The sequence below is a fragment of the Neomonachus schauinslandi genome, chromosome 7 (genome assembly GCF_002201575.2).
Source record: "Neomonachus schauinslandi chromosome 7, ASM220157v2, whole genome shotgun sequence".
NCBI classification, from domain to species: domain Eukaryota; kingdom Metazoa; phylum Chordata; class Mammalia; order Carnivora; family Phocidae; genus Neomonachus; species Neomonachus schauinslandi.
Genome location: NC_058409.1, coordinates 137,087,331 through 137,231,509, shown reverse-complemented (window position 1 = coordinate 137,231,509; position 144,179 = coordinate 137,087,331). Strand labels below are relative to the sequence as shown.

The 144,179-nt window shown below is 41.7% G+C and overlaps 1 protein-coding gene across 2 annotated transcripts; it reads left to right on the top strand.

Annotated features, from left to right (window-relative positions):
- Positions 1-40,665: 40,665 nt before the first annotated feature.
- On the top strand, positions 40,666-93,376 carry BASP1 (brain abundant membrane attached signal protein 1). 2 transcript variants are annotated; one of them, XM_021702508.2, is made up of 2 exons: positions 40,666-40,857; positions 91,811-93,376. In XM_021702508.2, the coding sequence occupies exon 2, from the start codon at positions 91,820-91,822 to the stop codon at positions 92,477-92,479; it is 660 nt and encodes a 219-aa protein (XP_021558183.1). In that variant the 5' UTR covers positions 40,666-40,857; positions 91,811-91,819; the 3' UTR covers positions 92,480-93,376. The 2 variants fall into 2 exon arrangements, with proteins under 2 accessions (XP_021558183.1, XP_021558184.1); XM_021702509.2 differs by lacking the exon at positions 40,666-40,857 and adding an exon at positions 41,978-42,010.
- Positions 93,377-144,179: the final 50,803 nt, after the last annotated feature.

Genomic DNA, 144,179 nt, shown 5'->3' with positions numbered 1-144,179 from the left:
TGGGATGGAGCCCCACATTGGGCTCCCTGCTCGGTGGGAAGCCTGCTTATCCCTCTCCCACTCCCCCCTGCTTGTGTTCTCTCTCTCTCGCTGTGTCTCTATCAAATAAATAAAAAAAACTTAAAAAAAAAAAAAAAGAACCACCATGAGCAGGCAGCACCTTTTCTGTCTGAACTCTGCTGCCAAAAATTCAGCAAGACTAGAGCAAAGGACTTGATGGTTGCGGGGGGTGGGGGGGGGGATGAATATGAGGGTGTGGATGGAAGTGTAGGGTCTGTTTATCTGAGCAGATACCTGCTTATCTTTATAGCCAGAGCTGAGACCATCATCAACTAAAAAGGATATCCAGAGGGTCTTGGGTTTATTTTCAAGTAAAAGCTAAAGACCATAATCTCAGGACTTTAGCCAGGGTCTTAATTATGATCTGAAATTATTTCAGAAAGTTTGCTCTGGTGGTTGTTTTGAGCAAGGGTCTCATAAGTTGCAGGGGACACTTGTACCTCAAGATGTCTGCAAGAACACAGTAGAAGAAAATTGGGTGCAGATGTGTGCTTTAATCTGGAAAAAAAAAAAGAAAGACACTAAACTCTGCTGCTATTGAATACTCTGCTTGAGAGTAACGCCTGTGTGTCATTTATAAATAAACATGCGCAGATTGAGAATGCCCGCTCGGAAATGTTTTACTGATGGGGATAAAATTATGGTCTTTTGCTTTTACTTGAGAATAAACCCAAGGCCCTTCCGCATTTCCTTTTTTGTCCATTACGGGGTAGAAAAGAGGAGGAGATGAGGCAGTTGGAATAAAAAGGAAGAGGCAGATGGGAATGGTATTTAGGATTTGGTGATTGATGGTCTGTGAGTGAATCCTTGATAAAACCCTGACTGTTCAGTGAGGAATGTCTTGCCTTTCTAGTGTGCATGCAGAACTACACCATTTCTGTGATGGCATTGTAACCTACTCATTCTTTTTTTTTTTTAATTTTTGTTTTATTTATTAGAGAGAGAGAGAGAGAGAGAGAATGAGCAGGGAGAGCGGGAGAGGGAGAAGCAGACTCCCCACTGAACAGGAAGCCCGATGCGGGGCTCGATCCCGGGACCCCGAGATCATGACCTCGAAGGCAGACGCATAACTGACTGAGCCCCCTACGTGCCCCTCTAACTCCTTCTTTACCACTCATTTTCCTCTCAGTCTTTTGGAGATGTATTCCTGGCAATTGACAGGATGCTAAATAAATGTTGCAAGGAGAATATTACAGTAAATGTTTTAATAGCTCAAAAATGGAAGAGGTACATATTTTCGAACCAGAGCATGTTCCATATAATGCCAGGCTCTCCATTTTTGCTTCCAGAATGAAATAATAATGCCCTATGGCATGCTATGGAATCGGGGTTAAGACTGACCTTATCATTCTTCATGACAGCCTGGAAATGACTGAAGTTGGTTACTTGTCGATGTGCACTATTTGAAATTTACATGGTGACAAAGGACGCTATTAAATACACTTTACACACTGCGAGTATAAGAGTCCAAAGGAGGCATAAAAGTTATTTTCTCCTTACAAAAATGGAAGAGTCAAAATTAGCTAGAAAAGTTATTTTCAAAGCATTTCCTTTTGGATACGCAAGGAATGCTGACTATTCAGCAAACAGTAGTTGCATAAAGAAGATTTTGGTCCCATGATCTGGCTGAAGCTTTGCACGAACAGCTGCTTATCTCACGAATGGAATTTCCTGTTAATATTCTTGCAGACTAATTGTTCATCAGAAGTATAACAAATGTCAACAAATATCACAAATGTGTTACATCTTAATATGCGAGAGACAGCAGAAAGAGTTCAGATGTTTGGCTTGGTTGTGCTTAAAAGGCATCAACACAATCTCTAGTTTTTGTCACAAACTACCCTTGACGAGGTTAATGCTATTCAGAGAAACCATTTTGCTTAAATGCCCTTTTAATTTACAGCGACCTACGGCTTAAGATGTGTGACAGGCTGAGGGAAGAAACAAAAGTCTCAGTACAAACCTCCTAGAACATAAGAAAACAAATTTTTAAAGAGATTTTCTATTTTTCTCTCCCTCTTCCACCGTATCAAATTCTGTTCCTCTTTCAGACACGCATGAAAACGGAATCAGGCTCCAAGAAACCAGAGCTCCCTTCTTACCTTGTTGGCATCTTCCCCCCGTACTTTGGAACAGTATTACCCCCAGGCACTGGGACCCACTCTCTGGTCACAAAGAGGGAATTTATTTACTCCCACCTCTGCTATCCTGTCTTTTCCTGTACATTTGTAGTCATTAACTCTCTCTCTCTCTTTCTTTCTGACGCTTGTGTGTGGTCCCAAGAACTCCCACGCCCGTGATGATCAGCACCCACCCCCCACCCCCCCAGCCCCTGCTTTCCCTTGGAAAAAGGCTTGGCAAGTGACGGAGCGTGTCCGGTGGTATCATCTATAGGATACTGTCTATAACCAAGGCTCTATGTTTATACATGGTGTTTTTCTTGTTCCGGATAGCTCAGTTTTCTGGGTTAATTACCGGTTCTTGTAAGTATGCCATCTCATAATATCGTATATTCATGAATTGAATAAACATTTGGTGAGCATCTCTTCCCGTGTGTTCTGCTGTAAGTGGGGCACGCAGGGACAGGTAAGACTTTTCCTGCCCCCAAGGTATTCGAGTAACAAGATGACGTCAGAAAGGTGTTGGCAAGCTATTGAAGGGCCAAACCTCAAGGTACCACCTGTTTTTGTTGGTCCTGCCCCCTCAGAATGTGAAGAATTATAAAGAAGAAAAAGAGTATGCGACAGAGAAGTACGTGACTTGCAAAGCCTGAAATATTTACTATCCGGCCCTTTACAGCAAAAGTTTGCAGACCCTTGACAAAAGGACTGTAATGCAAGGTAGAACATTTAAAATTCCATCAGGAATGGTCAAAAGGCATTGGAGCCCAGAGGAGGGAAATGCTACTCTTGACGAATGGGATCAAATGGAGGGCTGTGGATGGGGGAGGCGAGGCTTAAAGAAAAGATGTGGAGTTTCAATGAAAGGAAATGGGAGAGAAGCCATTTCAAGGGAAGGGAAAGAGCAACCCAGTGCTTCTCAAACTGTAGCTGGAATCCTCCAGGGAGCTTGTAAAATATATTAAGGTCAGGCCTTAAAATTCAAAACAAATGGGAACAAATACACTTAAATGTACACCAAGTTAGAAACATAATCACACAGAGAAAGAATCATTTCAAGAGACTTTCGAACTCAGTACTCTGAATGGACACCCCTAAAGGGAAGCATGTAAAGACAAAAAGAACTACACAGAAATCTTAGACTTCCCTCAGCAGTCTTATGAGTAATAGTAATAATACTGGCATTGTGATTTTTGATGCTACCTTATTTGTAGTATGAAATAAAGCAAATTAGTAGATATGTTAATTTTATGAACAATCAAGATTTATGGGGAAGCCTGGGTAGCTCAGTCACTTAAGCGGCCAACTCTTGATTTCAGCTCAGGTCATGGTCTCAGGGTCCTGGGATCGAGCCTTGTGTCAACCTCTGCCCTCAGAGGGAGTCTGCTTTGGGATTCTTTCTCTCCCTCTGACCCTCCACCCCCAAATAAATAAATAAATAAATAAATAAATAAATAAATCTTTAAAAAAAAGAATCAAGATTTCTGGTATAAAAAAAAAAGGAGTACAAGTAAAAAGTCAAAGAAGTTAAGGCTAAAATTTAATTGGAAATACTGGTATGAATTCATGATTTATATGCATGTATATATCTTAGTTTTTGATTTAAGGTGTGTATGTGTGTGTGTTTTCCACAGAAAGAATCTAAAACCATGAGATGTCTACTATCCAGATGTGGTTTCTAAGTATCACTTAAAGGAACCAGTCCTGTTGGAGAAATGGCTGATTCTAGGCCTGGTTCAAGGAAAGTTCAAGGTAAGACTGGGAATCTTCTTGTTCCAGAAAGGGAAGAAGTATCCAAAGCTAACAAAGCCACATCAAAAGGCCCTAGGACCAACTTGACAGTATTCCCATTGGGCAAATTCGGGACACTTTGAGAATTAAAAAGAGTGATAAATGGTATTGATTTTAAATATGGAATAAATAAAAAATCCTAAGCCTGTGCTATGGTACAGAAAAGAAAGAGAGAAACAGGCAAAGGGAAAAGAAAACCTCACTTGCAGTGGGTACAAAAGATGGTGCAGCCCCTGTGGGAAAGAATCCAGCAATTTCTTACAGAGTTAAACGTACACTTAGTAAACAACAGAAATCCTATTCCTAAGTGTTTATCTAAGTGAAATGAAAACCCGTAATCGAGGAGACCTGAATGAGAATGGTTTTATGACTTTATTCATAATTGCCCCAAACTGTAAACAACTGTCCCTTAACTTGGGGACAGATAAATAAGCACTACCGTACTCCTACAGTGGAACACTATTCAGCAATAGAAAGGAAAGAACTAGTGATATGTGAAAGCACACGGATGAATTGCAAATGCATTTGTGCATTGTGAAAAAAGACAGACTTAAAAAGATACACAATGTATGATTCCATGTATATGACATTCTGGGAAAAAGAGATCTAAGGGGACATAACACGTATTAGTAGTTGCCAAGAGCTGCCGTTGAGGAAGTACGGACCATAATCCTTGATGTGGGGGAATTTGAGGGGTCAGGGGCAGGGGAACTATTCTATATCTTAATGGTCGTGGTTGCTGCAGATTAGTATATACATACATACATCAAGCATCGCAAAACTATACAGAAAAAAAGATGAGTTTTTACTGTATGTGAATTATGCCTTAATAAAAAAGTGAAAAAAAATACCATTTTGCAACTCCCAACCAGATAGTTCTTCTAGGCCAGGGGCATCAAGGTATGCTAGAACTACTAGATGAAATTTTGTTGGGAGAACAGGACAGTTATGTGCCAGAATATCACCTCACAGATTCCTTGCCAATTGCAAATAGAAAAACAAAAGGTGTTTTAATGGAGAGGTAAGATGTTCTTCACCTTCATCAAAGGATCAAAGTCAGCATCACTAAGAGTATGACAACCTGACATTATATGCCACCTGGTGTGATGTAAAGTGTACATCTCTTATGAATTAAACTTGCCCCAATGCTTGATCTGAATCCAGTTTCTATAGACTTAGATTCTAGTTAGGACCTGCTGGGTATACGTGAAATGACACCATGAAGAGATATCAGACCAGTATACATGGTAGACCCTTCCACAAGACCACTGGCCTGGTTACTTTAAAAAGTCAGTGTGACTTAAGATATAAAAATAAATAAATAAATAAATAAATAAATAAATAAATAAATAAATAAATAAATGGGAGAGTGGTAGACCAAAGAATCTTAATAAGCAAATGCAATGTGTGAAATTTGATTGGATTCTTATCTTTAAAAAAGAGCAAAAAAGGAGATTTTTGAGACCATTGAGGAGATTTGAATATGGAATAGATACTAGGGAATTATTTTCTTAGACATGAGGATGCCATTGTGTTTCTGTGTTTTGGATAATTCCATGCCTAAACACGTAGAGGTGAAATGTCATGTCTGCAAATTATTTTCCAATAGTTCAGCTCTATCTATCTATCTGTCTATCTATCTATCTATCTATCTATCTATCTATCTATCTATCTATCCATCTATCTAACATACTGCAAAATATTCACAGTTGTAGTGAATCCACAGATTTCCATCTATTATTGATTCAACTCTTCTTGATATTTAAAATTTTTATGACAAAAAGTAGGGGGGAAATTACTACCAGATCCTACTCCAGACTAAATAAATCAGGTTGTCTTGGAGACAAGACCTAAGCTACGGCATTTTTAAAAAGCTCTCCAGGAGAGCTTTTGAAAAAAATGTAAAAAGACCATTTTATTGGATTCTGGATTCTGTTGGTCAGGAATTCAGACAGGGCAAAGGGAGGATGATTTGTCTCTGTTCCACAATGTTTGGGGCCTCAAATGGGTATCCTGGAGCCTGGGGGCTGGGGTCATCTGGATGCATCTTCACACACATGCCTGGCAGTTGAGCCTGGCTATTGGCTGGAACTTCATGTGGTCCCTCCATGTGGCCTCAGCATGTGGCCCCTCTACATGGCCTCCAGGTGATTTTCATGTGAAGTCAGCATTTTACCAACTTGAACAATCATAAGAATTATCTTAGGCATTTATTAAAATTCAGATTCCCTGGCCTTTTACCTGGGTCTGAGATGAGGAATCTCCATATTTATGTTAAAAGCCATCCAAGTGGTTCTCATGGAATGGTAAGTTTGGAGAGTGTTAACCTAGGGCCTCAGCCCCGTTGTTCTTTCGAGCCCCAGATCTGTCCAGACACCAAGTACCAGACACCATAGACAAGGGGAAATGTCATATTTTTTGCTTTATTTCTCAAACTTTGTCCCAGTTCCTCTCTTTGATTTCTTGATTATCTTGCTGCCTCCAGCTTTGTCTTTCTCTTGGCTGTGATTATGGTTCTCCCAGGGCTATGTGGTTTTGTTGTTTTAGTTGAAACACTTGTCTAAGCCCTTGGACCTTCCTTCCTCAAGACATGATTATGTGAGAATAGAAACTGGATGCCTTTGAGATAAACTGGGGAAGAGAAAAATGAGCCTAGGTCATGCCAGGTCCTGAGTGAAGCTGAGGAGTTTCACTTTATGTCAATATGCAATGGTATTCCAGAGAGTTTCTTGTTCACGAGTGCAAAAGGATCAGGGGTGTACATTATGAAACCTATCAGAAGCAGTGAGAACCTGGCGTCAAGAACAGGTTAGGGCCTAGGAGAAAAGTTGTAGAGACATTTACCAAGATGGTGGTAATCTCAGCGTTAAGGAGAAGATGGATCTAGGACAACTTATTTTCAAATCCCTTAGAGACCATCATCACATTCTTGGGCATCAGTGTTGGTTGATAAAATGGAATAAACATTCTGTCTTTTATGAAGAAAGATGATACTGCTGACTTACAAACTACACTCTAAATTGATTCTAAGCCAGTTATAATGTATATGAAGTGGTCACGTGAGGTTATAGTCCTCTATTTGTCTCATTTCCCTCTTGACCAACAGGACTACAGCTGAGCTAAGCTTTGTATCTGTGGACCTTTATCTTAGTCATGTGATTTTCCAGCCAGCTGAGCCTGCTACCATAATCTAAAACCGAGGAAGAGCTTCTATAACCAAACCAGAAGCAGAGAAATGGATTGTCTTCTGAGGAGATTTCCATTGGTATCTATCAAGTTATTATTCAGATATCCTGGTAGTTTTTTTGTTTTTTTCTTGTGTGTTGTTTTGTTTTTTGGTTTTTTTTGGTAAAATTCTGCCTAAATTTAATGAAGGTATAGTTCCTACTGGTTATTTAGGAATAAGGAGTAACTTCTACATGAATTTAGGATGTGTCATCAAATTATAGCCCATAACTGAATAGGGCGCAATGCCTGTTTTTATAAGCAAAGTTTCACTGGGACATAGCCACACTCATTCTTACATAGTTTCTATGGATGCAGAGTACAGTAGCTGCAACAGAGACTGTATGGCCTGCCAAGCCTACAGTATTCACTATCTTGTCTTTTACAAAAGTTTCCTGACCCCCTATCTAGGAGAACAACTTTTCTCATTACCTGGTGGTACACTCTGTGCATGATCTTGGAGGAAGGACAGTGAGAAGAATGCTTTATCCATTCTCTTTTAAGTCAGGAAAGTCTAGTTGGGAAAAACAAATTCAAATTCCCTTTTGTGTGTATATTCCTTGAAGTTATTTTACTTTCCTTTTTTTTTTTTTTGAGGGAACTGTTAGTAGATTTACATTTGGCAGAACTACAGTCAGGTCTCACCTGTGATTTGTGGTATAGCAGTTAAACTCATGGGCTCTGGAACCAGACTGCCCAAGTTCACATCTCAGTAACTCCACCTACTCCCTGTACAACCTTCCACAAGTCATTTGATTATTCTGTGCTTTGACCTCAGCCATAATACTAGAACACGTGTCTAACGTTATTAGGAGGATTGAACTAGTTAATACATGGGATGACGAGGACAGTTGCTGCCTACACACCACTGTGTAAACATTAGCTCTTATTAGTATCGATCTGATACAGGATCATCTACAGCCAACATTCCTTGATGAGATCATCAGCATTCTTCTTGCAAATGATGACTTAGGATACCAACATGTTCTCCATTTCAGGGCTCTCTGAAATGTTTTCCTAAGATCTCCAGGTGCAGTCCCTGGACCAACAGAATCAGCATCCCCTAGAAATTTGTTTGAAATGTAAATTCTCAGGCCCCATTCAAGATTTACTGAATCAGAGATTCTGGGAATGGGAGACTAGTCAATGGTGTTCCGGATGAAGGCGTAATGTCTGCCTCTCGGGCAGAAAAAAAAAAAAACCCAGAGTTTGCCAATTCTTATGGTTTAAATTCGCCCACTATGACTGATTTCAAGCTACCAATGTGATGTTATTGAACATGCAGTTGGGAAGAGATACACACAATTGGCTCTTTTGAGCCCAGAGGAGGAACGTGCTCCAGCACACTGCTGGCCTGGAGATCTGTGTTTTAAACAAGCTTTCCAGATGATTCTGGTGCATGCTGGAATCTGAGAGTCATTGCTCTGACTGATCCCCAAAGAGCTTAGTCATCCAGAGTTCTGGAGAGGAAGCATGGCAGAGTGCCTGGGCTCTGCTAGTAGAATATCTGGGCACAAATCTCATTCTGCCACTTCCTGACCTTAGGCAAATGCCTGGCATATACTTAAGCATAAGTGCACATTAGTTATTGTTATTACTTTGGCTGCATTCCTGCTGCAGTCCACTGACTCCTTCTTCAACACTTCGAGGACTTTTGCCGCCCCCCAAATCCCCAGGGTAAGCCAGCGATGATCTGTTGTATGTAGGTTGGTACGATTTTCCTGAGGACTTTGTCATATTATCTGTTGTGCCTCAGTGATTATATGAAGAGGAAAATGGTTGGTGTTACCCCATCTTACATGACAATCAAAAATAGCCAACATGAGCATTGTGATTTGCAGAGCCTTGTTGTAATGCTAGGTTGGGGTCCAGAATGTACGCAGTCTGGAAGTTCATTTTTGTCTTTCAACAACTGAAACTACTCAGATGAGGAGTCTAACAAACCCTTCCTGATAATTCTGATTTCCACCACCATCGAATAGCTGGGCTCCTGTGTGTAAGAGATGGTAGGGAGCAGAGAGGCTAGCTGGGTAAACTTGAGGTGTCCTTAACTTCTTTGAGTCTCTCCCTTAGCCACCATGCTCACCTCCACTGTTCTGATCTCACAAGTGTCTGTGCTAGTCTTCCCTCCCGTTCCTCCTTCCTTGTTGATTACCAACCCAACAGCCACCTCCGCTTCCTCCTTGTGAACACAGCCCCCATTTTGTTCAGGGAATGTTGGCTCCTCATGCACGACGAACTCTAATTCCAGCACTGTCCAACAGAACTTTCTATGGGTATGGAAATGTTCATACTCATTATGGAGACCACTAGCTTTGTGTGGCTTGTGTAGCTAAACAAATGAATTTCTAATTTTGAACCATTTTGATTGAACTCTAGATCGCTTCATGTGGCTAGTGGCTACCATGTTAGATAGCACAAAGGGTCTAGCCCATGCTAATCCAGTCCTCTTACCAGGCATTGCCACACTCACCATGTGGCCCAGTCCTGACCTACAGGCTCGAGTATAAAGGGATGAGGGTGTTCAGGAAAGACTTTTCTTCCTGCTAAAGGAGAGAAAGGTACTAGGAAGCTCATGTCCTTTTCATGCCCTGCCCTGTCCCCCTCCCCCACTTTCCTTCCTTTTCTGCATGTTGTTCTGGGCAGCGTGAAGCTTGGTGCCTTGGGAAACCTCTTTTGACAAAGGAGAGGATGATATTAATGAAGAAAGATGATTGATTAGAACTAACCTGTATCTAGTGCTTATTACAAGCCAGCCCCTGGCTAAGCAGTTTATATATACTAACTAACAATGCTAACAACAAACCTGGAAGGGAGGTGCTCTCGTTTTCTCCAATTTTACAAAGGTGGGAACTGAGGCTGGGAGAAGTAAAGTAACTTGCTGGAAATCCCACCACCAAGAAGTGCCCAATCTGGGATTTGAACACAGGGAAACTGAGGGCAGAGGCTGTGCCCCTCATCACCACACCACACTGCCTTACTAGAACCAAGAGCATTGCAGACAAGCTGCATAGCTCCGGTAAGATGAACACACATCCTTATGCTTAAAGCCCCCTGAGGTTGGGTGTCCAGTGACTTACAGTCTCATATATCCTAAATGATGGCGTATCTTTGAGTGGGTCTCCACCCAGAGTACTGGGCGGTGCTAGCCCATTGAGTCACTCCCCTACCAAGGGCTGAGTCACAGAAGACATGGATTAGGAAACCAGCACCATCTAAGGCTTGGGGGCACCGATGTTGAAATATCTAGATAGACACTCCACGGGGCTCTCCATCCGCACCTCAGCCCAGAGCTGCCAGCAAAGCTCAGCCTTTCAGGTTCTGCTCTTTTTCTCTGATTCTGATCAATAAAGTTTGTCCCAAGGTATCATGGAACTGAGAAGCTCCAAGAAATAGGTAGATTTGAAAAACATCTATAAGAGGCTGCAGTGCACATGCTTCAAGTTTCACCTCCTATTATTCATAATGTTCTCATCATGGAGTCAATGCCTGGGTTTCCCTGTCTTGCAAACCCCCTCTTGTGACTAAGAATTCAGGCGGACGTGAGGTTGTATCACTGATAAGTAGGTGTTTGTCTTTCCAGGCTGAGAGAAACTTGGAAATATGTGAATGTTTAATTTACCGCCAGAAGTAAACATAGGTTTAAGAGAATAATGCTGAAAATCTCTTGCCCGTGTCAGCATGTGACACGCTGAGTTGGGGACAGAGGAGGCTCCCATCCACAGGTGTTGTGAGAAATCCCCTTCTGTCCCCATAGCTGTCCTTCCTTCCTTGCTGCCGGGCGGCCCTCTCTCTCTCTCCCCCACGTCCTCCATGGCCCCTCTCCCTCCCCAACCCTGCTACTTCCTTTTTACTACACCTAGAATTAAGCAGGGCCCGGTCTGCCATGGCAGAATGAAGGGGGTGATCCAGGAGGAGGGAAGAACAAGTCTAAGGGGCCAAGAGTCCCTGGGCCTCCCCCTTATCACAATCTTCATCTAGCCCTTCACTCATCCAGCAAAGAATTATGGAGCTCCTGCTAGTTCTAAACGCCAGAGATCCAATGATGGAAAAGCTCTCCCCAGGAGAGAGAAAGGAAACCTTCTCTGTACGATCCCTCTGGGGTTTTATTTCTTCATCTTATTTTAGGATTTGGTGAATCCAAAGACCTAACATTCTTTTTATATCAAACTTGTGAGTTAACAGGTTAGGTATTGTCACTCCATTTCACATGTGGGAGCATGAAGACTGAGGTCTTCTCATCGGATGGGGGTGAGTGGCAGAGCCAAGCCTCAAACCCACATCTTCTGACTCACATATATTCTCCTAACACTGCACACTGGGTCTGGCCTGTGCAGAGCCACCCACTGCAGCATTCACACTGCTTTGAAGCCGACCCCTGAAAGTTCTTTGACCAGGATCCCCTCATTGCAGGCAGAGGAGGGGCCGTTGCCTACATGAGCCTGCTGGTTAGTCTTTGAAGTAAAAAAATCTCGAGATCAAAGGAAATATTTTGTTGAATTCAGTCATTTGTCCTTGATCTGCTGGAAACCTTAATTTAATTAGCAATATAAACTTTGTAAAGACTTCACTTTGCCAGCTTGGTTTAACCTATATCGTTTCTTTTATGTCTAAAGGACTTGGAACAAATAAGGAAAAAAAATATGTAAAATATCTCACAAAAGACCTGAGCTGTGCTGTACGTCTATCTCGTGAATTTTTTCCCACAGTACTGACCCAGATTTGTATGCTTTTCATGCTCCAATGAGTAATAAGTTAGGGTGAGAAATCTTTTGGAGGAAATTATCTAGTTGTGGTCCAGAGAGGCAAAATTCCCAGATTCCTTGATGTTTAGAATCACAGCATTTTAGAAAGAGGGTACTAGCATTACATACCCCACAAGTCAGGAGCTTGATATATGTTTAAAGAAGTCAATCTTCACCAGAACCTGTGACAGGCATTTCTCTCTCGAGGTTACCGAAGAAATCAACAGACATTCCCATAGTCCCCCAGCTTGGAAGGAGCTAAGGTTGGAATCCACACTGGCAGAGGCTGAGCCCTACTGTGTGCTCATAGGCCACGTGGTTTGTGAGTCACTAAAGAGCCGCCTTCGGACCTTCACAAGTCATCTGGCCCACTTCCTCCCCCATGTTAGAACTGAAGTAAGTGGGGTCCTGAAACTTAACGTACTTGGCCATCCCGGATGGAGTACAGACAGAACTCAGGTCACTAACTCTCTGGAGGGCGTTCTTTTCCCTTGCTCTTTTGCAAAGGTCAGGAGTGGGAAAAGTTGTCGAGGTGGATGAAGGCCACCTCTGGGGTCCTTGAGGAAAATCTTCCATTCCAGAATGCTTGATTGTTGGCAAGGGGTCCCCCAGGGCATTAAAGCCTCAAGACAATGGGTCTCCTCATTTCTGTTGTGTATGGTGTGTGTGTAATGGATCTGCTCTCGTCTGTGAGACAGCATTCATTGTACACACATATCTCTGCCTTAAGCATTTTGTTTCTGGGAGTAATACCTGTGGATGTGGAGATGCCTCTGGCCAAGATTTCAGGCCGTGGTCTATTTTATGCCAAACCTATTGTTTGCTGTCCCATAGACATTGTTGGTATTTTAAGGCAGTCATTTGAGTTCATCAAATCCCACAATGGGAGGTTTCAAATGACTCTGGTGATAAATAACATGGTTCGACCTTGAGCTAGATTTGGTACCCACTGCTCATATTTTCCTTCCCCTTTCACCTGCTAAGAGAAAGCAGAAGAGCTTGGCAAGTGACGGTGTGGCTGCTAATACTGATATGTGTTCTATTTTTTTCTTAATAAGGCATGTTCTTTCAAAAAAAAAAAAAGGAAAGAGAGAAAGAGGGGAAAGGAGAAAGAGGGAGGGATGGAGGGAGGCATGGAGGGAGGGAAGGAAAGAAGGAGGGAAGGAAGGAAGGGAGTTGGGAGGAGGAGGGAAGGAAGTTGGGGGTAGAGGGAAGGAAGGAGGGGGAGGGAAGGAATAGAGAGAGGAAGAGAGAGAGGAGGGGAGGGAGGAAGGGAGGGAGGGAGGGAGGGAGGAGGGAAGGAGGGAAATCACAAGCTACTGCTGACAAAGTTTTAACAGACAGGCCTATGTCTCTTCCTTACTCAAGAGTGGTGAACAGTTCTGACTCCCTCTAGAATAGTCTCCATTGACTCACACTGAAATGATCTCCCAGGAACTCTGTTTCAGCAGCCTGAAACTAAATTTGCATGACTCTGCTGGAGTTTTCAGAAATCCAGGGCTGTTTGTACCACTCCTGTTCCCTGTCCCCCACCCCCACCCCACCATTGCTTTCGCTGGGAAATTTCTTAGGCTTCTTACTGGAATTTGCTCTATGTGGTTAAATCCCCAACAAGTAAACTGTGAGCTTGGCATAAATGGTCAGTTTTGTTTCAGAGTCACATTCAGAAGAATAAGTGAAAAGGAGATAAATTCCTTTTTAGGGAGGTTCCTAATTCCTATAACCGAATGATATCCCTGAGATGTAATTGAAATTCAGAATCTGAGGAGAGTTTGCAACAACAGATTGCATGTAATTTGTGCTGAGAACTATATCAATCTGGGTTCCAACGTAAGAGGGAAGATGGAGGAAGTGGAAGTGGAAGTGGGAGGGAAGACAGAGGAAGTGGGGGACGGGCTCCAAATTTTGTGCTACATTTAATGCATTTTTTTTCTTTATTTTTTTACTTTTTGGAATGTGTCTACCGAATATAGTGGCCAAAACAAGCCGCTATTTGCTGAAGCTGGGTGATGGGTACATAGGACTTCATTGATCTTTCCTCCATGCTGTTGGGCATGTTCAACACTTTCCTTAATAAAAGAGAAAAGAAGAGGAAACTGGTTGAGCAATTATCATGGCTGTAGTTCGGGGCTGTTCTCAGCTTGCAAGAGTCATCCAGCTGAGCTAAATAGAGGAAGAAAAGCATTTAGTTCAAACTCAGTTTCTAAGGAGTCTTTTTTTTTTTTGGTTTTCCTGGAACCTTAAAAACACACTCAAAAACCGTTTCACCATGGTCTGGCCTGGCAGGGATCAGAGACGGCAGGAGTACAGGACGGTTGAGAAAGCCTATGACATTCAGTTAGTGGCTGGTTGAGATTGTTTCCGAGTAGAATTATGACCAGAAGATTAGAAAAATAGCCTGTACCCCGGGATCCGGAGATCGGTCACGTGGCTGCCGCGTATTTTTGACTTTACCTGGGGGCCAGGACACAGTGCTTCAATTTTAGGTTCTTAATTATTATAATTACTACAGGGCTTGTTCTTTTGAGTCCCTGTCCCACCCCTTCCAGACAAGCAGAAGGTACAGCCACGCTTAGACCCGACTGTTCTCTGTTTCGGATTTTCCAGTGGGAAAAAGGAATGTACACCAGGCCGATTATTTCACCTTCCCTCCGTCACGCTAGGGTAAGCCTCCTAGACCAGCTAATTCTTCCCCCGCGAGGACTGGCAGCGCCCAGCCGTCAGCTGGGTGAAAGGGAGCTCCTTCCTCGTCCACCGTCTCTGGGACTCCAAAGGTTGCTCTTCTGCCCGGGGGTGTCGACCAGCTGACCCCAGCGCTCCAGGCAACACCCCCCCACCCGGCAGCTTGGAGGACCGAAGCAGCCCCGACGCGGGTGGGTCCCGGAGGCTGGCAAGTCCCATCCTGCCGACCACTCTGTCGTCTGCAGGGATCACCCACATTCTGGCCCCTCCGGTAATCCGTTATTTTTCTTAGACTCCTGCACCATCCTGCTCCGAGGGTCTTTCCCTGGGAGTCCTGACTCCTCTCCCGTTCCCATGCCAACGCTTTCCCCTGGGCTGTGTGGGGTCCTTGTTCCATGCTGGATAATCCCTTCTGTGTCCTCAGGGGTCTTCAAAGGATACTAACCCTAACTGATATACGGCTTTCTCCAGATTAGTCTGGTTTTCCACTTTTCCACGTGTCCTCAGCTGGGTTGGGGATTCAGCGTTATGTCCTTGCTCCACGGTCACCTGCCATCCATCACTCTTCTTTTTGGACAATAGCCCCCCTCTGTTGGGTCCTTGACGTTTTGTGATTCCTCTCCCTTTCCACCTTGCTGTCTCCTGTGTGATCTGGTGACAGCTACCTCCCACCTCTCCAATTCCATTAAGGTGGGAGTGGACGCGTGTGAATGAGAGTGCGTGTGTGTGTTTACCTATATAGTGTCAAGAATCAATGACTGAGATTCTAGTTTTGGCTTTGTACTCACTAGTTTGTGTGACTTAGGACATGTTATTGACTTCTACAAGATCCAGGTAAAGTATTTCCTATAGCATTGGGCGATCGTGAGGAGGAAATGAGCAGATCCATAGAAAGAGATTGGCACATTTCTGGCATAACTCAGTAATTGGTAACTGTAATTGGATGTGACCTGCTTGCTTTTGTTCCCAAATCCCACCATCATCTGAGGAAACTTGACTGTTCTTTGGAACTACACAACCTGTTCCCCACCAGAGACTCCTGACTGCTTTAACCTGGGACGTGCACGTCCCCTGCATGTCTGCCCCACTTTCTGTGACAACCTTCTATTCTACACGCTCTCCCTGTGCTCTTTGTCTTTGTCTTTCTGGATCACTAGCTGGAGCTCCTCAGCCTTGGCCGGGGGGCTTATTTTCACTGCAAACTACAAGGGTTGTGATGTGTATGTCATTCATCTTGTATGAAGGTCAAATTAATTCTATGGTTGTATTTTCACAATTTCTCCATTATAAGGATCATTACAAGGTTAAACCACTGCCTATTGCTGACCACAGGTCAGATAGCATGTGAAGAATCTCGTCATCTACCTTTAACCTGGAGATTGGACCTTAGGCCAGTAATAGTTTTGATCTCAGGGATGAGTTGTCTAGGACATTGGCTTGGCAGGGAAGTGAAATGGCACTTTTCACATAATTCCTCAGTAGCTGGGACACCAGGAAGCCAAGAAGTGGTCGTCATCATTTGACTTGAGTGTATGAGCTCCAATGAGGAATAGGAAAGATGTCTGAGCCTTGGGGCAAACTCAGCTATGTTTCTGTGCTTCCATGATTTGCTTTGATTTCCCTTCTTCTTTGGTACTTTTGGAAATTCCAGTCTGTTTCAACCCTGCTTGAGGTGCAGTAAGGATAAAGCATTTTCTCCTAGTGTGGGCCAAACCTTTAAGATGGTGCTCCTCTTTGGGAGGCAGAATGGCAATGGCAGAGGGAAGCAGACCTGGGGCTCACTAAGGCATTTGGAATGAGCTTGGCACAACAATCAGCAAGCTAAGGACCTCCTTGTCCTAGAAAAGTGTGGAGCCAGGGAGCATGGGGAGGCTTAGCTTGGCTTGTGCTTGATTTTTTTCCATCATTCTGAGAGGTGGAGAGCCTCTTTCCTCTTTCTCAGAATGGAATGGGGAGGAAAGGGGAAGAAATTCTTGTGGATACTGGGAAATTAGAATATGACGATGTACTTGTATCATTTGGTTTGAGGTTTTATGAGTTCCCAGGGACAGTTCTATCCAAAATATAGAAAAGGTCCCCAAAAGACAACTTTGAACAACCACAATTTTGGAGGATCTCTTCACTCTTCTCTTACAGGTGGATAATTAAAATATAATTGTGTGATATTTAAAGGAGGCTATTCAAGGAGCTGGGAGATCTATCTCCCAAACCCTGCTTATCACTGAACAGCTGTGTGATTTAGAACAAGATGATTAACCTGGCTCTATATTTTCTAACGTTTAACGTAACTGTTGTCACTAAATCTTTTCCTTAAAGTATTATGAAGAATAGGGAACATTTACATCAAATACTTAGAGCAACTCGAGGGAGCAAAATACTTTAAAAATGCCACCTGGACTATGAAGTTTTTAGCTATTTGCAGAGCCATACAGAATATACCAGGAAAAAAAATGGACACATCCCCAGAAATCACTAAGAGCTGTGCATTTAGAGATCAATAAAAATAATGTCTTATATTTTAAAAATTGGTATATTGGAGTCGGACAGACAGGAAAAAAGGGAGAGAAAGAGAGAAAAGAAGCAATTCCTTAAAGCCTTATGCTTAGTTATCTCTTCATTGCCACTCCCAGAATTCCATCTATGGTTTCTGATTTGGGTCATAAATAATTACATAATTTCCTGGGGATGCAGTAACAGAGCACCACAGAACAGGGGGCTTAAAACAACAGAAATGTATTTTCTCACAATTCTGGACACTGGAAATCTGAGGTCAGAGTCACATATCTGAACAGGGCTCCGTGGGGGAATCTGGTCCATCTTTCTCTCTGTTGGCAACCGATGGCAATCCTGGAGTTCCTTGGGTTTCAGAGGAGTCACCCCAGTCGAGGCCTCTGTCACACAGGACTTCTCTCTGTGTGTCCAGGGGTTGAAATCACCTCTTCTTAATGACAGCACAGTCATATTAGATTGGGGCCCACCCTAACAACCTCATTTTCACTAGATTACCTCTGCAAAGACCCTTTCAAATACGGGTACATTCATGTGTAGAGGCTTGGGGGAGTGGGGAACGCAATTCAACCTGCAACACTGACCAAGTTAAAAAAAAAAATCTTTATTTTCCCCCGGTGACCCAGGCACTGGCAACTTCTCTGTGTGGGGAAGGCCTCTTACTGGCGGCCTCAGAGTGCAGGCAGGGAGCTCAGGCACCGTGGTGGGGTCTGAATGGTGCGGTAATGCCCTCGCTCTTGGTTCACAATCTCATGCGGGTTCAGGCTTCCGGAACACCCATATATTGACCTTAGTATAGGGCCAATTCTGGATGCCCAGAGTCAGCTACTTTTTACTTCTGCTGCCAGAAAATGAATTTTTTTTTTCCTTCAGCACAAGTGACAATAGGGGCCTCTCATTTTGTGAAAACAATTCACTCTGGACAATGTTAATCCAACGACCTGAGTTTACCCAAGTGGATTGAAGGGTTGCGTTCATTCCTGTGCTTTGACTGCAATGCCCCCTAGTGGAAACTTCTATGCTATACAAGGTTCTAAGAATGTATTTTAATGAACTCATTGTTTTCTAAAGTGGGCCCATATTTTGTTTTTTGGGTTTTTTTCCCCCAACTAAAGATTACTGCGATACATGACCAAATTGTGTATAGATATAATCGTCTGATTGTTCACATGAAATTATCTACACATTCCCCTCTTTCTTGTCTTAAGAAGGAGGGGCAAAGGGAGGAGAGAGAGGTAATAAAAGAGGCACAGAAGGAAATCACCCTGAGGGCTTTTGAACTGTGGTTGGTAACATGGTATATATGTATCTAGAAAATGAAAATGCTGAAAATACAACTATAGTGAAGCTTTAAAAACAGATTATTGTGACTAAAAATTTTTAAAAGCAGGATAGGAGTATGGATTCCCTCAGTGCGAGTCTGACAACTATTTTCTGTGACAAGAGGTTGGGGAGGAAACAGTCGGTCCCCAGATAAAGGCCACCTTCTTACCGCTTTGCATAAAGATGTCCTGCCTGTGACTTTAATCCCAGTTAATTCAGCTAAGACCAGGATGTCCCACTGCCCTGTGTGTTCTTTCTCATTCTGGTCCATAACCAGGGTAGAGACCAAGGCCCTGGCCTCACTTCCTTGCTCTGTAGCTTCCAGGAGACCTCAGGGTGGCCAAGTCAGGGGATACCATTAAGGACCGTCATGCAGGAGACACAGATCTGGAGAGTTCTCAAGGCTTCTCCGAAGTAATTGTAAAGCTATTGCCGAGATTCCCAGATTTTTAGATCTTACAAACAAGCCACAAAGTAAGAAAAGGTTGCTCATGGCGAAAGAAGTTTCCAGGTAGTGGCATGAAAACTACATTCCTTAAAAATTAAACAACCATCTCCATCTTTCTTTTCATAAAAGAAAAAACAACTGAATACAAAAGACAAGATATAATTTTAGAAGGACATATCTTCTCAGGAAAAATGTGTTTTTTTTTTTAGATTTTTATTTATTTATTTAACAGAGAGAGACACAGCGAGAGAGGGAACACAAGCAGGGGGAGTGGGAGAGGGAGAAGCAGGCTTCCCGCTGAGCAGGGAGCCCGATGCGGGGCTCGATCCCAGGACCCTGGGATCATGACCTGAGCCGAAGGCAGACGCTTAACCATCTGAGCCACCCAGGCGCCCCAGGAAAAATGTGTTTTATACATGTGTGTACAATAAGTATATGAGCATGTGCATGCACACACAGTTCCTTCCTTTTCTTTCATTTTCCTGTGGAACAGGGAAAAGCTTGTCCTGACCTGGCAGTTATGTGTGGACTGGCATTTGGGGACAGTGTGAGTACTTTCCCCCTGAAAGCTGAAGTCCTCGTGTATTTGCACCTCCACTGTTCTTTCTTTGGAATTAGGACGCAGGACCCATTGTTGTGTAAGGAGAGACTAACTCCGAGGGAAAGCCTGTCCTCTAGGGTTCCAGAATTTGCTCCCTGCTGGCCTTGGCTTGCTGTGGAGGGCATGTGAGCATGTCAGGCCTCAGAGAGTCTTGGGGACCACAGGACCTAAACACACTGCCTGGTTAATCCTCTCAGTTCTGTGCAGAACCATGCATGAATCATTGCAGACAGATGGGAATGTGCTCACGTTCAGCCCCTCAGAGGAAGGATTCCAAAACATCCGGGGACATTGCATTCCAATGCTCAGGAATGCTCACTCTCAAAAAGGAAATGCACAGACCTTTAGAGTCAGCAATTTAGAGCCAGAACAGGCCTAAAATCAGAGTTGAATTTCCTCAGATTACAAAGTCACCAAGTCACCTGAAAGAGGCAAAGGACATGCAGAGATTCACTACAGTTTTCTTTGGAGAGGATGACCCTACCCGTATGCTCTACTCAGCCCAACACTGTAGCCTTGAACATAGACACACCTCTCAAACGGTGGGTGGGCTGGGCTGGGGTCTTCTGACACATAATGTCACACCTGAGATATTCCCGATCCTCTGAGATTCACCCGTAAGCTGCAAAACCCCTGCGAGCTGAAGAAAAGCCAACATCAGAGACCTTTCTTGAGAGCCTCCCTTCCTTCCGCTGGGCCAGGAGCTATTATTTTATCTTTCAGGCCTTGTCTTGTCCATGTTCAAACTTTTTATCCCTTCTTTAAAGGGCTTATTTTACAAATATTTAATTGTTTGATTTTTTTTTTTCCAATTTAGTTCCTTTTTCACATATGTTATTCCAAATGGGTTACAACAACCTAATGCCCAATGGACCCTGAACATTTACACAATTTATGCATTCTCCTACTTTGTGCATTTTTTAAAAGATTTTATTTATTTATTTGAGAGAGAGAGTGCATTCGCACACAAGTGTGTGGGGAGGGGCAGAGGGAGAGGGAGACAAGCAGACTGCCCATTGATCAGGGAGCCCGACTCAGGGATGGATCCCAGGACCCTGAGAACATGACCTGAGCCGAAGGCAGACGCTTAACCAATTGAGCCACCCAGGTGCCCCCTATTTTGTGCATTTTGAGAGCCTACAACACCACACACTCCTCATATTTTTATTTGCTGTGTATCTTTCAGTTTGCCTTGTTTTGTCTTCCTAACCTTTGAATTACTTCTATATTTCAACCATTTCACTTAATTGTTTGGTTTTTGATCGTGTCTCTGTAGTGAGCTGAATAACGGCCCCCCTAAAAGATATGTTCACATCGTAACATATAAATATTCCCTTCTTTGGGAAAGGGGATGTTGTAGATGTATATTAAGTGATGGATTTTGAGATGGCGAGCTCATCTTGAATTAGTCCAGTGAGTTCTCAATTCAGTGACAATGGTCCTTCTAAAAGACACACACAAGAGAGATGCGAGAAAAAGGGATAGCTACCAAACTGGAAGAGGCAAGGAATGGACTCTTGCCTAGAGTTTCCAGAGAATACAGCCTTACTGATGCCTTGGTTTGGAACCTCTGGCCCCTGAACTGGGAAAGAAGAAATATTTATTGTTTTAAGCCGCCAGATTTGTGGTCATCTGTTAAGGGAGCCACCAATAGTCTAAGAATTTGCTTGACACATTTCCTATATGGTGCTAGGCAGCTATTACTCCCAACATTTAATGTGTAATTTCCCAGCTGTCAATGTCTTACTCCCCACTCTTAGGTCATGGATCCCAGTCACTTTGTGTATTCTACTCATTGCGTTTTATTGTCAATTTATGGGCTGTGTCTAGAATTGAAAGCTTCTCTTTCTCTACTAGTCAACAGAAAATAAATGAGTTTATTTCTAACGCACACATTTTGGAGCAAAGGCTTGGAAAACTTACAGAATTGAATGGTCTGCCATCTCAAAAGAAAAGAGGAATCATGTGAAGGTGTTTTAGAGTAAATACACTACACTCTACTAGCAATCAGTGTGTGGTTTGGAGCTAGGCTCCTGGAGCTGGAATCCAGCTTTAGCGATTAATTGTGGGCAAGTTATGTATCTTCTCTGGGCCTCAATCTCCTCATCCGTGAAACGGGTCTAATAGTTGTACCCATTTTTGATGAGCATGAAGTGAGGTAAAATGTGTAAAGTTCTTAGAACAACACCAGGAACATTTTCAGCACCTTGCAAGTGCTATTGTTCATGTGTTTATGCTTTAAACATCTAATTCGTGTGAAAGCACCTTAAAAATAGGGAGATACCAAGTAGAGAGGTTATTAAGTTATTAATAACCTTAAATTATTCCCTTGGGGTAAGAGCATTAAGAAAGTGCTCGTAGGGACATAATAACCCTGTGCGACCCTGAAATAGGGTTTTGAGCAGAATTATATATACTCATGTAGGACCAAACAAGGGACAATATATTCATAAAGCTAGCATTAGTTACTGGGTCATATGCTGTTGATGGTTGTATTTAGCAGGCAGTGTGATGACAAATGCCCTCTCGTATGAAACCAGCCACTCTGTCTCTTTTCTTGATCCTTTGTAGTGTCTCTCAAGTTTATTCCATCATTTCGGTTCAAGGGCTAGGAGATTAATCTCAGCTCACTACGGCTTTGTGCCTACGTGATCATAAATATTCATGGAATCCCTTCCCATATGACTAAGTCTTTTCCCTCTGGCAGAATTTTGAGCACAGCATCCTGCAGTTCTGAAACAGCAGTGGGCTCAGAGCCCTTTTGAAACTGCACACAATCAGTGGGGAAAAAATTAATGTGCCATACAAATAATATGCAAATACTATTATGCTAACCGTATGTATGTGATAAAATACAACCATAGAAAATTTGAAAAGATGAGTTTAGGGGCACCTGGGTGGCTCAGTCGGTTAAGTGCCCAACTCTTAATTTCAGCTCTGGTCATGGTCTCAGGGTCGTGAGATCAAGCCCCAGGTTGGGCTCTGCCAGTCTGCTTGAAATTCTTTCTCCCTCTCTCTTTGTCCCTCCCCCAGCTCACACGTGCACGCTCTCTCTTTCAAATAAATAAATAAATTTTTTTTTAAATATGAGTTTAAGCTGAAATAGAAAGTATTTTTATTTAATTAATTTATTTATTTGAGAGAGAGAGCGTGCGTGTGTGAATGAGGGGAGGGGCAGAGGGAGAGAATCTTCAAGCAGACTCCCAGCTGAGCTCGATGCCAGGACCCATGAGATCATGACCTGAGCCAAAATCAAGAGTTGGATGCTTAACCAACTGAGCCACCCAGGTGCCCAACACTGAGGGTCTCACTCAGCCTGTATGTCAGGTGGTCAATGAGAATGTGAGTTTATCCCAAAGTGATGTGGGTGACAGAGGGGGCTCTTCCCATTTCTTTGCTGCTTGTTTATTGTCAAACTTATTGTTTAAGGAGCTTACTTAAGATTCTCTCTCACCCTCTCCGTCTGCTCTGCTCCCCCACCCCACCCCTGCTCATGTATGTGTGTGCGCGTGTGCTCTCTCTCTCTAAAAAATAAAAATAAAAAAAGATCCGTGTCAATTTCCATATTTAATATTGACTAAAGAGAAGACCTGATGTGTTCATCTTGCCTCCCATTTTGTGCTCCTTCAGGGTGGATGTGCATCTCTTGGGGGACTATTCTCTACAGATAAAGTCCAGATATTTTAGCCGGGCTTCCTAGACCTCCAGAGCCTGGTCTCCATTGGCCTTTCCTGGTCCAATGGTTGGATGGCTCCTAGAGGACCTAAACTGAATGTATGCAGTTAGGCCTCAGTCTAAACAGACTGTTCACTATCCCCTCCAGCACACTTAGTTTTTACCTCTAATGAGTCTTTGGACTGCCCTCCTCAAGTTCGAGTAGACAATTCTACTTTTCCAAGAAACTGTAGGACAGACCTCACCTCTTCACATAGTCTTCCCTGATGATATCAAGGCTTAGTGAGCACTCCTGTCTCTGACTCTGGGAATAGTCTTTTGGCAGTTAGACAAATTGCCTTGTTGAGGTATCTTCTATTATTGACTTCAACTATTATTGAAACTATTATTATTATTATTTTAGTTTTATGTGCTTGTGTCTATCTCCCCAACTGGATTGGTAATTCCTTGATGATGAGTCTGTGTTGTATCATTCTTTTTTTTTTTTTAATTAAAAAAGTAACATATGCACAAAATTTAAAACATTATCAGTACAAACAGGCTCATTATGAAAAATACCATTCTCTTACTTATTCCTTCCCATCTTTCTTTTTGCCTTCTTTACAAACATTCCTTTTCAATTCTTAGTTGGTTCTCCTGCAATTTTCTCCAAATTTTACTGCTTATTCTCTAGTTCTTGGGTTGCCACTTCTAGACATTATCTAGCGAATTTCTGCTCTGGGTTATGATAGGGTGTTCTGATAGTTTTCTCCTGTCTTTCCCTCCCCCTTTTCATCCTTGCATTTTCCTAATATGTCACAATTTGTTGTTTAATTATTAGTTAGCATTTACATTATTATGGCCATATGAATATGGTTTACCACTGAACCAACTAGAGTAGATGAGTTCATTTCTTTTTTCTTTTTTAAAGATTTTATTTATTTATTTGATACAGAGAGAGAAAGAGGGCTAGAGAGACAAGTAGAGGGAGAGGGAGAAGCAGACTTCCTGCTGAGCAAGGAACCCGATGCAGGGCTTGATCCCAGGACCCTGAGATCATGACCTGAGCTGAAGGCAGATGCTTAACCGACTGAGCCACCCAGGTGCCCCAGATGAGTTCATTTCTTTTTACAAACTTATTTTTCCTGAAGCTGCCACATTTTCTCATTTGTTTTGTTGTCTCTGAAACTAAATTTGTTTTTTTTTTAAAGATTTATTAATCCATTTAGGAGAGAGAGAGAGAGATCACAAGCAGGAGGGAGAGAGAATCTCAAGAAGACTGTACTCAGTGTGGAGCTGGACATAGGGCTCCATCCCAGGATTCCAAGATCACAACCCAAGCCAAAACCAAGAGTTGGATACTCAACTGACTACACCAGCCATGTGCCCCGAAACTATATTTGTTTTATTTCCAAATGCTTTCAAAGCACTACCACTTGTCTGTCAGTATTATCTTCCGAATTCTCAAATGCATCATGTAATCTTCCCATTCAGGTTTTGCTGGGAGACCTTCCTCCCATAGATTTTGTTCACTTACTCTAATCTGGCTGAGTCAGCTGATGTCTGAATCCACAGCACTATTGTTATCCTGTGACTTCCCTTTGACACTGTCCTGCGCTGGACACCCTTCTTTTTTGGATTCCATGTCCCACTCTTCCTTAGTTTTAATCTTCATTCTGATGGGGGTCCTTTAAAATCTGAAAATGTCTGTTCTACCCTTACTTTTGGTGGATAGATTGGCTGAGTATAAAATCATAGATTGAGAATAATTTTCCTTTAGAAATTTTAAAGTTTTATATTCTTACTTCCAGCATTTTCATTCTGATTTCTGATTCCATTTGTTGGTTTCCTCTCTGGAAGGTTCTAGCATCTTCTCTTTATCTCTGGGGTTCTGATATTTCAAGATGGTATGTTTGTTGTGATCTTTTCATTCATTGTGCTAGGCATTCATTGTGCTCTTTTAATTTGAGACCTGTGATTCTCAGTTCTGGGGAAAATGTTCTATAATGTCATTGATAATTTCTTCCTTTCTGATATCTTTCTGGAATTTCAGAAAAGTTGGACCTCTTGTTTTGAACCTTTATCTTTCCTTACTTTTCCTATTTTTTATTTCTTGATATTTTTGTTTTACTTTCTAGGATTTGTTCCATGTTATATTCTAAACTTCTGTTGAAATTGTGTCTTGGTTATTATATTTTTAATTCCCAAGAAATCTCTCTTGCTTTCTGATACTTGTTTTGTATCTATCTTCCTGTTCTTATTTTATGACTAAACTCTCTTCCCTGATAGCTCTGAGGGTACACAGAGCACACACACATCCATTCCTGCATCACCTCTATGTCTTCTAGAGTTCTTCCTTCCAGTCTCCAAATCATGTTGCAAGTTTTCTTAAATACCTGATGATTCTTGATTGTCCTTTTATAATTAAGACCAAGATACTTGAAAGTGATTTGCAAGTTGTGTGTGTATAGACAGAACTGTGGACAAGTGGGCTTCAAAATAGGTGCCAAACTAAAATTTTGGCTGGGGGGCCCACTGACCTTTTCATTAGGGGCCCAGTTCCCCAGAGAAGCCTCTGATCTCTTGTTTGGGGGCAGGATTTTCCTGGCTGTGGCCTTCTGGCCTCCGGTTCTTGGAAGTAGGCTGGGTAATCTACATCAGTAAGCTGGCTTTCAGTGAATTCCACTATTTTCAGGTCTGTGCCTCACACTGTGTACTTACCAGTAATAACTAGACTGGCACCTCTTGAGATCAGTTTCTTTAGGGCACATTTCCAGTCAAGGGTGGGGACCAGGGAGTATGGAGGTGGTTGTCTCTATTGAATGATTGGTAGGAAATTTGAGGCTGTGTTGATCTACATAGAAATGTTCAATTAATCTCTTGCACTGCCCTCAACTTCAGGTATCTCCCACTTCCAAGTGTTGGGCCTTTGAAAGTTCTGTAGGGAAAAATGGCTTTCAAACCTTCCCATGAAAGAATTACAGTTTAAACCATTTTCTTTGTTATTAAAGGGGCCAATCACCAAAGTATTGTTGTGAATTGTCTGATGGGGTGGAATTTGTGATACTTGATCTGGGTTGAAAGAATCAGTGGAAACTGCAGGGCAGGATCTACATCACTCAGGAAATTGGCTGTTAACTAGCAACTCTCCAAAACTGTTTTAAGAACACTAAGTTGTTGGGGTACCTGGGTGGCTCAGTCAGTGAAGCGTCTGCCTTCAGCTCAGGTCATGATCTCAGGCTCCTGGATCGAGTCCCACATCGGGCTCCCTGCTTGGTGGGGAGTCGGCTTCTCTCTCTCCCCCTCCTTCTTCCCCTGCTTGAGCTTTCTCTGTCTCTCTCAAATAAATAAAATCTTAAAAAAACCCAAAAACCCACTAAGTTGTCACCATTATGAAAAGAAATTTGTATTCTTTGGAACATTAGAATGTATTCTTACAGAAATATTAAGGGGATAAAAAATAATTCTATTTGGTACTAAATAACTGACCCAGACATGTAGGGGAGTGTGCCCTTTCCTTTTCTTGATGCCAGGAACTCACTATCAGAAGTGAAGAGCACAAAGTTATTTAATGGAATTGAATTCAAAAATTAGAATATTTTAGATTAAGTAATTTCCTTCATTGGTTGTATTTAGTAGTCAAAGAAATGTGTACCTTTGGAATAATAGAGGCTGCAAAGACAGAACAGGGGTGTCAGGGAAATTACCACTAATTGTTCAATAAATATTCTTGAGCATGTGTGTCCCATGGATGGCACTTAATCATCCGTACATTTCATCCCTCTCCATGTAGAAGATATCTTAGCTTCTTTATTGGACTCTAAATCTCATCTTAAGCTTCTCAATGATGCCGACATCTTATAGTACAAATTAGATGAAGCCTACATGTGTTTTATCATGAATATGGCAGGTAAAGTGAATGAATGAGAATAATGGTTGATGATATTAATAACTTAGTATTTTCTATTGCTTAATACATACCATACATGGGACTAAGTATTTCACAAGTATTACTTCACTTATTCTGTGACTGACATAGGTATTGTCAGTCAAGTTAGACTAGGTAAGTTATGCCACAGTGAAAAAGAGCCCCAGATCTCAGGGGCCTATGACAACACACACTTATTTCCCACCCACACAGCATGGCCATCATGAGGCTGCATAATTAGGGATCCAAAAGGTGTAGCAGCATCTGGGTGAAAACAGGTAGTCTCAGGTGAAGGGGGAGGAGACATGGTGAGCCAGGAGCTGGTTCTTAAAACCTCTGGTCAGAAGTGACACATGTCCATTCTCCCTTCAATTCAGTGGCCAAAGCAAGTCACATGGTCACTCCTGACCTTAACGAGTCAGGCTGATTTTATTCTATTTCATGGAGGGGCATCTCAAATCTTGCAGCTAGTCTGATATCAGTGGGTGGGGAAGTACAGTCCTTTACCAGGGAGGGCAGCAAATATTTTGAATAATACCATCTACCATAGATAAAACAAAACCAGCAAAACCAAGCAAAAACACAGTATCAAGGTCCTAATTATGCAGAAATGTTAGAATCAAGCCCCTCTGTATCCCACTTTTCTTTTTTAAAATTTTTGTTTATTTATTTGAGAGAGAGAGGGAGAGCTTGCAAGCACGAGCTGGGATTGGGGGGCAGAGGGAGAGGGAGAAGCAGTCTGCCCACTGAGCAGGGAGCCTGATGCGGGGCTCGAGCCTAGGCCCTGGGATCATGGCCTGAGCTGAAGGCAGAGGCTTAACCGACTGACCCACCCAGGCGCCCCTATCCCACTTTTCTTAAAGAAAAATAACTAATTTTCATTTGTATGGTATTATTCCAAGGTATAGTTGGAAAAGAAAAATAAAATGGTAAGATATTACTGTGAGGAATAACACCAAGAGATTTCCTTACATAAAGGCCAACCTAATGTTAATTGTACAAATAAAACTCAGGGTCTAAAATTTAGATTTCAGGCAACTTACGTGGTCTCGAAGAGGATCTTATTTTACTTTGGGGATTCTCTAGTGTTTTACATTTACTGTGAGACTCAAACTTGCCAAATATGAGAAATAGTGGAGAGGCAGTAAGTGTTATTGTTTTAAGGGGAAATAATTTTAAGAGGAAATAATTTCACATCACCAGAAGTATATCTTAAAACTCTCGGGGACTTAGCCAGTCTGTGCATTTTATTTCCTTTCTCATGCTTGCATCGAGTCTTGTCTGTCACAAGAAAAGTAAGTACATACACATCCCAATGCTATCATTTGTTTTTTAGTTTATTCAAATGTTCATTAAAAAGTTACCACTTCTCTGGTTTTTGTCTTTATTATGCACTGAAAATTTGCCAATTAGGTGACACTGTGTTTTCTTGAACGAGCCTGCCACCTTGTGGTGATTAGGAAAATCTGACTTGGCAAAACTAGCTCTCAGATATTCGAAATATTTGCTGCCCTCCCTGAAAACTCCTTTCAATAAGTAGTTTTGAGCCCCTAACCCTGTTCTAGGTACTGAGCTTACAACAGCAGATGAATTGGACAAGAATCCCTCCCCTCCCGGAGCTTGTGTGTTATAATACAAGGACTTGTGTATGTAAGTTAAAATTTGGAAATGTAGTCAACCTTTGTAACTTGTAAACCTAATGTCCTACCTACACATGTGCTCATCTTCCCTATATGTTATCTGTGAGCGATACATCCCTGCTGCTGTAAAGGCTAGCTCTTCCCCTTTCTATTCTCTGGGTCCAAGCACCGCTTGTTTTCTCAAGGGCTCGGGGACTTTGCATCTGTTATGACCCCCTTTCTCCAACGTTCTCAAAGGCTGCCTCCCCCTTGTTGTGTCCTTAAATATACACACATGCTCAATGGCTTCCAATTAATAAAGTCTTTCCTTAATCCCAAATTCTCTCTGGCTAAAGCTATGTTTCTCTGCTTCCCATCACAACAAAGCGTCTCAAAAGTTTTGTTTTTATCTCTTGTGCCCACAAGAAGCTTGTCTGCCTTGTTTATTGCTGAATTCCCAGCACTCAGGAATCATTTATCTAGTAGGTGCTTGATAAATATGTTGAATCTGCCTATGCATTCCCATGGCAATAATGGCAGTGCCCACCCTGCCCTAGTCTAGGGGTAATCTGGGATTTGTAACACAGAAGCAGAAAGGGCATTATGTTGGCGAGAATCCTGCTTAGCACATGGGAAGGTTCTTTAACCTGATGGCTCCCCAGTTTGTAAAATAAGGATTGTACTGTCTTGGAAGTGACAGTTACATGACAGCCTTAGGATGAGATCTGATTGGTTGTGGTATCTGAGTGCAGTACTATAGATAATGTTTTGGCTGTAGGAAAAATTCCGTGATTAGTTGATATTGATTTATTAGTGATGTCCACCCTGCATGTGGGAGGCGACATTGGCTGTAGATTCTTGGGCAACTTGGTTCCTTCCAGCTCTAAATGTGAAGAGTGATTTAAAAAGACGGAATCTTGGGGGCACCTGGGTGGTTCCATTAGTTGAGCCTCCAACTCTTGATTTTGGCTCAGGGCTTGATCTCGGGGTCGTGGGATCCAGCCCCGCGTCGGGCTCTGCGCTGGACGTGGAGCCTGCTTGAGATTCTCTCTCTCCCTTGGCCCCTCCCTCTCCCTCTCTTCCTCTAATGATAAAAAATAAAAGTAAATTAAAACAAAAAAAGAACCTCAGCACGTTGCTGCATTTTAGATTTAAACTAGACTAAAACCTTTGAATAGTTCTCAACATTTAATTACAGAGTAAGAATTAAAGTCAGACTCAAAATTACAAACTGCAATCTCTAGGAGTGAATCTAAGATAAACGGATATGGATTTGCATCTATTTTATTTAACTGGAGTTCATCTGCTATCCCGTATCATAAAGGAAAAGTTTTTTATTGTATAATATTTAAAAACATTACTTTCAAAAAAATGTACTGCACTAAGTCTGACATTTATTATGCTTAATATTTTATTTTCATTTGAATGTGTTATCTTTCCTTCTCTTCTGGATGGCTGACTTCATTTGCTTTCCTTTCCCCCATTTTGCCTCCCGACAAGGACGTAATTCCAGACTAGACTGGCAAATATGTCAAGCTATATTTCAATTACTGGGACAATAAATGTGAAGTTAATGAGATTAAAATACAATCAGCCTCAGAAGGAGTGTAAGCCCCTTTTAATGGAAATCAGGATTAAATGCAAATTTTCATCACCTTATGTGTCAGTCATAAATGTTTTGAGTCCATGAGAAAACGTCTGAATGGATTTAGAGACTTTGAGGAATGTAGAGTTTATCATAGTGAAAAGAAAATGATTTGAGAATATAGACTATTCACATGACATTCTGTATATAGCATGTTAGAAAAAATTGCAGAGCTCCTTTTTGTTGCTTGCATTTATTTGTTGCTCCAGAATAATTTTTTAAGGCGAATAAAAGAAAGCATATGAAAAATTTGAATTTGTGAAAGGTGGCTTCAAACTTACTTTATTACAGTCTAGGGGTGAATTTTGTAGGGGTGGGCAAATTGCAGCCCCTGTGTCAAAACTGACCTGCCACAGGGTTTTGTAAATAAAGCTTCATTGGAACACAGCCATGCCCATTTGTTTTCAAATTGTCTGTGGCTGCTTTCCTGCCAACGTGGCAGGGTTCAGCAGTAGCAACAGATATCTCGTGGCTTGCAGAACCCAATATAGTCACTGTTTGGCCCTTTCAGAAAGAAGTTTGTAAACTCCTGCCCTAGATTGTAAGCTTTCTCCATTATACTGCATATTTCTGAAGGCTGGGACTCTGTGTTGAAACTTAGTTTTTAATTTCTCTTATAACAGTATCCGTTCCTTTGAGATGATCGGTTAATAACAACTTGAAGAAATACAGCATAAAATATAGATTTATGCAAGGGGTCATATTTTAAAATTTTTATAGCGGAAGTTACATGTGCTTGGGTCAGTCCTACTTTCCTCAGTCCCTGGAGGAAGGGTGTGTTCTCTGCTTCTCTGCCCTCCCTTGGGGTCTGCAGCCTGCCTCACGCCGGGAGGGAGCCCTACTCAGCTGGACATCAGGCCTATCACCTTCCAGCCTGGAGCTCCTCCTAGTGTTTCCCTGGAGCAACTTAAGGCAGCTTAGAGTCCATCCAGCTGGTTGATGTGGAACCGCTGCTCTCAAAAATCTTCCAGGTTGCCCTTCCATCCTCAGTGCTTCTGGCCTCTGGAGCTTCCAGTTGGCAATTTGCAGGCTCTTGAGCAGATTTTAAGTAGCTGCCAACCAGATGTGGGGTTCCCACTACCAGACTCCCACGGCACCCCTTTCAGGCAGAAATGGGAGAGCCCTTTGGCTGGGCCAAAATACAAGCTAAGTTTAAAGAAGAAAGGGGAAACCTTAGAATACAAATATTTCGTGCTACTTTTCTGGCACTCCAATACTGGGGAAGTCCATTTTGCGAGGCAGTGTTAGTTTAAAGTTCACATCAAAATGCAGAAGACGCTAAAGAGAGGGATGAAGAACTCCCTCATGGCCATCCCCAAGTCCCCTAGGACTCTGGGCTCCCCAAGTTGGAAACCTTTGCTTGAGACTCAAAGGGAGAGGCTGTAGCAGAGTCTGGGAGAGGCGTGGATATGTATTTTCAATAGATCTTCTCCCCCAGTGGATATTTTGCATGGACCAAGGAGAGGCTTCTGCTTCTCTCCACCCTCCACCCACACGGACAATCTCACTACACTCTCCAGCACAAAGTTCCCTGTCTGAACCACATTATTAATTAATTAATTAATCAATCAATTAATTAATCACTGTTTTTAGAGAGAGAGAAAGCGTGGGGGCAAGGGGGGTAAAGGGAGAGGGAGAAAGAGAATCCTAAGCAGACTCCCTGCTGAGTGTGGAGCCATCCAGGAACCCTAATTATAAAGTATTTTTATGAGAAGGTAAAAATAATGTGGTTCAGGGATGCTTGGGTGGCTCAGTCATTTAAGTGCCTGACTTTTGATTTCGGCTCAGGTCATGATCTCAGGGTCATGGGATTGAGCCTGATATCCGGCTCTGTGTGCAGCGGGGAGTCTGCTTAGGATTCTCTCTCTCCCTCTCCCTCTGCCCCCACCCCCGCACACTCTCTCTCCCCCCCAAACATAAGTTAATTAATTAAAAAATACTTTATAATTATCATATTATATTTCTAGATTTTTTTTTTTTTTGGAGAGAGCACACGCGCACGTGGGTGGGGAGGAGAGGCAGAGGGAGAGAATCTCAAGCAAGCTCCACACCCAGCACAGAGCCTAACTCGCGGCTCAATCCCACCCCAAGACCATGACCTGAGCTGAAATCAAGAGTCGGACACTTAACTGACTGAGCCACTCAGGCACCCCCCAGAATTCAGAATTACAATATGAATTATAAAATCCAGAATTTTCATTTTCAGAATTGTGATATGATGGCTTGTGGAGTTTGCAGGTTGATGGCCACATGAGAAAATTTCTACCTCTCCAGTAAAAATCATTATTGGAAAATTGTCCTTTATGTAATTCAGTATCCTTTACATAAAGGGCTATGTTGATAAATTCCTCTGAAAGTCGATCGCTTAGAAGATTTGTCCCTCTGGACACATGGCAAACATTTCCTTTATTAGATGACAGTTAGTAGTCCATACTATTTTGACTTTCTTTTCTTGGCTGCCAGGAAGCTTAGAGCTAAGTTTCTTGTGCAAACGTAGAGTGATTCTGTGCGCTATGGTTTCCGGTACAGCGACCCCTGCTGTCCCGCGGCTCTCCCTAATTGACTCTTCTTACTTTATTCCTTCCTTAGTGGCTCTGCTGGTGATGCTGTAACATCCGCGTCTTTAGGACACATTTTTTGGGTGTGTTTCATGAATTGGCTGAGGGATTTAAATGAATTTTCTTGTAGAATCCTCAGACCAACCTAGTGAAGTTGGAGATATTTCCATTTTCCAGAAGAAAAGACTGAGACTGAAAGAGATGAAGATCTGTGCTCAAACTCATAAAGCCAGAAAGCAGAGGCAGTTAGGACTTGGAACCATTAATATCAAAAAATCAAGCTGGTCTGCACAGCCACTAAGATGTGCTGCTTCTCCTAGTCCTATTCCAGCCAAGTGCAACAGAGGTCAAAGAGAACTGGTCTGATGTATCATATGATCTCACTGATATGAGGAATTCTTAATCTCAGGAAACAAACTGAGGGTTGCTGGAGTGGGGGGTGGGGTGGGAGGGATGGGGTGACTGGGTGATAGACACTGGGGAGGGTATGTGCTCTGGTAAGCGCTGTGAATTGTGCAAGACTGTTGAATCTCAGATTTGTACCTCTGAAACAAATAATGCAATATATGTTAAGAAAAAAAAAAAGAAGAAGAAGAGGAAGGTAGCGGGAGGGGAAGAATGAAGCGGGGGAAATCGGAGGGGTAGACGAACCATGAGAGACGGTGGACTCTGAAAAACAAACTGAGGGTTCTAGAGGGGAGGGGGGTGGGGGGATGGGTTTGCCTGGTGGTGGGTATTGAGGAGGGCACGTTCTGCATGGAGCACTGGGTGTTATGCACAAACAATGAATCATGGAACACTACATCTAAAACTAATGATGTAATGTATGGGGATTAACATAAGAATAAAAAAAAAAAGAGAGAGAACTGGTCTGTGGGGCGCCTGGGTGGCTCAGTTGGTTAAGCAACTGCTTTCGGCTCAGGTCATGATCCTGGAGTCCCTGGATCGAGTCCCGCATCGGGCTCCCTGCTCGGCAGGGAGTCTGCTTCTCCCTCTGACCCTCCCCCCTCTCATGTGCTCTCTCTCTCAAATAAATAAATAAAAAATCTAAAAAAAAAAAAAAGAACTGGTCTCTAAGAATGAAATCAACTTTCCCATTGAAAAATGATTAAAGGGATGAATAGAAGACTTTTATCAACAGAATTGATAATAACGCTTTCATAGGAGATAGACTGTTAGAGCAGATGAAACCCATACAGTGAATCAACATTGGGGGAAAAAAAAGTCTAAACCTGTCCCTAATTAAATATATGCAACTTAAAAACATTTTGCACCTGTGAAAAGTTATAAAATGTATTGGGGTTGGATCTCTGGGGAAATGAATTCTCTTTGTTTCTTTTGGTTGCCCTGATTTTTTGTTTAATCTTACTGGAGGACAAAACCATAAAAAGCAGCATAGCAGTGATTGATGGATCCCCTTCTAGAAATTTAAAACCAAGAAAATATTTCAAAAGATGAGAACTATGTGTTAAAGTTGTCACAACAGCATTATCGGGAGTAAAAAACAAAAAGGAAGATAATTGGCCTCCAATAGAAGATATAATGCTTAAGTGATTTCGAATCAGCAGCAATGCTGTGTAATAGAAGATCATTCAGATACACAGACGTACAGAAAATAGAGTGTTGGGTGTGATTATGGGGCCATCGATGTCAAAAGTAAGTTCATATATGGATGGCACAGTAGGCGCTAACTCTAGGTTAACATCTTGTTCCTGCAATCACCTCAAAAGCTGGGGAGGGGTGTTTTTTTGCATTCGAGGTAGACTGGGGTGGGGTCCCCCAGAGACCTGGTCCAGCAGCTGAAAGGGGAGTGTCAGGCCATATTCTTCGTCTAAATCAAACCACCAGTTTAAAGATGAAGAAGCAGGAAGTTACAAGAAGTAGAAGTATGGTGTTAAAAAAACACAGAGCAGGAAAGCTGATGAGAAGGCAATCTCCAAATGGTGGTTTCTTAGCCCAGCACAGGTCTCCCGAGCAACGTACCAAATTATATATTCTGCCTCCCACAATAATGAATGGTCACTGCAAAAATATTTGTTTAACAAAGAACTGTGTAACACGATGTTAGAAAGCTGAGCAACCCTCCACCCACCTCTGAAATGATACCAGTTCTCAGTGGGAGCCACTGGTAACAGTTTGGGCTAAAACCCCACAAAATTTTCCTACGTATCTATTGACAGCACAATACCACATGTACTGTTCAGCAACTTGCTTTAGTACTTCAGAAATTTTTGACATCTTTCCTCGTGTTTGATTTTGATCAAATGAATATTTCAATTACAATGAAACTGTTTTTCTTTTTTGTTCCGAGTCCTTTTGTAACACTGATGCTTTAAGACAGGGACCATGGTGCTTTGTGTCAAATACCCTGGCTCGGAAATCATTCTTTCTGACATTGACTTGACCTTGTCTGAGTAGGAGATTCCTGGGCTTGAGACACAAGAGGGTCATGGCATCTATTTGGGGGTCTTAGGGAGTCTATCCAAAAAGCAGAGTTGGGTAGAAATATTGGAATTTGGACAGTACTTGCGCTTGGAGAAGTAGGCAAAGCAGCATCCTTTAATTAATTTATAACCAAAAATGTGCATCTTCTGCATTCTGTTTGGCAACTTGCTTTTGCACTTAGCAATTTATTTTGGGCACCATTCCTTGCATCGGAGTTAAAGTAAAAATATTTTAATTACCTGTAGGGGCTGATCTGAGAGTAGAGGCAGGTAGTAACAAGGAATGGGCTAGACCTCAGGTTCATGCTATTTAACACTAGAACCTCTCCCGTCTCCCTTATTCAAAAGTAGAAGCATGTGAGTAACTGTTTTACAACTGTCTTTATGCCATTTAAAAGTAACTTGTTCTTTGGAGGTTTTAACAAATGATTATAGGGGAAGTGCAGCCAAAGAATTAAGGACTGTTTTCCTAAGACTGAGGTCCCTCTGCTTTAATACCCTGCCCTATGTCTATAGAAACAGGTGGGCATCGTCTAGAAAAAGCCCTTGTATGTGAGTCAGGCAAACACCCTTTATCATTGGTTTGATGTATTTCCTTAATAGAAAATGCTGGTGAGTAGAAAAGTATTTGGGGACTGATGGGATGGGGGGGGCAGAAATTACAGTGTACCAAAGGGAGAAGAGAGTGGGAATGGGAACATTCAGGTGGAGTATGAGATTGTTTTAAATCTGCCTTTTATCTTGGGCAAAAATGTTCCTAACGTAGTGCCAAGGCCAGCTGGCTCTTTCCAAGTCCATGTCCGAGGCTTTATAGTAAATACATGTTTGCTCGGGTTTCCCAGCTAGCGTTTTACAGGACATAAAGGGGAGGCTGAAATTGGGAAGCCAGGTCAAGTCGTGTTCTTCCAGTTCCTCAACATGTAGTAACAGAGACTGGAATTCAAAATCCCCGATGTTAATCTTTGGCACTGCTCTCGAAGCTCCTGCTCAGATTTGTGTTATAGTCAGGGAGGGTGGCCAGTGAAGGACTCAGGCTGCATGGTGGGCCCCTGCTTAAAGGAAAATCTCTGCTCAATGTTGTCCCTCCACACCCACTGCCTGCTAGACACCCTGACGCACAGCAAGAGGCAGACCCCCTTGCAGTATGTGCTCTTAAATCAAGTCTTTTCCAACTTCATGCTCTTTTAAACCAAGGTTTCTCAACCTTGTCATTATGGGCATTTTTGACTGGGTAATTGCGGGTTGTGGGGCTGTTCTGGGCGTACTATAGGATGTTTAGCAGCAACACTGATTTTTACCCATTAGATGCCAGGAGCACTTCCTCACTTGCACCCTCTTCCCCCAAATGCCTCTAGATATTGCCACCTGTGCTCTGGGAAGCAAAAGAGCACCTGCTTGAGCACCACTGATTGAAACGAAGGAAGTCCTTTCACTTGGGGATGTGAATGGTGAGGTTGTGATCATGGGAGGGTGAGGAGGGTAGGAAGGGAGAAAGACGGAATACATTTAAAGATTTCAATATTTTCCTTTGATTAAAAATCATAAATATATTTCAGAGGAATGAAAGCCGTACACTTTCGTATGTAATATTGGCTGTCTGCCTTTATAAAGCTCGTAATTTGTAGGTCAGGTCTTTGAACATTTACAGAGATTCGGTTATCCGCCCAGTACTTATGTATAGAGCTGAAGTGATCAAATCCTCTGTCTGGGTCTCCGAGGGTTTGGGTTACCCCAGTGGCCTTCAACGGGAGCTAGCCAGAAAGATGTCAAGCAAGGGTGGCTGGGGTAACATGGGTGACAGTATGTCACCATGCTTTTGTTTCACTCACGTTGGCCTATATCTTTTATTTGGGGCCTTAATCCTTTTTACTATTTAGGAGAAAAGAAGGGAAAGTGAGGAAGATGCCAGGCCTGGGTGGCTGATTTCAGAGGCCCAGAGAGAGGAGAGGTGGGTGAGGGTTGGAGGTGACATGAGGTCTACACACTAATCTCTTGTAGACGCCTTCATTGATGCACTCGATAACAATTTGGAAAGCTGAACACACACTGAAGATCTTGGAAACTGACTAGTAATTTAAGTGACAATGTGTCCATTATCTTGCAAGCAATTCTTGGGCAAATCTTTTAGGAAAAATCAGTAGTCACTGAATAATTTGTCTTTTTGTTGAGTATTTTCATAATGCACGTTATGCTTCACTGAAGCAAATTATGCAGGCAACTGAAATGACAATAGAATTCATTTTACAACCCAGGAAGTGCAGCTTTGTTTATTAAAATATATTCATTCCATTTGGAGAGTAAAGCAGTTTTTATTTTCACGAGTGTAATGTTGACAGGTAATTAAATTTGTCATAAATTGCACCTTTAACGCATGCATCCAAGTCCATTAGTTTATAATCTAAGCAGCTAGTGATGTCCACAATAGTTAACGTTAACAAGTTTTTTAAACTCCAGAGCTTCAAATGCTTATTCATGAATTCCCTAAGTGTGTGTTTTTAAAAATTTTTCAAGAGCATGCACCTTAAAAATGTAAGATGTTAGAAGAACGACTAAAAATCAGACTAAAAACATCACCATATTGGATTTTATGTAATAATGGATTGAGATGTAACATTTTGGTCACCATTTGATACATGTCTACAAATTCTGGGATTAAAGCACTATCAACCAGTTACATCATTGTTTCATTAAAGAAGAATTCCTAAAAGAAATCCTTTAAAAGGACAACTAAATCTGATGGGAGACAAAATTGATGAGACACAGTCTCATTGGTGTAAGCTTTTGCCTCTCATTTCTATGGTAACCTGTGATCTGTTTTCTAATCATACCTTTGAAAGGCTTGTTTTCTCCATCATGAACATTTGGCCAGAAGCACTGAAGGCAACAAACATTTTTTTCTGTATTGTCTCTCTCTCTCTCTTTTTTTTTTTTTTTTGAAAAAAATGGACAAAGGGAAAATAGAAAGAAGATAACATTCAGAGGCTTCTCAAGCAAACACAATAGGAACTTACATTTACTAATTTTCAGATGACGGATATGTCTGAAAGATCACAGAGCTAAAAACTGAATATTAATGAAATAACTACTCAGATGTCTTAACAAATACATTCAGTAAATGCCTTGAGCTTTAATAAAATTGCAAATGATCATTTGATTTGATAAAGTAAAAACTTGGAGGCTTGCTCAAGATGACCTAAAATTTATAGTCCAGCAGTTTTCAACCTGCAGTGATTTCTGGGGACATTTGGCAATGTCTGGAGACATTTTTGGTTGTCCCAACTGGTGTCATGTTAGTGGTGGTGGTGATGGTAGAGTGTGTGTCTATGTGTGTGTGCGTGTGTGTGTGCACGCGCGTGTATACTCACTACTGGTAACCAGTGGGTAAAGGCCAACAGGGAGACTAAGCATTCAACAGAGCCCAGGACAGTCCCTGCTCCTCCCCTCTCCCATCCAAAATAAAAAAATTACCTGCCCCAAACAGGAGGTTGAGAAAACCGGCATATAGCCTCATAGATGCTGTTCTGGAATGAGGAACATACATTGAACATATGAAATTATTGAGCATAGATGTTCAAATATATAAAATGCTTTGGAGGCAACCCTACTTGTAATTTTCTTCCCTGTTCTTGTGTTATATTTACTTCTTTGCTATTTCATTTAAATGGCAAAAAAAAAAAAAAAAAGAAAGGAAAAAACTACATAGAAACAAAAATCACCATTTTTTTTTCTTATCCCCTTTTGGTTAAAATGTGAACATTTCCAGCTTGCACGTGTTTAGTTTGTTGTGGTCACGTATGAACTGTAAATATCCGTTCAGTCCGATAGTCTAGTGTTTCCCCTGCATAGCTTCTAGCAAAATAATAGTATTGGGTTGACATTGGCACCCTGCTTCATTTAAATGTAGTTAAGTTCTGATAAGTTTTTTCCTGTTAATTGAAAATGGACTTACCTTTCCTCAGTTGAATGCGGACGCACTTGCCTTTGGCGTCCTTCCTTTTAACTATGGTGGCATTTGGTCATTTTGGAGGACAACCCTACCCGCAAATCCACGCACAGGTCAGGAGCGCAGATCCACCTTGAAGGAGAACTTGCAACTCAATCAAAAGCAATCCACGCACAGCCAGAGGGCGCCAAAATGCCGCAAATAAAAGTTCCAGAGGTTCGGATGGTCGCGGGAAGGTAAAATTGGCTTTTGTCTAAGGAAAGTGCTGCCGTTGTAAGCGTTGTCATGTTACGTTATTTTTTGCATTTGCTTCTTGCCAACAGATAAGCAAGGTGGGCATACGACCCCACCCTGGCGGTTATTTTATGTCCTGGTGTTAAAGTGGCAGTGCCTCAAGCCACCCGACACGTCGCAGTTGGCCAAGACTTGGACCTGTGCGCTTCTAGGCAGCCCTGTAAGGGTTGCCTCGGCTAACCCAGTCTTCCCGGGAACTGGTTGCCTCTTTTAAAGCACAGACATAAAACACCGACGGTTCCTTTCCTCGGGCTCTTGTCCTTTCTCCTTCCTCTCCCAAGTCCCGAGAGCATTCTTGCAGGGGGACGCCGCCCACCCCACTAAGGTGGACCTCGGCGGTCGCGCTAGTCCCAAGCCACAGAACTCCAGGCTCAGCCCAGCGTGCGAAGGAGCCGCCTGCCCAGCTCGTCTGGTCCGCGGGGGCGCCGCCCGGACTTGCCTGCAGTTAGCAGCCACCCTCAACCCCGAGGACATCTGTCTTGATGGGCTGAGGGGAGCCACCAGGTCACCCTCAACCTCACCGCGCGTCCAGGTATCGGAATCTCAGGCGGACGGCGCGCGCGAGCGGGACTGGGGTGCTGAGAAGGGTAGCAGGTGGCAGGGGGCGTCATTCATCACCTCGAGGCAGCCCCTTAAGACTGAGCGAGACCGAGCGCTTCCTATCCAAGCATTCCAAGGGGGGGGGGGGAAAGAGAGAGAGAGAGATTAGAGAGAAGGGCCCACAGACAGCCCTGGCGCGGCGGGGGAGGGGAGGCGGCGCAGGGCTGGGGGGGCGCGGGGAAGGACAGGAGGGGGGAGGGGAGGGGGAGTGGGAAGCCCTCATGGTGGGCAGATGAGGACAGGCAGGAGGGACAGGGGGACGGAGGGGAGGGGAAGGGGAGAGGGGGACCACCGGGACGCAGGGAGGGGAGCGGGATGGAGGGGAGTTGAAGGGAGGCGGGCGGGGCCCGGGATGGAGGGAGGCGGGCGGGGTACGCGGGAGGAGGGAGGCTGGGCGGGCGGACGCGCCGGGGGAGGGCGCTGGGCAGGAAGGGGAGGGGGAGCGCGAGCGCGAGAAATGCAGAGGCTGCAGCGGCGGCGGCGGCGGCAGTAGCGGCAGCGGCGGCGGCGGCGGCGGCAGCGCTCCAACTCGCTCCTCGCTCCGGGCTCCGCCGTCGAGCCGGGGAGAGAGCCTCCGCCTGCGGCCAGGCAGCGGCCGGACGACGCCTGCGACCCGGGCCCCTCGGCGGCACCGCGCTCACCCAGGGGCGGCACAGGCACCCAGAGCCGGTAAGGAGGCGCGCCCCGGCGGCCCCACCGCCCCCGCGGACCCGGGGCGCCGGCAGCCCGGGGGCCTCTGTGCGCCCCCGCCCCACCTCGAGGCCCTTTGTTCTCTCCGCGCCGCGGCCGGGGGCGGGGGGCGCTGCGGGCCTGGTTAGACGGCGCCCAGCGCGGGGACCCTCCGCGAGGTTCCCGTCGCACTTCGGGGTGATGGGGGGCCCCCAAGGTGGGTGACTTCAGCCTCTCGGGGGGGGGGAAGGAGGGGGGGGTGGCGAGTCTGCCAAGGGGGGGGGGGGGGGGGGGGGGGGAGGGAAGCTGCCCGTTAAGGAGGAAATTGTCGAATGCGAAACCCTTTAAACGCACTGAGTCCCGGGGAGACGGTTCTGTGGGGCTGAACGGAGCGTATCTGTCATCGGAACCATTCACAGCCCGGAAGAAAGCGCTTGGTGCGCGGGGCGCAGCGGCAGAAGATGGAGGGTGGGGGTGGGGTGGGGCGGGAGTAAGGGGGAGAAAGAATACCGGGATCTGGTGTGATCGGAAGGAGGGAGGTGCCTTTTTGGTTTCACAAATGGGGTTCTTTGACCCGGGGGACTCCTGAATCTTGGCCTGCGGTGGCCAAGGAATGCGAGGTTCACACAACAACTGCCTCCTGAAGCACATCTGAGCGGATCAAAGCCACAGCCTTGGACGTGGCTGAATTGCCTTCCCGCTAACCTGTGGGCGATCTCTGAGCTATTTTTTCGAGGCTTGGGTTCAGAGATGCACTGGGCGCCTCCACCCTCGCGGCCCCGGCCGGGAGGGTGTGATCTTGAACCTGACAGCGCGCCGTCCCCAACGGCCCAGCCCCGCTGTGAGCGAAGGTTTGGGGTTTAGCAGGTTTTGCCGAAAGCGCTAACGCTGAAACCCGACGCCTGGTTCCTGTCTCCCTCCCCACGCCCTCAACCCCCCCCCCCCCCCGAAAAATAAAAATTGCGGAATCCCTGGATCCGTTCGCACACACAACGCGCGGCTAACAAACCGCATTCTTTTCATGAATATTCATCGAACGCTCGGCCGGGCTCCTTATCTGCTTCCCCAGAGACATTTCCGCCTTGAAACGAACTCCGTGGACAACCTTTGCTGTGTAATTTTCACCCTTCTGAAATCAGCACCGCGCTCACGGGTGCGTATTTTAGTACCTTGAACAGGGTTGACACACCTCGGTGTCCCGCGAGGTCACTAGCACATGTAATGGCGGGGGGTTAAAACCGAACAGTCGCATCGAGGTGGTCGTTTTGCTGCAGGGTGTGCATCAGCCTCCCCGGGATTACAGCCAGGGCTAACAGAGCCTCAGTACTGCGGGCAAAATGAATGAATCGGGACTGTAATTACCTATTCCTTTGTCTTGGCCTCGCGCATGCGCCGGAGAGCAGGGTGTGGAGGGCCCCGGCAGCCCCATCTGATCTCTCTCCATCACCCACCCACCCACTCCCTTCCGAAGCCGAGGAACAAAGGCGTTTGCCCTAAATGTTGCGTGAAATCCTTGGACACAAATGACAGTTTTCCCCCCCACTGTGTGTGTGTTTCTTCTTTTTCAGGTTACCTCTCGTCTTTTGCTTTCTTAGTGATTTCAGTTGACGAAAAATAAGATTATCCTTGGTGATGAGAGCAAACTGTGGATTAAATATTTTCGTGACCGAACACTGCTCTTTTCCTTTCTAGTACTGTCCATTGTTCTTTTTTTCTGTAACATATTGCACCACAAGTGATGGTGGCCCTCGATTTGCATCAGTTAACCATTTGACAGATTTTTGCTGCTGGTCCTTTAATGAAGGGACATTGGTTTCAAAAACTGACAGTGGCTATCTGCCCCTAGTGTCCCTACTTGGGAGAAATTAAGACATTTTGGCGTTTATAGGAACAAGATGGCCTACAAAACCCAGAGCAGAGAAAATGGTTACCTTGTCAGAATCCTAAGCCTGTCTGTTTTCTCTTGATTCCTGCCTCATTGTTTCACTAGGGATCCCAAAAGGCCAGCCCCATGGAGATGGAAATCACTGATGGGGAGAAAGGAGGAAGAAGGCAACCAGGGCTGTTGGGGTGAAGATGGTTGATTGAATTCATGATGCTTCCTTTTTTTTTTTTTTTGGCACTATCTAACAGAAGCCATGATACATATACCTTTGGTCAATTTTCTTAAAAATGGTGTATTATCTAGGTTATGGCCATTTAGATTTCTTTTTGGCTTTGGGGGCTACTTTATTCTACCATCCAAAAGGTGACTTACGGATATAAAATAGCTAAATACCGTATTTTTGCAATGGCCCGTTAAGAATTTTATGTTTAGTATTCTCAGTACACCCTGGTGGGATGACATGTAGCAGGCAAATGGAAGTCATCTCTTTTGTTCCTTTTAATAAAAGGATGTTGATATTGATCACATTTAATATATCAGGGCCTATACTTGATAGGATAGCTGGCTGGTACCCTCTCTATTCCTTACTGTTGAGGGGCTTATTATGGTTTAGAGGGCTATCAGCAGTTTTTTTTTTTTTTTCATTTTTTTCCCTTTAGGTTATGTTTTTGAGGGAGAAGTGAGTTGGAGTGTAGATGGACTTTGATAGCAAGTATATACCAATATGCCCCAATTCAGTGAGTCTTAGGGTTTTAAGCGAGGTAATTTTTAAACTGAATTTGAAAAAATCATCCGTTACCTTATTCTTTTATCCAGCTAGTTTTTTGACAGTCCTTAGCAGGTGGAGAAAGGGAGTTAATGGGCCTTTTGACAAAATGCGCCAACAATAAGCATACCAACAGTGGCATTCTTGTCTTTAACTGGTGCTCATGCTTTCATTATGGCATGCAGAAGAGCATATTCTCTCCTGCTGGACCACCCTAATCTGAATGTGTCCAATAGAGGAAGCTCTAAGGGCTTTGGCTCTCTGTCCTTGGAGGCATCTTTATAATCTTACTGGATTTACTAGAAAACATCATATCATAGTCTAAGATGTGATGTGTTCTGCCTCTTTAGTTTTTGTGTTTTGTTTTTTTTTTTTAAACAAATTCACATTAAGAACAGTTTAAAAACCATTTTTCATTCCATGGTCAAGATAAGCAAAGTATGGAAAACTTAGGTTTGGGGGAGATTTGGTCACTGTAAAATGGATGTCTGTGTGTTATACACAGTAGTTTTGTAAAAACCTGCAAAATCCAGACATGTTTTAAGGTGCCATGTAAATACACATGGGTATATACATTAAACACACGCTCATATATACACATTATGTATACATATGCAATAAAATGAAATCTTATTAATGATATAAAGCTAAACTAGTTGGTGTAGAATTTTATATGGTTATTGGTTATTTTATAGTGCTTAATACTGGTCTTTGGAAAATAATCAATTTTTGGTCTTTCTAAATAAGTATTTGAATGGGGGAGCCTACCAAGTGTCCTAAGAAACTCATTTCCAATTTCTAGCAGTGTAAAACAAATGGGTTGCCTTGAACATCTTAAATTAAGATGCTCATTTACAGGCTTAAAAACTCACGCGAAGCACCACTGGAATAAAAAGCCGTAATCAACAATGCTTACAAAATAAAGGACTTAATAAAATTGTTCTGTCTTATTTTTCTGATCTCTTCTAAAATTTTATTTTGAAAAATATCCAGAAAAGGCCTGTCAACTATCGTGTGTCAGAAGCAATTGCTTTTGGTGTCTGATTTTGTGGAAAGAGATGCTCTGATTTGCTTAGGCCTTTAGCGTACATGGAGTTATACCTACTCATTTTACATCTTCTGTATCAAAGGTTGATGTCTTAATGACCATTTTAGCTGGTGAACTGGAAGCCACCTAACGGCTGAGGAAAAACGGAGGATGTAGACAAGTTGTTCTTGGGGGAAATGGGTGCAGCATCTAGCATTTCATCAAGTTTTCTCAACCCACCCAATTCTTTACATTTATTCCAGCTTCTTAAGACTTCGGATAACCCAATACAACATGAACTTTACTCTTTGGCTTAATTGTGGTAGATTGATAATCAAGAAATAGCTTTGAGATTGTGAATAGCCCAGAATTTTTTTTTTTTTTTCAGTGTGTTTTGAGGAGGTGCATTTGGGGAGACTCCCTAAGCTCAGTGGAAAGTAATTGGGTTTGAAAAACCTCTATAGACACTGGCTAAACCACTGTGGGAAAATGACTTCAAGCCTCTGTGGATTTCACTTTCTTCAGTTGTAAAGTTGGGGTAATAATTCTTATTTTCTCGCGATAATAAGGACCACACATACGGCTAAAATGTGCATAAGCACAATGGCTAGCTCTCCTTCTTGACCTCTCAGTCTGTATTTTTAACAGTCGTGTGAGTGACATCACTAAATAATTTCTGTATATTGAGCTGTATTTTTGTCCCATGCTGATTATTCGGGACCTGTGGGTTTCAGTGTATTCAGTTAGAAATCAGATTATTTCAATTTCAGAGATGCTCAAATATCACAATTGCTAACTACTGTCCTCATCCATGTACATATTTGAAATTTAATGAGACGCTGTATGGGAATTTGCCCAAAAGTGGATTGAATGGAGTCAGGGTAGCCACCCTCCTTAAATTTCCCATGGCTGCTTATATAACTCAGGAGGTGACATACATTCTTTAGAGAAAATAGAGGGGTAGTCCTAAAGCCACAGATGCTCCCAGCCTGCCAAAGGAAGGTTCGGTTAAATGCTGTTCCCTCCATCACTGTTAAGACAGACATCTAGGTAAGTGTCCAGTGAACCACATCGAGAGTAACAACACTGCAACACTGATTAAACCGCATTCTCTTTTTTCCCTCTGGAAGTCAGAAATGGGTGACATGGATGCAGAGAGAGTCCTGTGGATTTTCCTTCTTCTGCAACCTGAGGATTTAAATTAAAAAATCAGGCTTTCCAAAGAGTCGATTTTTTTGAACAACAGCAACAAAAAAGAGTTTTTTGACTAGCTAAGGCCATTGGTGAGGGGAGGTTGCAAGTGAGCAGGTTTCAAAGTCTAGGAATAAATTCCTGAAAGCTTTGGAGATTTAGAAATAGAAACCATCTGCATGCACACCAGGGGCCCAGGGCATAAGAAAACATTTCAAGATAATATAGAAAAACGGCATTTAGTGGGGAAGGCAAAGCATTTGCACAATATTTCCTCCTTATCGCTTAAACATTTTATGAACTTGTTTTTGAATTGATTATTTTTTCTTCATCTTAGAAAGGACTGGGTTTCACCGGTTGGTTGCTTAAACTCCTCTTTGAAATATATATTTTAGCCATTGTACATGGTGTAGGAGCATGATTTGAAGAGCTAGGTGTGGTAGAGTTGGGACTTTGGAGCCAGCTTCACTGGGTTGTTTACTAGCTGTGTGGACTTTGGCAAATTGCTTGGCTTCTCTGTGCCTCAACCCTCATCTATAAAATGGGGGTTACAATATAGAGTTTTTGTAAGGATCAAGTGAAATCATCAGACTGTCTCACATATTCTGCACGTCTTTGTAACAAGGCACATTCACCATAAAGTGGTGAGAGAACCAGCTTTGCTCTATGTCTAGAGCTATTTACGTGCTTCTTTGGAAGAGGTCATTATTGAAAAACAGGTCTGTGGTGATGCCTTGGACAAAAGTTGGTAGAACGTAGAAGTGTGTGGTTAGGAAAGCCTGCCGGGTGTAGCCATGATACCTTGAATATGTTGCCAGGGCACTTGTCCTAGTTTCAAAAGTCCGTAGTGGGTCGATTGATACAAACCCAGCCCCCATATTGAACTGATATTTAAATGGAAAAAAAAAAAAAAGTGAAAGTCCTGGCAACTTCAGAGACCTTCAGAGAAGGGCTTACGGTTTTGATAAGGTTGAGATCTGGGCAAAACTGTATGACCTGCTGGGCAATAGAGTAATTCATTCAGATTCCTGAAAGTAGGCAGTTGTGTTGTGTCCTGAATCAAGATGCAATCCTTTGCATTTGAAAGGAGTATCTTAGTCATTAGTACTGAGCTTGATATAAACCAGTCTTGATATTTAAAATTCTGAGGACACGTGGTATATACACTTGCCCACATCCCCACCGCCCCATGCCAAGAGTAAAAAACTTGTATTATTCAGGAATGTAAAGGTATTGTCACCTGTTCACGGAATTTTTGGAATTATCCCCGTGGAGACCTTAGTCACCCTGGCTTCTTAAAAGCTGGAAGGAAGTTCTTTGGAGTTTCAGATATTTGGGTTTGAAGGATCCTGGAATCAGTTTGACCCTTTCAGGCATTTAATTCAGGGATCTGCCCAAGTGATTTATTTGTATTTGTCCTTCTGGACACTTGAGTTTTGCTGTTAGGTGAAGGTAAAGTCATTTTCATTTTCGTTAAATCATTTTTCTTTCTTTCTTTTTTTTTTTTAAGATTTTATTTATGAGGAGGGGGAGAATGAGTTGGGGAACAGAGGGAGAGGGAGAAGCAGCCTCCCTGCTGAGCAGAGAACCCAACGTGGGACTCCATCCCAGGACCCCGGGATCATGACCTGAGCCAAAGGCAGGAGCTTAACTGGCTGAGCCACCCAGGCATCCTAGTTAAATAATTTTCTCAATAGTTTTTTTTAAACAGCTTTTGAATCTTAGGGATTCAGGAGGGAAATTATATTTTGCTTTATCTGTCAGGCATTCACTGTAGGAAATGTTTTGGGTATGGATGTTGTATCTTTTAAAAATTTTCCCCAATGAAAGCTTGTTTTTTTTGTTGTTATTGTTTAATCTGGAGAAGTTAAAGGAGGAGATAGGACATTTGTTGATATTTCTTTTTTTTTTTTTTTTTTTTTTTTTTAAAGATTTTTTTTATTTATTTGACAGAGACAGAGACAGCGAGAGCAGGAACACAAGCAGGGGGAGTGGGAGAGGGAGAAGCAGGCTTCCTGCTGAGCAGGGAGCCCGATGTAGGACTCGATCCCAGGACCCTGGGACCATGACCTGAGCCGAAGGCAGTCGCTTAACCAACTGAGCCACCCAGGCGCCCTCATTTGTTGATATTTCTTGTATATCATATGCTCTAATTGAATTTTATCCCCTCAAACAAATTGTAGAATGCATTTTACCCAGGAATAAATGAAAAATGGAGGGCTCAATAATGTATGTGAGATTGTAGAGTTAATAGAAAGTCCTAGAATTCAAAGCCATGTCTGATGGCCCTGTTCTGCTGTCCAGTGCTACACGGTACTTGCCGTAAACCTTGGCCATTTTATCTTAAGTCAGATGGACGTGGGATAAAGTGGGTGACCTTCTGAAATATTGGTATCTTCAATATTCTTTTAGAGAGAGTTGTCCTAAGTTCTTCAATGAAAAATTACTTATCTAGAAGAGATACAATGCAGAATAAATATTTAATCAGTAAATACATTAAGTGACCTATAGATTAGAAGTGCTTCTTGTCACAGTGAACATGAGCTAATATCCTTAAGTCATCCTTTTCTTGGATGGTGATGATGGCTAATAAGGACTCTTAGGTGGATGTGGCTTTGGTTGGCCCCTTCGCTTTTCTCATTACACTTCACAAGTGGAAATAAGCACTCAGATGCCTTACCTGTAATTCTGCCTTTGAGATACTACAGAGATACTATTTGACCCCCTTCCTGCTATGTACTTAGGGTTGACTGATGAGAGAAACAAACTGAGTCCCAACTTTGTGGCCCCATTTTCATTCTGCCTCCATACAGGATTCATTTACCGAAAATTGGTGGCTGCTTTTAAATACCATCCTAACTACACCTTCAGCCTTTTGTAAATACTTGTGTCATCCTAACAGTAAGTTTGAAAAGCTCATGACCTAAACACTTATTTTGGAACTGAAAAGGATCTTAGAAAAGTTAGTGGCTTACTCAAAGTCTCCTGAGCTGGTTAGTGGCCGAGTGGAAAACCAGGTTATTTCCCAATAAAGCCACAGTCCTGCTGCCCCTCCCTTCTGTGGAATTGAGTCAAACTCTTACTCAATGTCTGCAACTTAAATTCCTGCCATTCTTTTACCCTGGTACCATTTTTTGAAAATCCAGTCCTGATCCTGTGTGTCTCTCCCTGCTACCCTCTCTCCCCTCCTCTGCAGAAAGAATCTCTCCTGCCTTTGATGGACCCACTGGTAACGTCTTGTCTGCAAAAAGCTCCTGCTGTTGCTTTACTACCTACATGTCCTCTTTCCCCTTCAACTTCTCTCTCTTTGCTTCTTGCATCATAAAAGCATTTGTGGCATGCAGTAAAATAACTTTGCTCATAAAACTAAATTTTGGCGTCAACATCTTTGTTTTCCTCCTAAAACGAACTGTGGTGCAGGCTTGGGGGGCTGCGGAGGGGGAGGGTACACAGTTGACAAGAAAACCAGTTGGCTTTAGACTAATTTGGGGGCTGTAAAGTGAGTGGAACAGTCCAGCAATGTGCCCTAGGGATACTCAAGGTGTCTCTTGGAAGATCCAGTGTGCAGTGTTGTGGAGAAGGGTGGACACCAGCTTTTATGCCAATTCCTAGTGTTATCTGGCCTGTTGGTTTGAGAGCTGCATAAAACACGAGATTTAATCGTTTTTCTTCAGAATTGCCATTTATAGTATTTGGGCCGATTTAGAGTATTTAAAAGAGCTGCAGGTTTCTGAAGCAGCCATGAAAATATGGCACTTAAGTACTTAAGTTGTTAAAAACACTTTGTAAAGCTTAATAATCAGGTATTTTAAACTTCTTTTAGCAATGTGAATTGTTTATGTGCTTTTGCACTTGGAGAAACTGTGGTGAGTTTACTTCTGATGAGAGACAGTTTTAATTTCATATTTAAAATGATCTATTTAGATGTTTCAATAAGTAGAGAATAAGCTTTGATGAATTTATATTCTTTCCAGGGAAACCTGCAGTACAGAAGTGACTTCACGGTTTTTATAATGCTTTTAATTATTACAGTTTTGTAGGTCAGAAATATATTCCTAAAATAAATCCAGGTGAAAACTTCTTTTTTAAGTTGATGAAGAAACAGACAATAGAGACCGGCCTTTGCTGGTTGAGCTTTCTAAATTACGAGTTTCCTGGATTGCTTGGCAAACCGATTTTGAACAGACCCCCCTCATTTACCTGTTGACCGTTACCACATTGACTCATACAGTACCAGGTTAAATAGTAACACCATCTAGTTGGGGAAACACTGTATCAAAAGAGAAAACAACGGCAACCCACCTAGTAACTGTAAGAACATTCCTATTACTTCAGGATATATAGAAGAAAGGTCTTCTTGGGTCTTTGTAGAGTACTGTCTTAGCTTCTCTGAGCTTGTCAAAAACAGTAGGGGCTGGAGGAATATTTGCTGTCTTTGACCTTTACAAATGTTCTCAGCTGTTTCAATACAGAAGAGCAGCATCTGTATTTGCCTTGGGCATATTTGAGACGATTGTGGAAAAGCAAATCTAGAGAAATCAGTGATCTATAGGTGGGAAGATGCCAGGTGCCTTTCCTTTATCCTGAATTTCATCAAGAAGATAGGGGGAGGTTACGTGACCACTTGGGCGTTTACTAAAGATATTCAGATGATTAAATAAGGTGGTCTGGAATCTTGTCTGAATGGCTCATTTTCCTAAGGAAAAAAGCAAGAATCTCAACAGTTGGTGATGACAGTAGCTCCTGGGGCTTCTCATGATCACCCAACCTCAGTGAATAAGGAAGGCTCTGTTGACAAGGAGGTTCACCCGGCCTCAGCGAATAAAGCCCTGTCGACAAGGAGGTTTGTTAACAGCACTCAGATTTCCGCAGTAGCCCTGGTGATCTTTTGTCGAGACCTCAAGCCTTGAATTCCTAGGGTTTACCTAACTGGGCTTTGGAAACCCGGTTCTAGAATTTCCAGGGCTTGGCTTTCAGGCAAATAGTAACAGGTGTTTGTAACAATGTTCTCCACCAGGTTGTTAATACAAGATTCATAATGGTTTCTCAGGTATGTGTTTCTTCATGTGACTACCATCTGAATGTTACTCTTCTCCCTCCTCCAAGCCAGTGGTTAACTAAAGATTGAAAAGTCTCACCGAAGGTTTCATTGGCGCAAGAGACAAAAACACCAATAGCTCACTCCGTTCCCCTCTGCCCTTTCTGTTCTAACTGGTTTTGTTTCCACCACCCAGAGAGTTTAGCTTTATTTCATCTGTCCTAAAGTCTCTTGGGTGGGTGGTCATCCTAGGAGACCCCAACTGGCCACAATACAGAGAGAAGTAACTGCACAATGGAATTACAACACATGATTTCCCTAAGGTAAGAGTGGTAGTTGTAAATGGAATAAACTCGGCGGGAAAGGAGTACTCAATATTTCTAAGATCTCATGTTTAACTTTCCACCAACTTTTGAGTGCAGGGAATGTAACCAAAAGTGAATGTTTTAAAAGATTTTATTTATTTAAGAGAGAGAGAGAGTGAGAGAGAGCATGAGAGGGGAGAGGGTCAGGGAGAAGCAGACTCCCCGCCGAGCAGGGAGCCCGATGCGGGGCTCAATCCCAGGACCCCGGTATCATGACCTGAGCCAAAGACAGACGCTTAACCACTGAGCCACCCAGGTGCCCACCAAAAGTGAATTTTTGTAAAAGTGAATCTAAATGTCCTTGGTTTCACATTGCTCCCCCTCACCCCAAAAGCCCTGTTCATTAGCCCTTCCTGCTTATAAAATATCACTTTGTTGCACTTTGAACTTGAGTGCTGTCAGTACTAACTCAGTCTTTGACTGTATCCTTGCTTCCAACAGCAAATACTGCAAGGGGAAAGAGAGCAGGTAGTGGTTAGAGGGAGCAGTTAGCAAATTAGGACAGATGAGCTCATGTTCCCTTTAACTTGCCTGCTCTAAGCCGAGAGCTCCTACTTGCAGTTCTCCTTCTGGTATTGATCTCAATTGGCTAGGCATTCTACCAAAGGAGAATCTTTTGTCATTACTTTCTGTAGTGAAGTAGCCAGGAATCTCAGATAAAGGGCAGAGAAGTCCAGAGTGATGTAATACTGCAAAAAATGTGACTGTTGTCTCTAAGGGGAGTGAAAAAAACAAAAAAAAACCAAGCCAGTTTTGAGTTGGGGCATGATTCCTATGGGAAGAGGGTGTAACATGGGGGAGATAGATCTGCAAAACCCCACCCAGCCAAACCCAATCCCTTAGGGCATTTAGACAGTTGTTAGTATTAGCAGCAGGTCCTGGCATGTTAGCAATTGTTTGCATAGTTTACCTGGTAGAGAAATTATCTGACTGCTTACATAAATGTGTTAGAATGCTAAGATGCACTGTGGTGAGAGTGCGAGGTTTCATTGGCATTTCCGTTTAAATCTGATTCTGAGAATATGTTAACCGATCACCCTACCTGATGAAGTAGTCTGATCTTGAGGGCGGTAGGGGTGTGCATTTGTGCAGTGGCATTCCTTGTTAAATACTGAGGTTTGTAAAAATGCTTCTGTAAAGGCAGAAGGGGCTATATTTGGAAGTTGTTATTTGGTAATTTTGCAGCCATGTTTCTGGCTGGAGAGAGGGGAACACCATTCCTTTCTGTTTCTAGGAGTGTCTAGATTCCCTGTGTGTGGGCAGGATTTCTGGTAAGTACAGAAAGTAAGCAAAACTACACTGTTCTAGGTCCGCAGTCAGTGGCCTCTTGTCAGTGAGCCCCCCTGCTCCCTCCTCCTGGTGTTTGTGTGACAGGAGGAAGGGAAGGGGCAGGAGAGGTGGGGAAACAAACATGTAGTAATAGAAACTGTAGAAGACACCAATGCTTTGTTCCTGTCTTGGTCTTCTTGGGCTGCCATTATGCAATACCACAGACTGCATGGGTTAAACAAGAGAAATTGCTTTTCTCATAGTTTATGGAAGCTAGAAGTACACGATCAAGGTGTCGGCATGTTTAGTTTCTTCCGAAGTCCCTCTCCTTGGCTTGTAGATGGCCACCCTTTTGCTGGGTCCTCCTGCATCTGTGTGCACACATCCCTCCCTGGTGTCTCTTCCTACTCTCTGTAAGCACACCGGTCCTACTGGATGAAGGTTGTCCACCCTAACGGCCTCATTTTAGCTTAATCTCACTTTAGAGGCCCTGTCTCCAAATACATTCACATTTTGAGGTACTGGAGGTTAGGGCTCCAACGGATGAATTGTGTGGGAACACAGCTCAACCTGTAACAATTCATGCTTGATATTAAGAAATAGAAACATTCGAAAGTCTTGTGCAGAAAGCTCCTTCACTCGTCCCTGCCCTTGAGAGGAGAGCGGAGAGAATCAATAGTACTTGAGCCCCTGGCTTGGTCCTCACCAACCCATGGGGGGCAAACATAAGTACCTCCATTTGACATGAGTTTCAGAGAAGTTAATTTCCCCAAGTTTCACATCACTAGAAAATGTCAAGCCTGGTGTAAGATTCAAAGTCGTGTTTCTGTGGCTTTGTTGTACTGGGGATGGCAAAGGGTGTAGGCAGGTACTGTCCCCTCTGTTGGGCGCATGATGGACGTGGGTACATGCCAGAGGCCTTGGAATCCCCAACACAGTGCTCTGAGCAGTTGCCACCAACTGGTGAGCATTGACGTGTGGTGAGACCTGGTTTTCACTCTAGCCTTGTATTAAGATTTTTTGCCTCTGCCTGAAGGCTTTCCCATTTGGATATCCACATACCCAAATGTGACAAGAGAGTGAACAACGGAAGTGACAGAAAGATCTACTTAGGACAGTGTAAAGAACTAGCTAGTCTTGAGTATATTAAGATGGAGTTATTTGAGGAAAGCCCTCTTTAAAAAGCTCCTACCAACAGTGAAAATGGCAAACACACCTTATTGTAGATGAAAGAGTTGAACAGATGCTTAGGCTAATTTAAAATCCTCCTCTAGCATCAAGGCTTTTTGGTAGGGGTTCACCACACACAGTCTTACCATGGAGCAGGTTTTAATGGATGGAGATGATGGAAGACGGGTTTTAACAAAGGCAGGTGTGGGAGAAGTGGGTAGAGTTGTGACGAAAGGTTTACCATGCAGTGGGACACTAGGGGGTGGAAAGTAAGGAGTGTCAGGAACGATATGAAGTCTTGATGACTGCAGAAATCAAGGCTCATACATTTTGGGTCTTTCCAGGCAATAAAACAAGTAGTGATGCTTACGGGATTTTTTGAGGGGCATTCTCAACAAATGTGGATGTGGGTATATGCCTCTGCTTAACATAACACTCCGGAGAGACTCTTTCTAAAACAGTTTGCAATGTTGGAGGGTGCCCTCTGGAGTGATTCAACCACTGCCTTTGCTGTTTCAAATTTCAGGTCACGTCATGTTGTGTTAACTACAGCAATAAAAATATTACCTCGTTAATCCACCACGAAATTGAATATAACAGTTCAGTTTTACTACAGCAGATCCACAGGCCCTAAAATAATTGAAAGTTGGTACTATTTAGTAGTATCTTTTATAAAAACTTATAAGTGGTAAATTACTTTCTGCATAAAATGTGCTTTAAGTAATAGAATTTTTAATTGTAACTCTTCAATTTATGCAACATCTATTTTCAAGCTGATGTCCGTGGTCCTCATTTAGCGCTCATTCTTGGTCAATCCTTCTTCCTCTCATTCCTGAACACTGGGCTCTTCCTGGTGACAAAGCTCTAGTCTACCTTGTCATTGTCTCTCCGTATGTTCAATGCCCTCTACTCTAAGCCATGGACCTAGTAGAGGCTTCTGTACTCTCCTTGATTACTGCCCTAATACTCTTCTATATCCGAGCATGGCCTCCCTCTGCCTAAGACTTTTGTATCATGACTTTCTGGTCCACTTAGAATAAAATATAAAAATTCTTGATGATCTACAAGTCCCTGCACATTCATCTTCTAGTTTCCTCTTCAAACTCCCTCATCCTTCTCTCTCATCCACCCTCTGTTCTCAGCCATATGGCCCCCCACTTGGTTCTCTCAGGCTCTTGCCTACTATTCCTTCTGCCTGGAATATTCTTTCTTCCACTGCCCAAGTATTCTTCAGTTAAATGCCACTTTTTCAGAGATGCCTTTCCTCACTGTCCTCACATCTCTTGTAGCACTTGGCATTTTTGTTCTTGCATTGATCAAAACTGATAGGATTATTTAATGTCTCTACTCCTCTGGATGAAAAGACCAGAAGGCAGGAATGTATTGGTTTCGCCGACCCGTGACAGTGTTCTAGGACGCTTCGGATGCATGCCAAGCACTCCGTGTTTGTGCAGTGTACAAGGTTGCCTGCCATACTTTATATTTCTTCTGGAAATCACCTTGGGCAGCTGAAAGGGCTTCCATTTATGGACACTAAATTTCACCTCATCTGTTGTGCTTACTAGGAAGATGAATAGCTGATGAACTCTAATTAGTGTAATTATCCTGTTTCCAGGCAGTAACTTTAGTAGTAATTGTTATAAAGCCCTGAGACATTACGAATAATTAGTACTAACGGCTTATGCATCTAAGCTTCCTCCCCAGGTAGGGTCTCCAAGGAAGAATGAAACTGTATTATTTGTGGGAAACAAACACTGTTACACTATGGAATCTTTTCAGAAATAAACCCACAGCGAGTGAAAGCTGGGGCTGATTATATTGTAGGTACGTTCCTCATCCTTTCCTCCAAGTTACTGGATATCATGGGTCCGCACTGGATCAGTCAGGACTGAACAACTTAACCAATGCATTACCTAACAGCCTTTGTGAAGTTGGGCGTGTTAGGCCCCCAGATGGCGTGTGGTTTTAAATCTTTACACATTAGTTGATTATAACAAAGTAAAAACGAACTTAGCCCTGGTTCTGTGCTGTAACCACTTACTGTAACTTGTACATCCCTCCATGCTGGAAGCTTGCTTCATTCATCATTGGATGTCAGTTTCTAGTTCAGAACCTGTGGTCATGGGAAGGGCTGAATGCACAAGAGGGCATGTTTCCTTTGGCCATTTGGCATCATTCTATACAAATAGGGCCTATTTCAGAATGTTACTTGTTTTGCCTTCAAGTCCAGGAACCAGCTAGCTGGTGATGAACCTTTAGCAAACATAGTGTTTCCTTTAGGGGGTGGGGGGCACACAATTAAGAAGGCATTTGTGATTTCCCCTTCCCCTCCTCCTTTTCATACACTCCTTGATGGCCAGCAGTCAACTGTCATTGTCTCCTCCCTGAGCGTTGTGCTTTAGTTTGAACTAAGATGATTAGAGCGATAAATACTGTCAACTCTGAGATCTCTCACAGATCTGTGTCTAGTTTCCTCAAGTTGAGTCTTATTGATGGGATTCTTATTAAATTATAATAAAAAAAAAGCAGTTTGTAGTTTTTTACATTGATACAAAATGGATTTCCAAATCAATCTGTATTTAAGAAATAGTAACGCAGGGTTTCAGTAAACCTGTATCTGACAATAACAGTTTACTCATTCTAAAATGTTTCTAGATATTGACATTTTTTATTTGCAAAATTTTTTTGTAATAGGTTTCTTTTTTACATATTAAAAGTATAGTTGAGATGATCATAGTCTTTATTGCCTACATTTGTGAGCTGAGTTGGGGTGTGAGACCATCTACATGATTTATACCCTAAACACTTGCTACTTATACTGTTAACTCAATACTTCATCTTTAAGTTGTCTCATTTTAAATGAATTCAGTTTATGAATTAGCTAGTTAGTGGTGGTCTCTGCACCTGTGACCTCCGCCCCCTAATGCCCCTCAGCTCAGCATTCAGAAGGGCACTTCTCTATACATCGAAAGCGTCCTCAGGAAAAGAGAGAGCGAAGCTGTAAATTGGCTAATCCATAAGGTCAAGCCAGTTTGATTTAAATCGGGAAGTAGAATAGAAAGGGCAGTGATAACTCTTTGCAGTTCATTTTTTATCTTAGGCCCTATTTAGTCTCCCTAACTTCACGTGCTGTTTGGAACCCTTGGCCCCATTGTAGGTTAGGTACTCGGAAGATGTGATTGGCTGGAATGACATGGTATCGATGGTTGAGCAGGAATTTATGACACAAACTGACTGACTGAGACCCCTTTTGATGTGTATTTCCAAGCAGTTTACTAGATGATATTTTCCATCCTTTATTTTTCCTTAAACCCTCTGATGTGACTTGCATTAAGGAAGCGCAAGCAATATTGCTGTAGATGTTTAGATTCGGTCGTCTTTGAACTCTGGGAAATTCATGTGGGGCCTCAGTCTTCGGCTATTGTGGGCACATACTTTGCCCCCCTCCCCTTCAGTTGTGAAGATTATTCGATTTCTGCTTCATAAACATGTTATTGGGGTGGATGCACAAGATGTACACTCACACATTTGCAGTCATAAGTAAAAAAAAACTACATAGTTAAAAGATACAAATACTGCTTTTGTGATGAATGTATACTTTATTTAAAGATCAGTGTGGAGACTAGGCTTTTTAAAAGCAGTTCAGATGAGCAGCCAATGTGGGATTTTTCTGCTCTGTTAAAGGCAACGTGGGAAAATACAAACCACATTAAACTATTGCAGAATTAATGTTTGTTTATTGAATGAGCTGGGAGATACAAAGACCGTTTCCTTCCTTTAAGGAGCTTAGAGTTGGGGAAGGCAAACAAGCACACCAGCAATTACAGTGAGACAAGTCTTGGTCTCTAGATACACAGGACAGTCATTGTTTCTGTCTTTTCTCTGTTCTACTGTATGTCAGTTGATCCACCTCTTTTACTTGACTAAGCCATGTGAGATATTCTAAGTTCGGTTGGCAACGATTAAAAGAGCTTTATGTGAATATCACTTTTGAGAATATGGAATTCAGGATTGATTTTGTTTCATTTAAAGGTCTTAATTACCAGATAGAAAAGACATGTATGTATCTTACATTTCCATCAAAAACGAAGTACTTTAAGGATTAGAAATGGAAGGAAGAGCCTTCCAAAAATAGTTAGTAATTAAAACACAGTAAGCATATACTTTGTATCTCTACCCTACAGTGCCTGAAGGACCTCTTGGGGAAATGTCCCCAGCAGGTGCTCTCTCCTGTAAGTCTAACCACACTGACAGGGTACTTGGCTGAAGAAACTGAGGGAAGAGTTTCTGTTGCTCCCATCTTCAAGAGTCTAAGAAGAGCTCACGGTGGTGTGCAGGATCCTTCAAATCCTTATTCTAGGGAAGCTATCTGCTTGAATCTAAGGTATAAGTGGTGTTTGTCCTTTATTCCAGAGAGCGATGTAATCCCTAGGAACACAAATTGGGCACGCATGGAAACGACTCTGAAATTGCACATGACCTACACATGAAAAGGGGCTGATCTGTGTACAAAGAAAACGTTTTATTGGGATTATTAAGTCTGCTTTGGAAAATGTTAATTTCAGAGCTTCTCTATGAATTGGGTAAGTTTTCAGTGCTAAGGTGGACAACAGATCATTTTTCCCTTAATATTTTGTTACAGGTATTCTATTTCCCTCCATATGTAGTATTAGTCCCTTTTGCCCTAAAGTGCTGGTTTCTCTGGACTCCTAAATTGCAAATAGTTTACAGAAGTAGCTGAGACTCTCGAACATTTTTTTTTTTTTTTAATCTCAACAAAATTAGGGCAAGGTTGGTAACCAATCTCTTATAAAGCCTCTAGCCTTGTACTACCTGCCATCTGTAATGGCTGACAAATGATTATTTCTCACTGGAACCCTGCCTGCTTCACTGTGGTTTTCCTAGAACTTCAGGCAGTAGGTGGCCCAGAGTAATTCCTCAGTGTGAATCAATGCATTAATCCTTGAGATTATTCTACCTTTCAAGGAGAAAAGCAAAAATGACTTATTACAGGTGTTAAACCAGTGTATAATGGGTGGTGATCTTGCGCAGGTAATTCAGAGAACTAGTTTCCTGGCTGGTAAATAGGAAATCAAGTGTTCCCTTTGTGTTAATGTTCTGTCCTAAATAGTTAAATGGCTGCTGAATATATTCTGAAAGTATGTCTTATGGGCTTAGTTTTCATGTCATTGTTAAAAAAAAAAAACCCAATATTTTAATAATAGGAATTAAAGATTTTTATGAAGTCCTCATAGATTCTGATATCTAGAGGCTGAGTAGTTCAAATATGATTAATGCACACTTTTATCTTTTTTTTTTATTTTTTTTTTTAAATTTTATTTATTTATTTGAGAGAGAGGATGAGAGGAGAGAGAGAGCACATGAGAGGGGGGAGGGTCAGAGGGAGAAGCAGACTCCTTGCTGAGCAGGGAGCCCGATGCGGGACTCGATCCCGGGACTGCAGGATCATGACCTGAGCCGAAGGCAGTCGCTTAACCAACTGAGCCACCCAGGCACCCTAATGCACACTTTTAATTAAGTCCATATTTTAAGAAAAATTGTTAACAGGCAGTTTTGATATAAATAGATCCCAATTCTGTGTATCAAAAAAGCTGGTGTGTTACTGTGTAATTCCCCTGAAATTTTCAAAAGCTGGAATTTTTCTGTAGACCTTGAAAGCTTGTTAATGGAATCTCCCAGTGCACATTGCAGTAAACACCCAAGGATTCCTCATGAAAGTGTTGAAACAAAGACTGAAAGACTGATAGGGCTATCTGATTAGGGACCTGAAAAACCTTCCTTTGAGCTCATCTGGAATGCTTTTCTGAATTAAAACACAGACTATAGTCCTTAACCTTGGCGACTTGGATTAGTTTTCATTTTGGAGAAGGAAAACTGCCGAAGTCTGGTTGAACTTTCAGGCATTACAGGTGTGGACCTGTGGGAATGAGGTATTTCAATGAGGATTCTGTCACCTGACTCTTGCTAGGTCTTCCCTGATGTTGCTTTCTCAAGTGAGAGTATTCGTGTTCCCAACCTGGGTGCAACACGATGTGTGTATGTGTGTGTGTGTGAAGAGTCTGTGTAGTTATGTAAATGATTTTGGGGGGGATCATTGTCTTTTCAGCTTGGCACTTCCATTGACAGTTTATTTGGTTTTTGACTTGAAACATGTTTTGTGAATTGTATTTATTGTCTAGATGCCTTTCTGTTTTCTCTTTATTGAAATTGCCTTTTTTTTTTTTTTTTTTTTAAAGAACAGCACTGTACTTTTCCTTCTCCTTAAAATCTTAACGGATTCATTTGGTTCTTGCCATTTCAGCCTTTTTACACAGGAAAAGTGGTTGCTGTTTTCAACCAACTCAGTTTACATAGCTGGCTTTCCTAGTTTTTATTGAAACCAAAATAAAACTTCAAAGAAACTGCAGAAGCTTGAGCCTCCCATCTCTCCCTTTCAACTAACACCTACCAATGTTTATATTGGGAATAATTTGATGTTTATTTGATGAAACGTGTAGTTAAATGTTAATGAAGAAGAATGTCAAGCTTCAGAACGGTGTGCAGAAACCTTTAATACTCTGTGTTGAGCATTTGATGCTCTGTGTCAGGGGTTTCTGTGGAACCTATGAAAGCGAGGAGGAAAAAGGCTTGCTTGGCCCCTCCCTGGTCTCGAACGGAGGTGCTGGAGGGTAGCCACAGCCCTTTCTCATTGGACGTTGGCTCACCTTTTCCTCTTCATCCCCTGCCATCTCTCTGACTGCCTCATGCCATCTCTAGTTTGTCATCCTATTTCCTAGCACCAGGAATTGTTCGTAATTTCTGGTAAATATCTGAAGTGTGACATAAGCGATATTGCTATTTAAACATGACTCATTATGAATTGCATTTAAATATTGTTGTGACAATGACTTTTCAAAGAATACGTGGAAATTTCTGTTTGAGTGTAAACTGTTAATCACCTGCTTTCTGTTCAACTTTGGTAATCTTTGGTAGACTTTTAAGTATCTTTCCACTCAAATGAGGAGTGTCCAGTTCTGATAAATGCCTAGGAAAGGAGGATTGGCTTAGTGGAGTTGGCTTCATCCAATAGAATATATAAATGAGTTGACAGATAAAACCACTCAACACCTTCTTACCTGGATAATCCATCAACACGCGACTAAATATTGCACATGACCTTTAGCTCTTTCTGGAAGAAGATATGGCATATATGAAAAGTCCTCTCATTCCCTTTGTTTTTTCTTGATAATTTGAAGCCACCAAATTCAGGGTCCGAATACATAGGTCAGTGTTGGTACCTGTAACAGAAGACCGTATATTTGGTGATAATCATTGACCTCACACTCATCCTGGGATGGAGGGCCTCAGTGTCCTGAGGATGTGTTTAGATAGCCCGGGCTATCAGTCCAAATTACAGCTTCATTTATCTCCCTTCCACGGCCTGGCAAAGCAAGGCTGATTCTCATTAGGACCCATCCGGGATTTCAGATATGTGTGGCATATTTGCATCTCATAATGTCCTCTTAGGGTTGAAAATCCAAGCTCCAATTAGTGAGGCAAAACTTGTCTGGATTCCCCTCAAATCTGTGAATATGTACTTATTTGGAATCCTTTTTACTGCTAACTACCATGGTGGTGGTGGAGTCTTTGGAAATGTCACTCCCACAGTGTGGTGGCGTTTGCCTTTCCTCTTTCAGTCTGTAGTCCTATAGTTGGAACTGTTAATAGAGATGTAATTTCAAAGACTACTAAATAAAAAGCCTGGATTGTTGTGATTTCGACTCTAAGGTGACAGCGTAAAACCATCATTACAGGGAAGACAAAACTCTGTAGAGATTCTTTTTTTTTTAAATGGTATTTTGCCACATTTTATAATCTCTTTTAATTGCAATATATTGCAATATAAGAAAATAAAACCTTTTGGCCTACTGAACACAGGCTTACACTCAGGCAGTGTTCTAAGCTTTACAAAGATTGACATTTTAAGGTAGAGCAACCTGATGAGGTAGGTACTGTTGTTAATCCCATTGTACGGATGATGAAATTTTGACACAGGGAAATAAGAGTTTATGTAGCCAGTGTGACTTAGCCCTTCTTGGCCCACATTCCATGCTAGTAACTTGCCGGAAGCATTCCAAGTCAACAGAAAAACTTACTTTGTTGCTTCTAATTTGGGTAACTTTTATTCTCCTTCTTTAAATAAGTGCTGTCCATGAACTGCATTTGTTGGAAACGAACTAGATTCCGAAGCTCACATAGATCTGTCCTGCAACTGGAGCAGAGCCAATGCCCATGGCCATCATGGTGCATGTGAGCCCCTGAAGGCCCCTGGTGTCCCAGACACCCCCTCCCCCGGTCCCTTGGCCTGGGTGATGAAGGGGTGTCGTGATAGATCCACCTGGACTTAAATCCTCAGTTCTCACCTTATTTATGTCTACATTGGCTTGGGCCATTGCCTCCAACCTTCTTAGCTTTGGTTACTTTTGTGTCTGATTTGATACGAAAGAGGTCTAATTGGGGTTGTTGTAGGGATTAACCAGGCAGGGAGCACCCCTGAAGAAGGAGTGGTAGTTACTGTCATTCCTTTCCCTGCTCCAATCTAGATCTCTGTTTCCTTAGAGCATTTGTGACAGATTGTCATTATTTTGCTTGTGATTTTGTCTTCCTTATTCGTGGACTATGTCTTATTGTATGATCGTATTGTTGGTGAAGTTGTGTGTGACTCTTTAACTGTCTCCCTTATTAGCCTATCCTGTCTGCACTCTGCTACCAGCCCCGCTGTGTTCTGTGCACGGCTCATTTTCCAGCATCCTGTACCTTATATGTCTTCAATGAATATTTATCTACTCCAACAGAGAACAAAGCGGTAGAGCTCTTGCCAGAATGTTCATCAGGCAGTTTCTCCAGTGCAGGATGTGCTGGGTACTATGTGAAATCAGGTAAAGTTAAATCTTTGCAAATAGATGCTTACACTGTAAACCGTAAAACAGGGTTCAAGATATTTTAGATTCTCAAATAGTAGAAGATAAATTTGATATTTTAGATTCTCTAATTGATATTTTAGATTCTCAAATAGTAGAAGATAAATTTCTGTTCTGTGGGAATCTGCATATTCAGTATTTCCAATATATACCTTCCTGATCAGAATGTGTACATTACACATTTCCAGAGGAAAGTTTGGTCCAGCATTGTGTGTGTGTGTGTGTGTGTGTGTGTGTTTAACAAGTAATTTAATTCATGCCAGTATAATTGGATTTATGCTTATGAGTGATCTGCTTTAACTTCAGACTGAATTTTATATAGTTGTCACTATTGTTTGCTTTGCCCTGTGTGTACAGGTAAAAATTATACTGAACCTTAAACATGAATAAAATGTAAGAGTGTTATCCAGTATCAGGAAAACACATTCTGGCCGAGCAGTATCTTATCTGAATATCTGGGGACCTGTGTTGTGGTTAGTAACTCCTGCCAAGCTGGGGTCTGATATTGAATCCTGGGGGTCACCTCTTCAACCCCCATTTTAGGGAGGAGGGAACTCAGGATAGAGGACTCTGAGTTACCCACACATACACTGCTATTGTAGGTACTGTCAGATCCTAAAGTGATATTTTAACCAAAGTAGGACTTGATAGAAGTATATTATTGAATATATATTTGCACTGATGTGCACTGAAGACACTGTAATTACAGTTTTTTAACAGATAGTTAAATGTCAATGTTGAAATAAGACCTTTTCCCCTGTAGTGGCTATCAAATAAATTACATTAAATTAGGTTATTTTAAAATTAAAATGGAATTTTTAAAACATTATTTTTTGATCTCATTTTGAAGGTGGAGTGTATCTTATCATTGTTGATGCTATTTTTATCTCCGTGGAGCTATTCCATTAACACTGTTTGGTTTCACTATTATATTCTAATTGTTAATAGACATTGTATAAGTGCTAAATCTAAATACCAAATATATATTTTGTGTATAAATCTGTACAAATCTATAAATACCACTTTGCCTCTATGATTAATTCTGTTTCTTTTGTAAACATTCTCACCTCAGCGATTTAATATATGAAATTCTGAGATTAATGATAAATAAATTGTATAATTTTATAGGCTTTTAGAAATTACTAGGCCCTGCATAGAAAGTTACATAATCCCACCCCTCCCCAACGGCAGAGTATCTCCTTAACTATTAGAAAAATACAGAGAAAACTTGCTGGGGTGAGAAAAGACAAAAATAGAGAAAGGGGGAAGGGAGGGAAGAAAAGGAGAGAAAGAAAGACTTGAGATCATAGGGAATAAATTCATTGTGTGGGATAGCTTGGCTGGTATCAGGGTGGATTATTTGAAAGCATCAGGATTCAGACCGATGTGCGTGTGATGCCTCAGCTTGTGTTTGCTTTCGTAGAGTCAACATAAAACTGGGAAATATAGTGAATTACTGATGAGTGAATAGTATCAATGAAATGTGTGGATAGAGAAAAAAATGTTAAGAAGACTCTAGAAAGGGATAGATGTTTTCTAGAATTTTTCTAGAATTCTTGAGGATGGCTTCATTGTAGAGCCCCATCCTACTCAAAAGCATTTGGAGGATGGGGCACCTGGGTGGCTCAGTCGGTTAAGCATCCGACTCTTGATTTCGGCTCAGGTCATGATCTCAGGGTCCTGGGATCCAGCCTCGTGTTGGGCTTCACACTCAGTGGGGAGTCTGCTTGAAATTCTCTCCCTCTGCCCCTCCCCCTGTTCGTGCTCTCTTTCTTTCTCTCTCAAATAAATAAATCTTAAAAAAAAAAGTATTTGGGAAAGGTCTTTCAGCCAGAAATAATTACCACAACTTGTCTCAGCTCTGAGGGCGGGCTTAGTCCTCTTCAGAGGACAGTCTCAACTATATTGACAAGAACCAAGCCCTTCCCGTAAAAGACCTTTGGGAAGGTAGAAATTCTAGATCACAGTGGCCACGACAACCCTGAAAATTAGGTTGAAAACTGAGCCACCATGATGGCATTGGGGAGCCAGTGGGACTGTTATTTCCTCGAAGTGTGAATACTAACAAGGCAGTGCCAAGATCCCCGAATCTGTAGCTCTCCAGTGCAGTGTTGTTAGACGGGCAGGGGAGAAAAATCTGAGCCAGGGGCCAAACTACATGCAAGCTGGTGAACTTGAAGGGGATTTTTAGATTTAGAATGGGGTTCTGGTTATTATTTCAACTATTGCTGTTTAATTTGAATTCCGTTAAGCACAACTTATTATTAGAGAAATGGTACTATGCTTTGGATCAACTCAGTTTCTGTAACTAGACACAGGCGTATGAGGGTATTTGTAACTTAGAGGAATCTGAAAGAGGGGCCTCATTCCCTAATTGCCCATTTCCACAATTTGCTTTACAAGCCCTTCCATAAGAGACCTTTATCAAAATTGCCTTTTTGCACCCCCAGAGTCTCTGGGGATCTGAACTCTGGTGTAACCATTGAAGAGAAGCACCTACGCTTCTCTCAGTCATCCTGTCTCACCTTATAAAAGTCATTTCAATTTCTGAGTGTTGAATTCTTACTTACTTCTAAACATGGATCTGAGAGGCTTTTGATCCAGGGCCCCAGAGACTGAGGAGGGTTCCACAGGTGCTCTAAAGGATGTGGATTCTTCATACATACAAGTAAGTTATAGTGATGTTTTCGTTTGGTGCAGGGGATTGAAAAACGTAAATGTTACTGTGTCTTCATTCAACTGTGGAAGAAACAGTTGAATACCAGACTGCCCAGTGGGTGGGTGTTCCATATACTCTGATCTGCAAGTTGTAACTCTTATCTGGAATACTCCTTCAAAAGGTGTGCATGGTTGGGAGTCAACTTTGATGTGGCCTATAAAGTTCCTGGCCCAGCACTTAAGCTGGCCTTTGATGGAATAACTCCTCAGTTAATTTTAAGAAATTGTACCTCTTTCAGTATAGGACAGTGGCTGGAATTAAGCACGTGAAAATGGCCATCTGAATCCCACTTCGTATGTCTCAGATTTAACTTAAAAGAATTGGTAGACTTTGTGTTATGAGAATCAGGGGATAAATGTACTGCAGAGGATTTGGAAAATATTTAGCATTTTTGTGGTCTCTTTAACAGTGCTCCAGTGTTTTCTGGGGGAAAGGGCATTAATGATCAGAGAAACTGTGGATCTGCATCTGGGCCACCATGGGGCTGTCTTGGCCATGGGCTGGCCAGTTCCCTAGGGTCATGCGTCTTCGTTTGTCTTGTTCTCACTTACTTATGATTGTTTCAGTTCAAACAGGTCTGAGATATTCCAGACCTGGGATAGTGAACAGATGGTTTCATGCTAGTCTGTATTCTAGTAATGTGGGGTGCGTGGCTGGCTCAGTCGGTAGAGCATGTGACTCTTGATCTTGGGGTCATACATTCATGCCCCACATGGGTGTTGAGCTCACTAAAAAAAATATGTATATGTATAAAAATAAATAATTTTCTTCTGGTAAATATATTTTAGATGGTTTCCTGTAGCATATTGTTGGAATTCTCCCTTCAGCTGTAAATGCAACAGTCTGGCACACACTTATATTTAGCCACTGTAAACTGATGTGATGGAAAGACCAAGATCCTATCTAACAATGTTTGTTACCTGGAGAAATTGACCAATAGGTGTGCCTATCAGAGCAGCCTCTGTTGGGACCTTCATCTGCTGATTTGAAGTGAAAGCAATTACGCTATACTTTTTAAAATAAAAGGTTATTTTTTATCATGTGCTGTTGCCGTGTGTGATGGATAAGACTACAAAATTTTGAACTTCAGTGCATATGTGGCATTAATTCTGTGGTTGACTGTGCTCTGTGTATCTCAGTGATGGGCGGGGGGGATCCCTTCAGTAGAATCATTTAAAAGTATCTCCAGCTCGAGTTGGACATTACTCTGGGGAATGGTGGTGTTTAGTAATCATTACCATAAGGATAGTGCAGTGTGTCTTCTATGACGGAACATCCTCATTGCGTACACTTGAGGACCAAGTTCAGTCGCTGAGGTGTTCTTGCAAACTCAGAAGCGAGGAGACATCGTGTTCCACTGTAGGATGTGAGTTGCTTTCAGCCGAGAGGGTAGCACGATGTCCTCAAACAAGCATGTTTATGGTTGCCCACGTTAAATAAGAGGGCCGGATGGCACCCTAACATCTGGATAAAAATACATGCCCCATTGCAGTGGTGCTTTCTTGTAGCTCGTAAGGTGCTTTCCCATATTGTTGCTCCTTGATTACGTTTTTCCTAGTCTCATACCACCATTCCACAAGTTTTAGCGTCTCTTAATTATGGAGGGCTTATACCACATCATATTAAACTCTAAAACGCTCACATCTCAAATTAAATGTATTTTGCATTAATCTATATGTGTTTGATAAATCCATATGTGTTGATTTGTAGAAGCTTGATGACATCACTATTACTGTAAACATTTGTCTTAGGCCCTTCAGGCAGCTCTGACAAAATACACGAGAGCAAGTGGCTTAAGCAATAAATACTAATTTCCCTCAGCTTTGAGGCTGGGAAGGCCAGGGTCAAGGCACTGACAGATTCGGGGTCTGGTAGGAGCCCTCTCCCTGGTTGATCGAGGACTGTGTTCTTGCCCTCGGCTCATGGGGTGGAGGGGGCCAGGTCCTCTCTGGGGCTGGTCTGAGAAAGAACGCTGATCCCATTCATCAGGGCTTCCCCTGCGTGACCTAACACCCACCTCCCAGAGGCCCTCCCTCCAAATACCATCACACTGGGGATTAGGTTTCAACATATGAGGTTGGTGGGGGGCATAATAAGCATTCTGTTTATAACCACACTTAAGGACTTATTCATTAAAGTCTCTTTGTATTTTGGAGGCTCTGCTTTATTTCTTTGAGATCTCAAAACTTTCAGACTTTACAGGGCCCTTGAGAGCTGACACCCTTGCCCCACATCTGCAGGGCCCCGCGACGCAGGAACCTTCCCTGTTGCTGGCCTGGCCTTGCCTCACCTCTTGGTGGGTGGGTCTGACCTGTGCCAGCGACCATGTCATGTCAGGTATCAGACTTGCAAAGCCTTGTTTTTCAGCCCGAAGAAGATTAAAGGTAAGAGGCTGTCTGCTCCTCTTGCTGGGTGCGTGCGTGTAGCCACAAGTCAGAGTTTTATCTCCCTGGGTCACAAAGTTCAGGGTCTTCTGTTCCCTCCTGAGCTGTGGGGCTAGCAAAAGTCTAGATAGACGTGATTCACTAACGTGGAATTTGCAAAGTCAAATTCAGTTACTAGTTCCAGAGACTTCTTTAGTCCTGTTCGATCAGTGGTGAGGCAGTTCTCATCATCTTTTTTTTTTTTTTTTTTAAACCCTACTTAAAATCAGTGGTGACACACAGCTTCTTTACCTTTTTAAGCCTTCGGTGTAGACTCTTTAATGTTTTCTATAAATGGCTTTTTTTTTTTTTTTTTTTTGCACATACTAACATTTCTATATCTTTGCTTTGCATCTTCCTATTTCATTACTTTTTCTTAAACCCACAGTCTGATCTCTCTCTTTTTTTTTTTTGACTGTCCCTAAGGCTTCTCATTTGAATGTGTTTTGAGGGTTCCATTTTGCTTTTACTTACTGCTAAGACTCTTGCTAGTGCTCTTTGTTCCATCCGTACTAAAATACACCAGTGTCAATTTGATGTTTGTCCCACTTGACTAAACATCACTTTATTCTTCATAAAAACTGCATTTTATAGAAAATGTATTCTTTGACGAATGTATCTATTTTGTGACATTAGCTGCATTGACTTTACAGTATTAAAAATCAACCTAATTTTTGTTACTATTTATTTTTCACAGCATCAGTAATATTTTATGTGGTGAATTCATTTAGCAGATTTGGTATTTTCAGGTGATACCATATTCCAACCACTAATTGTTGAGAAATGTATGTTTTTGAGAGATGGTGGGGAGGGAGTCCTGTGAATAATTTTATTGCCAAATGTGTTGAGATATTTTAACCTGAATTTTTGGTGCTTAAAGAGTGGTTTTGAGAAATTTTACTCTGGTAGAATTAGATTTTTTTGCATAGATAGAGCAGAAAATTTTAAATTACAATGGCTTAAATGACAGAGGAGTTTAATTCTCTTTTACATAAAATTCCAAAGATGGGCTCCAGGGCTGATGTGGCAGTTCAGTGGTGTTTTCAAGGTGCCAGGCTCATTCTCCACGTTGATTTCTGCCCTCATGATCAAAATGGCTGCTGGAATGCCAAGCTCTCTTTTTTCAGAAGTACCTATAATACTTTAGATTGGATTTTATTTGCCAGCACTCAATAGTGGAGTTATGAACTTATTTTAAGTAGAAGAAGGACACAAGCAATTGGATACCTTGGTGGTGCAGGTTGGTCCACAAAACCCCAGTATTTCTGCCTGGGCAGTGGGGCGGATGGTGGTTCTAGTCTCTTGGCTGGGGAACACAGGAAAAGGAGGCGGTTCAGGTAGGTGGGAAAGGTGGTGATGAGCTCACTTGGGGAAATCTTGAGTTTGAGGTACCCAAGGGATGTCCGTGTTGGGTCAGTGGTATACCACAGCATGGCTGCATTTGTAGCTCAGGAAAGAACAGTGTGGGTAAGCTGTCGACACGAGACAAAGGAACCCCCAGCATCCCAGAAGACTCTTGAGACTGTGCAAGTGGGTGACTCTCTCAGGAAAAGCAAGACAGCTCAAGTGATGAGAACTAACAGTGATGCCTCTGTGAACCTTTGAAAGAAGTCATGGACAGAAGAGAGAAGAAGAAGGTTGAGGCTTGAAGATGAGAAAGACAGGTCTGTGGAAAATTAGAGGGAAACAATAGCTGTGTTTTCTTTTTATCCTCTGTTTTTTAGAGGGGTGGGAAGGGGCAGAGGGAGAGGGGGAGAGAGAGAATCTTAGGCAGGCTCCACACCCAGCGTGGAGCCCAACTTTGGCTCAGTCTCACGACCCTGGGCTGAAATCGGATGCTTAACCGACTGAGCCACTCAGGCGCCCCAATGGCTGTGTTTTTTGTTTTTGTTTTTGTTTTAGCTTCACTTTCACCATTGGACTATTGTTTGATATTATGGGAGCATCATAAAGACAAGCGTTTTAACTTCAAAGAAGGCTAGGTGGTATAATCCGAAGGGCACCACAAGACCACGCTGTCTGCTCAAGAAGAGCACTAAAGTCTTTGTTGTCTCATTTAATTATTAATAGATACTCTCTCAATAAATCTTCTCTCACGTTAAAGGTATTATTATCCCCATTTTATGCATATGAAAAACAGGCTTACAGAGGTTAGGCAACTGTCTCTTTGCCATGCAGGAGAAAGGGATGGAACCGGGGCTTGGAAGCCAAGTGCATTTATTGGTTCTGGTCGGGATTTTGTGCTTTAGTCCCATGCATGCCTCCTGAGAGGAGGTTTTTGACCTGGTAAGTGCTGTATTGATACTACAACCTAAGTTTCTTTGCTCTCAAGTGCTCAGAATACACAGAGTAAGTGATGAGAATTTAAAAAAAAAAGAAGATGACGAGGACAACGGCGACTATCTTGTTTCCCAATCTTAAAACATTCCCATGTGACCATCTTCTTTACTGATAATAATATTGCAAACCAAAAAGAGCCTGATCTATCTTTGCAGCATCTTTCAGACTTGAATCACACCCTCCTCTGATAGTAGGAACTGAGTCACTGGTCAATTGTGTTTATCTAAGACTAGACAGGGATCTGCAAACTTTTCCCCAAAGGACCAGATAGTAAATGTTTTAGGCTTTGCCAGCCATGTGATTTCTGTCACAACTACTCAACCCCGCTTGTGCGGGATGAAAGCAGCTGCATTGTGCAAATGAATGGGCATGGCTATGTTCTAATTCCGCTTTATTTTCAAAAGCAAGCAGGTGACCCAGTTTGCTGACCCCTGCTCTGGAAGAACGCTAAATTCTACAATTTCTGCTTTTAATCCTGCAAGTAAAATCATTTGACAAAATTGTGAAAATAATGAATTATTCTTTCTTATTTCCAGAACTCAAAAAATATTTAGCTAGTTTTGTTTTTAAAATTGACTTTATCTCTGCAATGATCTTTTATAAGTGTAATGACAGTAGTTCTGGGAGAACAGATGCAAAGTAGGAAATCGGAGTCCTCATCTTATTTGCGATTTTATTTTCTCCTGCGTAGTCTTGATAGAATTCTGAGCTACCAAGGTCCTTCCAAATCGCTCAAAATAATCTGTATCTTTCAAGTCAACCCCTAAGTCGCGGAGAGCCTTGATCACCGAACTGGGACTTTTGAGTCTGCACCCCGATAACACCTGTGGTGTTACAGACTGGAAAGAGGAGGCTTGGATACTCACACTATTGGCAAATTTTCATGCCTTATATTCCCCAGCGATAAGCAGACCACTAGTGTGTTCAGGAGGCTTCAAGGAACAGAAAAATCCTTCAACAGTAGTTCATCTGGGTTTCTTGATTTGTGTTATGCAGATGAACATAGCTATCTTAGAAAAGCATTGTAAAGTGCAGTTCGCATGGTGGTAGTTTTACAGTAGGTTCCAATTGCAAATCTTTTATTTGTACCTTCGCTGAGAGTTTTTAGTAATGTGACCTAGACTAGATTTTTGAGAGAAATATCTTTTTCTCATAAAAGAACAAACTAAGAGGACGTTAGCCTTTTGTATGCAAATCAGTGCTGATTATGACAAATGAGCATAATTAATTTGTAAAGAATCATAAGCAGATTCTCATTCTTTTTAGCTGTTAGTTCTCATTTATTTGTAATAGAGAAAGCAAATTTTTGCTAAAATGATTATAGTTCACCTTTTGTGTTCTTTAAAAGTGCCCTGTCCCTCCCAGGCAGGCTGCATGCATTGCAGTAAGTACAGGATGGCATCTTTTTTCTTTTTCAAGATTTTGTTTATTTATTTTGAGAGAGAGAGAGGGAGAGAAAGAGGACGAGAGTGAGCTGGGGGCGGGGCAGAGGGAGAGAATCTTCAAGCAGACTCCCTGCTGAGCTCGATGCCAGGACTCATGAGATCATGACCTGAGCGGAGATCGAGAGTCGACACTTAACCGACTGAGCCCCCCAGGTGCCCCATAACAGGATGGAATCTTTAGCACACGTACCCTCTCCTGGCCTTTGAGTGCTAGTATCTGTGTGACCTTTGGCTCTCTTCATGACTTACAGGAAATAAAATATTTTCTCCTTGTGCAAAAAGTCTCTTGAAGTTCGAGTGGCTGGAGGAGCTAGAAGACTGGGTGTGGAGAATCCTAAGAGTCTATGATAATCACGCAGGACAGTCAAGTTTCGCTAATTCTAAATAAAAAGACTCCATTTTGCCTGGCTTAGAGGATCGTTTGGATTTTAGCATAGTTCTACTTTCAGAGCCACGTTACGAGTGGAATCAATCTGTGTGAATAGGTAAAGTGAAGTAATTCCGGTAAACTGTTCAATTTGCAATGAATCTTCAGTAGATAGGCAAGAACTCAGTGACAGTTTTGAAGAAACTACATTTATTTCTCAGATTTTAATTTGTTGAATTGTAAATCCCACATTTGAGTTGTCACAAAGTGTGAGTCATGTGATCTAGAATAAAGAATTTTTACTATACACCATGCTTGGTTCTGATTCCGAAGACATTTCAGGTTTACATTAGCTAAGAGGTCCCGTCCAAAGGTGGAGAGAATAAATCTTAAAGCGCTATCTCTGCTGGATGTCTTCATTTCATATATGCTTGGCCAGCCTGTTTCAGTTGATGATAAAAAAAAGTAACAGTGTTCTGACAACTGATCTTTATTTTAATGAATGCTCCGTCTTTTATGGGTGGTCTTAGGTCATGTTAGTTCACGCTGTACATCTTTTCAGCCTTCCAACTGACTGAGGGTATAGCTTTGATTTTCCTGTATTTTCCATGGTAATTTACTCTCACCTTTTATTTATATATTTATTTATTTGGACCCATGTTCCAAACATGCAAATAGTTCTGGACCTGCACATTTTTCCTCTCTTGGTATTTGTTGTATCGATGTCTTAGATGTCTCAAATTTTAGAGATGAAGTAGCTCAATCCCTTTGTTTTATAGAAGAACATTGTAGGTCCAGAGAGGTGTGGGACCAGGTGTCCAGTCACCAGGGGTCAGGGGTGCTGTCCTAACCAAGATTCTCTTTCCCTTTGATTCAACTTAATCTATTTTAGGTCTCATGTTCATGACATAGTAAAATAATTTGCCCACTTAATACTATAATAAGTTCGCTAGGATTTTCTCCATTAAAACCGACTCATGAGTCATAGTTGAGTATTACTTTCCCAGCTTTTCTTCTGTATTCTCCTTACGTCTAAGAGTCCTGTGGAATCCGTGGTACTGTGTCACCCTAAGGCTGCTTTGGGTTTTGAAATCTCTTACCCAACACCGATGCCTAGTGTCAATCAGGAAGTGTTGCAGTTTGTAAGCCACTACTCTGGATGGTGTTACCGGGTAGGAAGTTGTGGGAATGCAAGGTCGGTGGCAGGAGTGAGTAGTGGAAGTCTCAGAACCTTTCCTGAGGCTGAGTTTTGCCAACTTGTATCAGTCAGATCGATTTTGTCACCTTAAATACATCTCTGTCACTCTGCCTTCCGTTTTAAATGGACAGTATGTTTGCCTTTGACTTTCTTACTAAGACAGTACACCTCTCCTCGAACACATCTGTCAAAACTTCAGGATTGCTTAAGACTCACCCCATCACTGTGTGTTCCATTTGGCAATGTCCTCCAGACCGGAGTAGGCTTATAGACAGGGAACTGCAGACACCCCACATAGAAGACATGGGTTGAGTGCGTAGGATGGGATCCTTTGTTCATCAGAAGGAATTTGTGCCTAATTGAGTGAATGCTCACGTGTCTGGGATCAGCCTGACTTCCCATCCTTGCCTTTATTTAGCACCCCACTTTAGCAGCTCCCACCTTGTTCCCCATCTCAGACAGTGCACAACAAATTTGAAAGGCATCCCTAGGAGAGCCCAGAAAGCCTCGTTAGGAAAGATTTGGGCCACTGCCTCTGCATTTTCTGCTCTAACTCTTGCAAAATAATTGATTTTTTATTTTAGTGTACTTGTTAAAATTGTTTAAGCCACACTGTCAGAATCCAGGCCCCAGGCTAGCATTCATTTGCTTGTTACCTTTGACCATTTTAAGAGGCATAGTTTTCCTGCGATGTAGACCAGCGAGACCTCTGGGAACTCGGAGTCAACCTAGGACTGTGCCTGGATATTGGTGGCGATTCTGAAAGAAATGGCCGTTCTCAAAGTGCTTTTGAGTGCTCAGTACAATCTCATCCAATACACACACAATTATTGCACATTTGTACAAAGGTCTAAAAATTATAGACCTGAGGGATACAATGATAGTCACTAATACCAAAAATGAAATAACCAGGCCTTGGGGAATTAAAAAACAGCTTGACATAAACAGCTATTCATGGCCATCGATGTGAAATGTTGGAGTCTGAGAGCGAATTGTGAAGAGAGACATCTTGCGGTGCAAAAAGGGTCATTTTGTTAAAGCCACGGGGACAGGCCCCGTGGGCAGAAAAAGTTGCACTGGTGGTGTAAGGAGTGACTGATTATATACTTGCAAGTTGGGAGGGGTTTAGGAATAGTGCAAGTCTCTGAGGAATTTGGAAGCAAGGTTTCCAGGACCTTGAGGGGTCGTGTACTACAGTCTAGTAAAACCTTAGTCGTGAGACCTTCAGATGTATGGAAGATGTGAGCCGTGTGTTTGTGGAGGATGATTGCTAACATGGATCTTGTGCGTGTGGGGAGGGAAATAAAGGAAGTTTCCAAAGGGATTTTCATACGTTAAAGGAGATTGACAGGATCCTGGAGGTCGGGCCTAATGTCAAGCTAAGGTTGCCTTTTGCCCTTAGCAAAGTATTAACGTGGAGGCACTTGAGTTCCTGGAGGAAGGTCACTCTGCCTATCCCAAGCCCTTGTCGAGGGGCTGTAAATTGTAAGGAAGTTTCATTTTTTTCTGTATTTCTTTTACCTTGTCTCCACATCGGCCATAGTGAAATTCAAACCCAGTTGAACACATGTTGCTTAAAGATTCAAGTTCACAAAATCATGCAATTAATGGTGTTAGTTCCTTTTCTAAGGAACGTGATTGGGGTGAATTTTTTGTGGCTTGAACACCTGGAGAGGGGCTCTCCTGAGGCATTGAATAGGTGCTTGGTTTTACATTCGCATATTGGGATGGTATTTAGCATTTGGTCAGCTGGCGAGTCCCGACGTGCTCTTGGTGTGGCTTGGAATGCACTCCTTCATTCCCCAGTGGCTCCCTAATTCCAAGAAAACTGCTCATGAAGCTTGGGCAGTCTATTTTCTTGACTTGCTTTTTTCTAACCTATGGGGAAAAAATAGAGAAATGGCTGACTTCTTGCCTGAATGTTATGCTAAGATTCAGGAAGGGTATCTGGTAATTCTCTTACTTTGTGTTCGAATATATTATTTTATAGCTGTAGATGGAAAATAAAATATTCCTAGGAGAAAGGTTTTATTGATATTTCCATTTTAAAACTCTTATTGAACTCCAGGTGAAATGGGCAAAACAGAGTATTATGCGTGGCCGTTTGCCACACACAACCTCTCAATCTACCTAAAGCAAGTAAGATGGAAATATAGTTTGGAAAACACTCTCTCTTTCCCAGAAGTTGCTTTAAAGACATTTTGATTTTTCTCTGGAACATTTTCCGCTATATACTGGGCTCACTTAGTCATTTGGTGTTCCTAGTTGGCATTCATCTTTTCTCAGCAGGAGGCATCTGTTCTTATCATTGTAAGATTTTGCACTTTTAGTAACATTTACTTGCTCTTAAAATCTACGGATTATAAAATGATTATTGCAGGCTTTAACCTAGGATTTAAATGTTAAGGAAAATGATTATTTTGATCATAATTGAATCGATTTCCATTCGTTTGCCTGTTTTGAATGTAGTACTTTGATCCACCTGTCTTTTACTTAATCTTAAAATTCAAGGTTACCTAGTAACAGGGCAGAGAAGTGGTTTTAGGCACAAAATTTTAAAGATCTAATTGGCTTTATCAACCTATTCACGAATCAGGCAGCATCCCATCTGGCAAGAAGGGGGGAGTTCCAAGGAATTGTACAAAATGGAGGTTTTTATAGGAAGGAGGGGGCAAGAAAGTTATTAGCAAAAGGAAAGAGGATTGTTTCAGGCAAGGTCACCTTCCCTAAGTTGCGGGGAGAGCAGGGGCTCCTGTCCTGTGGATTACTTCATCTTCCTTTGAGGCTGGAGAGAGCCCATGTGACAGATTACCTCATTGGTGCTGATCAGAAAATTCCTGGCTGACTGGGTAACCCCACATTTCTAGGGGAGGTTGAAACTGCAGTTAGCTTAGGTGTTCAGCCCTGGTTTGGTGACTTGGCCTAGCATAAGTGACTCAATTTGGGACCTGTGGTTTTCTTTTTAACAAGGTAAAAGAAGGTAAATGAAGATTTCCTGAATCCCTACTCTGTGTCATGAGCCAGACTGTATTGTGTCCTGCAAATACTCCAGTTAAAGCTATGAACAAGCTCCCCCCACCCCCTTTTTTATCTTTCATAGGGGAGATTGAGTTTGCCGAGGCTAACTTCCCTGCCCAAGTTCACATAGCCGAACTTGGTCTGCTGACCCCATTGCCCATGGGCTTTCTTCCACAGAATATATCGGATCAGGGCTCAAGACTCATGGCCCAGCCATCAAAGTCCATTTGAAGTAAAAGAGGAAAACCTGTTTTCTAATGACATAAAATGGATGCTTCTGAAAACAGTATTGTCTCAGAGGGAGGGTTGCAAACCTTGAACCACAATTGAAGAGTTAAGTAAAGAAGGGAGTTTACAGAGCCCTCTGGCTACTGGACTGTGTTTCCCCGACCTGTGACAGAAGTTGCTGGAGTAACAAAGGACGTCCTAAGGCGTGGTGTAGGCCTGGGGGCTTCTCTGCAGCTGATAAAACCTGCTCTTGGGTCAGGAACCTTGCTTTTCTCTGGGAGCTGCCCCTTCTGTGGCTAGACAGTGGCACAGTGGGGTGGGGGGCAATAAGGGGGGTAGTAGAGAAGGTGGGGTCAATTGGCTGCTGGGGAGTTTCTGGGTGGGAGATTAAGTCCTGATAATTCTAATGTATTTGTGATTCTGCTAGCACAAAGAGAACTCAGATAAAATGGCTCAGTAGTTGCTGAGTCTTCCTTGGGGCTGACGCCACCCTGTTCTGTCCACCCTTATTTCTACGTTAGACCCAGCTAGGGGTCCTAATCACGCTGGTCTTTGGGATTTTCATTTTTCAGTTTATACAGATGATGCAAAAACCTTCACTGACTCGTCACTGCCGACTCCATCTGTCTGTATTGCTCAGTGAGTGACCCCTGAGCCACTGACTTCAGCTTTACCAGGTCAGTTTGTGGAAAGGTCAGTTTTATCTCCACAAGAGTCTGGAGATAAAAGATCTAGGGAACACAGACAGCTTGGGGTGGGTGGAGAAATTTCGGGAGATACACTGCCATTTGTAAGGGGGCGGTGCTAGGTTACAAAGGACATTAAATGTTGCACTATGTTGTTTAAACTCAACATTACAGGGACTCCTGGGTGGCTCAGTCGGTTAAGTGTCTGCCTTCAGCTCAGTTCATGATCCTGGGGTCCTGGGATTGAGCCCCGCGTCGGGCTCCCTGCGCAGTGGGGAGTCTGCTTCTCCCTCTGCCTGCCGCTCCCCCTGTTTGTGCTCTCTCTCTCTCTGTCAGAAATAAATAAAATCTTAAAAATAAATAAATAAACTCAACATTGCAGTAGCCTCTTGAAAATAGACCCAGAGTATCCTGTTCACCTGTGGATTTAATATTCTTTCTTAATTCAGGAAAGGTTTACTAAACCCTGATTTGTTTTGCGCGAAGCCTAACACCAAGACAAAAAGCAAATTCTTTGTTGAAAAATCAAGGACATGTATACAATATTTTAGAATGGTTTCCACTGAAAATGATTAAAATATGAACTAGCTTCAGGACTGGAAATACTGCATTCACTATTGATGCTAGAACCAAAGGATACATTAAAATGTCAATATGTGGCAATTTTAAGTGGTCATAAAAAGTGTGAACCAGCCCTTTATGATTGGAGATAGAAAATACTGGAAATAAAACTGCGGTTATACCCTGAGTGGGTGGCCCTCCTCCCTTCTCTTTGGCTACCAGTCAGTCAGTGTCCAGTGGGCTACATTGAATGAGTCTGTTATGGCTCCAAGCCCAGGATGGTCTGTCTAGTTCACCAGTAAGCTGCAAAAATATCTCAGCTTCTAGAAGGCTTTTTTATTTTGTTTTTCCCCTGTGCTTTATTTAATTCTGTCTCGAGAGTCTTAAATTAGTTGCAGCGATAGGACATACTAGTTTCCCGGGTCTGTGGATGGGAAGAGTGATTCAGGAGTGATCTTAGCTTGCATTTCCAGAGTTGGTTGTGGTTCACTTACTAGCTTTATCAATTAAAAGAACAGGTGATTCCTATAAAGTCAAATGTCAGAATGCTGGAAATAGGGCTTTTTGAAAGGACCACTCGTTAAGTGCACATAAATAATGATATAAGCACACAGCCAACTCAGAAAACGTACTTAACTATTGACGAGAATGAATAATACATGATTTCTGATAGTGTTTGCTGCATGTGGCAGGATGTTTTAAACGGGAGGGAAAAAAAGCCCTCTGCATAAGGCCTGCATTTGGTTAACTTTATATTCAAAGACAAGCTTAACTGTCCTCTGTTATATTTATAGAACCACCATCAATTCGGTTTTATGGTTAAACTTTATAGAATCGATAGGAGGTAGACTTTGAAAAATTGGTTTCTACAATGTGCATATAGCAACTTCAAAGATACCTGGTCAATATTATTGCAGTGATTTGTGTGTTCTCTTTATGTGATGAGTCCTAGCGCCATAGAATTTGCCATCATGGATGATCTCTGGAACTTGGCCATGTCTCATTTAATGGAATGGCATTTCAGTTATAATTTAGCATACTTCTTTCTACTTCTAAGTGAAAGCTGAGTTTATATAATTGAATTTACACTCATGGTTCTTTCATTTTATAAGTTTATAATTTGAAAATTGCATGTTTCAGTGTGTAGTAAGTCAGCAATATTTATCAAGAATCCATCATGAATTAACCTAAAAATCTTTGTTCTGGGGTTTTCAGATATATGTTGAATAAATTTGAAGAAAGGCTTTAGGTCAATGCTCAAGTAAGGCTAGGTCTGTTTTACTGCTAAAACTCCCTACACAATACAACAGAATATAAAAGAGCTAAGCAAGGATGCTACTGATAAATACCACAGGTGGATGGCTTATTAAAGACCCAAGACCAGATTGCATGATCAGGAAAGAATAAGTGTAGTAAAGCAGTCCTTTTTATATCTCCATGGAGAATTAGCATCTAGAGACCAACTGTGCATTCCCTTATCTCAAGCCCTTTTATAATGCAGGGAGCCTATTTGCCTTACTTTTGCCCATCAAATCATTTCACAGTAAGACCTCTCCAGGTTTAGAGGTCACTGTGTTCATCCTTTAGCATTTTAGTTGATGAAATGTCTGTCCTTTTCCTCCTCGCACTTGAGAAATCCTAAATGTTGTAATAAGAAAGAAGCTAAGTGATAAGATGACTAGACAAATACAGACCTAAAATGCTAAAAAGATAAACAACTATTTCAAATGCTTATGATTTAACATTTGCTATAGAGAGATCTTAGCAAATCTTTGTTCCGGAATAAATCAGAGTTGACCATATTCACTTGAAAGAAAGTGATGTGGATGCAGAGTCCGGGCACACTGTTGGACTTGGATTTGTTTGCCCTCACTCCTTTCTCTTTCTCCCCATCTCTGTAGTAAGTAAGCTTTACCATACTTGATTTTGACTTTCTGAGTCTTCCAGAACCTTAACTATCAGTGATTTCTCCTTCTTGTTTCTACTTTAGCTTCTTTCTTTATTCTTTGTCTCTTCCCACCTCCCCGTATGTATTTGCAATTCTTTCCAGTCCTTGTAAAGTTCGTCTTGACAAAATTGCAAGTTCTCGTCTTGACTTTTGCCTTTACTTAAACAACACTCTTTTATGTTGACCATTGTGGATGGTCCCTGGCTCTTCCTACACTGTCTGAGTCCTTCCTAAGAGACATATGTCCTCACCCCTCTACCTGGGTCACTCCAGGGTCAGCAGCTGACAACTCGTCACCAGATCGAATTGCACAATTTCTGTCCTTATCTCTCTTAACCTTTCGCAGTAGTGAAGAAAACCTCCAGGCTGCTTCCTATAAATCCTCTCTTCCTTTGCTTTCTGAGACACTTTCCCTTCTTTTCTAGCTCCTTTTAAGAGCTTGTTTTCTACTTTCTGCCACCTAAATACCACCATTCTATTAGACAACCTTTATAGATTTATATTCCATCATCCCTCCTTCCAGGTAAATACATCCTCCCCTATCTCCTAAATCTCAAGAGGGTTTTCTTGTAATCTCAACTGGACCTTCCTGTTTTTCACATACGTACTTTCTACTTTCCCATCTTTATCTACAGGTAGCGTAGCCAACTTTCAAGGCCGTTTGTCATGGTAGCTGAGACCTCAGGTAAGAGCCAGCGTGCTTGGGTTCAACACCATGTCCAGGCCAGGGATTATATAATCATCCTAGGTGAGCTGTTTACCTGCAGCCTGCCTTCGTTTCCTCAGGGTAAAGTGGAGGTAGTAATAATTCCTTCTTCCTGGGATTGATGAGACAGTTTAATGAGTTCATACACATAAAAATTAAATAGTAAGAGTCCTAGGCAGAGTAAGTACTGTGTGTACTTTCAATATTTCTGCCATCTCAGACCCCATCTTCTCTATAAAATTTTCCTGGTGCCCCGACTCCAACCAAAGATTATCTCTTTGGGGAAAACTGTTGTTTTGCACTCTCTTCTGACACTTCCCTTCCTCTCATTTTAATTGTCTCTGTGTGTCGTCTCTCTCCTGCCAGGCTAGAGTAGAGGAGGCATTTTGTTCACTTGTCCCTGTGCATGACTTCTTACACTTGTGTGTACTTCAAAAAAGTTCTTTTCCCATTAAAATCAAGTCTGTTTTTCTTCTGAATAATTTCTGAATATCTGAAGTTCTTGAGGCCGCTCTGCATGTTGAATTATTATTATTTTTTTAAGATTTTATTTTTAAGCCATCTCTGCACCCAATGTGGGGCTAGAAGTCGCAAACCTGAGATCAGGAGTTGCACGCTCCACTGACTGAGCCAGCCAGGTGCCCCTACCTGTTGGATTTTTGATGAGAGATCTCCAAAGATAGCTTGAGGATGCTTCCGCAGGGCTAGTCTGTACTTTCATGAAGGAGAATAATGGAGAGGTCACTTGTGGTTCATTTTCTTTTGTATCAGAGACCTTTCTGATTTTGTAGATCCAACTCTTCTTAATAAACTCTTTGGGAAAATTGGGTTGTAGAAGTATGAGTGTGTCTATCCTTTTTTCCAAATATTTCTTGCACATTTTTATAGTACACTTTCACAATGCTTTTTGTTAGGACAAGGAAATAAATTGTCTTAAATGTTTTAGAAACTTGGACATAGGTTGACAATTCTTGCTACGGTTCCCTCCCCAAAGGACATTCCCATCCCCTCCATGGTGGTGATGTTACAGTTGCTGAATAGAAGCTTTGACTGAACCAGATACTGAGAACAATAATTCCAACAATGGGAATTATCATCAGGCATTGATGAAACCTCACAGCAAATCACTGTGGCCAAGCACACTATGGTAGGAATACCAAAAATGCACGTAGGCTACAGGATCTTTATTTCATTTTTTCTCTTAGAATAAAAATTATGACTATTTAAAAGAAAAGGAACAGTCATTTGTTGATATTAGAAATTGTTGGACATAACCAAATGCTTTCTTTCCTCTCTTCTTATTGAATATAGTTTTTGAATTTGTTGTGTTTCTTCATTCTTTGTAAATTCTCTCTTAAAAGGTCATTCCCCCTAGCCCCTTTTCTCTTACCCTAAAGTTTGCTTCAGCTGGGTTTGGCCAATAACTTGGATTTTTTTGTGGCCAGAGTCATTATAAACCCAGTTGGTCTGGTGAAGAATTTGTCTGCAAATGCAATTCACAAGTCGGTTCTGTCTTTATAGGTTACTTTAAAAAAATCAGTAATGGATTGCTTTGTTTATAAAGCCGTTGAAGCTTTGCAGCCCTGAATTCGCAATTGCTTGTTTGAGGATACAGTTCATATGCTCTGGCCATACATTTACCTTTGTCAGGAAACATTGATTCATTCTCAGCATCCTTGTGAAGCAGATGTATTTTCTTCTGATTATAAAATGGAAACAAAATCAAAAAGAGACTGTTTCGTATTAATCACATCATGAAGCAGCAGTCAAACCAGGAATAGCAGTCCCATCTCTGACGCATACTGTGGCGTACTCGTGTTGTTTTGCTATATAGGTGGTCGTCTTCTTCATTGTAATCTGTTTGCTATCATCCTTAAAAACTCTTTCCTCCTGGTTCTAGGTGAAATGGTTAGTTAATCCAGATTTGCATTTTCAAAATAAAAACTTGGTAATGGATGGGACCTTTGTATGATTCAAACTGTCCTACATAGGAGGTGCCTAGATATTACTAGTGCAGAAAAAGAAGACATAAATAGGAATAGCATGTGAAGTTGCAAATATAGTAACTTTTGGATCATATGGGAGAAATTTTATATTAGTCATATTTTTTTTGTTTGGCTTTATATACCAGTTAAGTATACCACTGATTTCCATTGTCCTAGAATTGTGTTGTTGTTCACTGACAGAGTAACAAAAATGTGAAAATATGCTAGTAAGAAATGGAATTGGGTGATATCGTGGAGTATGTAGTAATTGTAGAAAGAATACAGTGCATGTAATCCCCCATGGTTTTGAGGTAGTCAATGCCTGGAAACTATGTCATTATGCAAGGTTGCATTTTATGAAGAGGGACAATACTGTAATTGGGGCTTGCATTTTTGTTCCAAAGACTTGGGCATCACTAATGGATATAACCAGCACAGCGCTACTGAAATAAAGATTCAAAAATCACAAGTGGTGATTCTCTGCATATTAAAACATCTAAAATTCAGTACGTGGGCTAAGATAAATATTAACATTTAACTACCAATAATTTTGCTTGCCACCAAGATGCGGACAGATTCTTGAAAGCTGGTTGGAGGGGGTGGGAAATGAGCAAAAATAGGTAAAAAATGAGCAGGGAATACAGGCTTCCAGTTACAGGATGAGTGAGTCTCAGGGGTGAAAGGTATAACATAGGGAATACAATCAGTGGTATTGTTAATTGCATTGCGCGGTGACAGACAGCAGCTACACTTGGGGTGAGCACAACATAGCATATAGACTTGTTGAATCACTATGTTGTACACCTGAAACTAATGTACCATTGTGTATCAGCTACAATGAAAAAAATAATCTGGGAACCATGAGGCATAAAAAAAAAGTTTTTCAATTTAAAATTTTTTTAAAAGCACCAGAAAAATAGATATGAAGGGTCCCCCACTACATAGAGGAAGAAAGTGAAGCTTGGGAAAGAGGAATTCGTCAGGTAACACAGGTAGTAAATAGAAGCAGACTCCTCAGTGCTACCCTGAAAACACGCAGAATCCTCAAATCCTCCTCCTCTCCATTTTTCATCACTGAAGTCTGTTCTGACGGCAGTGGGACGAGGCGGGTGAGAAGAGTGTTCTGGAAAAAAGAAAAAAAAAAAAAAGGCAAGCAAGCTGTTGGGATGACCCACGTCTCCAGAAGGACTCTTCTGGGGTGGCTGGTTCCTTAGACTTGCCTCAAAGGACTGAAATCTTCCAGCTGGTCATGACAATGCTATGGTTTCTTCTATTCAGAACTCCTTTTGATTCAACATTTCTCCTTTTCTTGTTCACCTGCACCCAGCCAGACTATTTAGTGAGTGTTTTATTTCAGGGACTAAAGACAGGGAAGTGTAAATGATAGCTCGCAGAAACCCGACAAGTTTGGGAAGCTGTAGGAACAACTCCATCATGGCTAACATAGTGATCGATGCTCTCCAGGTAAGTAGGGCTGTGCCTGCCTTTGTTTTAAAACACTGGCAGTTTTCTTGACTGAAATCAAAGGCAGTTGGGGTGAAGCCATGTGTTTTCACTTGGTAGCAGCCATATAGGATTTGAGAACCTCAGTTCCGGAAGAGGGAGAACGGTCTTCTAACTACGGAGGCTACTGAGCACTAAGTCAGATCAAGGGCTCCACTCACCACAGCAACTGGCGTCTGCCAGATTGGGCTCCTTTCTGAGTACCAGAGAACAGAGAAACTATTTTAATGGGCTTCCTGATTGAGAAAGCCATTGCCGTAGTTTTGGTGCACAATGGCATCGAGTTACAAATCGTGGACTGCTAGATACTCTCGTTCTTACGTGCCCTGAAGGTGTTAGAGAAGCTTGCAGGAGAGCATATTTGGCTTCAGTTTCCATAAGTTAAACAATGCAGAAAGAGATCAGATCTGATGGAGGAGTAGATTTTCAGAAGCAGCATTTTACGGAAGGTGGAGGGAGACTTTATTCAAAACGAAAAATGTTCTCTCTTGCCTGTCTCATTCGCTCTCGCTCTTGCTCTCTTTTACGTGAAGGTAATGAATCTTTGCCCTTACTGTGTTTAAAGTCACCGTGACCTCATGCTGATATTCCCAAAGCAGAGTTGGCATTTAATACTTGTAACTGGCCTGAACTCTTTCTCAACTAACAGACTCCAAACAAAATGTAAAATGTTGCTTTCTGATAGCTTTGTTAAAATGGTGATATGTCCTGGTTTTCTTGCATAGCTTTTCCATGACAATAAATGTAGAAATGAATTATCCCTTGATAAAAAAAAAAAAAAAGCTATTCATGAGAGATGTCTTAGATAAAACTGTTTAATGAAGTTCTGGACCTATAAGAGAATCTAGAAAAGATATGGACCTTTATGAACAAATTGAATTTTTTTCCTTGGAAGAAATGTTCCATATTTCTGTGCTCAATTAAAGACAAACAAAAATGGTTCTACCCAAAGTAAGTGGTATAATTGATTGATGATAGCAGTACTTATGGTTAAACTCTTCAGACTTCTCAAAGGAAGGAAAAGAGAATGAGTCCTCAGTGAAAACCTTCAACTTTGGCAAAATTTAGACCCTTTTTATGATACTGGACCATCTTAATATTTATTTTGTCTCAGGAATTAAATCCACCTTTTCCCATAAAATTGAAGATCCTTTTTTTTTTTCCATGAGAAGATCAGCCTAGGCATAAGCAAAATTGCCTTGTATATTTTAAATACCTCTTGCCAGCTCTCGGGTATGAAGGATTTTGTGGATAGGAGCTTGAGAATTTTAGCACTTACTGAAGAAGAAGTGAATCTAATCACTGCTTAGATCATTTTTCTCACCCGTAGCAAGTGGGTGAAAGCTGGTTTCTGGCAGACAAAATAGACTTTGTCAGGAGGCCACACATGACTAAGCGCTTAGTGTTAGTGTCCTATGAAACAGTATAATTTTGCTTTAGAAAGAAGGCAGATCCTCCATTTACATTGAGCAGTGTTCCTGAAGGATTTGCAAACACCGTTGGTATCAGCTAGTTCTGGATGAGGCAGTGGGGATGATGGCAAGAAAATAATTTCCACATTGTGCAAGTTTATTTATGTTTTACAAGTGCTTTTTTAAAAATATTTATTTATTTATTTCAGAGAGAGAGAGAGCAAGGGGAGGGCCAGAGAATCTTAAGCAGACTCTGCACTGAGCGTGGAGCCCTACACGGGGCTCCATCTTACCACCCTGAGATCATGACCTGAGCCGAAATCGAGAGTGGGACCCTAACCAACTGTGCGACCCAACAGCCCCTATAAATGCTTTTTGTATACAGGAAATAGATTCCTTAATCAGTCTTAGTCTTCAACCTAACAAATTTTGGGAGGACACAAACATTCAGTCCATAATACTGATCATAACACATTTTTCACATACGTAGCATTTTGTTAGTATCATTCAGAAAACACACACCCACACATATACACACACATCCCCCCCCCCCCCCCCCCCTAAAATTAAACTTTAAATATCTTCATTTTACGGAGTAGGAAATTTGAGACCCAGAGGGGAAGATGATTTGCTCAGAGTCTTAAGCAAATTATTTACAGCTGGGACCAGCGCTCAGCGTGCTTGCCATTTTTAGCAGACGACATACTGAGTGCTAGGTGGTTTGTTTTTGACACGTCTTAAAAGATTCATAATTTAACTTTTTTTCTAAATGACATTTTGTTGTCTGCCTTTCTGCCTTTATTTTCTCAAAATGAGAGACTAAATTTTAATTCAGGAGGCTATGCTGATGATAGATTGGTTTGTTTTAAGGTAAGAAAAATTTAAGTGTGTAAGAGGAAAGTTTTGGATGAGCTGATCACATTCGAGTTTGCAAGAATTGTTTTTTAATGAAATTCTGGATTGAATTCAGCTTGTATAGAGGTGATTTCGACCCCTGTGTATCCTGGCGGTTGTGTGTACAAAACAAATATGACTTAGATGATTTTCAGTGGCTAAGAAACATCTTCCATGTTCCTTGACAGCCTTCCTAGAGCGAAAGTAAAAAAGAATTGGAAGAACTTTGTGGGGGAGATCATCTCTATTAGAGTATGTTGATTACAACATAATCTTGCAAATGATTTCTTGCCCTTAATCCCCCGAAGAAATTTTTTATGTAAAATTTAAGTGCTCAAGAGTCATTTTTTTAGGTTTCTATAGTGGTGATATATAGGATCACATTGTTTTCTTTATATAGATAGATAGATGGATAATAGATAGAATCTAACATTAGCTTGTAAACAGGATTTTGTTTTATAAGGGAAAAAAAAATACTTGGGGAGCCTGGGTGGCTCAGTCGGTTAAGCGTCTGCCTTTGGTTCAGTTCATCATCTCAGGGCCCTGGGATCGAGCCCCATGTTGGGCTCTTGGCTCAACGGGGAGCCTGCTTCTTCCTTTGCCCCTACTCGTGCTCTCTCTCTTGCTATCTCTCTCTCTCAAATAAATAAATTAAATATTAAAAAAAAAAAGTACTTGTCAGCTTTAAGGCTCAACAAAATACTTGCTTTGGAGAAAGAATTAAAACCTGATTTTTAGGTCATTTATTACTTTACTTCATGTACTTATTTCTGAGGCCAAAGCCCATCACCTCCCCTTGCCTGCCTCGCTGTGGAGTTGCTCTTTTATGTGCCTTCCTGCGCCTGAAGATGTTAGAGAAACACACCTTTGGAATTTTCATGAAAGTTCATGAATACACACTATCATTTATTAGGAAAAGTCATTAGCTGCCAGTAAATGAAAGCACATTGTATCAGAAATGAGTGTGTAGTGTAAGCTCACAACTGGGCTGTGAGGTCAGTGTCATGAGTGGTGGGTGTGGATGTGGGCTCGGAGTTTCCTGGCAGGTGAGGCCAAGAGAACCATTAGAGAATACACCGCCATTGGTCCCTCCTGTAATCTTTCATGGCCTCCCTCTGGCTTCCCACTTCCCATCCCAGGTTGCTTTGATCAACAAACAGTGCTAGAGTGACCCTTTATCTCCTCTCTTCATCAAAAAGCAGGACTTTAATTCTTCTGGAATATTTGTTTATAGCCCAGTGGGATTGATGAACTAGACAGAAGTTTGGTTTTATAAGATAGGGGGAATAAGTTTGGGACAGCTGTGGGAGATTTCAAATGCTATGTTAGGACCTTCAAAGTATTAAAAGTATTGGTACTTTATAAAAGAAAAAAATTCTTCTGCAGAAAGTTAAAAAAAGGGGTGGGGGGAGGCATTTGACAGTGTTACCTTCCCTCCTAAGGAATTGACGTTTAGCTTATTAGCTGAGATAAGGCGTAGATCAAGTTTTTTGCCTTTCACGTAATTAATAGGCAGTAAATGAGTTTTAACTGCAGAATTTGGGTTCTGTCTTCATCCTGATGACTGAAATGGATTTTCCCTTGTTTCCTTGGAACAAAGAAAGAGGTAGTGGGAAGATGAAGTATTTCTTCTATGGTCGCTCTCGTATGAGCTCAAATTTGGAGGAAGCAGATTTGGTGACTAGTCTGAAGTAGACTAATTTACTATTAGCAGCATGGTGACAGAATGGTGACAACATATAAATGCACCAGCTTCTTTTCCACATACACCCAGTCAGCAGGAGCAAGCTTGAAACACACATACCAAAAATCTTCTTGATGACATTTAAAAATATTTTTAAATAACTCTTTTAATTACAGCGCTTCTCAGGCCTGATGGTAGAGCTTGTGTGTTTCGAGCCCATGTTCTACTATTCTCTTGGAATTTACAAGCATAGAACTACCTAAGAATTGCAAAATTAAATGATGGGGAAAGTAATTAACATTTATTGCAGGCCCATGACATGTCAAACATTGTCCTGATGCCTCACATTAAATTCTCTTAAGGTTGACATTTTTTACCGGACAGGGAATGAAAGGACAATGACAAGGGCACCGGGGAAATGTGATTCATAGCAACATCTTATGAGTCAACCATGACGCAACATGCAGACACTCCATGAAATAATTCTTGTCCAGAATTTTCCCGATTACACACAGTGAAGTTCTCTCTCTATTGTTGCTGACTGTTAGTTATTTTCTGTGCCAATCTGAAGCCATAAGTCTATAGTTTTGGCCCTTGTGACATCAGATTCTCTTGTAATTTTAAAGGACAGCTCTGGAGTTTGCTTTCCTTTGACATGTTTTAACTAAGAGATCAACTTAAGTGTTTGGTTATTGTATCAACACATGGAGTTTAGTTCACTCCTTCGGCATGGGTCTGAGTTTTTAATGGCTAGTGAGCGTCCCAGATGTGCAGTGCAGAAATGCAAAGGTAGTCTTAGCCTTCACTGTAGCTCAGATTTAGGTTTAAGTGACTTCCAAGGTGGATTATTTGTTGCTGGGTTTTTTTACACCAACTAATTTCCTTCAAAATTAGAAGTAATACATACGAGAGAAATGATTAAAATATATGCCCATCGCTCTCCTATTTCTTAAGGATACCAATACAAAGCCCCAGTGATAAATGGGGCAAGGAAAAGGTTAAGGGCAGAGAGTACCTGAAGTTGTGAATTTCATCATTACCTTGACGACATCCTGAGTTCTGAGTCACCCCACATCTGCACCAACCTTGTGACCCAGGCTGGGTAACATTCCTGAGATGAGCTCTGTCCAGTTATCAGCTTGTTCATGACCGTTCCCTTTGACCTCCTGGATGGTGCCTTTTTGCTTTACTTAATTTTGTTGGATTTGGCCTTTTGCTTATAGTTCTGCCCCATGAACTCAGCTAGTTGGAATTTCCATTTGGTAAAAGGAGGATGCTAATGGTATATTTACTACCTTATGGTACTGTTGAGAAGATTAAATAAAACAATTTAGTAATGTGTTTAGGATTACGATAGTGCTTGACACTCAGGAAACCATTAATAGGTGTTAAGTTTTAATTTTAATTTACCCCTGCATATATGCAGGATTTTCACTCATATTATCTTGGGAAAAACCAGACTACCCTGCTTTTCCAGGGTTCTAATGGATTCTCTAAGCCTTCCTCTGATACCCCACTGTAACTTACACAAGAAAATTAGCAAAAAGCAGGGGTGTTTATTAACTTTGTGTTTGAAAAACAAATAGGGATAGAGACTTTCTTACTTACAACTTGATGATGTACATTCATTTCCTACCCAGAAATGAATCGCAGCTGGGCTTAAAGAATAGAAAGTGGCCCTAACTGTGTTTCAGAAAACCAATTTTAGTAACACAGATTTTAGGTTTGTAAACCAACATGACTTTAAGCCTCTGGGGATAGCTATATAGAATTTCATGCTGTGTGTGTCAGAAAGAGGCTGCATTTACACTTTGTCCTCTATTCTGTAATTTCTAAGTTGGTGTATGGGTTTCTATTATAGAATTGGAGAATATATAGAAAAAAGCAGAGCTGTCAGGTTTCCTGTTTCTTAGCTCTAACCTAATGTACCAAAATATATCTCAACATATCAGAGCTGAAATTACTTTGACATTCCTGCACACTGGCTAATTAAGAACTCAGCTATAAACTCTATTTAAAACACTGGTCCAGTTTATTTCTTTATATTTTCATTTATTGCTTTGTGATTGCTTATGAGATTAAAATATATTTAATTATATTTTACCATATGTATTTGCCCTACTTCTGAGGGAAAAATAACCAAAAATTAAGTCAAATAGAACCCATTGGGTGTCTGAAGTGGGTTATGACCAAAACCATTACTTTTTTAAAAAGAGATATGTAAGAGAAATTCTTTCAGAACATAATAAAGGCCTTCCTTCAGACTAGGAACATTATTTTGGTCATCTTTCAACTCACTGCTTTTTTCCTCCTCCAACATTAAAGGCATTCCAGACAGGAAATTCACATATGGGGTGGAAATTAGCAGATAGAGACACATTTTCACTGAAGAATAGCACTCTCCTATCTAACACCCAGCTTTTAGAGATAAATGTAGATATTTCACTCTCGTGAGTCATGGTTCGAGAAGTATAAGGAATAAAATTTTCTGTTCCAAATGGATGACATTAAAAAAAAAGGGGGGACTGATCAACAAGAACTTTCTAACTAAACCCAGAGTCGTCCTTCACCTGGGACAGAACCAGGTCGTCTGTCATCTGTACTTTATAAACCTCCACTGGGGCCCAGGGCAAGGCTCTCTCTACTAGACTTGTCTTAATTGTGGGGACTAAAGAGTACTGACATTGGATCTCTTCCATGTTCATCAAGGAGAAGCAGCTGATCTTCCTCTAAAGAGCAACAGTTTCAGTCGGTTCCCACTGATAACGTGATGGCATCAAAATGAACTTGAAAATAAAAATACCATGCCTGTGTAGTTCTGGCAGTGGTTCTAGACTGAATTTATTATTTATAATTTTATAATTTATTATGTATTTGGATTCATTTTTGTGCCAGAGGAGAAAAGTTAAGGATTCAAATACAATTGTAGTTTCTGATGTCAGAATCAAAGGCCTCCGAGAAGTTGGGGACTTCACCTGGAGTAAAAAATTCTGTTAATGAGCACTGAATTAGTTTGAATTCTAGTCAGGCAATTGACCATGAGGGACATTTTTACGTTGCTATGGAGTATTTCTTTGAAGCCAAAATCATCTCAAAAGGCAATGAATACAAGTCTGACACAACTAACAAGCTAGATATAACTAGAGACACTCTAGGCTTTTCATTTCTTGGGTGATAGTTTTCTTTTAACTGGTCCTGCTTATACTAAGGAGATAGGCCAACCACTACTTGCCTTCGGTCTTTGAAGATACACGTGCTTATATGAGCGTGTATATGAACAATGGAGTTTCAAAGGAGTTTGTAGTTTGAGATTATTTTCTAGAAATTTGTGATTTGTGCTTCATCAACAGCTGTGCCATTTCTCTGGAAAGTATTTTAAGATTGTGAAGCCTTTTATAAATGGCTGCCTCTGCCATTTTGTACGTAAGTGCTCAGTACTTAGTATCTGAGCTGCTCATCAGAAAGCACTTAAGAAAAAATAATGCTCCACTTCTCTTTACCATTGACAAGCTTACTATTTAATCACGGAGTCTTTGATCTCAGTTTATTTATTCCCCTTGCTGCAACTAGACACTGTGTAATGGAGCTCTTTACTTTTTATGATGCGCTTTTTAAGAATTTTTGATTGTGGCGAAATACAGGTAACACGAACTTCACCCTGGTCACCATCTTGAAGTGTACCCTGAAGTGGCATGCTGAGCTCTTTACTTCGTAAACGGTAGCCTTCTTCTAGTTTTCATACTTAGAAGCATCGGGGTCCGTTCTGGCTGCTAAAACAAACTACCGTAGACTTGCGTGGCTTATAAATAGAAGTTTATTTCTCACGGTTCTGCAGGCTGGGAAGTCCCAGGTGAAGGTGCAGGCAGATGAGGTGTCTGGGGACGGGTGCTGGGCGGTCTTCTGGCTGCCCCTCACCTGGGGACCAGGGCCGGAGCACCGCGGGGCCCCGTCTACGGTACCGCCCACGAGGGCGCCACCTTTCTGGCCTCATCACCTCGCAGAGGCCCCACCACCTAATGCCATCACCTTGGGGGGGATAGGATTTCAGCCTATGAATGGGGCGGGGAGAGGGGGGCACAGATGTTCCCTCCCGGAGCCACGAGTAACTCCTTTTTGTGTTGTGTCCCGTTGTGCTCTGTTACAGAGCTCCAAGATGGGAGGCAAGCTGAGCAAGAAGAAGAAGGGGTACAACGTGAATGATGAGAAGGCCAAGGACAAAGACAAGAAGGCCGAAGGAACCGGGACCGAAGAGGAGGGAACCCCGAAGGAGAACGAGACCCAGGCGGCTGCCGAGACCACAGAGGTGAAGGAGGGCAAGGAGGAGAAGCCCGACAAGGATGGCCCGGACGCGGCGGCCGGCAAGCCCGAAGACAAGGAAGGCGACAAAGACACGGCAGCGGCGGCCAAGGAAGACGCCCCGAAGGCGGAGCCCGAGCAGACGGAGGGGGAGGCCGAGGGCAAGGCCGAGCCCCCGAAAGCCGAGCCCGAGCCGGCGGCCGGCGACGCCCCCCAGGCTGCGGAGCCCGAGGCGCCCGCGGAGGCCAAGGCAGATGACAAGGGCCAGGAGGCCGGGGAACCCACAAAGACTGAGGCTCCCGCAGCTCCTGCCGCGCAGGAGACGAAAAGTGACGGGGCCCCGGCTTCAGACTCAAAACCCAGCAGCACCGAGGCTGCCCCGTCGTCCAAGGAGAGCCCGGCAGCCACGGAAGCCCCCAGTTCGACGGCCAAGGCCCAGGCCCCCGCAGCCCCCGCAGACGACGCTGCCGAGGCGCCCGCCGCCTGCGCCGAGCAAACCGTAGCGGTCAAAGAGTAACACGGACAGCCTCTGGAGCCCGAGTCCCGCCGACACCGCCTGTCTCTCTCTCTGTGTCTCTCTCTCTGTCTCTCTCTCTCTCCTCTACTAACGCGTTTCAAATTGGAAGTAATGATATGTATTGCCCAAGGAAATTAAAAAATAAATAAATAAAAAGGATGTTGTCCCATTGAGGGAGGGAGGGGGTGGGGAGAATCCAAATAGTATTTTTGTGGGGAAATATCTAATATACCTTCAGTCAACTTTACCAGTCAGTCCTGGATTTTAAAGATCAGTGTCTGAAAGTACAGTTCACCTTCTGTACCTGACTGCCGTCACGTGCGCTCCGCCGCGAAGATCCGAATGATTGTCTTCCGCAAGGGGGTTGGGAGTGATGCGCTTGATTCTGCCCGCACGGCCTGTGCCAAGGCAATCAGATCTTTATGAAAGCAGTATTTTCTGTGTTTTCTTTTTAATTTACTGCTTTTCTTATTTTGATATTTTTTTTAATGTTGTGGATGAATGCCAACTTTCAGACAGCCCACTTAGCCAGTCCACGTGTATCTCGATGCCAATACTCCATTCTTCCTCCCCAGGTATTTTTGGGAGTAACAAACATTCTCTCATCCTACTTAGCCTCCCTAGATTTCTCATGACGAGTTAATGCATGTCCGTGGTTGGGTGCACCTGTAGTTCTGTTTATTGGTCAGTGGAAATGAAAAAAAAAAAAAAAAAAAGTCTGCGTTCATTGCAGTTCCGGTTTCTCTTCCATTCTGTGTCACAGACACCAACACACCACTCATTGGGAAATGGAAAAAAATAAAAATAAATAAAAAAAAAACAAAAAAATGTACAATGGATGCATTGAAATTATATGTAATTGTATAAATGGTGCAACAGTAATAAAGTTAAACAATTAAAAAGAAATAATGAAGACTGTTGGTTTTCTTTTACCACCCCTTCCTCCTTGGTAATTACCTCAGTAGAGAATAGACTGCTCTCTTGGACATGTTCCTGGTGATAGAAGTGTAAAGCAATGTGCTCACATTTTTGCGAACATTTTCTGTTTAAAAAATTAGCTGGTGGATCAGTGTCAATCCATTATCTTGGAGAGGCTAAACTGAAAACTGACTTTGGCTATGGATATGCACCCTCTAAAAATGGGTGTTATTAATTTACTTAGAACAAATATTTTGAATAAAACGAGGCAGTAAGTGGAGTTGATCTTGAAGGCTGGGAAAGAGAAGAAGATCTTGTAGAAATATCCTAGGTATGTACGTTGTGAGACCACTGATGATCGTGTGATCCCTTTATTTGTCAAACTCATGCAAAGCCTGGAAAGGGGACCCAAGGGCCATGAGGAGGCAGTGAGAAAGGCACTGTGAGAACAAGCATGGAACCGGACTTCGTGGTGGCCGGATTCCTGTCCTGGTTTTGCCACTAATAGACTTGTATGGCTTTTAAGTCACTTAACCTCCAGGCCTCCATGCTTTACCTACAAGAGGGTGAAGCCTTTATGATCTCTAAGGAAAGACTCCTTTCACTTTGGAGTATGTAGTAGTTTGTGTGTATGCCTGGTGATAATTTTATAGGATGGAGAGATGCGCACCCACAGATGTGACTTTACCTCCATTCTTTGAGGTTGCTCGGATTCCATATATTCTGTAGATGGGGAAGAGCTTGGAGAACCCGGATAAGCAGTGACTTTTACTGAGAGTGCACATGGACCTGGAACATGAGAAAAGAAGAAATTGTCTCTTGGATCTCTTGGTAGTCATTTGGGTCTTTTCCAGTTGGATTCTAGAAACTAAATCTCAAATGTAAAGTCCTTTAAAATGAACTCCGCTCTAGCCACAAAAAGTTTTCTCATGATTGAATCAGATAAATGACGGATTTTGCGGGGAGTGGGATTGGGTGGTAATTGATCAGGAATAAATACAGCTTCACAGTCTAACATAGAAAATTTTCTGTAGAACTTGTGAAGGGTCAGTACACTGGAATTAATTCCCAAAGAGAGATTAGGGATGCCGTGGATGCAAATGAACCTGGTCCTGTTGCTATGGGTTGAAGAACTCGTCTCCAGTTAACCTCTGAGTGGTCTGTAGTGTATACCACATCTAAGATGTTGCCAGTGGGTAATGCTGGAGAAGTAATTGTCAGACTGAATACGGGGCAGATACACCTGTCGGTTCAATTCATGTCTGTCATCACCTTTTGGCACTTTTGGTTCTTGTTTCTATAGTGAAATGAATTTGAATACTTAATGCTTGAAAGCACAGCATACAAGAACTATGTAAACACCTTAACCACCAAGCACCTGTTTTAGGTAAGGAAAATGGCAGAGGAATGTCCAGGTTGTTCAGGATGTGTCCTAGCAGATATAAAACAGCCTGGGGGCAGGTTGCTGCTGCGGGGAGGGAGAGAACAGATTCAGTGAACCGGGGAGGACATTTACATGGTTACTGATACTAAATGCCGTACATTTCTTACAGGTAAATGTGATTGGTGGGAGTAATATGTTATACATTCACTGTCTTTTCAATCCCTTCTTTTAGTTAAAAAATTCACTAGGGGGGCACCTGGGTGGCTCAGATGGTTAAGCGTCTGCCCTCAGCTCGGGTCACGATCCCGGGGTCCTGGGATCGAGCCCCATATCGGGCTCCTGGCTCAGCCGGGAGTCTGCTTCTCCCTCTCCCTCTGCCTCTCCCCCTGCTCATGCTCTCTCTCTCTCTGTATCTCTGTGTCTCAAATAATAAATAAAAAATCTTTAAAAAAAAAAATTCACTAGGTTTTTTGGTGATTAGAACAATCAAATCAGGGGTGCCTGGCTGACTCAGTCGAAAGAACATATGACTCCTGATCTCAGGGTTGTGAGTTCAAGTCCCACATTGGGTGTAGAGATTACTTAAAAATAAAATCTTTAAAAAAAAAACCCAATCAAATCAGCCTCCTGGATTAGTATTTATTACTATAAATCACTGTTTAGGGATAAGTGAAACTAAAGAGACATTGTTTTCTCCATTGACTTACCCTTAGACCTGTTGGGTAGCATATAGGAGAATTAAAATCTGAGCCAAGTATTCATTTTTTGTCCTCTTTTCTAACTCTTTGAATTGTGTTCAAGCAATTAAAGACAGTCATAAATGTGGTCACCAAAATATTTAAATCAGACTTTTAACCTAACTATGGTTCATGACATTCAATTCTACCATACTCAAGAAAACTTAAGATGTAGTCTGAAATCATATATTCAGCAGAAAATGTTGTATGTGTGGGAGTAATTGGCTCAGCCAGGAAGGGAACAATTGGGCAATCCATGTTAATTTTGGATTAACCTAGATTGTACCCACATCGTGAACAATCTAAACTGAAGAGAATGCAATACTCAGGCTGTGCTTGACAGGCAAGTCAGCATTGTTCGGAACTCACCACCTATTTGGCCCATTAACTCACATGAGTACAACCTCTATGAAGAACGAAGGGTTCCGGGGTCTAATACTTGTTGGGGACCTAATGGGCATACACTAAGGAGGAAGCACAAGAATGGAACTTGTCCAAGGTTACCAGCTTTGTCCCTCCATCTTGAAGGTCCTGTCTAGGGGCTGACACTGCCTCTGCATGATGGAAATGGACCCAAATCCAAAGAGCAGGGGTGCACCAGGCATCCCAGGGTGGCCCTACCTGGCCTCAACCCTAGGAGAAGATCATCTTCAGCCTGGCCCTGTCCATTGAAGCAGAGGTCACACATGGCCATGATCCGGGAACACGATTCACTATTCTTGGAGAGTTTTCCAGTGGGGTCAAGACCCAAGGTCTAGCATACAGTAGGGAATTGGTGGCCAATTCTGGTGCTGACAAGATCTAGACATTCTTCGGCTGCCCGAGTTGGGTAAATTGGTAAGGGCCAGCAGCTACACAAAGTTTGTTTTCATAAGGCATCCTGAATCCTTAATTTTCACTCAATGAAACATCATGGTGTATTGAAACACACTATCTTTGTCGAAACATACATACAACATATCCCTTGATGTCCACTGTCAAGAGCTGGCTTTGGGACACCCATCTTAGGTTGCTTCTTTACAGATAGAAGGCTGTGACACACGACTGATTTCAGTCAAGTTTCATTTATGGGGAAAAACCTGCTATTTATAAAATTTGCTATTTTGGTGATCAACTTCTTGTCTCAAAATCAATGAGATTAATCTTCATTCTTTTGATTGTTACTTTTAACTAATTTCTTCAATACTGAAAATTGGATGCTCAGAAGGTAATGTTAAGAATATGCCAAATAACACCATCACTAATAGTTGTGAGAGTAATCAGATGAGCTTTTATATGCATCCTTATAAAAGGAGGCAAGATTTGCCTCATTTTTAGCTGGCACTGCTTTTGGTCTGCCAAGTAGTTAATATTTTAAACATTTAGTTCAGGGACTGCAATTTTTTAATTTCATTTTTTAAATTTAATTTTTAATTTATTTTTATTATTTCATTTTACTGTTATTTTTTTTTTACCCTCTCTGCTACTGGAAAAGTGAAAAGGACAATGTAGGGAGTTTTTCATGGAGATATATGTCTTTGGTTTAAAAAAAAAGCTATACCTTTTCCTGAGCCTGTAAGTTTCATGCCCCCCGCCCTTTTTAAAAGATTTTATTTATCTGACAGAGAGAGAGAATGCAAGAGAGCACAAGCAGGGAGAGCTGCTGAGGGAGAGGGAGAAGCAGGCTCCCCACTGAGCAGGGAGCCCGATGCGGGACTCTATCCCAGCACCCTGGGATCATGACCTGAGCCGAAAGCAGTCGCTTAACTGACTGAGCCACCCAGGCGCCCCTGTTTCATGCCTTTTTAATCAAAAAGATTTTATTAATGTATGAAATCTCGAAGTCCCAGAAACCACTGTTTTGGAACATTTCTCTGACTCTTTCTCAGTCTTCATTTTATTAAGAGCAATTTTCTTTCTGAAATTGTATTCTTCTATCTACATAGAGACTTAAGTAAAGAGAGGGAATATCTTTTTGGAAAAGAACTGTGATCGTTAGAAAGAATACTCTTAGTATAACTGTATACACCAAAATGAAAAATCAAATAACAGTATCATATATCTCTATCTCATGTACACTTGACCTTTGTATTTTTTAAGGTCCAAATATAACATGTGTTCCTCATTTTCTTTCCTTTGAGGATAGTTTTATGTTTCTCCTGAGTTTCTCTCTGAGTCCAGAAAGTTCACTTTTAATATCACTCATTTATAAATTAATTGGCCTCATATAATGTATCCATTGCTTTTGTTTTAGCTCTCTCAGGCCCGTGTGTTAAATTGTTAAGTGACAAAATGATGAAGCAATATGCACTGATTTAGAATCATTTAGAGAGTGTTCATATTTGTTTTCTTCACATATGTTTTTGCTTAGATAGCCCAGGATTTAAGAGAGTAGGAGTAAAGGGGGCCTCAAGAAAAATGCTGTTTTGGGGACTTCTCATCTTAAATATGGTTTTACATCTATTTCTTAATTCTGAGGCAGAGTATCAGATAATGAAAGCAAAGCCTGGTAGGCTACAGGCTTCCCTGAAGCCATGGGTGTAAAAACATAAACTAAAACTTAAAAAGAAATCTATTTCTTAAAACCTCATAAATATTCTGATAAATTAAAAAAAAATATGTTGAAGACTGAGTTCCAATCACTAGTAAGAAAGGCTTATTACTGGCAACCTCACTCTCTTTTGGCTTTTTAAGCTACGAATGTCTTGAAGTAGAAAATATCTTGGAAGAGGCACCAAAGACTTGCCTCATAATAGAATAAATTAATCCTTAATGTCGCTTGGATTGTACTTAAGGGCCACACAACCAGAAAGCCAGGCCCATTGTGTTGTTACTTAAAGGAAAAAGTCACCTTTTTTAAATTTTATTTTTACCTTGAGGAAGATACATTTGCTTGTAATAAAATTTTGTTAACAAAAAGAATGGGGAAGAGAAATGAAAAAAAAACAAAAAAACAAAAAAACCCCAAACCTTCCAGTTCCTAAAAAAGCACAATCATTAATGCAAAGGAAAGACCACATTTCAGTACTTTCCTGATAGAAACAGCCCTGTTTTGAGATTCGCTATGAAAAGAAGGGGATGATGTGTCTGATTACAACGCTCTTTTAGGCAGGTTTGGGGCATTTGATCTGACAGGTGAACCCTGTTAAGAGAACTGACGGAAGGTCCTGGAGCAGCGGTGACCAGTTTTCATCCTCCTGTCTCAGCTCAGACATCTAAGAATAGAGCTGCCTCTCAGCCGGAACCACGCACTGCAGCGCACCGAAGTCTGACTAGTATGCAAATCCCCGGAGGGTTCTTTTTTCTTTCTTTCTTTCTCTTTTCTTTCTCTTTCTTTCTTTCTTTCTTCTTTTTCTTTCTTTCTTCTTTCTTTCTCTTTCTTTCTTTCTTCTTTCTTTCTTTCTTTCTCTTTCTTTCTTCTTTCTTTCTTTCTTTCTCTCTCTTTCTTCTTTCTCTCTCTCTCTTTCTTTCTTTCTTTCCTTTTCTTTCTTTCTTTCTTTCTTCCTTTCTTTCTTTCTTTTTTTTTTTAGCCCAGTATAATGGAGACTGTATTTTGCTTGCTCCCTATGCAGTTGCTGTCTCTTGCAGCAGTTGAAATTGCCTTGACATTCAGAGCAAATTCTACCTTTTAAAATAAAACACACGTAAAAGGAACAAAACCTAAAATAACACAATTCAGAGACAAGCTAATTAGAATACATCAGAAAAGAGCTGCTTACATTTCTGATGCTAGTCAGAACCTCATTATAACTTTTTGTCTTTTGTTTCCTCCCCTCCTTACTCTGTTTCCTCTGCATTTGTCTTTCCCGTCAAGTTTTCTCCTTTTTTTTTTTTTGTCAGCTAATTAAATTCTAAAGTGGTAATGTCACCCGCTTCCCTCCCCCACTCCTTCCCTCCTTACTTCCTTCCCTTGACACATGGGCTCAGGCTGGGCCAGAACGATAAAAATGACATACATCTTAAATGTGTAGTTTTGTTGTTGTTGAAGTATAGTTGACACACAATGTTACATTAGTTTCCGGTGTCCCACAAAGTGATTTGACAAGTTTGTATGCTGCGCTCTGCTCACGGAGAGTGTAGCCACCATCTGTCACCATACAAGGATATTACAATACCGCTGACGATATTCCCTTTGCTGTACCTTTTATGCCTGTGACGTTTTCATTCCCAAACTGGACGCCTGTGTCTCTTCCTCATTTCTTCACCCATTTTACCCCCCTCCACCTTCCTTTAAATGTGTAGTTCTTAAATACACTTTAAGTGTACTGTTCCTTTTGACTTTGCATGACCCTTATATTCATTGGTTCAGAAGTTTACTTGGAACGTACCTGTCCTTTACGCATCTCTCTCCCCCTGCCCCCACTCCCCGATTTATCTGTAACAGGGAGATTGGGAGGATACATTCAGGATACAAGGTAATTTGAAATACTTTTTGACGTAGGATGCTTATTAAAAGAGCATCTTGAATGTTACACCGCAAGAAGCTCTGTTCCAGAAGGTGGGGCAGTGGTTCCTAGATGCCATACAACCTGGTTACATAAACTCTTCTTGGATGTTGAGATAAAAACTTTCCAGGCCCCCAGCCATGACTGTGATTCGGTAGTTCTTACAGAAGGTGGAGGGATAGGAGGAGTTTTGTAAAGTCCTTTTTTGGGGATTCACTTTGATAGTGTAACTTCCACAAGATTGCAAAGACACCAGGTTAAAATCTGGATTTTGTGGCTTATACTCTCATTTTAAGTAAATTCCTTAACATCCTGAGGCTCCCTGACCTCCTTAGAAAAAAAAGGGAATAATAACAACAATAGAGTTGCTGTGATGTGAATATTTTCAGTACAACCTAGGAGTAACCAGCTCATGAGATATACTCCATAAACCATAACAGAGGTTTCAGTTCCTTAAAAAGGCTAGGATCATAAGCTCTGGCCTGATTGTCTATTTAAATTACACAGGAAAATGTAATGGGAAGACATTTCTTAATGTTTCCTTAGAAATACAAAGGCAATACCCATGGAACTGAGACCCAGGTTATCCTAGAGAAGACAGCCTTGTTTGTAGGAAAAGAATAAAACACATATACGATGTATGGAAACCATTTGGGAGGGGCAGCAGAATTCAAGATGGTTTTCCTGAGAGTATTCAAATTACATTACAGAGATAGCTAAGGTGTGAATCAAGGAGAGAGAACAAATTGCCTCGGTGTATGGCAGATGAAGTCATTGGAGTCCCAACTCTATATGCAGGCGGCTCTGTGACCTGGGGACAGATTTAACTTTTTGGAACCTCAGAAAATGCTCATCTGAGAAGTAGAGAATGTTCCTGTCTCAGGGGCTAGTGGTGAGAAATGAAGGTCATGTTTAGCACAGTGCCTAGTACCTAAATGCTCATTAAATGGATGCACTACTGTGATGTGCATTTCCTTCCGGAATGAGTGACAGTGAAGATTGGGGCAATTTCATCCTTCCCCTCACCCTGATTTTTATGATCAATTTCTCTTTTAAAGCAAAATCATATTTTTATGGGTTAAGTCTGGCGTGGTCTTTATTCATTCTGTGTATATCACATGTCACGTGCCCAGTGGCTTCCGTTAAGGCAGGGATGTAGAAGGGGTGCTCCAAGTAGAGCGTTGAGGTAAAAAGGAGTTTGCTGGCTATGACGCTGTGGTTCCAGGGCATGTAGTGGCAGAGGTTGGGGGGAGTGGGGGGGGAAGCAAACTAAGTCTGCGGCAAGGAAGCAAAATGCATTATGGGGGCGAGGGAGTCGCAGCAAGAGGGAACCCATGATAGCTGACCATTGGGTTTTGGCTGATGACTAGAGAGGAGAGATGGAGATCAGGGTCCATCACTCCCTTTGAGGACGGTGAGTTCTGGCCCTAATGGCCATTGGTTTTATTTTGTAAGACGTGGCGTGAGGTCTTTCCAAGCAATGGGTAGAGAGGTGACTAATTCTGTTCCTGAATCGCTGTGGGTGGTGACTTCTTGGAATTAGATGCTACCCGAATGAGTAGAAAGGAAGAAACCCTTCATTTTCTCTAAGATATCCACTACTTTTCCTCAGTAGACCTTGCAGGCTGGACCTCAAATAAAGCCCAGGTGGGTGAACCTGCTTTGAATCTGGGCTACGCACACTGTTCTGATCACCTGAAATCTCTCTGAAGACTTCCAGTCAACTTTGCTTCTTGATTCTCCCTCTCTCCCAAACTGCATTTAGAAGATGCTGGCAGATCCCCTGGTTTGAAGCCTATCCCTGAGACTTTATGAGCTCAGGGACCTTGGACAAGTTACTTAACCTCTTAGTGCTTCATCCTCCTTATCTGTAAAATGGGAATAATAATATCACCTAACCAAGCTCAAATCACATAATGGATCTAAAGCACAGGACCTGGAACCTACTAAGGGACTGAAGAAAATATGCAGCGTTGTCTCATCCTATTTCGTGAAATGTTCCCTAAACTCCAGGTTTACTGGACTTCTTCAAATTCACCTGTTATCACTGCTCTGTCCTTGCATCTGCCTGGACTTCTCTTCCTTCACAGTCCCCACCTCTGTGTGTTTCTTGCCTTCACCACCCCCTACCACCCAGTGCCTATAGGTTTCTTCTCATTCTGACTCCAGAAGACTAGAGCATAACAACTTGGGAGGTCCCTTTGTTGCTGGCAGACAGCTCCCTCCCAGCCAACCTCAACTTACATTACATTGACTCACTGCCCTGTGATTCTTCCCCACTAGGCTGAGTGACCTGAGGGCGGGGACATTTCTTCTCATTTCCTTATCTCTAGTACTTTGAATGTTGCCTCACACTTAGTAAGTAGTTTAAAAATATTTGATGAGATGTAAATGATTTATGTAATATGACATCTATGTCCTCTCCCAGTCTTATTTGCCTTTTAAAATGAGATAAAATAATTTTAAGTAAAAATGATTCTCAATTGTTCAGTTTCAGATAAATAGTCAGGCAGAGGAGAAACAGTTATCTGGGGAAGAGTGGGGTGACTTTGGGTGGGCAGGGCAGTATTATTAATGAAGATCATCCTAGAACCACTGAAACTGTGTCATGCCTCGCCATTTTTGACTCTCTCGATTAATGTAGCCAATCCTGTGTTTGATAGCAACATAATCCATTATCTTATTAATGATTTTAAAATGTAAATCATATTTGGAAAAGAAGGAATGTGAGTGCTTGTCCTAATTCAAATATTATAAATGAAAAACATCTATGACTCACAGATTGAAGCGAAGCATTATTATTTTATGGAGATGTTGAATGAAATGGCATCCCTAAGCTTCATATGTCTGAATAGATTCCAATGGATCTCCAATAATCTTCACATGGGAATGGGCAGTCATTGAATAGATGTCCTTATAACGATCTTGCTGAAAATACTGTTACTCAATTTAAATTTGGATAAAACAAAAGCAATAAGCAAGGCCTTTATTTTGCTTAATATTCTTTGGACAAAGTAACATTTACTGTTGGGTTCTTCATGAGTTCTTAGAAACATCTGTTTCAGAGTCTGAGTTTCAGCCTTTTTCTGAAGGTCCCATAGGAAGTTCATTGGGCTGCTCTAGCCTGATTAGAAGAGCTGGTATTTTCTTACTTAATTCTCTAAGCCTCTCTAATGACCCACTAATAATTATTAAATAGCTTTATCTTTTTTAAAACAAGGAACTGGGAGTTTACATACCAAGTCTATAATCAATCTATTAAAGTTCTTAAATAACTAGAAAGTAAGTTTATTCTGGCAAAATCCCTATAGTAAAGTAACATAAATGTTATCTTCTCTCTATATGTTATGCATGGTGACTTGGTAAACTTCCAGTGGAAATACACATGATTCTCTTAGATTTTCTTTTTATGAATCATGGTATTTTTTTTTCCTAATGGGAAAATATGTGTTCATAATTTTCATCAATTATAGCATGCACTAGCACACCTACACATCTACCTATATCTTCATTATATTTTGGTAATTAGAAAAAAATCCTTACTATTCTTCATTTACACAAATCATGCAAAAAGATGTTTCATTCACCTCTGTTGCACTTTAAAAATATACTATTATTATACTCAAGCTTGTTCAATGATCAAATTTTTGATACAATGAAAACAATCTGTATAAGATTGTAAAGTACATGGATTATTCTAATTAACAAAACACTCATGTTGGTAGTTTCTTCATGTAACCTGGCATCTGGTTTTAAGGAGAAATTCTGGCTAGTCATGCTACTTAGCTTGATTGATATTGTCTTATAATCTTGGTCTTCAAGGAAATAACTGGATCTATCAGTGGTCTATAACTTTGATGAAATCTTGGTTACTTTTTTTGAAGGCCACCATTTTTTTGGCTACCCAACCATCTATATTCCATAGTTCAGATTCACTCATACGAGGTCCTTCTGATGCTCGAATCAAATTCTTCCAATTTTTTCTATCTCCCTAGTCTCTGAAGCAACAGCAAATTCATACTTAGGAGAGATTTCATACCATCTATAAGCCACCACAACTTTCAAAAGCAAGAAGAGACCAAAATACTGCTGATGATCCAGATGGTTCTGTTGAGTTGATCCTAAAAGTATTTTGAATTTTGGCTCCGTTTTTATATCTTAGACTATGGCTCTGCATTGTTCCTTGAGACAGTTTGGGTTTATGAAAGAGTTAGAAGAGAGTCTTGTGTGATCTCTGAGGACTTGGGAAGCCCAAGGCCCTTGGGTCAGCGTTGTATATGGGACAGATGCCTAAAAACTGATAGGGCCCAGAAATGAGCATGCCAACTGGGAACTAATAAATCAAATGAGGAAGAAGCTAATAACCCACCTGAGCACTCAGTCAGTAGACAAAGTCAAAAATCAAAGATCTTTGTGATTTATGTAGCAAAACACCCAGCCATATATGCTGAAGCTTTTAACTTCTCCCCAGACCTTCCAGGGCTTTTCCTGAACATGTGGGAACATGTGTACTCCCGCTGTGTGCACCATTCTTCATCCCACTTGTATTTCTGATAATAGGTTTGCTGAGTATAAGGGAATTTTCACCTTTTTGAAATGGTAGAGATGGAAGATAGAGATGGGAAGAAGTTTCTTAGCATATTTACCTTCACCAGTTAATAAGTATATTTAAAGATAACTCATAGCGGGGCGCCTGGGTGGCTCAGTCGTTAAGCACCTGCCTTCGGCTCAGGTCATGGTCCCAGGGTCCTGGGATCGAGCCCCCCATTGGGCTCCCTGCTCGGCGGGAAGCCTGCTTCTCCCTCTCCCACTCCCCCTGCTTGTGTTCCTTTCTCGCTGTCTCTCTCTCTGATAAATAAATAAATAAAGTCTTTAAAAAAAAAAAGCTACCTTTTGTTAGACTTAAGAAGATTTGAGACTGATCAGGATATATATATATGTAATAAATAGATATGTATGCATACACACGTGTACATATATTAAAAATGTCTCTAATTCAAAGTTTTCTTTCAGTTACTCACATAGAAACTTCATAATTTTGCTGTATTCATGTAACACCTGGGCTTGTTGATTTAATGTTCTCTTTAAATTCGCTTACTGATTTATTTATTTCTACTGAGGTGTATTTATTTAAAAAGGAAACTTTATTTCACTATCAAAATGGAAAATCTTTCTAACTTGCCATAAATAGGAGATACCAGAAGACAGTAGACAATTGAATTCTAGACTAATAGTGTGGGCTGCTGCTGGCTCTGGATGAGAGGCACACTGGCTCAAGAAAGATCACTGTTAGTTAGAATGGGATGAAGACCTAGCTACTGAGCTGGGACTTTAACCTGCCTTTAATCTGGATTGAAGAACACTGAAGAGGCAACAACTGTGCAATTCCTGTTGGTTCTCGGAAGCACCTAACACCATCTTGCCAATCTCCAGGGCAGACATCACACTGCATGGAAAACAATGACCAAACTATCAACAACGAACTGTGTCTGTGCTCAACGGACACCGTCTAGGGCTGTGCTATCTTGAACATCATTTCTCTCGCACCTAAGCTGCTAATGCTATCAGTTGAAAAGTGAAAGATGAATCCAATCGCACATCGTCCTCTTTTAAATATTATCAAAGGCCTCCTTTAACTGGCTTTGTCATTAACTTACTGCTCCTCAGCCCGGAAGTAGTGATTAAGAAGAAACACACCACTCACTACGTCTCTGTACAGACTCCACCCTTGAGATGTCTTCCATAGAGTTTGCTAGGAGCTGCTTCCCGCCCACTCTTCAGATCATCTAGTCTTGCAGTTTCAAGGCCCTAACTTCCTTCCTTACTTACTAACTTCCTTACTCTCATCTCTCTTCCATTTCCCTCCATACTTGTCCATCTGCGGAGTAAGGCTTAAAATTAAGGCCCAGTATTATGTGTTGCCTCCATATCTAGGGGAAACTGGGAGTGTCTTGAAGGGCCAAACAGCATGTTCCCCCCGCCCCCCACTCTCTGCTGCCCTGGGCAGGGTGCCCTAGCCAGTCCTTATCATGAAGACCTGCACTGGTCCTGCTTATCTCTGAGTGGAAGGCTTGCGTTCCCTGCCAGTCCACAGACTTATCAAACAAGCTCATCACACCCTCTTGGGAGGGGAGAGCCACCTCACCCCCTTGTTACTACAAAGCCAGGCTCCTGCAGCCTCTGCTTGTTTATTCTGCTCCCAAGTGCCACCCCTGTGTACCCTGCAGGAGTGGTGTCCTCCTTCCCTAGGCTGTGCATATGTGTGACTAAGAAACCGCTCTTGCTGTCATCTGGTCCGTGTTGTGCATCATGTGTTTGGCCACCTGCATAACTCTCAGGTGGGAATTCCTTCCTTACCAGGGGCTGAAGAGGTGGTGATGGGAACACCACATATGACCTGCCACTGCTGCAACAGCATCCCGTCGTCCCCCAGTGCCCTTGGCTACAGAGTAATTGGGATGGAAGAAATCAAGTTGAAGACACATTTACATTAAACTGTCAGCATGTGGCCATTTCCACACATTTTCTGGGGATGCAATTTTACTCAGTGTAATCAGTGGATAGGAGAGAGGTTTTTGGGAAGTGGACATCCTTAAATCCCATTGAAGGGAGGACTCTCATCTTTGCATCCTTAAATCCCATTGAAGGGAGGACTCTCATCTTTGCCTGATGGTAAGACTTGTCCTAAATACTCAGCTCATGTCCTTGTATAGCAGAGGAGGGAAGCTTGCCTGAATATAAACTATAAATTCATGAACATAAGACCAGAAGTGTTTTTAAGAAAAGAACAACATGCATACCATATTTTAACACTTCAGAGTCCTTACAAAAAGCCACATCACCAGGCAGAAAGAAAAGATTTATTTCTCCTGCTCATGAAAGCAGATGGTATAGGGGTGAATAACAGACTCAGGGGGTTCACTTGGTCGGTTGAAAGTGCAGTTCTGAGGGCGCCTGGGTGACTCAGTCATCAAGCGTCTGCCTTCAGCTCAGGTCATGATCCCAGGGTCTTGGGATCGAGCCCCGCATCTGGCTCCCTGCTCAGAGGGAAGCCTGCTTCTCCCTCTCCCACTCCCCCTGCTTGTGTTCCTGCTCTAGCTGTTTGTCTCTCTGTCAAATAAATAAAAAAAATTAAAAAAAAAAGTGCAGCTCTGATTCTAACTGCTGATTATCCTGGCTGAGTTACTCACCCTTGACCTCATCTGTAAAATGGGGATGAAATAGCATCTACCCCAGGAGGTTCCTGTGGGGATGAATGGGGTTAATAGTGCCAGGTCCTTGGTAAGTGCTGCCTACATTTTTGCTCATTTTTTTTTTTTATGATATAGGAATCTCAATCTCAAATGAATGTTTGACAGCATCCACATGTTTTTATATTGCTGACTTTCTGTGGATTTATGGCTAGTGTCTTAGTTTAAATCTGCCTTAAAGCCTTACTTGTTCTTAATTGAATTGCCATTTTATTTGAAAGTAATTTTTTCTCCTGTCTGATTTACTGCAAGGGCAAAGCCATGAGTACTGGGGATAAACATGCTTGATGCATTCTCCATAAGCAGCTGACTCAATGAATACAAAGTCAGGAATACATTCTGACCTAACAATATGGATTTTTCCACAGTAATGCCGAACTTACTTCTGCACTCGTATCTGTGTTCAAGATGGCTAGATTTTTCAAAAAGTCTGACTTTCAGAATAAGAAAAAATGTTACTCCATCATTGCCTTGAGGAATTGTGCCTTGGTCATCATAAGTCATATTCAGTTTTCACTAGAGAAAATCATAATTTAAAACAAAAGGCTATTTTTCATGTTGGAAATGTGGCTAGAGTTCCATGCCCTGTTTGTCTAGTTAATCAGACCTCTAAAAGGGCAACATTCCTAGAGAAGTACTAATGTGGTTTGGGAAAGGCCATTATTTATAGATAATGAGTTCAGATAGGGATGAGGTTGATAGGTTACATTTATTAGAGATAGAAAAAGAAAAATTGGACAGAGACATTGCAGATTCAGACTTGAACTTTAGAATAATTTTATATGTGGGCAAACACGCGACAGATTGGGACAGCATGTCTCCATACATATGTTTGCAGGTGTTTAGGTGCATATAAGTAGGTGGAAAAGGAACACGCCGAAGGAATGGGCAATAATCGTGAAACATCAGTGATCACGTGAAAGGGTTGATTGACATCAGTGCAGCAGAGGAAGAGTGACATTGTTACCATCACTTTCTGCTCTCCTGAGACCAGAGAGTATAAGAATTATTGCTATATTAACGGTAATTTCTGGAAGAACCAGCTTACATTTTTTCCATAAAACCAGAATAGAACTAAGTATAGAAATAAGACTGGACCTTCCGAAGTGTTTTTATGGTAAATTTTCTAGCTATTGAGAAAAATATATTTATCTTGGATCACTCATAAACTGGGGGAAAGATCCCTGATAAGTAGATACCTGGAGTTAAAATCATAAACAGTTAAGAACTGAAGCAAATGGCAGGTAGTCTAGTTGTTAAAGTTCTTTCACTAACACGATTAATACTGTAATGCATGAAGGAACCTTTAGTTGAAATTTTAAAAAAGAAGGCATAATTGATGTTAGAAATCAAAATATGATCTCAGTTAAGGAGTGACTTGTATAACTCCTAACCATTTTGACTGAACTGACCAGATTCAGTAAGCACAAATACAGGATAAGTCTTGCAACCATTAGTGAGGTACACGGGGTCAGATAAAATAACCTTAATATAATGGGAAAGTAGAGTGATGTCAGTGGTATACTCTTCGAAGTCACAAAACAAGTCCCAGAAAGACTAGGAATGTCTCCCGGTCTCCTAAACCCTAGCTCAGCGCAAATCCAAAATCCTAACACTTCAAAGGATCATTAAGTGATTACTTGATCAGATATTTGGCTCTAGATAAAAATGAAATTTTTACCGTCACAATTCATGTAAATGGTGTTGACTCTGGGTGGCAAACAAGCTGGGATCAGACCTGCCTGAAATTGCTTCTTCAGGCAATGATGTCAGCAGTTTTGTGTTAAATAAATAAATTAGAGATTTAGTGAATGCCAAGTCACACAAGCAGAAACACAACCATCTCTTTCCATTTGCTCTTCATCGTGAAGTTTGTGTAACTTCAGGGCAAAACCCAGAGCAAGTCCACTAGTGAATATTTTACAGGATGGCAGATAAACTACCTGAATGCTGAGAAAAGTTCCAGCCAATTTCTCTAGTCACGGGGAAGTGTCTGTGGTGAATGAAGAGTTGTAGGAGCAGGCTTGAAATCTTGATTCTTCACATGGGTCTCCTCCCGCACTCACCCCTGCCCAGATTTGGTCCCCACTCAACCCTGCCCGGACTGAAACAATTCTCTATGAAGTCTGCATTCAGCTGTGTGATGTTTAGCCTTGTGTTCTTTTAATTATTATTATTGATAATAACAACTGCTATTTATTAAGGGCTTCTTACATGCCAGGCACTCATTTAGAGGGTTAAAATATATTTGGTCTTTCATCACTGTGGAGTCATTTTAAACATTTTTCAAAGTTTTGAACATGACTTTTTAACAGATTCAGGAATGGATTAAGAAGGGCGATTAAAAAGAATAAAATTGAAAACAGGTCCTCAAACACTTGTACACAAATTTTCATAGAAACATTAGTCATGATCATTAAAGGTGGGAACAGCCCAATTGTGAACTCTGACTGAACCCATCAACCATGGTTTGATACAAAATGGGATATTTTTCAGGCATAAAAAGGAATAAAGTGTTAGGATGAATACTGCTACAGTGTGGATGAACTTTGAAAACATTATGCTAAGGGAAAGGAGCTCAATATAAAAGGTTTTTACCTGCTGTATGATTCCATTTACAGGAAATACCCAGAATAGATACATTTATGGAAACGAATAGCAGATTGGCGGTTACCAGGGGCTGCTGGAAATGGAGAGTGACGGCTACCAGATACTGGGGTTCCTTTTGGGGAGATGACAGTGTTGTAGAGATGGAAGAGGTGGTGGTACAACATTGTGAAAGTACTAAATCCCACTCAAGTGTACACGTGTATTAGCTCATTCTGTGTTATGTGAATTTCATCTCAGTAATACTTATTTTAGAAGACTGAACCTAGGACCAAACCAAATGGCTCTCATGTTCTATAAACCTATACTCACCCTTTTGCATTCCCAAGTTGGAGCACTTCTGACAGGCCCAGTGGAAAGGAGTAAGCCGCTGGGTTGGTCTCACTTACTTCAGGTCCTGGTTCAAAGGTCACCCTTTGCTAGAAAGTCCCTTCCAGCCCATTGGTAACAGTGCCCGGACTCACCCTTTGTTTTTATGGCACTTTTCACCAGCTGACACATTTATTTGTTAATTTTTCTGCTTCTCCTCCCAATTAAATATAATCTCTATGAAAGCAAGGGTTTTATTTTTAGTCACCGTTGTACCTAAAACAGTGCCTGGTAGGGGCAGGAGCCCAATACATATTTGGTGAATGAACAAACACAGTATCAAGTCCTGATTTTCTTCACCATTAGTCATCATGGGTACCATAAGAGAATAACATTCGTGGGGAAAGGTAGGTGTCATTTATCTTTTACTTCTACATCTAGGATGATGCCCCGAGCAGAGATGATGCTCACTGAATGGTGCTGGGACTAAAGTAAAGACAGTCCAATTGGCAAGATGAGACATTGGTAAACATGAAGTTGAGTGATGATGCGGAAAAATCATATGATGTTATAGTGGAGGAAAGAGTCATCTGGGAGTCATTAGATTTGGTTTCTGATTCTGGTTCTTTTCCTCCTGTCAGGAGAGGATTTCAGTCTCTCTAGGCTTCAATTTTCTCATTACAATATTTAGAAGGTGGGACCAGATGGACTCTCTGACCCATCCTAAGCTTTAATTATAATGCACATACTGTGTAGCAAAGGAAAAGAGTGCTGTGCATTTAACTAAATGGAAAATCTCCCTAGATGGGAAAGGTATCTGGTTAGCTTCCCTCCCCGCGCCAACCTGATCACATGACAGGTCTAAAGAATAAGAAGTCTGAAGAAAATCTCTTCCAAACATGAAATTTTGCTGCTTAGTATAATTTGGGAAATGTAGGCATGAATGAGTTCTACCATATATTCTAAGCCTGTTGAGACAACAACCTTTATTTGGAAAAGTGGTGAGTGTATGCAGTTTGACTTAATAATGTAAATTCGGGAATATAACAGTGCATTAAAAAAAATTCTAAAGTTTGATAGGATCTTAAATGAATCTAAAACCTACCTAGCAGTGAAAGATCTGATTGCAATGATTTCCAATTGGCGTTCTAAAGTTCCCCCCCAAATTTCTCTTGTTTTAGTAATATAAGAGGTATTTGCAAGCTCTAAATAAATGCACATGCAGAATTGAAGCCCAAGCAAAAATTCTGTTCTCTCTGCCTGGGGCAGTTGACTTTGCACAATAATAGCAATATCATACAAACAAAAATTGGGGTTCAGCTGACTCCTTGAAGAAACCAGTTGGCTTCAAAACACTTAACATGTTTGCTGAATTCTTTGAGATTAGACAGTAGGGACTTGGCAGGTCTCTCTCTCTCTCTCCCTTTTTTGGGGGGGGGTGCAAGGGACAGAGAGAGAGAGAGAGAGAATCTCAAGAGGGTCTCCGCTGAGGGTGGAGCCTGAGGTAGGGTTTGATCTCACAACCCTAAGATCATGACCTGAGCTGAAACCAGGAGTGGGACACTTAACTGACTGAGCCACCCAGATGCCCCTTGACAGGTCTCTCTTACTTGGACCTTTAGTACAAGAACAGAGAAGGGACCACAGACAAGAAACAAAACACAACTCTCTTTCAGAGGCAAATCCTTAACTAGGGGCAGCACTACGGAGACATTTACGAAAGGCAGGATAAAAATCCATTTAAGGATTTTTCCTTCAGAGCACTATGGAAAAGAAATAATCTTGCCAAATGAAAGTAATTTAAATTCAATTCAACAAACATTTATCGAGTACATACTCTGGGACACATACTGTCTTGCAGTGAAAACAAAAATGGGGTTGAATTTTTAAAAATCTAAAGGTCATTGCATAAATGTGACCAATATATGACTAATTTCTTACTCTTAATCCTTTCTCCTTTTAGGGGACATTTCTGCCTTACTGTCACATAGAATGTAATTTCCTTTCCTTTTCCTGTATTCCTTGAAATATGCATGATTATTTTTCACCATACTTTAATTTTTTCTTATATTTTGTTTCATACTATTTACAATTATATATATAATATATTATACCATATATTATGTTACATATAATTATATATGTATAACTTTAATAAGTTTTTTTTAAATTTTATTTATTTATCTGACAGATAGAGAGACAGCGAGAGAGGAAACACAAGCAGGAGGAGTGGGAGAGGGAGAAGCAGGCTTCCCGCTGAGCAGGGAGCCCGATGTGGGGCTCGATCCCATGACCCTGGGATCATGACCTGAGCCGAAGGCAGACGCTTAACGACTGAGCCACCCAGGCGCCCCTATATATGTCTAACTTTAAATATGTATATCAATTTTTCCCTCTCTTGCCAGGACTAGAATTTCTTCCCACTCCCTCCCACCCCCAACCTGCATGGACTCTGGCTGAATATTTGATCTGGTTCTTTACTTTGATCAAATAAGCAGAACTGGGTTATAATTCTTGCAACGATTGTTCCATTGTGCAAATTAGTTGAATTCTCTAGGCCTCACATTTCCTTTTCACAAAATTTATAGGCAATGGAAAAATATGGAAAAATAACCTCTTGGATTTATTGCTGGAAGCCTGGGTTGAGCTGGGGCTCATAGATGTCAGGAAGAAGGATGGCAATAGGGCACAGATGGCTGATGGGTGGCCGCCTATTAAGTTGACCCTGTATTAGCATAAAGTAAATGTTTATTTAGTTGAACAGATGTGCAAGATGTCAGTGAAGGATTGTAATAGAGGTCTTAGATTAATGATAAAATCTGAGATAGGCTAAGATGAAATATTTAACTCAGAAGTATTTTGCATCTTACCAAGTAGTAAACACGATAAAGATACCAGCTTGCTGGATTGAATGTACCCTAACAATCAACTGACGGACTAATCCAGAAGACTCCACCACATCCATTGGGATGGTAACAGAGATGCCTGCTACGAAAAATTCAATTAGAAACTGGATCACACCTATAAGGACGAGGTTGGTATCCAGTGTTTTGTCGTGTATACGACTTTTTTTTTTTTTTAAAGATCTTATTTATTTGACAGAGAGAGACACAGCGAGAGAGGGAACACAAGCAGGGGGGAATGGGAGAGGGAGAAGCAGGCTTCCCGCTGAGCAGGGAGCCCGATGTGGGGCTCGATCCCAGGACCCTGGGATCATGACCTGAGCCGAAGGCAGGCGCTTAATGACTGAGCCACCCAGGCGCCCCACCTCTATGCGACTTCTGAAATGAACCTACCATGTGCATCACTGAAAGATCCTAGAGTGGTAAATAGTGTCACCCAAGTGACACCAAGCAAAAATCAGGATGGTTTCAAAAACAAGGGATTGCAAGACAACCCCCCCCAACCCTCTCCAAAGCAAGACATAACCACCTTCTTCGAGTCATGTTTGTTCTAATCATGTTCTTTGAGAGGCTTGTAGGTGGAAAGGCAAGAGAATTCCTCCCTAACAGCTGTTGCAGTTCAGCGGAGGTGAAGGATCAGATGCTTAGAGGTGACTAGCAACCCTGGAGATTGGCATTTGCATTTGAAGGCAGTGCATACACTGGTGTGAAACAGAATTGGGGAGTTCCTCAGGAAAGATGTCAGGTTACCTCTGAGTGAAACCAGTTCCCAGGAGAACTTTAAATCAGCTCACCTGGGAGATTTGGTCACTTGTGTAGCTTATACCTACAGAGTTTGTGCCAACTCTCCTATTAGATAACGTATTTTCTACTCCTCCAGGTGGTTTTGATGATATTCAAGTTTGGTGAAATCAATGATCTAAGTCAAAAGTCTGCAAACTGTGGTCCATGCATGGGCCAAGCTTGGTGTATTGCCTAATATTGTATGGCTGGTGAGCAAAGAATGGTTTTTATATTTTTAAATGGTTAGAAAATGTGAGTACTATTTTGTGACATGTAGAAATTATCTAAAATTCAAGTTCTCCAAGTGAGAAATGCATATAGTCAGGCTCATCCCAGTCCTTTGGGATCAGAAACTCCAGAGCAGGGCCCAAGGATCTGTGTTTGAACACATGGGTGCCCTGTCCTGCGGTGTGTTTGATTAAAAGCTCATGAGTGTCATCTGTACAAAAGGCATGCATATGCTATTTCATGCTTCTGTGCTAATGCAAATGCACTCTGAAGGAAGTGCTATTCATTTAAGTTTATACAATGCAAGCTGTTCTTTTTTTTTTTTTTTTTTAGAGGGGGGGAGGGGCACAGGGAGAGAGAGAATCTTAAGCCAGCTCAATGCCCAGTGCGGAGCCCGAGGCAGGACTTGCTATCATGACCTGAGCTGAAATCAAGAGTTGGGTGCTTAATGGACTGAGCCACCCAGGCACCCCAATGCAAGCTGTTTTTAATGAAATCTTTCCTTGGACTAAGGAAACAAATCTGTCCGGTACAAACAGTATGAGATACTGGAAGGGGCAATTACTTTTTCCCCAATATTCCGGGCATTCCAATCCAGGGTCACCCCCATATATAAGGCAACCAGCAAGCCAAAAGTCCCTTTAAAATAAGTTGGTGTTTTGAGTTCAATTGTACATTAGAACTTTGAGCTGTTTTTGTCGTTTTAAGAGTTTCCATTAGTTTGTATGGAAGCTGATAGATGAAAGGCTGAGTGAATCAAACCCTTTAGCAGTTTATAAAACACATCCACTACCAACGAGAATGAACAGGAAACCAAGAATGGAAAGACTAAAGAATGGCAGTTGGCTATTACATTTTTTAGCCAATTCTTCCTTGCTAGTGACTTACAATCTCATTGTCCCCAGGGGCATTTGTAGAATTAAATGTGTTTGTATAAGTTATTTGTAAGTCAGTGATAAAGGAGTGTGACTCTTGGGACAGTTACTGTCCCTGGTACTAGTTCACTTTTGTTTTAAATGCAACAGTCAGGTCTAAAAACAATATCCTATGAATGCAGGGCTGGACGGAGGGGAGGACACGAAGGGGTGCAGGTATGCTCCTGGGGGAGGTGTGTGGGAAGGGAGGAGGGTGGAGAGTGGGAATGCTCAGAATCACACTCCCCAGAGAGTTTTGTGATATTTTAAACAATCGAGGAGATTCCTTGGCAATATTTTTGAATTGAGGGAGGGGTCAAATGAAGGGAATACAATATCTGGCCAAGCACAGTTTAGTTTTATTTACATGATTATGCCAGAAGAGATCACAGCTTGCATGATCCCAAGTTACAGTGCTTCCATTCACGATTGTGCTGCTGGATTAGGTGAGGCCCCATACTTTCCGTCGCTCCCGATCTCCTTTCTTCTCCGCCAACATTTATGAAACACCTACAATGTGTAAAATGCTACATGCTCAGAAGTATGTCAAGTTTATCATTTGTGTAAGTCACCTGTAAGAGCTGACATTTCTCAAAGACCTTGGATCTTACTCTGAATCTGTTTTAAAACATTTTCAAGTTGTTAGATTTGAAAATATTTGCCGTACAAAAATAATTGAATAAAGTAATATTTTGGCTGAATTCACAAAGTGATCTAGTGTTTTTGGTGCTTCCCCCAAAATATGGTCAGCATATCCACAGCCTCAGCACAACCTGGGAGCTCGTTAGAAATGCAAGTTCATGGACCCCATCACAGACCTACTGAGTCAGAATCTGGAGGAGGTGGGGGGGGTGGGGAGGGAGCAATCTGTGTTTTAGTAAGCCCTCCAGGTAATTCTGAGAAGCCCTGATCTAAGTGAAATTATGAGACCATGTACTATTGATTTGTTCTAATTAGTAGTTTGAAATTTCAATAATGAGAAAAAAGTACGGTGGATTCAGCAGAATGGGCCAAAAAGATCAAAATTTTCAAAATTTTTCATGAAATCAAAAATATGGCCATATGATAATCATTTACATAGTCAGGTGGTATGAAGGGGGATGTGAAGAGTTGGGGAAAAAAGCATTGAGAAAAACATTTAATACTTTTTTTTTATATAAGAAGGCTTTGGATTGAGTGTCTATGTTAATTAAAGTTATCTGTGCCATTTAATTTGAATAGTTGGCTCATAACCAATAATTGCATAGGAGAGATTTTCTTTTTTAATAAAATTAGAATCTAGAACATACTGGAATAAATAAACTTACACTTTCAGTTGTTCAAACTAGCGCTTCAAAATGATCCGTGAAAAAAAGAATATTTTGTTTTTGTTTGTTTGTTTTTAATTTCCAAATGCATCCTGGACTGTTACTTCTGTAATATAAAATTACAATAAACTACTAGAAAAATGAGATGAAAAAGATGCACAAAATGCAAGCACCAGATTTTATTGCTACCATCAACAGACACTGAATTGCTCTAACAAATTATATTTCCAAACACTGACAAGCTCATTGCAGACTGGTAACAAACAGTTCACAGTGGACAACAATCTGCAGGCCACGCTTGAAGTATCCCTGGTTAAACCACCTTTCTAGTGCAAACACCAGTAAACCAGCTGCAGTAAAAGACCAGGTGAGTAAACTTTAATGAAACAAGAAGCAGTGGAGGTTCTGGAGTCTTGGCTAGAATCTCCGTTGGACCCTTAGCCTTGTGCCTCCATGTTCTTACCTAGAAAATGGGGATCATAATAACATTCACCTCACAGGATGGTGGAGGGAGCTTTTAGTGGTTGAGGATGTATTCAAGGGGATGCTTTGAATGAAAGACTATAGAATTTAAACTATAGAGGTAGGGAAATGAGGACAACACAGAGAAGGAGGACATTGAAAAATGGTAGGATCGATGGATTGTAAATCTCGCTAGTGTTAACTGAGTTCGTACTACAGGGAGAATGAGGGATACACGCACACAAATGGTTGTTATGGACTGCAGGTTTGTGTCCCCCCCAAATTCATCTGTTGAAGTCCTGAACCCAATGTGACTGTATTTGGAGATGGGGCTTTTAAGAGATAATTAGGGTTCGGTGAGTTTGTGAACATGGGGAATCTCATGATGGGATTAATGCTTTTATAAGCAGAGACATGTGTGAATACACAGCAAGAAGGCAGCTGTCTGCAAGCCAGGAAGAGAGTTCTCACCAGAACCCAGCCATGATGGTGCCTGATCTTGGACTTGCAGCGTCCGGAACTGACAAATAAATCTCCATTGGTTAAGCCCGCAGTCTGTGCCATTTTGTTATGGCAACCCTAGCTGACTAAGACAGTGGTGCTCATGAGTGAGATCCTTGGAATTAGGATTTCTGGTTGGATAGCAGTTAAGAACAATGACATGAACCTTTGACTTCCGTACCAGGGAGTAGTTGGACAAGAGGGTAGTGTAGGGTCTCTTTAATCCTAAATTGTAATGCTTGAGACTAAGCTCGAAGTTCCAGGATTAAAGTTTACGGAGTGATGTATATTCAGGTTCTTTTTATGATCTCTATGATGCACCATGAGCAAGTTAAAAGTGTCAAAGTTCTTGACTATCTTCATGTACTTTTCATTTTAGACCCAAAGAGATTTCTAGCACTTATACATCCATTCATTCAAGAATACTTAAGTGCGCCTGGGTGGCTCAGTCGTTAAGCGTCTGCCTTCGGCTCAGGTCATGATCCCAGAGTCCTGGGATCGAGCCCCGCATCGGGCTCCCTGCTCAGCGGGAAGTCTGCTTCTCTCTCTCCCACTCCCCCTGCTTGTGTTCCCTCTCTCGCTGTGTTCTCTCTGTCAAATAAATAAAATCTTTAAAAAAAAAAAGAATATTTAAGTGCTCATGAAAGCACCAGGCACGGTTCTTGAAATGTGGGATATACTATCTTACAGTGTGTTTGCACAGCTATGACAAAATGCCATAGACTGGATGGCTGGCAAACAACAAACAATTAGTTTTCACAGTTCTGGAGGCCATTTGGGGGGTCTTTTTACAAGGATATTAATCCCCCTAATGAGGGCTCCACCTCATGACTTGATCACCTCCCAATGGCCCCACCTCCTAATACCAACACACTGGGGATGAGGTTTCAACATATGAATTTTGGGGAGACAAACATTCAGCCCACAACACATACTCATCTGTTTTCCTTGCCCTAAAGAAGTTTATATTCTAGGGATATAGGAGCATGGTGAGTGGTGGTAAGGGGAACACAGATAATAAATAATACGCAGGTCAGTTATACGGTGTGTTAGAGGTAATGTTGCCGAGAAATAAGGGAGGAGGTCTGGAGGTAGGTGTGCGGAGTGGGCCAGTGTTAAAACACAATGCTAATAGCTGACTGGGGTAAGAGCCTTTGCAGAGAAGGTATCTGAGCAGATTTGAAGGAAGGGAAGGAGTTAGTCCTATAGATATCTGAGGGTAGAACTTTCCAGGCAGAGATGATATTTATTATTATTGAAACTCAATTATGTTCATTTTCTGCCTCCAAATTTGTATATAAAATTTATATAGGCTTTCCCTACGTGACATCAAAGTGGCTATTGCTGACCTATCCTGGCCAACGTGGGCACTTCTTTCTTCCCTTCTCCTTGTTCACCTTGTTTCTAAACCATGGTTCTCTGTGGGGGTTCTTGGCAGCTTCGTCATCCCCTGGGACTTGTGAGAAGTGCAAATGGCCAGGCTCATCCCAGTCCCTTGGGACCAGAACTCTGGCCTGGGGCCCAAGCACCTCTGTTTGAACTCCTCCTCCAGGTGATTTTGATGATGCCCAAGTTTGAAAATCAGTGCTCTAAGTCAGAAGATTGCAAACTCCAGCCCCTGGGCCAAGTCTGGCCTGTTGCCTGACACCATATGGCTGGTGAGCGAAGAAGGGTTTTTATATTTTCAAAAGGTTAAGAAACGTGATTACTACTCTGTGACACGTAAAAATGATCTCAAGGTCACGTTGCAGTGCCTGTCCATAAATACAGTTTTATCCTAACATGGCCATGCCCCTTCCTTTACAGATCGTCTCCGGCTGCTTTCATCCTGCGATGGCAAAGTTGAGTAGTTGTGACAGAGATGGGTGGTCCAGAGAGCTTGCGGATTTACTCTGTGGCCTTTGGAAGCGAGGGTGTCCTTGCCCCTGCTCCAAATCTTTTGTTCCTTTATCTCCTGCTTCCATCTCCATCACTCCCTCCCCGTGTCTGAGGACTGGGGTCGGGGTCGGGGGGGGGGGGGTCACTGTCACTGACCATCTCCTACCTGGGGTGGAACTCAGTGTCAAAGAGGATGTTACTCTTTGTTTCAGCATACTGCTGTGCAGGGAAGCAAAGCAACCTCCCTTTCCATATGCAAACTAGATTTACCCATATCTGCTCCAGGAAAACATTGCTTCAATATACTTTGCATTCACAGTTGTGGTTCAGGGGTGAGGGCATATATTTTTGTAGCATTTGATTACGGATCCAGTTTTAGCAGAACAGGCATGGGGCAGGGGGCTGGCCTGCTACCCTGAGTTCTGTCGAGAATGCTTTGGCAGGCACGTGGTGTAGATGATCGCAAATTGTGTAAATGAAGACTTGTGGTTTAGGAACATGGCAGTTGTCACTCTAGATGAGATTATATGCCTGCCAAGTTGAGGCTTTCACTTCCTGAAATATTTCGTGAGTGACAGCGATGTGCGAGCTGCAAACAGGGAGTATGAATGCCAGGGTAGTTGGTGCCCATGCAAAATGGGATGGTTTTAACATGAAGAGGAATATTTCCCTTTGGTTTTAATTTTGCATTAATTTAATCATGAGAGTGTCTGAGCATGACAGTTTTACTTTACGTTTCCCTGGGGCGATGTCAGTGACTGCTCAATTCCTCTCGGAGATGCAGTCTTAGTGTACTTAAAAATGCGGTCTGCTGCATCACCTCACTGTTCCATTCTAATAGGGCCAGCTGGGCCTTGATTCGGGGTAGTGAGCGGAAGGGTGCATGTGTATGCCACAGGTGCCTCCCCGTAAGGAGGGGAAGACAGTCTGAGTTCTAGACTCAGCACTGAAGAGCGAAGGAGGAGCATCATGGACATTTCAGGTGGCTGCAAGTAGAAGGAGGTCCGTATTACATTTCAGTAATAACCATGGTTGATGTTGGTAAAAGTTTTATCTTAGACAATTTGGTTCTGTTTCCCCACAAAGAGCAGCTTTCCATAAGCACCCACTGGGAAGGTAGGAAACTGCTGTCTGGGAAGAGAATAGGATGGTGTCAAGGAAAAAGAAGAAGGAAAAGCATGGGGAATTTTGGAAAGATCTCCGAGAAGGAGGTCTTCGTTCTATTTAGACAGATTACTTTTCCTTACAACTTTTATTATGAAAAATTTCAAGATGCAGAGGAGGTGAAAGAGTAGTTTGATAAACACCTATCTACCCATCCAGCTAGGTTCAATAAGTCGTTAACATCTCCTTATATTTGCTTTGTTCACTCATCTCTTTATCCATCTGTCCAACCATCCTGTGCCCGTGTCCCTCTCTCCATCTCTTTATCCATCCTTCCATCAATCCACTCACCCACTGATCTATTTTTCCATCTGTCTCTCTTTTTGAAACATTGTATCTTCAAAATTTTTTGAAGATTTATTTATTTATTTATCAGAGAGTGCACGCACGCACAAGTGGGGGAGGGGCGGAGGTAGAGAGAGAAGCAGACTCCCTGCTGAGTGGGGATTCCCACATGGGGCTCCATCCCAGGACCCCAAGATCATGACCCGAGCCGAAGGCAGACACTTAATCCACTGAGCCACCCAGGCACCCCTTTTTAAAACCTTTTAAGTCACAGATGTCATGAGCCTTGACTCATAAATTAACATGCATCTCTTCAAAATAAGGACATTCCCCAGCATATCATTATTATACTTCAAATCATTAATGGTAATTCCTTGATAATGTCAAATATTCATGTTTATTGAGTTTTTATTTCAATCATTACACCTTTCATGTTGAGAAGTTGCTTTTCTTTTAAATGTTGCCTCTTCCCTGCTCACATTTTAAAGCTTCTTTTAAGAAATGTCTTTGGGGCACCTGGGTGGTTCAGTGGATTAAGTATCTGACTTCAGCTTTGGGTCATGATCTCAGGGTCCTGGGATCGAGCTCATGTCAGGCTCCCTGTTCAGTGGGGAGTCTGCTTGTCCCTCTGCCCATCCCCCTGCTCATGCTCTCTCTCTTTCTCTCTCAAATAAATAAATAAAATCTTCAAAAAAAAAATATCCTTTAAAACTATTAGTACAGTTATTATTTATATTTTATCTAATAATTCCAATATGTAAAATCTGTGTATCTGTTTCAGCTGTTTGCTATTTTTGCTGATTCTCTTAGGGTTCCTGCTCCTTTTGTATTTCCTGAATTTTGAATGAGAACTTCCCATTTTCCTTGGAAATTTATTAGTGGAAAGGGTCCTCCTATTAGATCCCAGATTGGACAACCCTAAACTAAATCCAAACCTTTGAGTTTTTATGTATGCAAGGAAGACAGTGCAGTATTAAGACAGACTTCCTGTTACATTTCTTCCAGAGTAATTCCATAGTGAGAGTAAAATACATGGATGGGCAATTAGCTTTCTTATTTTGAAAATGTTGGGGTTATTGTGTCTTTTTTTGGTTAGTTGGCTATGGCTTCCCTGCAGGTAAAGAACATATAGATATCAGGCTCCTGAAAGTAACATTGCCTTGTTTCTCCCAGAGTGGCTGAAGATAATCATAACCCACAACACACTCAAGTTCAAATCACTGGATAAAGATTTTATGGTTCTTTTAATTCTTACTTGAGTCCTCCTTACAAATTTCCTCTAATAAGGATGGAGAGGAAGTTCTCCTTTCTGAAGTAAGATGATTTTATTTACTACTTTAAAAAAACTGACGACATGTCCTTCAATACTTCCCTCTCCTTCTTTACGAGTTCTGTTGAGAAGCAATGAAACAGGACAGGAGAGGCACCTACTTTTTGGACTAAAAATGATGGAGCAGCTCCTGGTCTTGGCTGTACATGCAGCCCAGAGAAGCCCAGTGGAGCCTTAGCTTGTAGATTATTTTTGTGCACTTTAGTTGAACTTGCCCTCTGGCCTGGTGTTGGAGAGTTTTTGGCACCAAGATTTATAAACTCCTATATCACTGTCAACCATGTAGACATTCTTTACTTTCTACTGTTTTCTCTGTTTTCTTCTTGTTGCAACTATCTTGGTCTGGACCCTCAATCCCAGCCTGTGCTGGGCTTTGTATCGTTAGAATTTTAACCGGTTAGAATACTGCGCTCACCTCTCCCTGCACCTGTCCACCCTGTGTGTGGCAGTCTGTTAATTCTGCCAAAAGCCATACACTTTAGATTCCCCTGTGCTCAAAAACATTTAATAGCCTCCATGGTGGCAACACAGAGAAAGTCCAAACACTGAAATTTTGCTTTGAGGTCCTTTAGGATCTGGCCCTAAATTCCTTGTCCAACTTTATCTGTCTCTTACAACCAATTAGAACCCTCTGTCTTGGTTATATTCATTTATTGTTTGTAGCTCGCATACATTTACAATGTATCACATTGTAAATAAACATCCAAGTCAATAGAAAGAATTATTTTTGTAATGTGAAACCACAGAGAATGAGGTTAAAGAGAAACACCAATGGAGGTAGCAAACTTATTTAAAGATTTAATAGCTGTTTTAACTCCACACATACCTAGCACAAGCTTTCTTATTAACTCTTTGGTTGCAATAGAGTGATGTGACCAAATTCATCTTACCTAGAAACAAAAGTTCACATAGTGTAGGAAGCTTCCTCTTCAGATAAATTCTTTCTTCAGCATTGCTTTCTGTGACATTTCTTTTGCACTTTCCTCTTTGACATTTATTCTCAACAGTCTGCAGGCCCGTGTTCCCGAACATTTGCCATCCTCAGAACAGCTGGGTTTATTTTGATGGATGATCCATTGTTCACCGTGCAAACGCAGCATCACTTTGGACATGATTTCCAACTTGATGAACATTCTGAGGGTTTATTATGCACGGATGGTCTTGTCCATACCAGAGTCCCTCGTCCATTTTGGCAGCTTTCCACATTCACATGTTTGTTGCTCTGGAATTCATTTTGTTCACTAATTCTAACCACTAGATCCCTTTATTCTTAAAAACCTTGTGATAAAATCAATACTTTTATGTTAAAATATTACCTATTTATGTATTTTAGTCTCCTTTCAGTTTTAATTTTGGGGTATATTGTATGCTCTGCATGATGTTTATTACATTAGTTCATTTTATTATTTGTAAGGAAATGCATGCATATATATTGAGGATGAGCATGTAGTTTTCATGAGAGGGGTGAATGATATTATGATATTAGAAGGTTGGAGGCCATCTTTTTTAAACCATCGATTTGACATGTACTATGTTTCAAAACATGCAATAATGTTTTTAAAAACAGCTTTATTGAGGTATAATCCATATTCCATAAAATTCACTCATCTTGAGTGTACAATCAAATGATTTTTAGCAAATTCACAGAGTTGTGCAACCATCAGCACAATCCAATTTCGGAACATTTTTATTATGCCAAAAGATCCTGTGTAACTATTTGCTGTCGCTCTCTCTTCTACCCCCAATCCCAGGCAACAAATGATTTTCTTTCTCTATAGATTTGTCTTTTCTAGACTTTGCATATAAATGGAATCATCCAATACGTTGCTTTTTTCACTTAGTATATGTTTCTGAGGTTCATCCATGTTGTAGTGTGTATTAAAACTTCATATTGCAGAATAATATTCCACCATATGGATGGCCCACACTTTATTTATCCATTTACCAGTTAATAGTCATTTGGATTGTTTCCACTATTTTGGTTATTATGAATAATGCTGCTGTAGACATTCACGTGGATGTACATTTTTATTTGTCTTGACAAGAAAATTTCCTAAGAGCGAGTTGCTGGGTCACATGGTAACTCCATGCTTAACTTTTTTTTTTTTTTGAAAGATTTATTTATTTATTTATTGAGAAGGGGAGAGAATGATAGAGAGAGAGCATGAGAGGGAGGAGGGAGAAGCAGACTCCCTGCTGAGCAGGGAGCCCGATGTGGGACTCGATCCTGGGACTCCAGGATCATGACCTGAGCCGAAGGCAGTCGCTTAACCAACCAAGCCACCCAGGCGCCCTCCATGCTTAACTTTTTAAGAAGCTGCCAAACTGTTTTCCAAGATGGCTGTACCATGTCATTTCCTACAGTTTTTCCACATCCTCATCTTTAACACGCATTACCGTCCTTTTGAATATAGCCATTCCAGTGGGTGTGGCTAGTATTTCATTGTGGTTTTCATTTGCTTTTCCCTAAGGACTAATAACGAGACTTTTCTCCATGTATACCTTCATCAGTGAAATGTTTATTCAAATTATTTGCTGATTATCTTTTTATACCCTCTTCAAAACAGGAATCCTCCATGGGGATCGGAATTATATGTTATACTTCTTTGAACCCCAAATACTTGCCTGGTACATGATAGGGTCCCAAATGCCCAAGAGGATGGTGACAATTTCATATATTAAATGTAGAAAAAGTTTTGTATTTTATCTCATTGGTTCACAAACCCAAATGCCTACAGTCGCCATGCTGGTAACATAAATGTGTAACTTGGGGCAACCTTAGGAAAGTAGGGAGTGGTGGAGAAGGCAAGCCCTCCCTTAAAAAGACTTCTGTGTTCATTAAAAATGATCACTGTGCCGGCGAAGGAAGTTCATTTATCACTAGATTTGATCCCCCCCGCCCCCGCCCCAGTAGATGCACACTGATCCTTCTACCACTGAGCCTAATTCTGGAGAAGTCATCAAGCTACTCAGAGTGTGTTTCCCTCTATGATGCTATGAGGATCTTCTCTGAAAGATTCCACAACCTTCCATTGTCTTCTTTTCTTTGGGCTTTCCACATCCATTTTGCTGCAGCCAAAGGGGTCTTTCTGCATGCGGCCATGCTGATGATGCTGGCACATTTAGAGCCCCTCCCAGACCCCTCATTACTCTAGGTCAGCTTGGAATGCTCCAGTGCCACCTGAGAGGGGAACTAATGGGAGCCTTCTTCCCTGGTGCCAAAACTCAGCTTCCATCTTCACCACTAGCTCTTTGCTCCTGTCATTTCATTGTCCTGTAAGATCTCTCAGCCTCTGCTTCCACCTTCAGCTGATAACTCCCACTGATCCCTCTCAGCTCACTTCAATGCAATCCCTCTAAAACCTTTAATAGGATCCCATTTTACTCTTGTCAGAGCACATTCCATATTTTATTGTAATTTCCTCTTTCTTTTTCAATTTCTCTATTTCCCAAGGACAAGGGCTATGTGGAGCATATTTACTGGTGTATTCTCAGTGACCAGAGCTTCGGTTGCATAGAAGAACCCCAAAAGATCGCATAGCATGCCAAGTGAATTGATGTTTAAGGGGCTCTATAGCATCACCCTGGGGAAGAACATCTTGGTGAAGAGTCAGTAAGCCTGAGTAGCAAGGATGTAATAAAATCCCCATATCCCTGCCCACAAAGTTGATATCCGATTTTCACTCATAATTCTCTTCTGAGTTTGAAGCTTGGGAGCCATGTAGCATTTATCTTAGCTGCAGGGTTACTGCAGGTGCTCAGTGAGATAGTATCTGGAGCCTGAAGATGAGAAACTGGATGGTGTAGCTCCAAGCTGTGGAGCCATCCACATTTGTTCCGACAGGTCTTTTCACTCTGGTTTATGCCTGTGCCCTTTAGTTACCCAGCGCCTTCTTCCAACAGAGTCCTAGGGGGAGTGTAAGGCACTTAGCTAACCCACCAGTTTCTCTGATATGCAAAGTGATGGTTACCTAATTCATGGACTTAATCCTCACCCAAGGAAACTCAGGGCTGGGGGTGGTGGAGATCCCTCTGTGCCAAAAATATGACTTCATCTTCTCATTTTGAAGGGCTGAGGTCATCTGCAAACTTGTAGGGCCATATAAACTGGCTTAACTTTCACTTGGACAAGTAAGTTATGCTTCAGGCTGAAAGTTTTCAAGTGACTTTTTAAAACTTGACTTTGGAAGACATGGGCATACTATCTTGATGACTTGTCCTTATGCTCCAAGCTTTGAGTGCCTCGGGAAATGAGAACTGATGAGAGAAATGCCTTTTGTTACACCCATCTTCCCTCTTTCTTGGGCAGGATAGGACCTCTTTTGTGGAGCTTGCCAGGTAGATTCTCCAAATTCTAGGATGAGTAAAACTCTGCCTACGATGTTGCTCTTGCAAATCACCTCCTGTGGGGCTACTGGCAATACCACAAAGGACATGATAAATTGAGGAGGTTCTTCCCTTTGGTGTTAGGATTTCCTCAATCTTTGTAACCCTAGAGAGTTTAAAAAAAAAAAAAAAAGGCAGTGTGAGTACAAGGGCTTCTGATTCCTCAGTCTTACTAATTAGCATGGGTTTAATTTAATAATATTTTAACACTTCATTTATTTGGCATAGTTGTGGAATGAGAGATTTCCTATTAAGTTGGTTATTAAGGGATCTTACCCTGATAAGTATTAAAACATATACTTAAGGGCGCCTGGGTGGCTCAGTTGGTTAAGCGACTGCCTTCGGCTCAGGTCATGATCCTGGAGTCCCTGGATCGAGTCCCGCATCGGGCTCCCTGCTCGGCAGGGAGTCTGCTTCTCCCTCTGACCCTCCCCCCTCTCATGTGCTCTCTCTCATTCTCTCTCTCTCAAATAAATAAATAAAATCTTTTAAAAAAAAAAACAAACAAAAAAAAACATATACTTAATTATCTTTACAACTACAGAAACATACTTCTCTACCTTATTAAGCCTTTTATAAAAACCACAATAGAATGCCATACTGATTACCTAGGCAAATCATAAGAAACCCCAGATATTGCATGTGATTTAATGCATTTATGTGCCCAGGGCTTCTGCTGAGGCGTCTAGGTATAGTAGTTGATCCCTCACTAAATAGCCCCAGGTAACTGCCTTTTTTTTTCCTTCCTAAATTCTGGGGGTCTTTTTTTTTTTTAAGAATTTTTAAGTGTCATTCATGTTGTCAGGTTGTGACCTCTCACTTCTTTCTGCTAATATTAGATCTCTTTTAGCTATCCACTCTCCATACCCCTTTCAAATCTGTGCCTTCAGATCTTACAATGGGCTGGACAAGTAGATCACTGAGCTGGTTAACTCTTACGTAAGAGTGATTAGGTACATAGATACTTTCCCAGGAGTCAAAGAGAGGAAATTTACTAAATGGAATGTGTTATATCTGAGTTGGTTAGTTTTTAAAATTCTAGGCCTTTTTTCTTTTATAGGAAATTTCTCCATGGAAATGATGTGTTCTTTCATTATATCTGAGTGCTCAAAGTAAAGAATATAATTCTAGAATGAATTCAATATTCTGTTGTTTTCAGGCTGTGAAGATGATGATGGAGAGAGAGAGAGAGAGAGAGAAGGTAAACATCACAGAGGTTCATCACAGGCCCACAAATCAGTTTTCATCTTTCAGAAATCTAATTTTTTAGCTCACCCAGAGGTGATGAGACTATAAAATAAATCACACTGACTTTATTAGCTTCTCAGTGTTGCTGTAACAAATCACCACAAACTTAGTGGCTTAAAAAATATGTAACTTTATTAACTTACAGTCTGGAGGTCAAAAGTCCAAAATTAGTCTCACTGGGCTAAAGTCAAGGTGTCTGCAGGACTAGCTCTTCCTAAAGCCTCTTGGGGAGAATTTGTTCCCTTGTCTTTTTCAGCTTCCAGAGGCTGCCCACATTCCTTGGCTCCTGGCCCCTTCCTCCGTCTCCAAAGCCAGCTTAGCTTGCAATACCTTCAATCCTCTGCTTCCATCATCACATCTCAGTCTCTGGTCCTGGTCCTCCCAGCTCCATCCTGTAAGGACCATCATGATTGCCCTGACCCCACCAGATAATCCAGGATAATCTCCCCATTTCAAGGTCCTTAACTTAACCACACCCGCAAAATCTCTTTTGCTGGGTAAGGGGACATATTCACAGGTTCTGGGATTAGGACAAGGGTGTTTTTGGAGAGAGGACGGGAACATTATTGAGTTGACCACACTAACTAAACTCACAATAGGCTGCTTTAAAAACTAAAATGGCAATTTAGAATTTAGAATTTTAATATATCTAGTAGGATCATTGGAATTACCTATTACTTCAAACACTTTCTTGGCATTGGTCAAGTGAGGAGACCAAATAATAGGAAATGGCCTGGTGAGCATAGAATTATACCTTGGCCATTGCCAAGAAACTATAGAAGCTTGATAAATTGTCTTTGTACTCTATGACTATTTCTACCCAGCTAGGCAGTACTGGCTGTTAGAATTTTTTTTTTTTAAATAGTTCTTGAGTTTGATACACTGATAAACTCAGCCTCACTGGTTCTTCTTTCACTAGATCTCATGGAGTCTTGCTGCTATAATTATGTTTTCTAGTGTACAAAAAATGTGACAAAACCATGTTAAAATTAACTTTAATCTACACCCTAGAAGCAGTTAAAATGCCTTAGTCAGAATCCACTTTTGGGGGTGAATACTTAGCCTGTGAAATATCATAACAAGGAACCAACTCTTCCTTTACTTACTAGTTCAAATCTCGAAAATCTGGATGCAGGAAGTAACTTTTCATTGGTGCAAGTTGCTCTTTTCAAGGTTAAGTGAATCTTTGGCTGGGTCTCTATGCCTTTAATGGATAAGGCACTGGACCCATCAAGCCCAGGTGGCTGCCATGGTCAATGTAGAGCTCCAAGTCTAGAGCTATCTTGGTCCAGCACTGTTCTGCCTCAGGGAGGACCCTGACATCTCACTAGGACCTGGATGGGACTGCCTGCAAAATATCATTTTACTGGCCCGAGAGTGAAACTTTCATGTGAGGTGCTTGTCAGAGGGCCCAAGAGCAGGTATCCTAAGCTATAAGAATAGGTCTCCTGACTGTTTGGCACCTGCTTGCTAGTAAATATTGCTACATTTGTCAGAAATTGGACTAAGTCTTGCTTTCTTTGTAATCTACCACCTGGTATTGACCTTTGGGAAGAGGATCCTGTGCGTCTGTGTGCACAAGGATGGGTTAGTAGGTCTTGGTGTCCCAGTGTTAGTGAGCATCAGCATCACCCAGAGAGCTGGTTAAAACGCAGGTGACTGAGCCCCAACCCCTGAGTCCCCAAGGCAGTAAGTCTTGGGGAGGGGGTTGAGAATTTGCATTGCTCATAGGGTCCCAGGTGCAGCTGCTGGTTGGTAGCTGCTCTTTGAGATCCACTGGGCTAGGTTTTGCTATGACTTAAAACAGCAAAGGTTTATTTCTTGCTCAGACCACATGTCTCCCATAGGTCTGTTGGAGGCTTTGGTCTGCATCATGCCTGATCTCACTTTGCAATCCAGGCTGATGGAGAATCACTGCTTGCGGTATGTATGTGAAAAAGTCCTGGCAGGTATCATGCTGGTGATTAAAAGACTTCCAGCAACTCACTGGCTAGAGCTGATCACATGACTCAGCCCAAGGGATACCATGAAGCACGATTCTACCCTGTGCCCTGGAGGGGGATATCTGAAAGTTGGTAAAAGAGCACTGATGATTACCACAGGTACTACCCAGCTTTAACTGAAAGGGCCTGGTAACAGCTGAGCAGTCCAAGTGATTTAAATCAGTTCACAGTGCTTGGGAATGATCTAGCTGAGGCCATCACGGCTCAGTTTACCTTATTGTTTCATCCTCTCAAATAGAATTGGAAATCATACTCGCTTCATTGGTGCCATATCGACACAGCATCTCTAACTTGGCTCCTCTTAGGTATGTGGTTGATCCATCTCTCCCCCTTAACATCCTTTTTTATTCTTAGGTTCTATTGCAGGCATATCTTTTCTGCCTTTTTCTTACATTTTAAAGATAGACTTGGCTTCGGAGGCCTGCTGCCCTGATGTGCTGTCTACAACCATGTAAGAACAAAGTCTGCGAATTTGGGTCATCAGCAATTTTTGCTTTGTGGTCCTTCCTTCCTTCCTTCCTTCCTTCCTTCCTTCCTTCCTCAGCTTTGCAATCAGTTAAACCATCTATGAAATTGCAACGACCTAATGCAAAATTTAAGCATAACAAATTTTGGCTCAGAAATGATTTCTCAAAACCTCTTTTTGAGTCGTCACTTCAACACATATTCCTGTCAAACACAGTCCTCTTACTGATTCCTAATTTCCTTTGAAGCAGCCAGAGACAGTAGTTCCATCTTCACCAGAAGACACGCCATAAGGGACAATGACCGGGTGAGCATTGCTTGTTTGGTATTCTTGGGTTCAATCACTTCAGCTCATCAGGGAAATAAAACTGTCAGCACAACATCTCTGGGCACAGAGGACACGGGTAGGGGATGTAATTCAAAGGATCGCCTAAGGCTAAAGCCACTGTGTAAGCTTTAATTAACCGGGACAGCCAGGGGCAGGTGCTGTAGAAAAGAACATGATCATTATAAATGTTAATTTTTTTATGTGAATATTGGGAAACTCCTGGATGCATTGTTTCAGAATTAATTTTCTTATAAGTTATGAATGTCCTAGGACATCCCCTAAAGGAGAGCTGGAGAGAGCAACTCATTTAATTCAGTTTAGTTTTTAGAGGCTCTTCTTGTAGCCAAATATTTACGACTACAGTTGAGTTTTGCTTTCCTGTGTGGCTTTCTAGAGCCTAGCATAGCTTTGCTTTAAAGTGGAAATGGTTAATGGTTACTACTAGGCTTTTTCAGAATAGTTTAAGTTCCTTGGGTGCATTTTTAGGCTGCAGGCTGGAGCAAGATGAATGGAACTTGCGATTGGGTTGGAGTTTCAATCAGTTATTGCAGGAAATACATAGGTATTTGTCAATCAAATAAATGTTCGCTTTTTTTTTTTTTTTAAGTTGAGGTTATCCTGATCATTGGTTTTGGTTAAGTCAAAGTATTTTGCCTTATGCAAAATATTATATATATTCTAATATTTTATTTTCTTAAAAGTTGAATTTGTTTGCCTTCCTATTGTTAACACGGATATTTTTATTGTTCCTAACCACAAATCTTTAAATGGAAACAGGTAGGGCAAGCTACTTGTGTTTGCCCCATGGCTTAGAAACCTGGCTGATAAGACCATTTTTAGTTGAACCAGATTTTCAGGTAGGACAGAACTGCTAGAATTCAACAGAAGCCCTGGGCAAGGTTGAGGCCAACCCTGGGGGTGAATGGGATGGGGGAGAGCTCAGTGGTGCAGAGAGGCAAGTTTTCTTTAGAGCACATGACTCCTTTTGTAAAATGAAGACAGTTAAAGAGATAGAGGATATCATAGGATATTAAGAAGATTAAATGGTATGATATGCAAATAGCAGCACGAAGAGTAAGTACTTGGCAGATAGTAAACCCTTAGTAGAAGTTGGCTTTTATTTTTTATGTCTCTCTTCCCTATTCCTTCTTGCACAAATAAATAAATAAATAATCAAGCAACAGGTGTACATTGCTGTCTTGCCTTCAGTGGTAAGACATGCTGGGGCCCACAAAGAAACATCAAAGTCTTCTCTGAAAGGATTCAAAGCCATTGGCAAGATGAATCATAAGCGATGACTTAGAAAATGCAGGACAGAAAGAAATTCTCGTCGGTTCTCAAGTAAATATCGTACAGAATGTGCAGCAGAGAAATCCAGGAGGGGGAAAAGTGACCCTGGAGTCAAGTGGTCTGGAAGGAACCAATCATTTGGATGGGTCCAAAACGTGCTGGTGGAGGTGAAGGCAGGGAGGAGTGTGGAGCACTGGGTACGGAGGGGCAATAAGACTCAAAGCACAGAGACAAAGTGTGTTTGAGGAACAGTAAATAACTCATTTTGTTGGCAGGAAAGTACTCTACTGGTGAATATTTAGTGACAAAAAGGTGTGTTAGAGTCCTTTTAGGGTGGATACTTGCGGGCATAAGTACATTTTTGTTAGAACTACTTTGTAAGTGAGATTGAAAGATATGACCACTAACATTTTAGTAGGGAGTGCATATTTGATGTTTCACTATGGTCAGAATATGGTCATTAATATAATCTACTCATAAATATAATCAAGACACTATAAATCCACAGGCATATGGTAAACTCTCCAGAGAACCCCTTCACACCTTCTCTCACTGGTTTTTAAATAGCATTCCAAGCTAATCAGATATTATACAGTATTTATCTGATATCATATAATAGTTATCCATCGTGATAGATTGCTCATTCTTGGCACTGGCCATTTTTGGCCCATGGGATGTACTTATTGACCTGGCAATAGAAAATATTCAGGGGCGCCTGGGTGGCTCAGTTGGTTAAGCGACTGCCTTCGGCTCAGGTCATGATCCTGGAGTCCCTGGATCGAGTCCCACATCGGGCTTCCTGCTCGGCAGGGAGTCTGCTTCTCCCTCTGACCTTCCCCCCTCTCATGTGCTCTCTCTCTCATTCTCTCTCTCAAATAAATAAATAAAATCTTTAAAAAAAAAAAAGAAAATATTCAGTCTTGGATCAATATATAAGTACTTACATCATATTAAATTTAATTATCTATCAAAATGTATCTACTGTTGTCATAGCTTATCACTTTTTGGGGGCTGCTGATGCTAAAATAGTATTGAACAACTTGAATAATTCATATATTCTTTACTTTGCCACTTTATTGAACTCCTCAAAGTACTTCAAATAATTTTCACCCATAGTGTGGAATTATTTTATGTAGTTTGATGGTTATAAAAAGCATCTCGAGCAGCATATATAGTCCTAGTGGCAAAGTTGATGCTTTTGTAAGGTTAAAATATTTTCTTCATCAAGTAACCAACTAAGGTTACATCTAAGAGACATGTGCTTGATGACAAATGCTTTTTCTTTTTAGGTTTTGTGTGTGTGTGTGTGTGTGTGTGTGTGTGTGTGACCATGATCAAGAATTAGAGTAATAAAGGAAGGAAGGAGGAATATAATCCAGTGAAACTGTATTTAGGTGGTTCAGATATCCTGATGTGTAGGATTTTTTTTTTATTTTGTCAACATTTTATTATGAAAAGTTTTAAACATATAGTAAATTTGAAATAATTTTTTAAAAGATTTATTTATTTATTTATTTATTTATTTATTTGACAGAGAGAGAGAGAGCACAAGCAGGGGGAGCGGCAGGTAGAGAGAGAAGGAGAAGCAGGCTCCCTGCTGAGCAGAGAGCCTGAGGCAGAGCTCGCTCCCAGGACCCTGGGATCATGACCTGAGCTGAAGGCAGACACTTAACCAACTGAGCCACCCAGGCACCCCACTTTGAACTAATTTTAAGTAACCGTCTGTACACCCACCACCTAGATTGTACCATTAACATTCTACTGTGTTTATTTTATCAGATATTTATCCATCCCTCTACCCTGCACATGTACAGAATTTAATTCTAATTCTGTAAGCGATGACCAAATCAACTCAGAGCTCCAGTTGTTTAGATTTGTGCTTGATGTGTTCCCGTTTCTATACCATGTACCATTACTTCCAAGCAAGACCAATGGGACAGATTAGAAGAGTCAGTTCATTTTATCAAAAAATCCTTCTTGAGCATGTTCCCAGCATGATTCTGTGGAGCTGTGCAGGCTCAGCTATGTAACAATCATCTGGGGAACTTGTTAATTTGATTTTCTCCTAGACTTCATTCCCCAAAATTCTTAATCAATAAATCCAACATGAGCACTTGAAATCTGCATTTCTTTTGAGAAGCCTTTCAAAAGGCATCAAAAGTGATTTTGACATGTCGTTGGATTTGGAAACCATTGACCAAAGAACCATGTCTTACAGTCTTTGGAGAAGGCAAGACATTTTGGGAGGAAAGCCAATAATACAATATGTAACCAAACATTAAATTCTGTGGTTTACATTCTAAATACTAGAGACTTTCAGGGAATGGAAAGACCAGTGAGGGCTAGGAAATTGGTCAAAGTTTCATGGATGACAAGAGGCCTAAGAGAATGAGAGGGAAGTACTGAGGAGATAGGGAGTTAGTAGGTTTTGGAGGGTGTCAGATGCTAGACAGGTGGAAAATGTAAGTAAATTCCTGAAGAACTTTCAAAGAACAGTCTTGAAAGTCTGTAGTCCCTGTCTTCCAGCAAAGACACACTGATCATAACACACACTAGGGTATTTAGAACCCTTCTCATGGCAAATTATAGACATTGAATTCATCCATACTTTAGGACAAAGGGGGAGTTTTCTGGAAGGCTTGTATAGCTATAGGAAGGCAGGGATGTGGACACCAATGGATGCAAGGCACAAATCCCACCGGGGCTAGCTCTTCTCATTTCTCATTTCAGTTACTCTTCTGTATTGGTGTCATTCATTCAGATTGGCTTCTTCCACATGGTGACCAATCAGCTTCCATCCGTTCCTTTGTCCAACCCTCATCATCAACCCTTAGGCATTGGCACGGGGGCGGACACAGGGGTGGGTGCTGAAATTACAAAAACAAAAATAAAAAGCAGATTCCCTGCTAAAGACATGGCAGGGGGCAGAAGAGTTAAGGAGCTCTTTGTTAGGCTTGAGACAGTGCATCTGTAGATGTGGGCTGTAAGCAGTTCTGTGCCATAGGAGAGGGCAGTGAGGGCAGGGGTAAGCCTTTAGCCTGTGTGAGGCGGGCTATGCATTATTTCTGTGCTATTTCAAAATTCTGTTCCCTTTCTATCCCTTTGTTTGGTGGAGTCTACTCAGTTCTGTCTAGGCTGCCTCTTTAGGATGCTGGTTCCTCACCTCAGGAGCTCTTCCTAGGCTGTGTTCTGTCTGAGTAGCACCCGGCTTGCTAAAAGGCGCTGGATCTCAAACAAGTCCTAACAGTTTCTGACAGGATCTTTCTTTTGAAGGAAAATATGAGAAAGCAAGGGGGATAAAAATGTCTTTGTTTTCACCAAAGCATAGTCAGGATGAATAATTAAGAAATTGATACCGAATTCAGCAGCATTATCTGCGCTGTTAGTCAAAAGAAGGTGGATGAGGGTGTGGGTGTGTTTGTGTTTCCAGACGACAGGTGGAAGTTCCCGAGTCTGTTTCCTGTTCATGGTTCCATCCAACTGGATGATGAGGGCAAAACTCTCTTCTGGTTGAATAAGAGCTGTCTTTCCAAAATGACACACTTAGAACAGGTAAATGGTTACCCAATCGTATGATTTTAGAAAGAGATAGGGTTCTAAGTCCAAGATAACACCCTTAACCCTGTGTTTGATATCAAAATGCTTTCGTCAGGAAGCCAAAATATTTTCTTCCACCTCTATAAAAATACAGACACAAATATTTCTGGAAGAGTTAGGACACTGATACAAATTCATATCAAAATGTTAATAAATCATATCAAGTGCTTTCCTGATTTTTCTTGTTGGATGAGGCGTGTGCACATGGGTTGCACGTACGTGTTTGCGTTTGTGTGTGTAAATTAGGTGAGGGACCTCGAATTCTGCCTAACACACAATTTTGCCTAGAGCTGATTATGATATTAAGTTTTCATTCTACTCCATACCAGACGCAACTCATGTTTTTGAATGGGAATTCTGTCTGAAAAATAGTAACATAGAGTCAGACATTGGAGGCTCTCAGAATATTTATGGCTTTGACTGTTTTAACAGTTTGTTTGGATATTAGCATTCTATGAGGTTAGTTCTCTCAAACTTAATTCTTTTTAACCAGCACATAGGACTTAACTTTTTTCTCTCAAATACTTGTTAAATAGCAGAGAAAAGTTCAACATTCCTTTCCCAATGTGGGATCTTTCACTAGAGTGTTATCTCCTTCAAATGACAACGTTTGGATGCAATTCAAATCAGATAAGGCCTGTTATTTATTTAAGGCCCTTTAAGAACATGGCCAATTAGACACTTGAATAATAGGCACATCACTGAGGTTTCCTAGAAAGGGCTCAGTAATGGGGTTTTAGAGCTCCCATTACAAAGCATGGCGGGTTGCCTGTTTTTAAAAGAATGTTTATTTTTGGAAATCTGTGATTCTCTTGTTAGCTTCACACTCTTTTGCTTGTAGGTGTTTCAAAGAAATTTGAGCTCTTAGGCTATTTCTATAAAGCCACCTACTTTTTTTTTTCCTCATAGATTGCTTGCAAGAAAGAATTATAATTAAAAATAGGTTTAATGAAACTGTACTCTGCATGATTCAACTAACTTCAAATCAAGAGTTCACCAAATTTCTATTAATGAATTACTTTGTTAATTTATTCAGTGAATATGCTTACTATGAGTTGAATACTACCGTCAATGCGATAGGTTAAGTTCTCTACTCTTATTTAACGATACACAAACAGGCAACACACACAAATGAACATCATAAAGCAGGCAAATGCCGGCTGAGAATTACCTCAAGGTGAAGGGCTGAGTAGTGACCACGTCAGCATCTTCCTTCAAGGTGCTAGAGATGGTCACTTTTGAGAGGGGCCACTTACTCGAGGTCTGTATGACTAGAAGGAGTTAGGCTCGTGAAGACCCAGGGAAGAACATTCGAGGCAGAGAGAATGGACTCAAAGGCCCCAAGATGGGCGGGGGTTGGCATGTTGGAGAAAGAGAAACCAGGTCTATATGGCAAAAGCTTACACAGAGAGCTTCAGAGAAGTGGGCGGGGTCCAGAGAAGTGGGCGGGGTCCAGATCATGGACAGTTATGTAGGTCAGGGGAAGAAATTTAGGTTCTAAGTGCAATGAAAAGCCATTGGAGAGTTTTAAGCAAAGGAGTGGCATGATCTAGTTTAATTTTTCTTTAGAAAATGGATTATAGGAAACAAGAATGGAACTCAGGACATCAGTTATGAGGGAAGCATAGTAATCTAGGCTAGAGACTTCAATGCAGAGTGCACATAGCCCAGACGGGTACAGGGTAATCTCAGGCTGGAGGAAGAAAATACTAGATGTGTGTGTACATATATATGCACATACACATGTATGTATATGTGTATATGTGTGCATTATATATGTGCATTTATTACAGTTTTTTCTTTAAAACCTTCTATTTCTATATTATATAATGCATAATGTATAAAGGCCACCATACATATATTATTCAGAAATAAATCAACATGCAGAATGGGTGTGTCTGTGTTCAAAAATATTTTCTTGGTACAGGTATGATCCAAAAGTTTTGAAGTCACTGGTCTAGGTATCAGGTGATGATGACTTGGATTTGGTGGTATAGTGGAAATGGAGAGCAATAGATGATTTTGGGATATGGTTTGAAGGGAAAAGTAACAAGACTTGGGTTGCCTGGTGGATCAGTTGGTTGAGCATCTGGCTCTTGATTTTGGCTCAGGTCATGATTTCAGGGTTCTAAAACTGAGTCCTACGTCAGGCTCCATGCTCAGCACAGAGTCTGCTTGAGATTCTCTCTCTCCCTCTTCCCCGCCGCCCCATCTCCCATCCCCTGCTCATGCGCTCTCCATCTCTAAAAAAAAAAAAACAAAAACCAACCAACCAATCAACCAAACAAAAAACAAAATAAAAGAAACAAAAACCCAAAAACAAACCACACAAGATCTGTTAAATTGGGTTGTGCAGCAGAGTGGGGCCAGTTATGGCTCAAGACCCAGCCCAGCCCTCAGGGAGCCTTGTAGCACTGTGTTTGTTTTCTTGACTGGGGCCTGGGCATGTAATAATTTTCATGTTTTTGTTTATGTGCCACTTTCACACACAACATGGCTCCCATTTCCTCAAGACAAAATAAAAATCTCTTCATTTCATGGCCACCTCTGCACAACATTGGGGGCCACCGTTAGCTTTATAAGCTCTGGAGCTGTGTTTTATGCAGTTATGCTCCAGGACAAAGAATTCAGAATTATACGTTGAAAAAGATGCTGTGTGTGTGTGTGTGTGTGTGTGTGTGTGGGCGTGCGCGCATGTGCGTGCGCACGGATCTTTAAGTGTCTTTTCTCATAGAGTGACTTTGGTTTAGGTTTGTTCTCCTGCCCACCTCCCAGATGCGGGTCTTTACTTGAGACTATAGAACCAAAGGAATATTTTGAGATTAATCAACCGCTTTATGGCTGAAAGCTCAGGTGTCACGGATGAGAAGAAGACTTCCAGTGGGATCTGGAGCCCAGAACTGAGGCTCTCATTGGTTTTTACTGATGATGGTTATAAAAGAGTGTGACCCTCGGGTGTGGGGATTTCCACATGTCATCTGTTTTGCCTTTTGTCAGGCTTGATGGAACATACAATACCTGTTCTCCTCTGAATCCCACTTCCCAAATAACCCACCCATGTGAAAGGCATTTGTGAACTATATTAATCTTACTGAAAAATTTGTCCCCAGAAGATATTTGTCCTGTCCTGCGTCCACTCAGCATTTGAAGAAACTTTCCCTCACACAGCCCTGAACCTGGCTTTACCTCGCTCAGCCTTCTTTATCACACAAACTGTTTCCTTCTTTTTTTTTTTTTTAAGATTTTATTTTTATTTGCTAGAGAGAGAGAGCGCACACGTGTGGGAGAGTGAGCGGGAGCACAAGCAGGGGGAGGGGCAGGCAGAGGGAGAAGCTGGGCAGGGAGCCTGACCCGGGGCTCGATCCCAGGACCCTGGGCTCATGACCCGAGCCGAAGGCAGCCGCTTAACTGACTGAGCCACGCAGGCGTCCCCAAACTGTTCCCTTCTTTACCACACATCATGCTAATTAGTGTTCTTCAAATTATCTTCTGGGCAAACCAGATCCCTTACTGAGATGGAATCTGAGCACCAACTTCTCCAAAGATAAAACTCTCTCTGTGTTGTTATAAGGAGTTTGTGATAATTGTTACATGTTACCACTCATGTTGTTACTACGATAAAATGAATTCCAAATGACTGACCAACAAATGAACTGTTGGAATATAATCTGTATTTACATTAGAGGCTGTCTTTTTCCTTTACTGCAGGAATGTAGTCTTCAGTGAGTTGCTGAAAGCACAATGTACTCTATTTATCCTGGGATGAAGAACACAAAATTTTCCCCAAGAAACAGGAAAATTATCTTTTATAATATTATAATATTCTAGTTTCTCACGGAAAACAAAGCACTAGGTGAGCTGTTAAAATAGGTTTTGTTATTCCAAAAAGGAGACTTACATTACAGTAGGCTAGAACCATTTTTAATAGAGGCACAAAGCCATGCATTATTTTTTCACAAAAAGCACAAGAAAAACTACTCCACCATTTCTTTGCTGTTGTTTGCCTTGGGAGGAAACTGAGGCTCGGATTCTGTTCTTGGTCTTGAATATTGGGAAAGCAGTAGAGACAAAACCTCTGCCCTCCAGCAACTGAAAAATCAACCTAAGAAAATTGAATATATATGCACAAAATGACTCAAGATGCTTGATGGTTAGAAGCCAAGCAGAACAACTCATCATTTCACCTGACAAACCCTGTTTGTGGGTAGCCAGATTATAAGAACCACAGCCGTATGCCAGGATTGGAGTTTGAGTAAAAAGATGAAATCATAGGTTGAAAATGTAAAATCTTCAGATAGCTGGGGGGCACTTCTCAGGCCTTCTACCTGCCTCATGCATTCTGCATACTCTTTTACCTGAAGAATTCCCCACCTATATTAGTTTTCTATTGCTGCTATTAAAAAATTACCACAAGGGCGCCTGGGCAGCTTAGTTGGTTAAGTGTCCAACTCTTGATTTTAGCTCAGGTCATGATCTCGGGGTTGTGAGATCGAGCCCTGGGATGGGCTCTGTGCACAGTGTGGAGTCTGCTTAAGATTCTCTCCCTCTGCAACCCCCCACCCACTCATGAGCACTCTCTCTCTCTCTCAAAAATAAAATAAAATAAAATAAAATAAAATAAAATAAAATAAAATAAAATAACCACAAACTCAGTGGCTTAAAATGCACAAATCTATTAACTTATACTTCTGGAGATGGGAAATCCAAGTTTAGTCTGTCTGGAGTGAAATCAAGGTGGCAGCAAGCCTGCATTCCTTCTGGAGTCTCTAGAATCTGTTTCCTTGCCTTTTTACCTTCTAGAAGCCGCCTGTGTTCTTAGCTCAAGGCATCATTCTCTAACTTGAAAGCCTGCGGCATAGAATCTCCAAATCTTTCTCTCTGTCCTCTGCTTCTTTCATCACATCTCCTTCTTTCATGCTCTGACCCTCAAGCCTTCCTCCCATGTAGGTTCTTCTGATTAGATAAGGCCCACCCAGATAGTCGGGGATAATTTTCCCATCTCAAGATCTTAGTCACATCGGCAAAGTCCCTTCTGCCATGTCAGGGGACACATTCTTGGGTTCTGGGGGTTAGAGTATGGACATCTTTGAGACCATCACTCTTTGTACCGCATCAGCTTTCAGTTCAGAAACTGGACTTTTATCCAAAAGGTCACTTTCTAGGGTGAGAAGAGTGGGACACTCACCTCAGTGGACAGATTTAAGGGAGCACCAAAAAAAAAAAAAAAAAATCAGTAACCAAAATAATATTGTAATGAAATATTTAAAAAAAATTAAAATTTCAAAAATCAATACCAAAGTTTTAAATAAAGACGTGGTTGGTGTTACAGACTTTTACGTTTTCCTTTGGCTCCAAAATGGCCCCGCGTGACAGTATCCTTTGCTTAATTACCAAAAGGAGGCGATCCAGGCTACACAAATGAGATGAGCTGGTGCTGGTCTTGGATTTCAAAAGAATAACCGAAGGAAGATGGGGTCTGGCAGGCGGTTTTCCTGCTGGCGACCGAGGGAGCAGGGGCGGAAAGCGTGCCTAGCCTCAGAGGTGGGAACTGCTAGGCCGGGGCCCTGGTTTTGGGAAAATGCTAGTGGCCTTTGGGCCACTGGATGGTGTAACTTAGATTATGTGCCTGGTTACATAGCCAACCTATTAACCTATTCTCTGACTCAGCTGAAGATGCTGGGAGCTACCTATTATCCTTGGCTAAATCCCTTTTCGACTGAAATAGCCAATTTGCTATTGTTAGCAACTAACAAGCTGAATAATGTAATTGATCACAATAAGGACTATCTAATTTGGTTGGGGTAGCCAAATCAGGGTCACAGGCATGCACCAATGTTTGAAGAGCAGCATGGTAGTGCCTTCACCAAGGAAGTAAAGCATGGACACCTCATCTAAAAACCTGATTCTAATATTCTCCAGAATCTAAAAATAAAATCGTTACTTCTCAGTTCCCTACCTGGATACTTCCCTGGTTCCAAATTAGTAGCTTATTCAGGATTTTATTAGTAATAAAATCATATTGACTTTTTCTTTGCTCACTGAATAACAGATCAATTCCTGTTGGAATCATATGTAAGGGGCTGGAAGGTCCTTTCTGATGTGAGCCTACTCTCCCTCTCTTTCTGCATTTTATACAGAGATAGAATTACGATTCCAGATTTCTAGGCCTTATCTTCGACTTCCTAACTTAGCTGATCTTTCTTTGGCAGGTCAAAATGGTACTGTGACAGTTTACTTCAAATTTTCAGGGGTACCTGGCTTGTGTAGCTACATTTTGTTCTTTCTAGATTCTTTCTTTGTTAAAAGATTTTTTTTTTTTTTAAAGATTTTATTTATTTGACAGAGAGAGACACAGCGAGAGAGGGAACACAAGCAGGGGGAGTGGGAGAGGGAGAAGCAGGCTTCCCGCTGAGCAGGGAGCCCGACGTGGGGCTCGATCCCAGGACCCTGGGATCATGACCTGAGCCGAAGGCAGACGCTTAACGGCTGAGCCACCCAGGCGCCCCTCTTTGATCTCTTTTGAGGGAAACTCATCCATATTTGTTTACGGGGTACTGACAAAATGCCCAACATTTCCATAGGTATTACCAGAGAGAAAAGAAAAAAAAACTGTAAAGCTTGCCTTCCAGGAACTTAAATTTTAATTGGAAGGTGGAAGTTTTTATTTAAGAAAAAACATGGAGTAAGATATGAGAATGTATGGAATCAAGTGCAAAACGATGGGGTACAAACTGAGCCTTACCTAATTTAAAGTTTTGGACATTTATTTAGATAAGTGGCGGCCAGAGGGACCCACTTGAGAGGGATTTCTTGCGAATGATTATGGTGTCGACTTCTTTCCCGTTTCCACAGAAGAAACTTTAAAATTTAGAATGAGAATTAAAGAATATGATATGAATTAAATTCATACTTAATTGAGATTATGAGTTAAAGAAGGCTGGAACTGTTAGCATAAGAGGTAGGAGGTTATCAGCTTGGACTGAGCCGAGAAAATAAAAACCACTTCAGATGGTTCCCGCACACAGGTATTTGATATGGGGAACTAGATTGTCAAGTTGTTGGAAAGGCTGGAGGAGCCTAAACGGGAAGGGTGTTTTCGGAGATAAAGGGCTCTAGGGGGCTGCTGTCCGCCCCAAGGCCCAAGCCCATCGGCCCCAAGGTGCCTGCAGGCGGGCTGTTGCTTCGACCTGGCCCAGGGGTCCTGCGGGGACCACAGGCGCTGGTAGCTGCTCTCCCCGGAGGGGGAAAGGTTCCTGCTCTTCTTCTTCCTCCCTCTAATCTCACTTGAAACCTCCTTTGGCAGGACCTCCACTGGGACCCTGCTGGCAGAGGAATCTGTGAAATGTCGTTCCAGGCTTCTAGCTCCTGCTAGGAACCACCAGACACTATCTGGCTCACGAATGGCGTGACGCCAGTGCCGTTTTCGAGAGATTTCTCCAGGGCTGGCTGAAGTCCCATGTTCCCGACAATGCTTTTTTTTTTTCTTTTTTCCTCTTCTCACTCACACAGTCTCCCTTTGGGTTCGGTTTTCCCTTGTCATTGGCATTTTCTGTCATATTAATATTATTTGCATGTTTTATAGGACTTAGTTTTCTCTCCCTAACTGAATTTTTAAAGATTGGGAGCACAACTTTATTTATTAACAACGAATTTGCTGTGGAGGGAACAAAATTCTCTTCGCGGTGTTGGTGACAGAGCAGTGAATAAGACATTTATACTCTGTTCTTAAGGAGCTGATAGTCCAGCAGGGGAGGCTGAGAATAAAGAAATAAACGCATATTTACTATTACTTGGTGACAAATGCTGTGAAGAAAAATAAGGTAGGGTACAGCGATAGAGACAGTGAGGATGGGAGGAGGCTTTTTTTTTTTAAGATTTTATTTATTTATTTGAGAGAGGGTGAGAGAGAGAAGAGTGTGTGTGTGAGCACGAGTGGGCTGAGGGGCAGAGGGAGAAACAGGCTTCCCGCCGAGCAGGGAGCCCAACGTGGGGCTCGATCCCAGGACCCTGGGACCATGACCTGAGCTGAAGGCAGACGCTTAACCGATTGAGCCACCCAGGCGCCCCATAGGAGGAGGCTATTTTTACGTGGTGGCCAGGGACAGATTTTCTGATAAGGGGACCTGTGAGATATGAGAGAGGGAGCCAGGAACACATCCAGGGAGGGAGCTTTCCAGGCAGGAAACAGCAAACAGAGAACTGAGACAGGAACTAGCATGACAGGTTAGAGGAATGGCAAGGAGTCCAGGGAACTGGGGAAGAGAGAGTGCCACGAGGTGGCAAGAAACGTGATCAGTGTGGGGAAGGGAAAGGGAAAAAGATTGCATAAGACATATATCTTTTGTATTCCTCCCAGAGTTTGTTTCCTTCTGACAAGATAACATGTTTAACTCCGGTCTTCAAACCCAACACCCACCTCCTCAAACATGAGCTTTTTCCCTTTTGTCATTTCTTTCTCTTTTTTTCTCTCTGGATGTGAGCCTGTAGCAACATTTATTTTCCCTTTATTAAATTGCAAGGACCACTTTCCAGAATGAGGTAGCTAGATCGGCTATTCCTGCGGGCAGGTTGCCTTAGCAACAGGGCAAATCTTACCCATTTCAGCAAAACCTTATCAATAAAGCAGTCTCATATGAGACTAATGTGCACATCATTAAATGCTGGCTATGCTTTTCCTCCGTTCCTTAAGCAGGGCACTTCTCAGATTGCTAATGAGGTGCATGCAGATTCACTAAATTTCTTCACAGGAGCAGACACTAGGAGAGCCTAATAATAGAATGATCCTTAGCAGTCACCGTGGATGACCCCAAGTCACCATATTGCTTTGACTTCCTCATTCTACCACAGCGCATTCTGATCCCCCACAGACATAGGTGTGTAGGTACCAAGTTGAATAGCTGGCATCTATTTGGACTTACCAGTATCCATCACCTAGAAGCCTCACGCAATAACAAGGCAGTGTCTAGCAGGAGGAAGAGTGTATCCAGTCTTGCCAACTG

Excerpts from the sequence above, each read along its gene's own strand:
- BASP1 (XM_021702508.2), top strand. The coding sequence starts at position 91,820 with ATGGGAGGCAAGCTGAGCAAGAAGAAGAAGGGGTACAACGTGAATGAT.